The 104,155-nt window shown below is 35.8% G+C and overlaps 2 protein-coding genes across 7 annotated transcripts; both read left to right on the plus strand.

The window, feature by feature from the left end:
* The first annotated feature begins 3,314 nt into the window (after positions 1 to 3,314).
* On the plus strand, positions 3,315 to 86,841 carry LOC127524929 (tyrosine-protein phosphatase non-receptor type 13-like). Of its 6 annotated transcripts, none has more exons than XM_051916986.1 (49): positions 3,315 to 3,765; positions 22,148 to 22,267; positions 29,437 to 29,612; positions 30,333 to 30,398; positions 30,960 to 31,145; positions 32,962 to 33,055; positions 38,553 to 39,116; positions 50,797 to 50,889; positions 52,006 to 52,096; positions 53,510 to 53,708; positions 54,463 to 54,537; positions 54,622 to 54,796; positions 55,390 to 55,540; positions 56,170 to 56,308; positions 56,831 to 56,983; positions 57,329 to 57,511; positions 57,669 to 57,831; positions 59,077 to 59,443; positions 62,775 to 62,884; positions 64,565 to 64,624; positions 65,923 to 66,012; positions 66,442 to 66,549; positions 67,578 to 67,709; positions 67,865 to 68,292; positions 69,120 to 69,263; positions 69,899 to 69,992; positions 70,956 to 71,041; positions 71,135 to 71,285; positions 71,417 to 71,631; positions 71,737 to 71,835; positions 72,628 to 72,995; positions 75,647 to 75,800; positions 75,960 to 76,115; positions 76,990 to 77,161; positions 77,547 to 77,757; positions 77,959 to 78,044; positions 78,846 to 78,907; positions 79,350 to 79,505; positions 79,600 to 79,765; positions 80,152 to 80,241; positions 80,871 to 80,977; positions 81,145 to 81,200; positions 81,502 to 81,599; positions 81,705 to 81,853; positions 82,489 to 82,579; positions 82,679 to 83,016; positions 85,596 to 85,811; positions 86,044 to 86,106; positions 86,201 to 86,841. In XM_051916986.1, exons 2-49 carry the CDS (start codon positions 22,153 to 22,155, stop codon positions 86,276 to 86,278), a joined length of 7,524 nt encoding a protein of 2,507 aa, XP_051772946.1. In that variant the 5' UTR covers positions 3,315 to 3,765; positions 22,148 to 22,152; the 3' UTR covers positions 86,279 to 86,841. The 6 variants fall into 6 exon arrangements, with proteins under 6 accessions (XP_051772946.1, XP_051772948.1, XP_051772947.1 ...); XM_051916988.1 differs by having other exon boundaries at positions 69,120 to 69,248; XM_051916987.1 differs by having other exon boundaries at positions 62,778 to 62,884.
* Positions 86,842 to 87,595: 754 nt separating this feature from the next.
* LOC127525427 (protein SDA1 homolog) lies at positions 87,596 to 95,383 on the plus strand. The gene is made up of 22 exons (XM_051917965.1): positions 87,596 to 87,826; positions 88,256 to 88,360; positions 88,445 to 88,543; positions 89,135 to 89,245; positions 89,351 to 89,422; positions 90,099 to 90,199; positions 90,297 to 90,354; positions 90,490 to 90,564; positions 91,108 to 91,209; positions 91,299 to 91,368; positions 91,546 to 91,649; positions 91,739 to 91,796; positions 91,928 to 91,986; positions 92,473 to 92,549; positions 92,656 to 92,753; positions 93,322 to 93,398; positions 94,012 to 94,138; positions 94,242 to 94,333; positions 94,428 to 94,615; positions 94,697 to 94,781; positions 94,904 to 95,065; positions 95,194 to 95,383. Exons 1-22 carry the CDS (start codon positions 87,737 to 87,739, stop codon positions 95,236 to 95,238), a joined length of 2,055 nt encoding a protein of 684 aa, XP_051773925.1. The 5' UTR covers positions 87,596 to 87,736; the 3' UTR covers positions 95,239 to 95,383.
* The last annotated feature ends 8,772 nt before the right edge of the window (positions 95,384 to 104,155 follow it).

Here is a 104,155-nt window from a genome sequence, read left to right on the forward strand (position 1 = left end):
AATGACATTTTAACATACTGTTGCACTCTGTATTGTATTTCCATTCACTTCCTGTCCCATATTCCTCATCTAATTCTTCATATCCTGCTCCTCAGGGCCCTCCTGTTCAGTCTAGCCACCACCTCCTTTTGCCCCACTTTTTGGAGGTGGGCAATTCAGGCCCAAAAACAAAAATCCAGCGGTCTGTTTTAAAATAGCACTCATTCTGCCTTTCTCCGGATTCTGTTTTAGAGGAAGAAATGTCAAAGCTGTAGCACAGTACCTCAGAGTGACATTTGGTTCATCCGAACCCTGCTATTTGTGGCTTGAAACTCAGTTTTCCCCCGTTAGTCATATGAACAGTGCTAACTCACTGCGCACACACCCTTACTTTCCTACATCAGACATGTTATACCATTATGCATTTTGAAAAGACATTTTCAGGACCCTGTTTAAGTGCTCCAGAAATGTTTTAATGAAAGCATTAAAGTAAAATAAATCTCTCTGATCAAAACAATATGTATGCAACAACCTATAACCTCTTGCAGGCATATGTGGTGATCCCTGCGGCCCCAGGTAAAGTAGGAAGTTCTGCTCAAGTTTAAAAGAAAGATTTTCAGGGTCAATAATGGCACAGGGTGAAGGAAAGGAGCTAGAAGGGAAGAAGACTGGAGATGAGTTGGGATGGGAGGAGGGGTGGAGGCGGAATTCTGTGGTTGGAGTACTAAACTCTCATTCCTCAGTAGCTCTCAGGCAACACACGGCAAGCATTAGGGAGTATGACTGACCCCAGAGCAGAATTTGCAGCGCAACAAAACACTGTGAGGTGTAACAGCATGAACTCTTAAAACACAACCTAGCAATATTTCTTCTTTCTCCTAATGGGAGATCAATGATGATAAAGGATTACCTACTTTGATTCTTTCCAATATTTTGCAACTGAAGAAATATATATAAGCAGCACGGGTATATTTTTAGCCAACACTACATTGTATGTGTCAAAATTATCAATTTTTCTTTTTTGCCAAAAATCATTAGGATATTAAGTAAAGATCATGTTCCATGAAGATATTTTGTAAATTTCCTACCGTATATATATAAAAAATGTATTTTTGTGAGTGGATATGCATTACTAAGGACTTCATTTGGACAACTTTAAAGGTGATTTTGTCAATATTTTCATTTTTTGGCACCCTCAGATTCCAGAATTTTAAATAATTGTATCTCGGCCACATATTGTCCTTTCCTAACCATACATCAATGGAAAGCTTATTTATTCAGCTTTCAGTTGATATATAAATCTCAATTTCAAAAAATTAACCCTTATGACTGGTGTTGTGATCCAGGGTCACACACACACACACACACACACACACACACACACATATATATATATAAGTTAGTTCATGCTTTCATGACATCTAGACTAGATTACTGTAATGCATTACTAGCTGGTTGCCCTGCTTCCTCAATAAACAAGCTACAATTAGTACAAAATGCAGCTGCTAGAGTTCTTACCAGGTCAAGAAAATATGATCATATAACACCAATTTTATCATCTCTACACTGGTTACCTATTAAGTTCCGTATCGATTATAAAGTACTGCTAATGACCTATAAGGCTCTAAATGGTTTAGCTCCTGTGTACTTAACCGATCTTCTATCGCCCTACAAACCTTCACGCTCTTTAAGATCACAAAACTCTGGACTTCTGGTTGTACCTAGGATAGCTAAGTCCTCTAAAGGAGGGAGAGCGTTTTCACATTTGGCTCCTAAACTCTGGAATAGCCTTTCTGATAATGTTCGGGGCTCAGACTCGCTCACCCAGTTTAAATCTAGATTAAAGACACATCTCTTTAGCCAAGCATTCACATAATGCATCTCATATCAGATCAATTGCACATGACTATCTTTGCTTAATGTCATGAACAGCAGCTATGCTAATTATCCTCCATTTGCTTTTCCGTTTTACCTCGGGACGCCCGTCCCGAGGTGACTAGAGAGTACATCAGTTTCAGTTTGGATCCAGCCTCTTAAGACCTCAGATGACCAACACTTTTGAAGAGACAGCGCCAACTCCTGCGAGGACTTCAGAAGACGCAACATCTGGATCAACACGCACATTCGCAAATTTCTATATATCCTAATTATTGTTAATATGTAATTCATTTTTCCAGGAGCTCTTTGCTTCTACCTTCAATTAAATTGCTAACAGTGATTGTAAATTAATATTAAAATTATTACATTATTAGCTAACTGCATTCTCCAAATTGTAATGTTGACATGCATTCTCTGTAAAGCTGCTTTGAAACGATATGTATTGTGAAAAGTGCTATACAAATAAATGTGAATTGAATTGAATTGAATATATATGTATTCAAAATGAAGCTAAAAGAATTAATAAATATGTCATTTTTGATATTTATATCACCCTTATGCATTTGTATTGGTTAAATCTTTTAAAGGCTTTTAAACAAATGAAATTGTACTTAAGGTGAACACAATACTGTAAAAAAATATTTTCATGATTTGTTATCACAACTTTTTTTTCTTTTGTCAAATCAACATGTGGTTCAGATAACATAATATTTTGAGTTTCTATTTATTAAACCAATCTCCTTCATTGTATTAACTCAAATTTTTAATTTCAATGAACTCAAAATTTTAAGGCAACCAGGTAACTTACTTTTTAAGTTAAATGAACAATAATGTTTTACAGTGTGTAAAGTTTCATAACAAATATCATTAAATAATCCTGTAATTTCATATTTTGCCACTTTGATTTTTTTTTTTGAGGATTATCTGATGTTCTATAGGCTATTCATAGAAAAACGTTTGTTTTACACATACACAAAAGTGCTTTATTTAAATATTCTGATTTTATTTTTAAATATACATTTGACAAAAAGGGTTTAGTTACCAATCAAACATTTGATCCCATAAGACAAAGCAATTTTAAAAAATTGTGTCATCTTCTGAAAAGTCTCTCATATGTTTCACATTTTGAAAATGATAAATTGTGAATTTATTTTTAATTAAATCAAATTTGCATCACATTTGTTGTTAAATAGCTTGGTTAGGCCTTATCGCTTAATATGCAAATATGTGGGTATTTAATGAGATTGCGTCACATTTAAAAGTTTAAAGGGGTAAGGATAAGTGAAAACTACACGCAAACCTGTTCATTTCTTCAAATGTTTTGTTTTTGTTGCGTTACATACCTAGATGCGTGGCCACCATGGACTGCGCCTCACTATAACAACTTTTCGTGGTATTTTCCTCCCAGTCGAGGACAGTTTCTATAGAGACGCCTCTTGTTGCTGGTGTGACGGTTCCTGCTCTGGTGGAAAGTAACCAATGAGCGGCAGGAGTGCGGTGTCTGGTTACTCCCTCTCTTCAGCGAGCAGGAGGGCTCACAGACGGAGAGAGAGATCTGAACCTCTCGGGCTGGAAGGGTGACTCGGCTTCCCAAAGGAACTAAAGACGCGCTGCCTGTTTTCAGCCGTGTAAAAGATCTTCTCCGTTTACTCGCAGTCTGCAAGATTTTACTCATTAACCTTTAAGGACAATCCAAGGAGTCCGAGTTACTTTTTTTTATTTTATTTTTTAAATGGAGATCATGGACCTTACGGTCGAAGTAGATCTTATGAAGTAAAACCTGTTGCCAATTCGACCCGGGCTGGTTTTCCATTTCAGGTTTGCTGGTGGATGTGATGCTGGACTCTTGTTTGCGCACTGGCTGGTAGTTGGAGCGAAGTTTGAAGTTGTAGGCCACTTATTTGCGAGGTAAGTTTTTGTTTTTACATCAATACTTTGTTGAGTTTGATACTGCTGCTTGCAAAGTTTACCAGCTTTTATATTGGTCTATAAACGGCGCAAGTAGCTTTACACACCATGAGGCACCAGGCTTTGGATTAGGAAAGGTTTATGTGTGTGTTCGAGCAAAAATGCGACTTTTATTCGAACTTTATTCGAGTTTCATTATCACAGCCTACAAGAAGTTTCAAGAAGGCGTTATATGTGTAAAAATACAAAATGCAAATACAAAATGTGTGAAATGTTGCAGTGTTGGATGGTGAAGCGAGTTGGAAGTAACCGCAGGTGTTTTCCTGATGGTCACTGGTCCACTTAAGGGTCTCTTTGGATAGTTTTGTGCTTTTAACATGTAGTTTCAGTCAGTAATAGTGACATTAAAGACTTTTTTATCTTTATTTGGTATAATTATTGTAGGCGTGTCATTGTTTTGGCTCCTTTTTTGTAGCATGACCGCCAAATCATCACACTGCAAGTCTAATGTCATGGACATAGTATATATAGCATGTCTGAATGCGATACTACTACAGTAGATACAAACTAACAGTAAAGTACCATGGTATTTCTTGCTAGAAACAAATTCCATACTAATTTGACGACCATTGTACATGGATATGATAATCTTTCATACATTATGATGGTAATGAAAGAGAGAATTTTAATATTGTTATGTGCAGGCCTAGTAAAGTCAATTGTAGTTGAGTGGTGCTCTAAATCTAGTAATTCTATGGATTATTACCTGACATAGAAATACATTTTTAAATGACCTGAAAGTAATGTATAAACCACGGGAAAGCTGCGTTTAGTGCAATAGTATTATCATCCCAGACCATTACCATACTATAGTACCTCCACAGTACTTTTTGCAAAAGTTGGAAGGTTGTACTCTGCTTTTTATATCCTAATGACCATCATCATGAGTTTGAGGAACCTTTCATCCCCGTGCACTTCAGCTCTCCAAAGCTGTCATTTGAGAGCTGAAACTTGTCATTTTTAGTCTGTTTATATCTCACGATGCCACTCCTGATCTAATGGCAGGCGGAACTGTCTCTTTCCAGTGTAAACATGAGAAGTTCTTATGAAATTATTCTGTGTGGTTTGCAGTTCACAGAATTGCCAGCGAAAGAAAAGGTTCTTCCACAAAGGAATGTTCCCAACACTGAGGGTGTCTGATTCATCCAGCCATAGTTATAGGGGCCAATACAAGTTCTTGTTTTCTTTTGTGCGGTGGTCCGAAGGTTTGTTTTATCCTGTGCACTGAGCTCAATGGATCTTTTGTTTCATGTCTCTATTGCAGTTCATACAGTCCAGGCACTGCTTGCATCTGGGTTGTGCGAATCTGGCTTGGTAATCTTGCCTAGCTAAACGTCTCGAAGTTCATTTGTTCAGGACAGGAGATGGTTCAGACTTAGTCACCATGATATCAAAATTGACAGTTCTTTTTTTTTTTTTTTTTTTTTTTTTTTTATGGAATATTGTGGTATTTATTATAAATGAAGTAACCATGCACATCATTATTTTTTTAAATTCATGTGTCCTCGTAACTTCATGAATCAAAATAACTTCCCCTCCCTCTTGCACATTTCTTCTCTTCTCGTGTTTACCGACGTGAGGTTAGGACAACCTGTCACTCAAATGAGATCACAGCGAAAGCAAATCACAACCATTTAATGATCCAATTAAGTCTCGATCAGAAAAATAAATGCTACATCCGAAATCAAATACTATATACCCTACTATATAGTATGTGTAAAACAGTATGCCAAAAAATATGTCCAAATACATAAGCTGTGTCCCAATTCAGAGGCTGCATCCTTCGAAAGCTGCGAAAATTGGACCAAGCGTTGTTAAATGCAACGGTCTAGCTTACTTAGGATTTCTAGGATTGTTCTTGGTGACAGCTGCCGTTGTTGAGTGGAAGTAATGACTTTTTTGAAAGTTATAGCTATTAAACTGTCTGTAAACAAAACAGCGTTGACAAACTGTCTAAATATGTTCACCATGGTCCATTTCTGTATATAATAAAGAGTATAAACTATATATAATCACATCTTGGTAAGATATAAGTCCAGTTGTTATTGTTTTTTTTTTAACATTTGTATCATTAGATATTTGAGCAAGTGTATTCATATGTCGCGCAATGAATTCTGGGGTTGGCAAGGCTGCAAAGGATCCATCTGTTTTTTCTTCATTTAATGGGAAACGAAAGATGTGTTTGGAGGCTGTATTTGAAGGAGCCTTCGAATTGGGACAGCCTTCGTTGCGCCGCGTTGACGCAGTCGGCCTTTGAAGGATGCAGCCTCTGAATTGGGACGAAGTTATGGAATTCGAAAAACAGTAGGCGAAAAGTTCCCTAACGACTTACTACTTCCGCCGAGATTCTGAAGTGTGCATTCGATGGACACTTTACTATCCCGTGAGGCCACGGGAGAGGATTTATCAATGAAAGTGAAGCAACACAACTTGACTTTGGTAGGTCATGTGACAGTAACAATATGGCGGATGTAGTACGTCCGAATTTCATTCATACTACCCGTAGACCTATTCATAGTTTATAGAGTGTATACTTTAACAGTCATGAAGTAAATTCAAATGTAGTACCTACTCAGACAGTATGCAATTTCGGATGCAGCGTAAGTCTCACCCTACTTTTTTTTTTTTTTTTTTTTTGGTTAGAAAAGCGTTTCCTTTGGATATACATCACAATAGGGGAGAAAAGACTATGGCAAATTTGTTTGTTTCATGCCGACTTTAAGGCCCGTTCACACCAAGGATGATAACGATAAAGAATTGTTCTAAGTTTAAAAAGAATAGCAGCGTCCACATCACAACTATAATGATATCGGCACAGAGAAACAATATCGTTGGAATCACACACAAAACTGATGGTTTTCCAGCTGATGAACGATAAAAACACTGACAGCCAATCAGAATCCATCCTGCTTTGAAGAGCTTGAGCATTTAAAGCGGCAGACTTTAAAGGATCCACTGGACTTTAAAGGAACACTCCACTTTTTTTGAAAATAGGCTCATTTTCCAACTCCCCTAGAGTTAATCAGTTGAGTTTTACCTTTTTCGAATCCATTCAGCTGATCTCCGGGTCTGGCGGTACCACTTTTAGCATAGCTTAGCATAGTTCATTAAATCTGATTGGAATATCATTGCGCCTGCTGCACCCATGGTATGGCAGCAAAGTTCCTTGATTATTACGCCGGAATGAGAGTATAGTTCATAGCCATATCGGCCTAGAAAATCGCAACTTTTCATTTTCCGTCAGTCTTGGTACACGATGTAACTACAGAAGAGTCAAGTCAACTCTTTGGTCATTTTTGTGCGAGATGCTAACGGTCTAATCAGATTCAATGAACTATGCTAAGCTATGCTAAAAGTGGTACCGCCAGACCCGGAGATCGGCTGAATGGATTCAAAAACGGTAAAACTCAACTGTTTATGGGAGTTGGAAAATGAGCCTATTTTTAAAAAAAGTGGAGTGTTCCTTTAAAGAGCTTGAGCATTTAAAGTGGCAGACGATGTAACTGCAGTGCACACGTATAATAAATAGAATATCATAACGACACTGAGGAACGGTTTCATTGAAATCTCCTTCAAAACTTATTTTCTAGATGATTAATGATTAAAACATTGACAGCCAATCAGAATCCACTGGACCTTAAAGCGGCAGACAACATACCTGCAGTTTGTGCTTATAATAAACAGAACGTCATTGTGCATTGGTGTGGATGCTAATGTAGTTATTTTTTCAACTTCTGCAATTCAGTCCATCAGTTTTAGCCTTGCGTTTTGAGTACTTAGACTGAAATTGGATGGATGTGAAAGTAGGCCGACAGTGAAAGAGGTTTACCTACATCCAGTGGATGAAGTCACCTCTGACTGTCTGAATCCAGCTGCTATGTATTTCTGTGTGCTATGAGCCTTTCAGATGGATTATGGCTCTTATTATGTGATGTAACAGCCATTTGGATGGTGCATTTGACAGGTGGGTAAGAAAGGGCGTGAGCGTTGGTTTGCTTGCTTGTGTTTCGCGTGTGTAAATGTTTATTCTGTTTCCTAACATTTGGGTGAACAGGAAGCTTCTGTAGGCGACTTTGATAAAGTGGCACAACAATCTTGGTTGGCCTCTCATTTTACAAAACGAATAACATAAGCATTGTGTCAAAGTGGTTTTTTCGGCTCGTGCTCTGAGGAGAACTTACTCACTGGATTGAGAAATGTGTTGAACGGAAGTCTCAGTTTTGATGGCCGCCTGGATCAAGCCCCACCCTCACACCTTTGATGCTAATTCTGCTCTTTCAGCGTGTTATTTTGTTCTGGCCTGTCTCCACTGAGGAAATTCCATCTCTGCTGAACCGCAGTTCACTGCGCTTTTACACGCCAGGCGCGCACAGCTCAGGTTTTTAGTTCAGCTAAATTCAATCATCTATGTGAGGTGTTTTTCTTTAGAACGTGCATTTGCAATCTCTTTTGCACTCTGCTTTGTGCTTATTCTGAAAATCTTTATAGTCTTTATACTACAGACATTTACGTTTTTGAGTCAGTGCTGATACATATTTTTAAATGATCTGTTGGAATAAATTGGCTTTTTGGGCACGGAAATAAAGCTCTGATAGTATGATCCTGTTTAAAAGTTTAGGGTCAGTAAGATCTTTTTTTTAAAGAAATTAATATTTTTATACAGCAAGGGTGCATTAAATTATGGAAGCTTGTTTCCACCACTAAATAAAAAAGTAAAAAAAGGTAATTGCGACTTTTTATCTCACAATTCTGACTTTTCTTCTCGCAAGTGCGAGATTTAAACTCACGGTTGCATGTTATAAAGTCAGAATTGCAAGATATAAAGTCACAATTCTGACTTTTTTCTTGCATTTGCGAGTTATCACGCAATTCTGACTTTATCTCACAATTCTGACTTTTTTCAGAATTGCATGATATAACTTGATATATAAACTTTTTTTTCTCAGAATTGCGAGTTTATGTCTCACAATTCTGACTTTATAACTCGCAGTTGCATGTTATAAAGTCAGAATTGTGAGAGAGGCCTATAAACTCACGTCAGTCTTTTTACCCTCAGAATTGGACATTATAACATGCAATTGCGAGTTTTATATTTCACAATTCTGACTTTTTAGCCTAACTCGCAGTTCTAAATTTATATCGCACACTTCTGACTTTATAACTCGTAATTCTGACTTTATATCACACAATTCTGACTTTATATCATGCAATTCTCACTTTATAATTCACAGTTGTGAGTTTACATCTCGCAATTCAGAGAAAAAAAAGTCAGAATTGTGAGATATAAACTCACAATTGCGAGAAAAGGTCAGAATTGTGAGATAAAAAGTCGCAATTTTTCTTGCTGAAGCCTTTTTTTTGTTTTCTTTTTTTTCATGGCGGAAACAAGCTTCCATATTAAATTGATCAAAAGTAAGATTAAAGATTTCTGTTTCAAATAAATGCTGTTCTTTTGAACTTTCTATTCATCATAGAATCCTGAAGAAAAAAAAAAAAAAAAAAAGTATCATGGTTTCCACAAAAATATTGCGCAGCACAACTGTTTTCAACATTGATAATAATAATGTTTTTTGAGGAGCGGATCAGCATATTAGAATGATTTCTGAAGGATCATGTGACACTGAAGACTGAAGTAATGATGCTCAAAATTCAGTTTTGTCATCACAGGAATAAATACATTTTAACATATATTAAAATAGTAAACAGTTGTTTTAAGTTGTTATAATATTTCACAGTATTACTGTTTTTACTGTATTTTTGATCAAATACTGTTTATGCATCCTTGGTGAGTGTAGAGATTTCTTTCAAAAACATTAAAAAATCTTACTTACCCAAACTTTTGAACAGCGGTGTCATTAGTGTTTGATATGACGAGTAACTAGACTTTTTAACTTTTGTGTTAACACAATGCTTGGGTGGTTGCCAGGGTGTTCTTGTGTTCTTGCTTGGGTTAATTTTCTTTTCTAGGAGTGCAGTAAACAAATCATTCCTTGGATGATTCACATATTTTGGATTTTTTTTCCAGAATGGGAACTTATTGAAAGCTGGTATATTGTGTGATCTATAAGTAAACCCAACCAGGCTGTTGCCCCAGGCACAGTGTGTATACATTTGGCCAAGGCTCAACACGTGGCGGATATTGGTGCGTTTGACCCTGAGTAGCAGCGACGAGTGGGCAGTTTTATTCTGGAGGCCTCTGGTTTTCTCCAGAGCTCTACTTTAGAGGCTTGATTAATCACACCATTGGGAGAAGAAAAAAGAAACCGCCCGGGGCTCACCCACACTGAACTGGGATCAGAGCCGCCCTGTGTGAATTACAAGCATTACCATTACATAATGGATCACAAAACTGACATTGAATCTGGGGGGGATCTAGCAAACATTGTAGAAATGGTGTTTGACATTAAAGTAAAATGGAAGTTGAGGAAATTAGGGCTGCACAATATATCGTTCCAGCATCGACATCGAGATGTGTGCAATGTGCATCCATTGCAGGATGTACGAACGTAGTTGATCCATGATCCGTACGGACCAGGATTGGAACGCATGTGATTCGCGTATTAATTGCAAAGTTAAACCATCATAGACTGATTTTGAAGTCCTGTCAGTTTAAACACTCAAGCGAGTTTAAAACATTCATTTTCCTCCACCAGCATCACATAGTGACCTGGCCACTGTTCTGGAAGAGGAATGGCTCCAAATCCCTCTGGCCACTCTGAAGGACTCGGACCTGTCATTCCTCTCAAGATGAATTGATGCTAAATTTGCCATGAAAGGAGGCTCTACACCATACTAACAAATTATTGTGGTCTAAAACCAGGTGTTTCAGTTTCATTGTCCAACGCTGTGTACAGACCACTCATAATTGTGCAATGATTTTGCTAGTGATTGTGAATATCACAAAGATTTTAAAGTGGTTTTCTTTTGGCTAAATACATTTTATTTAGGAATTTCATGACATCTCTGGTGGAGCTTGTCGAAGAAAGAAGAAGGGAAGAGGTGGAGTTGTTTGGCGTAATTCTGTTCCCCATAGCAACCTTGTTATTACTAGAAATGGGAGAAAGTGAAGTAGTAAGGGCCAGGGATGAGTGTAGAAATGATAGGCTTCCTGCGCAATGAACAATTATGATGAACTTGAACAAGCAACACAGTGGAATAGGAAAAGAGAAATGAAGATCAGGGGCGGGGTAAATCTTTCATCCAAGTAGTGACTCATCCAAGGTAAAAGGGTGTTCTGCCTCTACCTTGTAAAAGTGTGTGCTTTGTTTTTCATGCAGAAAATATGCACAGATTTATCATGGTACAGTAATCTGGTCCTTCCAGTCGCATGCGTTACTGCCCCATATACTGCAGACAGAAGCCTACTGTTCTGATCTGCCTTTAGCGAAGTGTGTTGTCAGGGATTATTGTGCAATACTTATTGGTGTGTGTGTATATATGTTTATATTGTTTATATATGTGTGTATATAATAATATATATATACAACCTTTAAAAATGAAGATTCCAAAAGAAAAGTTTATTAAGAATGAGAATCTAGAAGGATATTAAGATATCTTGAATACTTTTTACAGTTACAGGCATGAAAACTGTATATGTTCTATGCATTTGAGCTGATGGGGGAAAAAAAATTTGATACATTTCTAGTTTTAACATTATTTTTTCTTTAGATATTCTTCTTTAAAAGATAAAAAAGCATCAGCTGTATGCAAAGTGACCCACGTTTGGTTTTTGACCACTGAAAATGTGTACAATTTACTCATGGAGGCACATTAACATGTCCATATCTCTGGGATTGAACCATCGAGGGCCTTGAAAATGAAGATACCAAAAGGAAAGTTTGTTAAGAACCAGAATTTAAAAGGATATTAAGATATCTTTAATACTTCTTGAGTTACAGGCATGCAAACTTGAGACAAAAAAAAAAAAAAAAGCCATTTTTGAATTGTCACCGTTGGCATATATTAAAACAAAGATTGCGAAAGTCAACAGATTTTACTAATAGACCTACCAATCTCTGTGTAAAAATAAAATAATGATGCTGCCATCTTTCTAAAGTCATTTTAAACCCCTCTAATTTGGCTCCAAATCTCAGGTGAAAATGGTCATTTTGACCCCTCTCTACAAAACAGTGGATTATTCAGTAAATATACATCTGTGACATTTAATATTTTGGCTTTCATCACTATTTATGTTTGTTTTTCTACAGAAAAAATATTAACAAAATCAAAAATTTGAGCCGGGGACCTTGGACATAGAATGACCGTATACTTACACTATAAAATTATTACATTTTTTGCACATGCTCATTTGAACACCATCAATAATATTAACATGTTCTAGCCTGGTAATTGAATTTTTTGTGATTATATGGATAGTTGCTTTTTATTACTCACTTTTTGACATTGTTTTTTGTCCATGGCCTTATCAGAACTGACCTGCGACCCATTTTTGAGTCATGGCCCATCAGTTGAGATCTACTGTTTTAATGCTTACATTTGAAGAACTTAATTGAAGGAAGCATAGTTGCTTCTGTTTTATGTCATACAAGCTTTTTAGGTCTCAATGATCTGTATTTGGAAAATCTGTGTATGAGGCATTCCTGGCTCTCAAGTTTTCCTTATTTTTAACAGGGATCAAGTTAGAAAGAGGTAAGGGGATCCAGCAAAGGATTCTGGGAGTTTGGAGTGTTTTTTGCTTTTTTCGGTCAAAAGCATCTCCAAGAAAGATTTTCGGCTCAGCTTACTGGCATCAGGCTGTTTTTAGAATTACAGATGATTTAACTGGGTCCAACCACAGATTAATGTTATGAGAAACTTAAACATCCTCTCTATTGGGCTTTGGTGTTCTGTTGGAAACTGTTACCCCATGCTTTTTTTTCTTTTCTTTTATTTCTTTTTCTTTTTTTTTAAAAAATGGATTGCTTCTAGAGTTTTATTCTTGAATCTGCATACTGCCAAGTTCTGCAACTAAATGGAAAATACTGAAATTATGACTCCGGTCTTAGGCATTTATGGGAAAAACAGAGTGCTTGTATCATCTGGAAGATGACTTAAAACAAGCGCTGTTCGCCTATCTCATTAACCCTTTGTCTCTACACTAAATAAAATTGGTGTAGGATTTACTTTGAAACTATTTTCACTCAGAAATTTCCAGTAATGTTCACAAATGATTATAAGGAAATGGCAAGTAACACATTGAATTAAACATGACATTTTGAAGGTGAAGTACAAAGACTGAAATAGTATTTTCTTGTGAAAAGTACTCCAATAAGATGAGTGTGCAAGACCAGGACAGTTTGCTTTGGGTAAAGGGGTTTCACCCGCATATGGAGCGTGATGAAATATCACGTTTCAAAGATTAATCCCTTTAAAATCCTCATTACTGTGACCAGGAAAACCCTGACCACGCTCATTGTTTGTGTTTCCCCAGCTCTCTCGGCACTGAGGGAATAATCTTGGCCTGAATCTACTATCCATTGCACCTCTTCTTTCAGTACTGTCTAGTTTAAGGGCTTAAAGTTTCACATCTCAGCTCATTGCTGCTGTCCAGAGAAAATCTTGAATCTCCATAATTTAAAAGATCCACCTAGACCTTTATGGAAAATAAGCTGCAAAATTGGCTCATTGAGAAATTCACAACATTGAGCAACTTGGTATATAACTGTCCACATTTACATAGCAAGTCAAAATCAGTGTTCAGTAACATGTTGGGATGCAGGGTTATTATACTTAACTGAAACCATAAAAAAAAAAAAAACTCTTCTCTTCTCTTCTGATGTTTACTGGCGCGAGGGCGGGACAGCCTGTCACTCACACGAGATCGACCAGTAGCAAACCACAACCAACCAATCAATTCTACATGGACAAAATCAAGTCCCGCCCTACATTTTTTTTTCTTGTTTGAGAAGCCGATTCACTCAAATAAACGTCACAATAGGGAAGGAAAGACTATTGCAACTTCCGGTTCATGGTGACTTTAAACTTTTTTTATTTCAAACTTTTTATTTCAGCTAAACAACTAAAAGTAAAACTGATATATAAAGCTAAATTACTGAAACTTTTAACTAAAATTAAACAAAACAGAAAATATAAAAATACTAAATGTTAATAAAAACTATAATATTTATTCTGATACTAAAACAACACTGGTGGGATGTAATTAATCTCATATGTTATGCCTTTTTAATGTAATGTTTGTATATTTTTTCAGCAAGAAACTTTGACTAAAATTATTAAAGGACATCAGGGAAAACACATTTAAAAATGGCCTTTTTTTTATTTTTTATTTTTTTTATACAAAGCTTAATATTACAGAAGTAGTTTGAAGCGGTGTTATTTGTGTGTAAAAAAAAAAAAAAAAAAAAAAAAAAATGCTGTAAAAACAGGCTTTTCTTCCTCCTCTTGAAACATTTTCCCCAGACGTGTAAGATTTCTCCTTGAAGTGATTACATACTGCATATCCCAAATTCCCCTGCAGTCCTATCCTGAGTTTCAGTGCTGCTTGATGCCTTTTAACATTTTTAGAAATAACTGCCATCATGGATAATGACTGGGAAAAGAAACTTTTCTGAAATTTGCATAATTAAATAAACAGCCGGCAGTGAGAGCTCACATTGTTAGGAAGGTGTAACATACTGTTTGCTACAGTATGTTCGGAATGGAATGCTAGCGTGCTTCATACTGCATGGTTTATATTGTATCCTGTCTGCAGTAACATATTGTTCACACATGACCAAGTTGCATGTGTAATTTGGCTCCCACAATAAGTACAGTTAAAATGCCTTTTTTCAGTGATGGACAGTAACAAAGTATATGGATCTACGATCTACTTAGGCTTTTGGTAAATGCTGCACTGAATGAATCATTCATGAATTGGACCGATCCAATTGCATCTGTTTTCGAGTTATGCTGAGGCATTTAGATTGAGGCCAATTTTTGGAGGATTTAAAACCAGAAATGTGAAGTGTATAATTTTATAAAACCTTTAAATTCATTCTTCTGTTAAAACCTGTATTATTAGAGCTTTAAAGCTGTTTAAATAATGATTTTTACAGTTTTAGTTGTTTATGGTAACAAATTTGTAAAATTGTAAATTTGGATAAATCTTTACATGGATATGGTTAGTCATTTTATTTAAGTGCCAAAGTTGTCAAAGTTGTCATAACTCCAAAAAATTGATGCAAACTGTTGCGTTAATTTGTTTTTGCTGAGCCAACACATTATTTTTTAGAGTTTTTTTATTTATATATATATATATATATATATATATATATATAATTATATATCACACACATCTGTTGAGCGCATAAACACAATGGCCAATCAGAGGTATTTAAGAATCCGTTCAACAGCGCTCAAAACGCTGGAGGGAAATGCTGGTATCGTTACAAATTTTAGTATCGACTTTTGACAACACTAGGGCCCTGTTTCCACCTGGTATTAAGATGCGTTTTGGTCGATCGGATCACAAATGGACGAGGGAGACATTTACCCATTTTCATCTGGTATTTTAATCTGTCTCTTTTGTCCACTTTCAACCACTTCTGTCCTGATTTCTTCGAAGGGAGGGTCTATGGGTGGGTAAATGTAAGGTTTTTTTTCAGATCTTTCGATCTAATGAACAAAATAAGCTCGTGCAATTTACATATGAACGCATCTAAATATAATAGAAAAACATACGGAGAGCAGCAGTTTTCATTTCTGCCTTGACAGAAAGACCGGCCAAACGCTGTGAGTGCGTGTTAGAAATCAGGAATGGTGAAGAACATTGTGCTTGGTAACGTATTTCATCTTCAAACCAAACGGGACTCAGCCGACAAAGTTTAGATCCCGTCTGGCTAGCGCGCTCATACCTTACGCGTTAGATCCGTAGGCGGAGAGTAGGAGGTCTTTTGTGGCTGTTTGAACACATTCAACCACATGAGTGTTTCCACTATGAAAACAATCCGGTCGAATGCGCTTTCGACCACCTCTGGAAGTAGTTGAAAGTGGACAAGCTCAAAACGTTTTACACCCCGTTTACACCTGTATTTAGTGTTGCCACTTGTGATCCAATCGACCAAAACGTATCTTAATACCACGTGGAAACAGGGCCTAAATGCCTCACTGTAGTCTTTTGCTATTTTAAAAAAAAGCAAGGGACAAGTAGAAGTTCATTTTTGTGGTAATCCAAATTATGCCGGTTCTAAACCTAAATTATTATTTTTAAAGGGAAGTCAAATTCATTGCATTGTGAGATATAGTATTCCTTGTAGTAGGTCATGCAAGTATTCAATGCAAACTGAAAATTTGCATGCTGTGCAAACTACACAATACAGCTTTTAAAAAAATAGTTGGCAGTTTCCTATTCCAAATATTCACAATTTATGTGCTTGGCGGACACTTTTATCCAAAGTGACATTTTATCAGTTCATGCATTCCCTAGAATTGAACGTATGACCTTGGTGTTGCTCTACAGGAATGAATATCTGCCTTATACTTACACTGGTTCTGTCCTGTTCTCCTGTGGCTATACGTACTGGTGGGAATGACCAAGTGCTCCACAGCACCCTGAGAGACGGGGGAAAACATTCCACTCGGTGGCTATGTTGTAATAACAAAAGCCGAGGAAAACAATCTGCATACGACAGCCCCCCACACTAAAGGCTAATGAGGCATGCGGGAGGGGTCTGGATCATACTTTCCTCCCCTCATATCCCTCTTTCACAGAGTTTCACATCCCCAATTGCATTCCTGCATAAATATGTGCCTATCTGTAGTGCTTTCTATCTCTTATGTGGAATGACCTGCTCTCGTTGGGGCTTTGAGTATCTTAGATGGAATGTGATTGCCATGTCTTTATTTTAGTGCATTCTTGATGGGGTTTGGTCTCAGAAAATCAGATTTAGGGCTTTTTAACATAATCTCTGCTTGTAAATGCTGGAAGCTGCCACCATTAATAATACACACATAGGTATGTATGAATATATGCAAATCATCACAACTCTCTGAAGATTTTTAGCATGGTAATGGATAAGACAATGTTAATGTATTTAGTCTTAGCAGAATATATCTGCTACGCTGCTGCTGCTGTTGATTATTGCTGTTGTAGGTTATTACTGCTGCTGCAGAGTAAGTACATGAACCATGAACTTGCTACTGCCAATACATCCACCAATACACTGCTGTGAGCATGTAAGACATTGTTTCAACACAAATAGCATATCTAGAATTACCCATAGCAGATCAATACAGGTGGAGCTGGGGAAGGTGGAGGGTTTCAGAGGAGTTCTAGTGCGCTACAAACTGCTATAGCGCATTTGCATGAATAAGATCATATATTGTAATTCTAGCCAAAGGATGACAGCGTTAACGCGTTAACGCATGCGATTAATTTTTTTTTTTTCCAGTTTAGAGCATTAAAAATATTAAAACAATTTTTTTTCTGTCATCCTTTGGCTAGAATTACAATATATGATCACGTTCTTATTCATACAAATGCTTTTAAACAATTTAAATGCGCCAAAAGAGAACGCGCTCTCTGTGAATGTCCTGTCACACACACGATGCACAGAAAGACGTGCACCATCGTGCGTATGGATGGTGCGCCAGAATCCAGTTCTCTGTCACTCTTGAACGAACAGTAACACGCACAATAATGCCAAAAATATCCGTTTTGTCGAGTATCCTCATAAGAGCAGCCTTGAATAGGTTAAATAATGTCTTAAAACGAAAGTAAAGAGCTGTGAGAAAGTGAGACGCGTGTGAGATCTGCGTCATGTATAGCAGCGGCAGCTCTTAAAGTGACAGCAACCACTAATGCCATCTGTCATTGAAGATAATGAAAGAACAAAGGTAACAGAAAATTAATCACTGCTCTTGACTAAAGAACTTTTGTAGCTTTAATAAATCTATATTTAATTTAGGCTATAAATTATGCAGTGCAGACTGTTTGGTAACTTTATTCAATTTCTGTATTTTTCCTATCTACAGGTAGGAAAGGCACAGGTAAATATGACGTTTATTATGGGTTATTGTGAGGATTGTTCTAAGTTCACTTAAATTAAAAGTTGTTATATTATTGAAGCCTAATAAATGCTAAAATGATATCGCTTTCAATTACACTGTAATATTGAATGGCTATAATTCATGTTTAAAATTGGGAGAAAAAATCAATTTCATCAACACATCAGTAGCATTAAACAAGTATTTAAAATATTATAAATATATAAATAAATATTAAAAACTTAAGTGTTTTGTGATTTAATCACAGAAAAAAATTGTGATTAATCAAGTTAATTTTTTTAATTGATTGACAGCACTATATATATGTGTGTGTATATATGTGTGTGTGTATATATATGTATATATATGTATATATATATATATATATATATATATATATATACAGGTGCTGGTCATATAATTAGAATATCATCAAAAAGTTGATTTATTTCACTAATTCCATTCAAAAAGTGAAACTTGTATATTATATTCATTCATTACACACAGACTGATATATTTCAAATGTTTATTTCTTTTAATTTTGATGATTATAACGGACAACTAAGGAAAATCCCAAATTCAGTATCTCAGAAAATTAGAATATTGTGAAAAGGTTCAATATTGAAGACACCTGCTGCCACACTCTAATCAGCTAATTAACTCAAAACACCTGCAAAGTCCTTTAAATGGTCTCTCAGTCTAGTTCTGTAGGCTACACAATCATGGGGAAGACTGCTGACTTGACAGTTGTCCAAAAGACGACCATTGACACATTGCACAAGGAGGGCAAGACACAAAAGGTCATTGCAAAAGAGGCTGGCTGTTCACAGAGCTCTGTGTCCAAGCACATTAATAGAGAGGCGAAGGGAAGGAAAAGATGTGGTAGAAAAAAGTGTACAAGCAATAGGGATAACTGCACCCTGGAGAGGATTGTGAAACAAAACCCATTCAAAAATGTGGGGGAAATTCACAAAGAGTGGACTGCAGCTGGAGTCAGTGCTTCAAGAACCACTACGCACAGACATATGCAAGACATGGGTTTCAGCTGTCGCATTCCTTGTGTCAAGCCACTCTTGAACAACAGACAGCGTCAGAAGCGTCTCACCTGGGCTAAAGACAAAAAGGACTGGACTGCTGCTGAGTGGTCCAAAGTTATGTTCTCTGATGAAAGTAAATTTTGCATTTCCTTTGGAAATCAGGGTCCCAGAGTCTGGAGGAAGAGAGGAGAGGCACACAATCCACGTTGCTTGAGGTCCAGTGTAAAGTTTCCACAGTCAGTGATGGTTTGGGGTGCCGTGTCATCTGCTGGTGTTGGTCCACTGTGTTTTCTGAGGTCCAAGGTCAAAGCAGCCGTATACCAGGAAGTTTTAGAGCACTTCATGCTTCCTGCTGGTGACCAACTTTATGGAGATGCAGATTTCATTTTCCAACAGGACTTGGCACCTGCACACAGTGCCAAAGCTACCAGTACCTGGTTTAAGGACCATGGTATCCCTGTTCTTAATTGGCCAGCAAACTCGCCTGACCTTAACCCTTGTGAAGAGGAAGATGCAATATGCCAGACCCAACAATGCAGAAGAGCTGAAGGCCACTATCAGAGCAACCTGGGCTCTTATAACACCTGAGCAGTGCCACAGACTGATCGACTCCATGCCACGCCGCATTGCTGCAGTAATTCAGACAAAAGGAGCCCCAACTAAGTAATGAGTGCTGTACATGCTCATACTTTTCATGTTCATACTTTTCATTTGGCCAAGATTTCTAAAAATCCTTTCTTTGTATTGGTTTTAAGTAATATTCTAATTTTCTGAGATACTGAATTTGGGATTTTCCTTAGTTATCAGTTATAATCATCAAAATTAAAAGAAATAAACATTTGAAATATATCAGTCTGTGTGTAATGAATGAATATAATATACAGGTTTCACTTTTTGAATGGAATTAGTGAAATCAACTTTTTGGTGATATTCTAATTATATGACCAGCACCTGTATATAATATTATATTATATGAGAGAAGTTTTTTTAAATTGAAAGTTAAAGATAAAATTACAAAATTTTAACCAAATTGTAATGAAAGATTGCGAAGTTTACTTTTTTTTTTTTGATAAATCAGCTTTATTAAGCCTCATTTATTGCTTGTTTGTGTATATGTAAACATTATGTAAATAAATGTATGTTTAATTATAATAATAATAATAATAATAATAATTTTTACAAATATTTGAAAGCATATTTTCTCCCCATTGTTGTCTCAGGCTTTTTAAATTATTTGTATTTAACTACTTTTATTACTTACTTATTTATACAAAAATGAAAAATTCACAAAAAGTTGGTCTCCAAACATTGATGTTCCAAACATGTACACGCTGCCTGAAAAGTCTGACTCCACAGTTCAATTGAAATGTGACACATTACTATTTAGGTAGCCCCGTGTAATGCCCGCTCAAAAGTAATCCCTTAAACCCTGAGCTTCCTCTGTCTCTCTTGCCTCACAGCATGCTGGGATTTCCAGGGGTTTATGGCTCTTTGTAACTACAGCTGTGGCAGCAGTGCAGAGGTTTGGACATAATAAAGAACAGTTTAACTGCAAGTGTAACTGACCCCACCCTGACAATTAGACCTGATGGGACACAAACAGATTTTTTTTTTTTTTTTTTGGTTTTGTTTTGTTGTGGCATTATGACGATTGATGGACCAGCTGTACAATTTCAGTAGCGTTTTCTTCTTTTAGAATCGTATTTAAAATGAAATGAATCACAGATTTCTCCTTACCTACAGTAATTCCTGGTAGGCTTTGTGGTATTCTATAGAGATCTCACTTTAGCTTCAGCAAACATATGATTCAGCCTCCTGGGGTCAACAGCATGACTTCTGAAATCATGCTTCAGGAAAGATAATGAATGAACTGCTCTTTCTAGGAAGAGCACATGCGCCCAAGCACGATACCTTGTTAATTATTTTTCTACATCTATCTATTTCTGTTCTTAATGCCGAAGGATATAATTTCTGCACCACTAATGGCACCAAATGAAATAGCAATGATAATCATAAATGTTTTAGAAGGTATCTTCCACCCACTCTGTATTCTATTGGTCTGCTGATGGATGTAACCATGGCCTTGTGGGCGGGGCAAATAATATATATTCATAGCCTACTTTTAATGTTCCATACAAATCCTAATGGTTAAAATCAAGCTTTGCCCTACATTATTGCCCGAGGAATTGCTACACTCGGAAATATGGTACATTTTATGGTACAAGTTAAATGTGCGGCTGTTTCTTTAAGTCAGCATGAAATCAAAATGAACCCCATTTAGGCCTACTTAAAGTCCCCCTGTAGTCAATAATATCCGTTAAAACTCGTCTTTGATCACCAAAATGACATATTTGAATGTTTTTTCCTGTGAAAAAAATGCCTTCATGCCTTAAAATAGCTTGAATGTAACTCTACACACTTGCTTCATTTAGTATATTCAGATCTATGAATATGCTAATCAGCCCCACCTCCACTCACTCGCACAAGCTCAGAGATCCCACTCGGTCAACTTACTGAGGTAAACGCTGCACAATGGTATCGCTTTTTACAACATCAGAGAGATATAACGGTATTTATTATGATTAGCCTTTTGCTTGACTGCGTTATCAAACAGCTAATAATGTGTTGCTAATGTTCATAGTTAATGATATGCTAAAGCCTGCCCGCACGTTGACATGATTGGTTACAAGTTAGTTTGTGGTGTAAGAAACACCAGCGATTTCAAACTGCATTTTTGAAACTGTCTTTAGATCACTGCAGTTTTAAAGAGACAATACTCAATGGTGTTGACTTATGAATTTTCACATGGTTTAAAAACACCACATAGACATATAAACAACATTAAAAACTTGATTTTCACCACAAGGGGACTTAACATATTTTGTGTCTTCTAGTGTGATAAATTGGGCACAATGAATCATTTTTTTATCTTATTGTGCCTGATTTATCGGTTCACGTTATACCTAAGAAAAAAATGTACCTTTGTAATCTGTCATTACTTGCTTCTCCTCTAAATGACTGTGTGTGTGTGTGTGTGTGTGTGTGAGTATGTGTTGGCCGACATCACTTGGTTAACAATAGCCAAACAGCTATTTACTATAGAAATTGTTTTAGGCTACTGTTGTAGGTGATGCAGCCTATTTACAGTTTTGCCAAAAGTTAGCAATAATAGCAAATACCTGATATATATTTGAAAAAGAATTTAAAATCCTCAGAGAGCACTTGTAAATGTCCTGGATGTATTATGTACAATGTTGATGATGATTGTAAGAATGATATTGATGTGTTTTGTCATCCCACAGGCAGCATGCATGTGTCTCTGGCTGAGGCGCTGCAGGTGAGAGGAGGGCCCCTGCAGGAGGAGGAGGTCTGGGCCGTGCTGAACCAGAGTGCAGAGAGCCTGCATGAACTCCTCCGCAGAGGTAAACCGCTGTCCTGGCTCGGACCGCAGTGATAACTCCCACGTCTCCCATGGGTACCCAGCCATGTTGGCTCAGAACTTGAGGCCTTGGGATGGCCGGGACAATCAGAGACCTTGGATTGCAGTCTGATGTCTTTGGAGCGCATAAGAACATTTGTTGATAAAACATGTCCAAAGTATTCAGCGATCTGTTCAAAATACGCATGGTTTTTCCAAATGATACCAACTATCTGGCTTCCTTTGGTGCAAGCCATAAGGTTACATAAATGTGGTGTAAATGCCAGTCATACAAAATTGAAGGAATATGAAACTAAAAAGGAATCTGTTCCAAAACCTACTGAGCTGCCTACATAGACAACATTTTAAGTCATCATAGTCATGCTCATGATGTGATTTTTTTTTTTTTTTTTTTTTTTCCCCATTTGGCCAAATTTTGACAAATTGAAAGAAATGTTGGTTATAAATATACTTGATATAAGTACACTAATGTACACTGCCTGGCAAAAAACCAAAAAAACAAACAAACAAACAAAAAAAAACCGCTGTTTGGATTTAGGCAAATACTTAAAGGGATAGTTCACCCAAAAATGAAAAATATACCATGACTGACTCACCCTCAAGCCATCCTAGCTGTATATGACTCTTCTTTCAGACAAACACAATCGGAGATATATTTAAAAATATCCTGGCTCTTCCACGCTTTATAATGATATTGAACGGTGGAATGTTTTGAAGCCCAAAATAAATGCTTCTGTCCATCATAAATATAATCCATGCGGCTCCAGGGGGTTAATAAAGGCCTTCTGAAGCGAAGCGATGTGTTTTTGTAAGAAAAATATCCATATTTAAAACTTTATGAAGTAAAATAACTAGCTTCTGCCAGACGACCGTACGTATACTGCGTAAGTCAACTTACGCCAAAAGAGTAACCCCTGATGCGATATATGAAGCAGTATCGTAAGCTTAGACGCCTCTCTCGGTTTAAACAAATAGGGCTGGGCAACAAACTCAAGCTCCTCTTCTTTTATATCGAAATCGTCTGACATTTCTCTTTAAAATTTCTTCTTTTAGACTTCTAATTCGTGACCGGTGTTTTGTTTTGCTCTATCCTCTGCGCTTCCATGTTCATCATTACGTCATGCGTCAGGTCAGAGGTCACTCTTCCACCGCAAATCAATGCGTATGGCCGTCTGCCGGAAGCTAGTTACTATAGTTAATAAAGTTTTAAATATGGATATTTTTTCGTACAAAAACACATCGCTTCACTTCAGAAGACCTTTATTAACCTCCTGCAGTCGTATGGATTATTTTTATGATGGATGGATACATTTTTTTATCTCTGATTGTTCATCTGAAAGAAGATAGTCATATACACCTAGGATGGCTTGAGGATGAGTAAATCATGGGATAATTTTCCATTTTTGGGTGAAAAAGACTTTAAGAGTCTATGACTGGATCATTATTGCAGTGATTATGTTTCTAGCATTTTATATGTTTGGGAACAGTTCTTTTAATTATATCTATTGATACACCTCTTGATGGAAGTAACATCACAACATTTATTTCCATCAAGAGGTGCATCAATTTTTGGTCAAGATCTTGATTTGACAATGCAAGAGGTGAGCACTCTGTAAAGTCTACTCCAGCACATCCCCTAGATTCTATCTATATTTATTGTTTATATATTAAGTATGTTTGTTTATGACCTCTTCAGAACCTGGTAGCCTCTGTTGCCAAGTAACATGCAGAGAATGCTGCTTTATTTTGAATATGCTGAAAAATCTGACCTTGTGTGCTCCAAACCACTAGTGCGGTGCCATTCAGAGTGTTTTTCTTAATAGTTCATGGAATTTTTGAAGATTTACATTCCATTTTCTCCATTATTTCAATGATAGACAGAGAACGTATCCTTGTCTCTGCTTTTTAGTTCCTTTTTTGTCACTAATTCTTTTCATTCTCTTTCTGTCTGAATTTTTCCTTGTTCACCTGGTTTCTCTGGTTTGGTCAGCATGTAGTAATTCTTTCCTCATGATCGTAAACCTTCTAGTTTGTTAAATGTACAGAATGTCCCAGTTTGACATTTCAGAAGGAGACCATTATCGATTCAATAGTAGAATTTCATGTACTAACCTTGTGTTTGTGTGTGACAAATGTTAAAATTGGCATGGTAGTCCAAATTTCCACCAAAATACCATAGTTTGTATGATATGGTATAACTTAAATTATACTATTATGTAGCTAAAAATCATATGCAGTCTGCATAAGCAAGAATTATAGCACTCAGAACACCTTAGCAACCACATTCAAATTTGTTAAAAAACAATATAAACACTTTAGCAACTACATAGGCAAGTACCATTTTTCTTAGAAAATCTAGTTATTTGCAGTCAAATCTCTTGTTGTAATTGTTAAAAATCTGTCATTCTTTTGGATGACTTTTGCTAATATAAGTTTTGAATAGCTTTATTGTAGCAGTAACCACAGTAGCCTTGGTATTTTGGTGGAAACTATGGTTATCATGATGAGCTTTTGCAAGAGGAGCTGGCAGGGATTGTTTGAAACAGAAAAACAAGAAACTGAGGTCATGTCTAGTATCACTTTAAGTGAATGCCCTGTGACAACTCAAGAAAAACTGTTTTCCCTCAGACCACAGGTATGCCACACAGCCCATGCTGTTACCTCAAAAAAATATCTTTAAACGTGAAAAATATTTCACCGTCCACATTTGCTGTATTGTCCTTTCCTTGTAAACAATTCAAAGCCATTACAAGCCTCAGCTGTGATGTTATCAGTGCGTTCAACACGATTCTTTTGTAAAATGGTTATTATTTCCATATGTGCATGTTTAACGTCCTCAGCTAATTGTTTAAGAGTGATTAGAATAAATCTCTGGCCTCCTTAAAAGCTGTCAGCGTAGGCCCTAGCAAAAATAGCACCTATCAGTCTGATTCAAAGAATTGTGCCTGTGCAGAAGCTATTTATCTTAATTTTCTGTCTCTGGAGTGAAGGGCGAAACTTTGGTGAAATTTGTGAGAAGGCTTACTCAGCCTTATGTCCGTCCGCTGTCTCTCAGAATGACTGTGTGGGCTAGTGTTGTGTGTCAACGCTGTGAACAAAAGCCTCTTTATTGTCCCCCGCACCCTGGTTTCCTAAAGAGCAGTTTGGTGGGCAGTTTGTGGTGATTGAGATGATGCCAGCTCCTCTCGACCGATATCTGCTGCCATTCCTGCACAGATCTTGAGACTCTCGACAAGTCTTTCTCACAGTCAGGGGACAATTCTCATTCTGTCGTCATTCCAGACAGTCGTTGCCCCCTTTATTCAGCAGACCTGGCCATTAGCCAGTAGGGTTTGGAATGTAATTAAGCCCTTGTCTTCAGGGTCGAGGAGGACGATGATGATAAAGATGATGTAGCCGCTTCGGCATGTGTTCGCAGGGAGAAGTAGGACTCTCCTCGTCTCACAGTAGCTTGTTATCTGGCCTTGAGTTGCTCTGGGGTGAAAACTTGCTGGCAAAGGTCCCTCTTGACAGAGTTTGCAGAAATTCTGGGCCCTGGACGAGAGTCATGGGACATGACTTGAACAAGTCAGCAAGTTTGCTTTGTATAACATGCTGTTTTAGTTCGAAGGCAATGCTTTATAATATATATATATATATTAGGGCTGTCAATAGATTAATTTTTTTAATTGTGCACCCTTAATCGCGATTAATCGCACACCATTTATCTTGTTTAACACATCCATTTTGCTATCATCGCCTATATCCAGCAAAGTAAACCATCAGATTGAAGTGTGATTTTCACAAAACTGTATTTTTCAGCTTTTTTCAAGGTAAATTTTAGATGTCTTTCTAAAAAAGGACACTTTTTAGACTCCAAAAGGACGCCAAATAACCAAATGATATGATTTCATATATTTCATACATTTATGTAGGCTACACTAAAGCACCCATAAAAAAAATCACAGCAAAAAAAGTTTCAGAATTCAGTGTATAGTATGTGCAACAGCAAAGAGTTTGTTTACATTTTAGACAAGTCAAGTTGCGATATTGAACAGGACCACATGGAGATGCCAAAAAAACCTAAACCAACCACCTTGACCTGCATATATACTATAGTACACATACACAGGACAAATCCAAACATTATCCTGAATGTGTGTGAAAACGTGAATGTACTGAAATGTGTCTGTGCATAAATACAATGTGCGATCAGTGCGTCGAGAGCGCTCATACATGATTTGTTTGCCTAATGGACTCACGCGTGCTTCTGTACATCATTGCAATCGTCTTTACTTTGATTGCAGTCCTCATTCATCAAAACTTTCATAGCAAGAAGCTGGTTTACTTTATCCAGCCGAGAAACATAGTTTTCATATTATCTGGCCATACAGTGGTGGGATGTTTCGATGTTCCGTTCAGACAGGAACAGCGCGATGCGGGAGGGCTCACGCTCTTCAGATACAATGGCACAATATGACAGAGAGTTTGTGTTTTAAAGCGAAACAGACACTGGAATGAATAATTCTCTCTGCCATCTCTGATATAATCAGCATGGACTTTAAGATCATCTAACTGCGTGACGTAAATTACGTTATGATGCAATGTCACATGCTTCTGTAATTTCTTTGCGTTAAATGCGTCAAATTATTTTAACGTGTTAAGGATTTTGAATTAATCGCATGTGTTAAAATATATATATATATATATATATATATATATATAATTCATATTTGTGCGTGTATGTAAAATCATCGCCTTCAGATTAAAAATATATTATACACACACACGCATATGAGTGTATGTTTGTGTGTGTATATATTACTGTTTTATTTCACAAAAATGCATGATGTAATGTCAGAATTGCCTGTTATAAAGTCAGAATTGTGACATAGGCTAAAGTTGCAGTTCTGACTTTTTTTCTCTCAATTGCGAGAGAAAAGTCAGAATTGCGATATATAAACTCGCAATTGTGTCTTATAAAGTCAGAATTGCGAAAAAACATCAGCCTTTTTTTTTTTACCTCACGTTTGGACATGACGCGCAACTGCGAGTTTATATCTCTCAATTCTGACTTTATATCACGCAATTCTGACTTTGTCACGCAATTCTGACTTTAAAACTCACAAACTCGCACTTCTGAGGAAAAAAAATCAGAATTGTGAGATAAAAAGTCACAATTACCTTTTTATTTATTTATTTATTTTTTTTATTTCATGGCGGAAACAAGCTTCTAAAAAATATTTTTATTTTTTATTTATTTATTTTTTTTGTAATTTTTCACCTGTATTAAAATGTCTTTAAATGTGTAGGTATACTGCTTTAAACAAAACAAAAAAAAATATTTTTGAAGGTTATTTAGCATGATATAAATAATGCAAAAGTTTCCACCACTTCCTGCGTTTTAAAATGGATATTTAGGTCATTGGGTTGGCTGTCCTTGCGCAGTAATCTTGATCTAAAATAAACAGATGCTAGCTAAATAAACAAACACCCAAGTCAGTAGAGGGCACGTTTGATACCATATTTTCACTTTATCTTGTGTGATATTAAGACTTTGCTTTTTATTTATGGTATATACTGTATATAAAATCTATATTCTCTTTCTTAGGAGAATTTGTGATGCTATTTTTGACTTCAGTGGGCTTGTGAACTGCAGTAGATTTTCTGTCCTATCGGGCTGGTCTCCGATAGGACAGATAAAACCTTATCAGATAGGCCTGTTCTGGGATATTTCCAACTGTGCGTCAGCTTCCTTCCCATTAACAACTTGATTACTCTGAGCTTTAGTATTCCAACATTTCCAGCTTTTGAGAATTTATTACGGTGCATTCCAAAGAGAGGTATGTTACCTGTGTAAGTCTACTAGGAAATTATTTTAACAAAGATGGTGGAATATCTGTGCTGGAGGCAAAACGAGAGAGTGCACTGCTAGATTTTCACAATGAGGTCCAACTGTGGTCAGACAGTTTCCACAGGAAGCATGTGTTTACTTTGGGAATTCCAGTGCTTTATAGCATCGCTGCTTGAATTTAATTTTTTATTTATTTTTTGTTCTCTTGAATACATTCTGACATTATTAAAATGTCTCTGTTAATGTATTTTGTTAATATGTTTATTTGTACAAACCCCTTACTCTAAGTACAGTGTTAGGAGTATAACTTGTTTGAGCTACTGACATGAATGTTACGAATGTCAGAATAAAACTCATAGACTTTCACTACTATTTTTTTTTTTGGAAAGAAATCTCTTATGCTCACCAAGGCTGCATTTATTTGATCAAAAATACAATAAAAACAGTAATATTGTGAAATATTATTACAATTTAAAAGAACTGTTTTCTATTTGAATATATTTTAAAATGTAATTTATTCCTGTGATGCAAAGCTAACTTTTCAGCATCATTACCTTGGTCAAGCACCACTCACATTTGCTTTAGAAAATATAAGAATGAAAATTTTCAGTTGTAGCATTTTGAGATATCGCTCTTGTTTTCTGGTATACGTGACATAAAATAATACAAAAGTTTCTCAAAAGCAGTTCCACATTTCCACTGAATCTTAATCTGTAATGGATGAATTATTTCTGTACAGCTGTTCCATTCAAACCGCACGACCATATTCTGAACTGCAAAGGCTCCATTGTTTTGTGCCTGCAGCACAAAAGAAGAGGGAAAAAAACATCAAAAAGAAAAATGAACTGTCATACAGAACCATCTTTTTGAGAGAGATCCCAGTGGCCTTGTATTTCAAGGAATTGCACTCATTCACAGAATAATGTAGCCCTTTATTACATTACTTTGTCTGGATGAAAAGAATAAGCTTTCTATCACCAAATCTCCAAAGTTCCTGAAACGTGTGCAGTCAGATCGTGCTGTGTACTCGTGTCGAGGAAGTGTTCTTAGGCCAAGGTCATAATCTCCCTTAACTTGTAACTTTCCCACGCTTAAGCAACACAACTTTTAGTGTCTTAGAAATTCCTCATATGCAATGCCATTTGTCACTTTACAAAATCCAAACATAGCCAATGTTGGAAACTTGGGTGTTTCCATTATGTCAAAGGAAAATTAATTATTTAATCAATTAATTACTTTATAGGTCATTCAAGAAATCTATCTATCTGTCTATCATTCTGTCTGTCGTGGTAATAATCTGCATGTTTGGTTTACCGCAGGTTCAACAGATCCATCTGCGTTGGGTTTCATCATCTCTCCATGGTCGCTGCTGCTCATGCCTTCCGGAAACATCTCTTTCACAGATGAGAATGTGACACAGAAGGACCTGCGGGCTTTCACTCCTCCGGAGGTGCTGGACGGCCTCAACCTCTCCTCGCTTTCTGATATGGAGAAGGTATGACTTTTGTTGGGCTTGTTGTTTAAAAATCTCTTGTTTCTCATGTATGGCTTCTGGTATCAATTTACATTTGTTAGGAAATAGTGAATTATTTTTAATTATAAAAAATAAAATAAAAAGATTTTTTTTTTTTTTCATTAGAGTGGTTCTTCAGAACTGTTTTTCAGATGTTTTTTATTTCGTTTATGAATGCTGGCATGTGAATATGAGAGAAAAGGGAAAGTTGAAACAAGTTTGTTTTTCATTCTTGCCAAAATCTATGATGAAACCATTTCTTTTACATTTTACATTTTATCTTTTAAAACATTTTGACAGTACACACGACATTCTTAGAGAGAGACCGATACACCACTGCAGAGTCATGGCATGATTATTTGCAGAGAAGTTAAACGATCTTTTGCATTCTTTGGCAGACTTTTGGATATTCTGTTCCCAAAAGCTATTCTTTAGGAAGACCAGACAGAAGAACTAGACGGGGAAGAAACACAAAGCTATGCAGATGTGCTATATATAAGTTTGATGCTGATTAAGGCCTGAAAAATCGTCTGGGTTAGCAAATGCTTTTGGCAACACAAGCTCGTTTGCACTTGCCTTTGCTTGCTGAAATGTGTCAAAATGAGGCTGTCTGTTGTTTCACTGTGGACTAAAACATAAAATGGAATCAATATAAAATGCTCCATTGTCACATGCCATTTCTGTTCCCTTTTAAACTTGTAGATGCACATGTATTCACTTGGCATGACGTTGTTTTGGGGTGCAGACTATGAGATTCCTCAGAGCCAGGTGAGTCTTCCAAGGCATTTTAATGTTTATAATTCTTAAATGTACTTTTACTTCTTTTAAAATAGAAAATCAGTGATTTAGAATCGCTAGAATCAAATTAATTTGGATGTATTAACCCAATATTTATTTGTACTATGTAATTTATAGTGATTTGTACAGTATCATGTTGTTAGCTTAGCAACATGCTAACATCTTTTAAAAATTGAGTCTCCGCCGTTTCATACTGCTGTACATAGAAACATCATGTTAAATTATGTAACTAAATTCAATACAAAAAGGAGTGATTTAGAGTGGTTAAAATCATATTAAATTGTATTAACCTAATATTTGTTTGTACTATGTATGTTATAGTTCTTTGTTGAGCATCATGTTGTTAGATTAGCAACATGCTAATGTCAATTGGGAATCAATGGAGAATTGAGTCTCCACTTTTTCATTCTGCTGTACCATAGGAACATCAAGTTAAATTATGGAAATAAATTCAATCATTCCAGACAGATCATAGATTCTAGATGATTCAGCAACTGTATCTTTTCATTGACCTCTTCATGTGTGTTTTAGCCAATGAAACTGGGAGAACACCTGAACAGAGTCTTGCTCAACATGTGTGATGATTCCACACTCACCCGACTGTCTGTACGGTCGGTTCTGGACACCTGCAGCGCTCACATCCGTAACTCCAGCTGTGACCCTTCATTTTCTTATGTCAGGAGGCTGGTGAGACTTGTTCTTGGCAGTCTCTCTCAGGTACGTGCCTATGTATTTTTTTTTTTTTTTTTTAACATACATGTTTTTGTTAATGTTTTTGGTTAGTTTCAAGTTAAATAGGACAGAAGTAATGACTTGCAGTTCAGCAAATACATAAAGAGCCACTCTGACTCATTCATTGAATATATGTCATTAGAATGACGTTTTTTTACCAAATCATTGAATGACTCGTTAGAGTCATTTACTTGTGAATCGGACTACAGTAGTCGAGTTATTGTTTTCTGTTGCAAAGACAACTTTCTATTAGCGACACAGTATTATAAGTTTTAATGTTGATTATTAAAAATACATTTATATAGAATAAAACGTTTTTGTTTGTTTGTTTGTTTTTTTTAAAAGTTGCTTTAATTTAACTCAGACTCTTGATTCCCATCTCCATTTTTTTTGTTAGTTGATCACATCCAAGCAATAATGATTCAGCACTAACACTGTGTGTGAACATACTGTTCCTATTAACTGAATTGCAAGTCCAGCCCTATAAAACAGTTTTCAATTATAAAGGTAGTTAACAGTGTTTCCTGTGCTTTTCTCATGTTTGATGTCACATCCTGTTTCTCAGCTGCACACTCCCAGTAGTTTAATTGCACAGCGATACAGAAACAGTGTATTGCCAGGAACAGATATGTTTATGGTCTTACTTTCTGCACTGTGTACCTTTTTCCACACTGGGGAGGTAAATATGAAGTGGTCCAGTAGGGATGCCATTTTCTAATTTCTGTTGATGAATCCTGTGAGTGGATGCCTGGGTTTTTACCCCTGTGAGCATCCTTCTCAATATAGTTTTTCTCTATCTTCATGTCTTCCATCATGTGTGTTTGTTCTTCCTCCAGAAACACAGATTTAGAGTTAAAAAATTGACAGTTTTATTTAAAAGATGATTTGACTTGGTTTAGCAACCTTGATCAAGCTTTCTTTAAGCCCTCTAAGGCCCTATGAAATCCATTTTCTCCCCAAAATTCCATTTTATTTTTCCCAAATTCTGTAAATTTCATTTTATTTCCCCTCCGTCTTGTTTAAAAAAAAACAAAACAAACAAACAAACAAAAAAAAAACCACATCAAACAAATCAATAACAGTTTATTAAACATTTAGCAATATCATTAATTGATATAAAATTTATATTTTTGTCGCTTAAATGGTTAGGGTGGCTTGAGGGAAAAAAAAATTTATTGTGCACATTAAAGTACACAACTGTTCAAAAGTTTGGGGTCGGAAAGAATTTTTATTGTTTTTGAAAGAAGTCTATTATGCTTGCCAAGGCTGCATCTATCTTTAAAAACAGTAATATTTTGTGAAATATTAGTACAATTACAAACTGTTTTCTATTTTAATGTTTAAAATGTCATTTATTCCTGTGATGCAGCTATTACTCCAGTCTTCAGTGTCACATGATCCTTCAGAAATCATTCTAATATTCTGATTTGCTGCTCATGAAACATTTCTTATTATTATCAATGTTGAAAACAGTAGTGCTGCTTCATATTTTTGTGGAAACCGTGATAGGATTCTTTGATGAATAGACAATTCAAAAGCATTTATTTGAAATGGATATCTTTTGTAACATTATAAATGTCTTTGCTGTCACTTTTAATCAGTTTCATGCATCTTTACTGAATAAAATAAAAACTATTACTGACCCCAAACGTTCCAATGGTATAGTGCGTGTCTTCATGATACAAGTTAGCTCACAAGAGGAAGAAAAACAGTTTTCCCAGTATATTTTCTTTTCTTTTAATCTCTTTTTTTTGATAAGAGTGAATGATTGCTTTTTGTCTTTCTCATTCTGTGTGTTTAGCTGGACGGTCTGTTGTCTGAAAGTGAAAGGGAGTCACTTCCAGAAAGAAGTAAAGAAATTCGTGAACGTCTGCGAGGAAAAGGCCTGCCCGCAGGTAATACACACACAAGTCTAGATGTAAAATAAGGCACCTAATTGCTTAATATATAGAACACTGAAGCTGGGGTTTCTCTTTTCGGTGGTATGGGAGTCCTTGAGTTTTCATCCACACATGATCAAACATGTATACCTTTGATTTCTGGTTTTCTATTTCACCCGCACACACATGCACACCCAAACACAGGCATGCTGATACATGCTCATACCCAAAACCTTCTAGTAATTGATGATATTTTGATTGTAATCACAGCTCACACTTTCTCCTATTTCTAATAATCTCAGACTGATTGTTCTATTACTGTGAAGTGCTGAGCTTCATGCTGACTCATCACATACACCATTTGTCCAGTTCTAGAGGAAGTGATTCAGAATGTAAACAAAGCAGGGCTTGGTACTGAGATGACACGGCTTTGGCCCTTCAGGGCTGGTGCTTATCAAAACAGAGGGATAAAAGATCCTTCTCACCACAAGAGACAAGCCAGAACATAACCAGCACCGGTGTCTGGAAATGTCAAACTGAAACTAAAGATTGGTGGAGAAATTTCCAGATAATCATAAGACTTCAAGTAGAAAGTTCTGGGGAATTTTGTGAAATGTGTTTACTTAATTACTTTGTGTTAATGTGTTTATTTGTTTTTTTTTAAATAAATAGTGGTTTTGACGAAATGTATTTTCTAAATGATCTTATGATAGTCTGATGAGATGTCACAATATGCAGATTGGTTATGAAGTATTTTAAATTGAATACTTACATACTGCTTACTGCATACTGCACAGTATTTCTAAAGAAACTAATGCTTTTATTCAGGAAGCATACATTAATTTGATTAAAAGTGACAGTAAAGACATTTATAATGTTACAAAAGATATCTATTTGAAATAAGTGCTGTTCTTTAGAACTTTTTATTCATCAAAGAATCCTGGATATAAATGAATCTTGTTTTCAGCAAAAATATTAAGCAGCAAAACTGTTTTCAACATTGATAATAATGTTACTTGAGTAGCAGATCAGCATATTAGAATGATTTCTGAAGGATCATGTGACACTGAAGACTGGAGTAATGATGCTGAATAAAATTGCATCACAGGAATAAATAACATTTTAACATATATTAAAATAAAAAAAGTTATTTTAGATAGTAATAATATTTCACAATATTACTGTTTTTACTGTATTTTGATTAAAGGGTTAGTTCACCCAAAAATGAAAATAATGTCATTTATTACTCACCCTCATGTCGTTCTACACCCGTGAGACCTTCGTTCATCTTCAGAACACAAATTAAGATATTTTTGATTAAATCCGATGGCTCAGTGAGGCCTGCATAGCCAGCAATGGTACTTCCTCTCTCAAGATCCATAAAGGTACTAAAAACATATTTAAATCAGTTCATGTGAGTACAGTGGTTCTACCTTAATATTATAAAGCAACGAGAATATTTTTTGTGCGCCACAAAAACAAAATAACCAAACATTTGGTAGTGTAGTCAAATGTCATCCAGGTATTTTATGCATAAAAAATATGTGCATTGTGTGCACAGGATGCACACTGCAGATATAATAATAAGAGTAGAATAATATTCTGAACATTGGATTTTTGTATGCATGGAATACCCAGATGACGTTTTATAAAATGTGTGGAAAATGTATTCCAGAATGCAATGCACACAATCTTCCATTTCATTTCAGAATGCCATGTAGTATACACTATATTCTGTGTAGTATGCAGTAGGCAGTATGTTATCATTATGAACACACAGTTTTGTTCTAGTTGTGTTTTAAGACTCCACTGACGTCCCTTGGCCTTCTCTTTCATTCTCTCAATCTGGTTTTCTTGTCTCTTTGTCTGACTTCTTATGCTTTATAGTTTAATGATGTGCCAAACAAAGAACCTTTCTCTCCCCTTCTTCTCTGTTCCTCTCCCAACTTTCCAACTCCCTCATTTCTTTCACTCTCCATCCATCTTCTGTCAGTCTCTCTCTCCCTCTCGTCCTCTCTCTGTGTGCATAGACAAGAGTTTGTACCGAAACTAGACAAGCACATCACCACAAACCAAAACCAGAGCGTTTCATTTTGGAAAATATGACCAGATCTTCCCAGTGGTTTCAGTGGTGCTTTAGCACAAACACGACCGGTTTGTTATGTAACTGAGGCATGGCATCGATCAGTAATAGATATTTCCCAGGGTTTTTTTTTTTTACTGCGTGTTCTGTAGGAAGCTTTGTTTTTATGCTGTTGTATCTGGCCGCGCATCAGGGTCATGATGTGAGAAAATAAGCCTGCCTAGATGGTGACTCACTTCATGCTAGTTTATTTTTGGCTTTACAGATGTCATGAAACCTCAGCAGCACAGTAATAACTGTGGTCTCAGACTGTGTCATTTTTCTCATTTTGTAGATTGAATGTTTGTTGACGTTTTCGGACTTTTTGTGCTCTGTACACTAGCATTAGCCTCAGTAGAAAAGTACCAGAGGCAATGTTAATACTGCTTAGCTTGTCTTAAAAAAATACATAGCAGCATTGTTTCTGTTTCAGGGTGGTCAAAACAAGAGTATAAATGTTAAATGTCACTGTGATTGTCCTTATGTGACTTCTTAGAGCTTCAGGAACTATATGCCAATGTTTTATTAGCATTAGCATCTTCTTTTTATGCAAGTAAAAGCACTACTGGCTTGTTGCATTGCATTGCGCTATTACTGTCCACAGAAAGCTAACATTTTTAGGATACATTTCTATACATTTTCTAGTGTGTAAACTGTGTTTAATGGTAATTTTCAGGCAGATTTTTAGGTGATGTTGAGCATGTTTGTGCCTTTACCTGTTTAGCATTATTTCTTTAGCAAATTGTGTGCTACAACATGTCAGACAGTGTTTGCACATTTATCATTTTTAGTTAGCTTAACAGTTAGTGCTCAAACACATTATTATTATTCATATTATGAATGTTATCGATCTTATAATGAATAATTTATTCATGCAAAAGTTTTTTTTTTTTTTTTTTTTGACCTAGTAATTTTTTTCATCAATATGCTATAATTGGCATTCATCTTTCTCCACTTTTAAATGCAACACCCACATCTCAAAATCTAAACAATAACCAATGCATATAACCAAGTCCCCGCCCTACATTTTTTTTCTTTTTCAATAATCTGTTACACTTGTATGTATGTCACAATATGGGGAAAAAAAAAAAAAAAAAAGATCTGCCGCTATTTCCAATTCATTGTGACTTTAAAGGGTTAGTTCACCCAAAAATGAAATTTCTATCATTAATTTCTCACCCTCATATCGTTCCACACCTCGTAAGACCTTTGTTCATCTTCGGAACACAAATTAAGATGTCTTTGATGAAATCCAAGATTTTTTTTATCCCCCATAGAAAGCAACGAAATTACCATCATTCGAGGTCCAGAGAAGTAGTAAAGACATCGTCAAAATAGTCGACGTGACTACAGTGGTTCAGCCTTAATGTTATGAAGTGACGAGAATACTTTTTGTGTGCAAAAAGCAAAACAAAAATAACAACTTTATTCAACAATCCTCTACCCTGTCAGTCTCATACACAGTTGATGCAGTGAACACAGTTCAGTGCTTTCGTGTTCATGTCCGAATGCCGGCTCAGTCGTTATAAAGTCATTATTTTTGTTTTGTTTTTGCGCACAAAAAGTATTCACTTCATAACATTAAGGTTGAACCACTGTAGTCACGTTGACTATTTTAACGATGTCTTTAGTACTTTTCTGGACCTTGAATGACGGTTATTATGTTGATTTCTATGGAGGATGAAAAAAAACCTCTTGGATTTCATCAAAATTATCTTAATTTGTGTTCCGAAGATGAACAAAGGTCTTATGGGTTTGGAACGACACGAGGGTGAGTACTTAATGACAGAAATTTCATTTTTGGGTGAACTAACCCTTTAAAGGGGGGGTATCACACACAGTTTCTACCAATCTCATGTTAATCTTGAGTACCTATAGAGTATTGCATCCTTCATATTTCCGAAAAGTCTTTAGTTTTATCATATTTATAAAAGATAGATACGCTGTACAGAGTCTTTCTGAAAAAGCAGAGCTCCTGGAGGCGTGCCTGCCGTGGGCAGAGCTAAAGAGTCACGAGCGCATGCAGCTTTTGCGTAGAGATCGTCTGCAAGCTGCAACATCATTATAAATAAAAAGGGAACAAAAACGTTCGTGTTGTTTACATCGAATGCACTTGTGCACCAATTGCCAACAAAACACAGACATCTGATGCAGCTTTACTCACCACCCGCGATCTGCAAATCCGGCGCTGAACTAGGACTTGTTTACAAAGCATTCATCACTGAAATTCCGAGAACAAACAAACATACGTGTGTAACTCTGTTGCTGCTCCAGAAAAACAAACTTTATCCACTGTTCCCTTAACGCTGGGTTCTTTGGGAAGCTGAAAATGTTATCTTTCCCTCACAACCAGAAACACACTTTTTTGGTGACATTCCCTGCGTCTTAATCCGCTCCCTAGGTAGTGAATCAGTATATCGTGAAAATTAATGTGGCCAACTCCCTGATCAGTGCCCTGACTACTGAACTAGGGAGCTAATTGAGCCCAGATACCCATTGTTGAAAAATTTCTCGGCTTCCGTATCCTGAATGAAGTGCGCTTATCAGGGCGAAGTGCCTATACATGGAATTCCACCCTTTATTACGTGATAAAGGGCCATACTCGAAAAAAATCGAGACATGTCCACAACCAGAATTTGTATATTTGGCACAGAAATACTCCATCATATGTCCAACTCGTGTTTTGAAACTTTAGCCATGTTTAGCATGAGAATGCAACTCTTTAACAGTGTAAATAAGTCAGAATTCATGAAATAGCATTAGACCCCCACTTTAAGGCATTTAGTTCGACATCTTGTTAGACTGCGATATAGCAAGACCCTTGTATCTAATTTTCAGACTCTTTTATGTTCTATTTTGCGACTGGTATCTTTCCAGCATCATGGGTTTTGAAGTGTCTGGGTCAATGTGTGTAATGACTTTAGCAAGCCTCTTTTTGTTACCGCTTGAAATCAGCTCAGATCCGTCTTCGCCCCTATGATATACTAAGCTTTTTATGAAACATGAGAAAAGGCCTCTTGTTGAGCCATTCAATGCACAAACACTTTCCTAAGAGGGAACCATCTGGAACATCCATGTCTTCCTGATTGACAGTGCTGGAATTGGCATGGCTAACGAGCGTGTCGCTGGAAGCTCAGGGTGAAATCAGAGAGGCTTTAGTGGAGCTCGTAACCACTAGAAGGCCACTATTGTTCCTTCTGTTCTTTAAGCCAATTTTGACCCATTCTAATCTCGCCTTGACAAACGTGATCCAATAAAAATGCTCCCCGAAGACAGCAAGGGTCCCACATTTAGTTTATGTCCTTCAGTAGGTTCTTATTTGTCTTTATACCTTTACAAGTTCATGTATGTTTAACCTTTTTGTGTATTTTTTTTTTTTTGCCCCATTAGGCCGTAGTGCCGCCCATCGTGTGCTGGAGCGTTATAGGGCCCGAACCCAGGAGCAGGCCAACCTGAACCGAGGACTTAGCCGCTCTATGGGCTCTCTTCCCATCCAGGACCTTGTCAGAGCAGAAGAGGGCCTTGCTCAGTATGCCCCTTCAGAGTACCCCGCTGGGTCCGAGTCCTCTGCTGAACTCTACCACCAACGCCAACAACAACAACTGCAACAACAGCGCGGCCGACCCACGGAGGTGAACCAGCGTTCACACCCCCATCAGAGAAACAAAAGCTGGGCCTCCTCAGCAGACTTGGCCTGCCTCGATCCAGATATGCTCCGCTTTGGGGCCCTTGAGGATGCCCGAAGGGGCAGTAGCGCTCTGAGCACCCGCTCAGCCGGAAGACACAAGTCAGCTTCCAAGGCCAGAGACTCTCGTTACTCGGACTTTGGGAGCTTGGATATCGGGAAGACCCATCACCATTCGAGTCAGTCAGTCGGCTCGCCGTTCAACAGCGCTTACGACCGGATCAGAGAGAAGCATAAGAAACTGCAAGCACTCAAACAGGCCATAGATGGTGAGTACTGATTCTAAAGTTACTTGTTCTCTTAGTGAGGCGAGGTAGTCTTATATAGCCAGATTTTCTTACTGTTGCTAAAATCTGCACATTGTAGATTATTAAGAACCTCCTATTTTCAGATTTGATTTCAGAATCAAAGTTTTAGAGATTTTGTCAAAAAATCCCCAGGATTAGTTCAGCCTCAAACTCATTGTATCAACAAGACTTTGTTTGTAGTGAGTCGTGCAAAGCTAGTTGTCAGAATGAAAATGACCATCTGATGCAAATTGCAGACAAAAATGGCTGAAATCACCAGTGAATGGACTGTGGGTGTGCTGACTGAGACTAGCGGTGATGTAGCTTAAAGTCTGGGATTGTAATCAAAATGTTGCAGTAAAACACTTAACCCTGTGTTGCTCAATGAGAAATTGTGCCTGTAACTTATCATGGTAACATCACAAAATGCTCGTGTGGCAAGTGTTTTATTCTACAGGCTTCTTGCCAAGTTCTGACAGTAGATGTGACAGCTTTAACCAGCCTGGTTAACAACAGTGGTTAAAACCACCATGCTACTGATTTTGAATCATAACTACAATGCAGTATCCATCAGAAGATACAACGGCAACTGTGAACTGTATATGTATGTTACAAAGGATCTTTTGGCTCTTCTGATGCTTTGAGTTCCTGCGCAGTTAAAGTCCCGCATCTCACGGCACACAGAGCTGTGGTGTCTGTGTGTGGTGGCAGAGAACGCAGGGTTATGAATGGGTTTGCGTGGCTTTTGCGCGTGCGGCATGTTGCCAGGTTCTTTATGACTCAGTCTGGCTGAGGGCTCAAGATTCCTGGAACTAATTAGAGAGATGGATAATTCTAGGCCTTCAAAGCTGCTTTATGCAAGCTTTTTACTCTCTCTCTTTCACTCGTTCACTCTCTCTGGATCTCTCTCACCATTTTCTGCTTGATTTTCATTCAAAACTTTCCACAGTGTTGGGGAAACTAATTTAAAGTAGTTAAACATCACTCAAGCTACCCTTTTGAAAAAGTTCACTGCAAGCTGCTAATAAAGAATAGCTAACTATGCAGCTTTAGGGAGGGCTTAAATGTATTTTATTTTATTTTATTTTATTTTATTTTATTTTGACATTATTTAAAAATGTTATCTAAATAAGTATTTTATTTAAAAATATTTTAATTATTATTGTTTTTGAACCAAAATATTTTATTTAAATGAAATGTTTTTTCTTTATTTAATTCAATATTATATTTAATTCAATATTCTATTTAGTAAAATTACTAATTTAGTAAAATTATTATGATTAATCATAATGTTATTTATAAAAAAAAAAAAAAAAAAAAAAAAAAAAAGATAAATATGCATCTACTTGCACAGAGAGAGTGAATTGCTTTTTGAACCAGTTCATTTAAACGATCTGTCTGAACGAACCTATTCATTAAAATGAATCAAACTTCCCACAGTGCTTATATGAAAGAGGACGTTTTAGGCGAGGATATTTATTATCTCATTTTCCTTGGCTGTAAATCTGTGTGACAAAAAGTAATGTAAATTATTCTCCCATAATGTGTTTCTTCATTGTCTTATTGCCACCTTACAGTCTCCATAAGAGATGTTGAATTCTTCATATGTGCCACATTCATGTACACATCCTTCGCCTGGCCTCCATCTGGACATTTTCTCGATGGAGTGAAGCTTTGCTTCATAATAATAAACCTCAGGCTTTCCTATCCGACCTGGCCCTGAACTGAGCCCAGAAGCTGTTTGGCTGCTATTTTTACCACGGTAGAGCTCAGAACCAAAGACATTCTCTTCCCAGTCCGTGCGGTTTTACTCTGGCTCATGGATCCATGAAGCTGTTCTGTCTGAGGCTGCCGTCTTTTAACAATATTCTGCACTTTTTTGTAGCATTTTTTCCACTTATAATGTTTTTACACCAAAAACAATAAATTTAATATTTCATGAGCTCTTTCCATCCTCTTTTAGACTCTTGGAATTAAATGATCTTTCTACTACTGTACCTTTAAGACTTATGTAAATGACCTGGTTGGCTAAATTCTGTGTTCTGCATGGTGTCGTTCATCAAGTTGGCGGTCGTATGTTAAGGTACTCATGGTTGTGATGTAATAACAGTGACATTTTCTGAATAAATCTGTTTTTACAGCTTAGTTTCAGTGAATTTATATTTATGTCCTTGCTTTAAAAGAGCAGGAAAAATCCTGTTTTCAATTAGATGTTCTCTAAAGTGTAGTGTAAGAGGAATCTGTGCCATCATATTGCTTTTGTGAGGGAAAACAAGATTCTGTGTATGGAGCTGCCGTCTGTCCATCCGCCTGTATAAACATGAGCCAGGCTAATTTTCCTGACAATAATGGGCCGCATTACCCACGATCCTGAAGAGAAGGAATGTCCAGCCCCATTAGAGCATGATGGCAAAGAGCACATATTTTGGTTGTTTTGGGGCCTGTTTTTGCTGTGAATGAATGTAATGGTCTACAGATCATTTGTTCAGGCTCAAAGAATTTTCTCTTTCTTTCTTTCATTCTTTGGTTATTTGGTGTACATACGTGTGTGTGTATATATGTATGCTTTTTTATAATTTGTTTCTCTCAGTTATGAATCTGAACAATTATGGCAAACTTTTTATTTTATTTTTTTATTATTTTATTTTGGATTTTTTTGGCACATAACAAAAACCTTAATAGTGTAATTTAATTTTTTTTTTTTTTATATGAAGTAAAATATGACTATGATCTGTTTTTAGACACTTTTTGCTTTTTTTGCACATTTTTCACCTTGTAGATGTTAAATTAAAGTAATTTTTGTGATAGACCTTTGCCTTGGTCTTTCAGTGTGCGGACAATTTTTTTTTTTTTTTTTTGGGTAAAATATGACTGACATGATTTCATTAGATTTATTCATTTACTAGAATAACACAAGAGATGTTAACTTTGATACTGAATTTCACACATTTCAATGTAATTTAAATTTATTATTTTATTTTATTTTAAATTATTTATTTGAATTCTGCATTTTTTTTTTTTGATTTTATTAAATCCAGGTTTGCACTTCCACCTCGGCCTCTTTGGTGTTTGCGATACTTCATTACAGAAACTCTGCCCTAAACACATCCACTTTCAAGTCAAGGTACATCAGTCATTTTGGAGTAATTTGAGTCATGTGTTTTTGGCACGAGGAATTGTCCATTACTTGTCATCAGGTCATGTGTGCTGTTTTGTTGTGACATTTGTGAGTAGAATTGATCAGGTTTCTTGAGCAGACTGGAGGGTTAGATTGTCACTATGTATCCTGATAATAAGAGGGAGGGATGAGAACGAAAAGAGATTATTACGTTAAAGCTCAGTCCATCTGTGTGGATTACATTTTATAGGAGATCTCTCACCCATGGGTCGAAGGTCGTTTGGATCTAAAAGCTTTTTAAAGACTTCCCCCACACTCAACTAGAGCTTCAGAAACTCTGAGCTGTGGAGACACTTCCCAGATCACACGCTTTATAAACTCCACCACTTCTTCATTCCACAGATCTTCCTGGTATGGAAAATGTATTCTGTTTTAAGACCTCTGTGTTGTGACCTGTCATGATCTTATCTACTTGCAGTTTCGCAGAGAGGATCAGATCAGATCTTATCTCTCTCACACTGCATATCTACAGGTCACTGAGGAGTTGAACTGTCTCCAAACATCAGATTGAGAGAGTTCTACTTGCCTGCGTGACTAGCAGTTTATCAATGTACATGTCATTGGTTGAAAGGTTTCAACATTCAACATTGGTTGAAAGGAAGACTTTCTTAATTGTACACACAGTCATTCAGGGCCCCCAAAAGTATCTATCTACACATTTGTTTATTTGTTTACATTTTATTTATTTATTTACACATTTATTTATGCATTTGTTTGGTTATTTATTTACACTTTTATTTATCCATTTATTTGCATGTTTGTTTGTTTGTTTATTTACACATTTGTTTGTATTTATACATTTATGCATTTATTTTTTACACATTATATTCACATTTGTTTACTTAATTACATTTTATTTATTTACATGACTGTTTGTTTGTTTTCATATTTATTTACACATTTAGTTACGCATTTGTTTGTGTATTTATTTACACGTTTGTATTTATACCTTTTATTTATTTATACATTTATTTTTTACGCATTTGTTTATTACATATTTGTTTATTTACACTTGTTTTTATTTATTTACGCATTTGTTTGTTTATTCACACATTTGTTTTACATATTTGCTTATTTGCATTTAAAATTTGTTTATAACATTCTAAGTGTGGCACATTCTATACTGTGTTTGTAGGATTTATTTTATGTGTGTTATTATGAAACAATATGTCTGGTGGGGAAAACAGATTTGTCAGAGACTCAAAGAGCATGTTTTTGCTACAAAACCTGGCCTTAGGCCATTTGCATGTCTTTGGGTTTGATCTTCAATTATCAAAAGAAAAATACCATAAATACTCAAGAGGATATGCAAGTCAGAACTTTGACTCGACAGAATGAAAGTCTTTTCCACTTTGCTAGTAAAACTCTGACCTTCCTCTTAAAATCAGCTCTTTACAGGACGGAAACAAAGCAACTCTAATGAACAAGCCTCTTCAGTGTTAAGCGCATTAATGAAAACAGCCTCACTCCCAAAACCCTTTTGTGTTTTCTGTCCTCATCAGGCTTTAATTACCCCATTAATCCCTTGTTCTTTTTTTCTTCCTTTGTTTTTATTTCTTTTTTAGTTGAAATCCATTTGCTTGTAAGACTTTCAGTGGCAATAATCACTAGTATATGAGTCCAAACTGCCCCGGGCCTCTAAAACATCAAGATCAGAGGAGACTGTTGAGAAAAAAAATTATTGGAAAGAGGCAAGGAACATGAGGAAGTGATGAAGAGCATGCAGTATTGGGAAAAGGGAGAGTAGGGAAGAAATCAACAGAATATGCCTAAATGTGGGTGTTTTCCTGCCTGAAAGAGATTTAGCAGAAGATACTGTGGTGGCGTTGATACAGTATGTATGACCTGTCCACCTTCATGTACCGATCCTCTGAGCTTTTAATGGCTAACTTACAAGATCTGAGGTCAGGACAGGCCGGCCGCTCTTGGCAGACCCAGCAAATTTGGACCCAACAGTTGAGATCCAACATCCATTGGGATGCCATCTGTTTTGGCTTTTATTTGCAGAAGCCTGCACACTCTAATAATGAAAAAGAAAGACACCAAATGTGTGAGAGGTTTTGAGAAAGGTCACATGTGACCGAAACGTTTGCCGTTTTTCAATAAAGCTGTGGATTTTATCTCGCATTTAGTGTCTTTATTTTTCATTAGAATGCGGGCTTCTTTGTGCATTTTTTGTGTACTTGGATCTTTTTAGTCTGCGCACCTCATGTTGGACTTTTCTGAAGGCAAAGTGAGTTTCAGCTTGTGCTTCGGTTGCTCAACAACAACAAAGCTGGAGAATCTCACGCAGCCAAAACATTACAGGGTTTATGTAAATTTTAGGGTTTGTGATGTCACCAGCCCAGGAAGAAGCTTGTTGTAGTCCCTACTAGTTTGTTGTAGTCCTTAAAAGCGATTTCTGTAAAAGAAAATATCTCCCTTTGCATTGAACTTTGAGCGTCGTAACTTTGCAGATGTTGTTTTTGCTCAAACAGCAACATTAAACACTAACTAAAGTTAAAAAAAAAAAAAAGTGAAATCAAAATCAACCACCCCTTTAAATCGCTTATAACATGAGAAATCAAATTTGCCTTGATCTTTTGACATATACGAGGTCCAGACGTGACACTGCAACATGCGATAAAAGGTATCTTTTCCATGTTAATCTGAGTTTTTGTCCTAACTAGCTGTGACGGCGACATACAATGATTCTATTTTAGAAACGGTTTCTATTTTTCTGCAACATCGTGGCTGGAACAACAACACAAAGTATGATAACGATAATTTCAGGTACTGTTTATGTGCTTTATTTAATGTTAAAAGCACCTAATATGAGTTTGAATATCATTTTGTGTGTCTTTTATAGCCGTACTGAAAGCAACAATTGACAATTTACCTCAGATTTTCAAAATAAATAAAAGGAAACAAGAACGTTTAAACAAACTTTGTACAGACTTCAGAAGGATCCCAGCCTTGGAAACTAGTGGATGGTTTATTTTAATGGCTTACCGGATTATGTTGGAGGATTATATGTTTGTTCGGAGCATTTTGTTTTGTAAACGAGGCACAGGGTAGTGGTGATTTCGAAAATAAACTTTTGTTGAAAGATGAAGCAGTCAGCTGTACTAAATCTGACAGCAGCTGCATCACAAACCGTAAGTAAATGATTTCATAATGCTTTGTCTGTAAATGACTGTTTTAAATGGATAATGTTTTCAAAACACTGACTCGAGTGGAATAGCATGTGGGCGTTGATACCGTTTCCTATGCAGTGATGTTAGCCAATCATAACAGTGGCCTTTTACCAACAAGCTTTAAAGAAGCCTTCCCTTAAAAACGGATCAGAAGGGTCAGAAAGAGGGTTGAAAATAAGTGTTTTTCTGCATATATATTTGTTTTGTTGTGCAAAACTTTATTAACATTATAAGTGAACCTAGAGGAACTTATTAAAATAATAATAATAAAAAAATCCATGGCATGACCCCTTTAAAGTCTTTGGTCATATTTAATAAATGTGATCTTTTCTGTACTTTTTTGTCCACTGAATATTATATGCATTTTCAATATTTTTTGTCTGAAATGTCAACACCAAATTACTTAATAAACTTATTAGGCCATTAATAAAACTTGAGCAGAGCAAATTTCCATGTAAATAGTTTTTAACACCATTCTTGTGTATTCTTGTCATATTCGAATAAATGGATTCACAAACAATTTACATAGAATTTTTTCATAAATGAGGCATTTAAGATAAATAAGGCCTATTAATGACACAGGAACATGTGAAACTACACGGAGCTCTATGTCAAGGCATCAATAAAATGATCACACATTTGTTTGGCAGATGTCGTGTATTACTGTCGTTCAGCTTGTGGTGGGCAGTGATCCCGAGGCATTTTCTCTTGAATTATCTCACATCTGCAAAGTGGCATGAAACGTGGCAGAAAATTGATTCGTATGACATTACGTAATGCACGCAGCCTGTAGTAGAACATGCTGTCTTTCTCCCTAATGCACTCGTTCTTTCCTCTGCCCATTTCACGATTTTCACTCTACAAAAAGAGTTGTAACATAAATTATGAGTCGAGAGAAAGCGCACACACGGGGGAGTTAATGTGACAGCTCTGAACTTGCCTTCAGAGTCTTTTAGTAGACGTGCTCTCACTCCTACAGTGCTGTGGCCAGTTTGATGATACGGTGCGTGTTTGTGTGCGAGTGACTCACTTCACAGCCCGCCAAACTCCCACAGGGCTCTGATAACTACACTGTGTGGGCATTTCCCATTGTATTCAAACTAGAATGTGTATGCGTGTCTGTTTTTGTTTTTTTGTTTAGTGAGTGTGTCTTGGTTTGTGTTTATATGTGTGTTGCAGTGGTTTTTAATGCCCTTTTAGGGTTGCCAGGTCCTCCTCCCTTTCTACAGACATGTGTTGTGGGGTGAATCTCACAAAATAACATGCCCAGGTTATGTTTTTTAGGTTGTGTTTTAGGACCAATTTATAGGATTGTTGTTGTTGCTACAGCATGACATTTAAGCTCTTTTAATGCAACCCCCCATTAAATATGAAGTATGCATCATATTAATTTGTTGTTAAAGGGTTAGTTCACCCAAAAATGAAAATTCTGTCATTAATTACTCACCCTCATGTCGTTGCACACCCGTAAGACCTTCGTTCATCTTCAGAACACAAATTAAGATATTTTTGATAAAATCCGATGGCTCAGTGAGGCCTCCATTGACAGCAAGATAATTTTAACACTTTCAATGCCCAGAAAGCTACTGAAGACATATTTAAAACAGTTACAGTGGTACAGACTACAGTGGTTCAACCTTAATGTTATAAAGTGACGAGAATACTTTTTGTGCGCCAAAAAAACAAAATGGCGACTTTATTCAACAATATCTAGTGATGGCCGATATCAAACTGCCAAAGTCACGTGAACTGTTGAAATTTCGAAACACTTATGACGTAACAAAGCCACATTTACTGATATCACATGACTTTGGCGCGCTGAACCATTGATTCGAAACAAAAGATTCATAAAGCTTCGAAGCTTCATGAAACAGTGTTTTGAAATCGCCCATCACTAGATTTTGTTGAATAAAGTTGCTATTTTTTTTTTTTTTTTTTTTTTTTTTGGGCGCACAAAAGGTATTCTCGTCGCTTCATAACATTAAGGTTGAACCACTGTAGTCACATGAACTGTTTTAAATATGTTTTTAGTAGCTTTCTGAGCATTTTTAAAGTGTTAATTATCTTGCTTGCAATGGAGGCTTCACTGAGTCATCGGACTTTATCAAAAATATCTTAATTTGTTTTACAAAGATGAACGAAGGTCTTATGGGTGTGGAACGACATGAGGGTGAGTAATTAATGACAGAATTTTCATTTTGGGGTAAACTAACCCTTTAAAAAAATCATTGTACAAAAATTATTGTATTACAATATAGTGAAATTTGTCCACTATTGAGAAAAATGGGAATTAATAAAATGCATTTTTCCAACCAGCCAATAAATAAATAAATACACTTTATTTATATTTGTTTTTATATTTTATTTATTTATTATAAGTGTTTTATATATATATATATATATATATATATATATATATATATATATATATATATATATATATATACTTATTGTGGTATTTTATTTTATTTATTTAGTGTACTTATTTATTTTTTTATTTTTTACTTTATTTTATTTTTTATAGTTTATTTTATTTTTGTAATGAATGATGAATGAACTTTTTTCTTCTTCTTTTTTTTTTTTTTTTTGATTTGTTTTTAATTTTGTGGATCATCACCTTTTGTAAAGACAACACAATGTTACTTCGGAGCTCACAAACACCCAGTGATGGTCCGGCTCAAGAATGCTGTTTATTTGTCTATATTTCCTCCATGAGCAGGTGGTTTCATTTAAGTCAGTGGACTGGTTGGTTCACTGAATTTATCCAACTGTTTACACATCCTTTAGTGTTTCGGTAAAAAGACGATCAGTAGCATTTTTGTCTCTTTACGTGCAGTTGTTCGATTGCTTTACATAATTGTCATTGTTTAAAAGTTTCACTCAAGGTTGAACTAATTGTTTACTGAGGAGAGCAGTCAGTCGAGCATAAGATGAAAGCTTCATTGTTCTGATGAGTTTTGAACTCTGCCTTTCCGAAACTCCTGGCTTGAGATACACTCAGGAATTCTGTTAATGCTAAATATGCAGCATTGAGTAACTGAAGTGCATGGACTTGATTTTCTGGTCCTGACAGACTTGTCAAATAGTGCACAGAGGTAGCATGCCACACATGGGGGATGCTGTCAAGTTTCAGGCATAGTTTAGATAGTGACGTAATGTACACACACATGCACAGAGTAAAGCTGAGTCAATGATTCAGAGTTTCCTACCTGAGCTTGGTTTGGAAATGCAAACAGGGGAATAATTTGACTGAAAACACGCAGACAGGGACTATAGTATTTCTTAAGGTGAAAATGTTAGAACAACCTAATACAAATAATTTAATTTAAAAAATAATTAAATGATTTAATAAAAATGTACAATAGCCAGAAATGAGATCATTTGCTTTCCAATGATACAATCTTTAAAAAATATTAAAGGCTGATCAGTATCAAACAGATTCCTCAGTTCTGACACTTCTTAGTCCAGAGCCATGTTAACATTTATTGGGTCAGCCTGGAGTGGTTTTATCAGGTTTGAGGCCTTGGGTCTTTAATTGTTAAGGTTCTGACAGGTGAAATGACTGCCATATGGTGTTCATACAGTTTCTCAGTGCTTTTGAGGAGCTTCAGTGGAGTAGTAATAGTTCCACTGTACTTTACTGGATTAGTGATCAGATATTGTGCTGTATTCGTGCTGTATAGTGTAAACCTTTTCCAGCATTTTTAATCTCAACTCTAATCCGTACTGCAATCCAGGTCATATTGATAAAAGTTGGGTGTGATTTGCTGATGCCATTTAATTTTTACTCAAAGGCCTTCAACTTCAATGCTGGTCACATACCTTCATTTGAGATCATAAAACATGATATGTGTAAGAACATGATTTACAGTACATGCATGTTACCAAAACGCATACCAAAAGCCTACACCACTGGTTCCCAACCTTTTTTACACCAAGGCCCCCCTCCTCTCCGAATCAATACTGCATGCCCCCCCCCCCCCCCCCCCCCCCCCCCCCCAATTCACAAGAACATTTGTATTGTAGTGTTATTACTTTTCAACCCCATGTTATTATTTCTTTAAAGAAGAAACTGAAGGTTCAAGAGTTGTTTTTTTGCAAACATACTTTGCAGACATTCTTTACAACTTAAAAGTACTTACTCTGCTCAGTAATACAGTAACTTAAACAAATAAGCACAAGTCAACCTGCCATACCAAACAAGACCACAGGGAGATACCAAAGGACTGAATCTAAATACTATGCGGATCCATTCAAAACGACTAACACCATTGATCATCTCAAACTTCTCCAAAACACGCTTGTTCGGCGAGCATCCGTTATAAAACACTCACAGTACATTAATTACTTTAACTACGCGAATATATTGAACTAACTTGAACGGTGTTAAAGCGATCAGTGAGTCGAGAGCGCACGTGCGCTTTGTTTGCGCATAATAACGGACTCGCGCATGCCTTATGAACGACTGTAATCGTCTTTACCTTCATTACATTTGTCATCCATCAAAACCTTTTTAGCGACACTGGTTTTCTTTTTCCAACTGAGAGAGTTTGCGTTTTGAGCCACCGCTCAGTCTGTATTTCACAGCAGCACGATGAGAAATGGCCTGGGCTGATCCAAAACAATCACAGAATACGTACGAGAGAGGTGGTGCCTTGTTTTAAATGTATTTTTTAATTAATTTAATGAAGCTTTTTTAATGTAACGTATTAATAATTAAACTAATGAATTATATTAATATATTTAAATTAATTTTAAGTTATCTCGCGGCCCCCCTGGAGGATCACTGAGGACCCCTAGTGGGCCGCGGTTGAAAACCACTGGCCTACACGATTAATTTCTGTATGAATATTTGGAAGCTCTTTAGAGACTCCCTCATCACATTTCTAAACTCCCATCAGTGCTCACAATGATGGAAATAATCTGTATAATAATCCCAAGCCAAAAGTTGTTTCCAGCAACATCTGTGTTTACTATGATAATAACAGACCATGTCTGAGAATATTAGGGTCAGTTTTCTGATTCGGTGTGTCATGGGGACATAGAAGTGGTTTCTAGTAGTGGGTTTTTTGGACATGATTTAAAAGACCGTAAGTGTGACAGGAATGTTCTTTTTAATAATAAAACACAAGATGAGAGCAGGGCTGTCCCTGATTTTTTAAAGAAATTGCTAGAATCGACAGGTTAACTATTTGATTGATGTGTTGACTATTTGAATGTGCTGTGCTCCATTCTTACATAATGGAGTTTACAAGAATTTGAATTTGAATGGGATTTTTTGTGTGTGTGTGTGAATTTCCATTTTCAGATCCCCTGCATACTCACAGAAGATACCACAGTGACTACAGTTCCTCCAGCGAAAGCCCCTCGGTGGCATCATCAGACCCCGACTACAGACAAGGTTGTACTAATGACCTCATCAATCGTTTTTTTTTTTCTTCGTTTTTTTGTATAAATTACACTCTAAAAAATAATGTGTTGTCTCAACAAAAAAATTAATGCAACAGTTTGCATCAATTTTGTTGAGTTAATACAATTTTGAGTGAATTTATATTTAACCAACAAGCTACATTGAGTTAGAGGAACAAATTAAGTTGATTGCTCAAAAAAATTAAGTCACTCCAACTACCAGAGTTGATGCCCTGGAACCAATTAATCTTATCTATTTCAGTTAAAATCAACAGCTATCAAAGCACATGCTGCTAACATAACTTTTTTAAGATGTAAGATATTACTTGTCATTGGCATTAGTGCAGTCATCGCTTATAGACTCAATTGTGTTTACCTTCATGTATCTACTCTTCAGCACAATGGTAACCACTTCAACATTACAGAGACTCTTTTAAATGTCAAACATAACAGCATTAAACACTAACATGTCTTTCCCTTCACTAAAAACAAATAAATGAACACTTAATTCCAACATTATTCTCCTTATCCAGTCCTATGCAAAGCATGCTGGGAACTAGAAATCCGCTGCCTAATTTCCGAAGTTATCGAACCAATTTCATTAAGTTACTACAACCTAATTTTTCAAAAAAGCCAATTAACGCAGAAATTTGAGTTTAAATTACAGACGATATTAAGTTAATGTAATGATCAACATTATTATGTCAATAGAATTGCACAAAATAATGTTTGCAACTTAAAAGGTTTAATTAAAACAATAAATTATCATTTTTAACTTGCAACCATGCATTTAGTAGTGGTAACAGGTACCCTGAGTTACCTTTTAGGGTTTATTTCTGGCTCATATTTTACTTGAATCGATATAAAAAAAAATAGATTGTTTATTTATAAGAAAAGGATTATTATTTATATTTATGAGTGAGTCATCACATATTGTAATTCTGTGACCATTTCAACAGTTTAGATGAATGTAATTTGAATCAACTCATTGATGGCCCTACATTTCATTTAGGGGACATAAAAAATGTTTTGATTTCCTTATTACTGTACCGTGCAAGGCACATACTTCACATGCATTCGTTTCACAACTTTTTTTGTACACAAACAGCTAAGAAGCCAGAAGATTTGAGGCGGTTCAGCTCTCAGGTCGGCCTGTCAGAGCATGACGCCGTTTCACTTAGCAGTGCACAGAGACACAGGTATTTCTCTTTTTTTTTTTCTCTGATGTTTCCTGGTTTGTGTTGATCAATCATGCCTGTCCTGTCTGTACTGACCCCTTCTTGAGTTCTTTTGTGGTTGTGGACCCAGGCCCAAGTTAATGATAATCTAAACCCTTCCTGAGTTCATTTCCTCTCATCCTGTTCAAGTTTAGTTCTGATTACAAGAACTGCAGCACTGTGTGTGTGTGGCTTCAGTTAGCTATACTTTGGGACAAAATTGTCCCCCAGAAACCCCCCTATGGAGACATCCCCAGATATGTGATGTAAATATTTTCTCTCACTTTTAGGAATAAGGTTTGGGTTAATGTTTAGTTTTGTTATTAAAAACCCATTTTCACAAAAAACACATTTTGATACCAGGTGGAAACAGGCTTTCTCTTTCGCTCGCTCGATTTCCAGAATATTCTAAATAATTTGCCCTACAGTTTTGAAATGGTCATGAATATTGTAAGAAATGTCATAAACTGACTTTTGAGCACATTTAAGTTGTTCTCACAATTTCGTCGGCTCATAAATCAGTTTATTTTACAATAAATCTAGTAATGTCAACAAGTTTCTGTAAAAGTATGCTCATTAATATAACTTCTAATGCCTGTTTGTGTGTATTATTCAGATTATGGATAAAGTGTGCTGCTTATAAATATATGGAAAAATGTTTTAAAAAATAGTGATTTTCTGGCAGTGAAGGGGTGAGAATTTAAATATGTCATCACCACTATCATAATCGTAAGCCAGGCCAGTCTATGTTAGATACTTTGCACTTTGATATCCCACCGTTTTTCCTTGTTCTCTGCCTATTAACAGCTTTTCCAGTGCTCTTCCAGCAGCTTTTGTTGCATTTTATCCTTATTATCCATGGCAAACCCCCAAAAGTCAGTGTAAATACCGTAAATACTTCCATCTAAAGTGTTTCTCATTGAGCCAGTGATTCTACTCCTCCCCCTGCTGGTTAACCAGATGAACTACCCTGTTCTTTCTTGAAGTAGATGTTGGCAATGGGTGATGGTTGCCAGGTGCTGCTGTTGTGTAGAGCAGGTTTTGGGGAGAGTTCAGTAATTGATTCCCTGAGGATGCCCAGGGCGCAGAGCCGCACCATAGGTCGCCTATGGCAGCCAGCTGGCTCTGCCATTGGATGGCATGCAAGTGTGCTGACATAACGCATAACACTTCACACTCATTTAACTAACAGTGTTAGTTGTCTTATCCATCCTTTTATCTTAAAGTCTAAGGGATAACTTAATATTGAAATGTGCTGATATTTTAATTACAGAAATAAACACACACATACTCACATACTTATATAAAATATATGTATAAGTATATATAAGCAGAATAAAACTGCACTGAATTACAATACTTATAAACACCATACCGGTTTTGCCTTGTGTCCAGACTTTTTGAGGCGGGTCAGGATGAGTTATTGGGCACAGAACTTCTGATCCAGCGTCAGGAAGAATTGCACAGGCTCCAGGCCCGGCTGTCCAGAGCCTCCGCCTACCCCGGCGAAGACCCGCGCACCTCCATACTGGACCTGGCGGAGCCTCTTCATAGCAGTCCTTTGGAAACAGGCCTCCATCCACGCAAATCTAAAGTAATACAGTGCTGCAGAATTCAGATTAAATTCACATTGTACAAGTTAGTGTTAATGCCGAAAGATAGTTGCACTGAATTCAGATTGAATTCACTTCATTCATTTTACATTGTGAATGATCCAAAAATGTCATAATCCAGTTCATCTGGATTCAGATTGACTTTACTTTTGCTTTGTGACGTTCACACCGTAACTTTTATAAATATAAATCACATTCAACTGAGTTCTTATTTTTTGATTTATCTGGTTTTAGTACAAATGCTGTAAAGGAGTCAACTGAACTCTGATTGAATTCAGTTTATTCAAGTTACAGAATTAATGACGAAGGATAAAGTAATGTAATTTGATTATGACTGAATATGCTTAAAGCGAATTCAATTCAGAATTTACTTTATGCATATGGCTTTGTGAATAAGTTAACATAATCCAGTTAATCTGAATTCACATTGAATTCACTTTAGCTCTGCATCATTCACACTGAGTTCATATTTACCTTATGCAAGTTTTGTGCAAAGCTGAAGAAATAGATAAACAAAATTCAGATTGAATTCAGATTATGCAAGTTATAGTGTGAATGATGCAAACAAAATAATTCAGTTTGACTTCAGATTATATGGTATAATTGCAAATGGTGTAGAACTTTTTCATATGTAAAAGCAGAATCAGATTTTGCTACTAAAACTATGTTCAACTTAAGGTCTCTGTGGGATGTTTGAAAAAAAAAAACAAACAAACCCAAATGTCTGTGTTGTAGAATTTGTTTGGCCCCGAGTTTGTGAGGATGAGCAGTGAGCCAACTGTGGTTTTAAGCGTGCCTTCGTCCATATTGGTAAGACAGTGAAACTGCTTTGATTTATGCTGCTACATGTTAGTGTATATATGTATGCATTATAATTTTTGCACGTTTTGACAGAACAAGCGTGGGAAGGTGGAGGAGAGTCAGAGAAAGGTGGGGGTGGTCTTACTAAATGGGCAGAAGTTGGAGCTGTGTTGTGATGTGAAGGCGGTCTGTAAGGACGTTTTAGACATGGTTGTAGCTCACATTGGACTGGTGGAGCACCATCTCTTCAGCCTCGCCTACCTTAAAGGTGCATAAAACATCTTTCTTTTAAATTGTTATTAAATGCATCAAATTCCTTTCCTTACCTTTCTGCCTTTCTGCATTATTTTCTTGTATACCTGTCTGTCTAAAACAAAAAAGGCTGACACTTTGTGCAGTTGGAATTTCTTTGGTTTTGTTTTGATGAGAAATGCAGTTTCCTTCACAGTTTTGTGTATTCTTCAGTATTTGTTGAGTCTAAATGAAAGCACCATGCTGCATTTATGTATATCTCATCAATCCTGCGTCGTTTAATTTTTAATGATATTGAGGTAGATTTTCCCTGAAATGTCAACAGGACAGCTTATGTTACTGGTACATGTTCGGGTGAACAGAGTTATTTGATTATGAAGTGTGTAAATACGACAGAATAAATAATTCTGTTGTTCTCATCCTGACACGCTGCCCCTGCATGACTCCTCTAGTTACGGCTCTAATGGACACGGGTGGTTTGTGTCCACAGATGGTTCATTAAGTCCTCTGACTCATGCCTCCCAAGCCAAAAGCTTTGCTTGTCATGCTGCATTGAACTCTTTTAGCATGAAGTGTTTGTTTTTCTTATTTTCTTTTTCCTTTTTTTAGATGACGAGTTCTACTTCGTCGAACCTGATGCCAAACTTTCAAAGGTGGCACCTGATGGTTGGAAGGATGACCCTAGGAAAAAGAAAATTGATGTCAATTTTAATCTGTTTCTGCGTATCAAGTTCTTTCAGGATGATGTCAATCTGATACAGTAAGAGCTCAGAGGTTGTCTGACAACAACTGCAGTTGGGGTCCAAAATATTGTAACTTGCTAGCCGATCAGTTGCTATTTTATGAATTGCGAAATAACGCATGCAATATCATAAATGTATCTAGAAAGCCAAATGTTTTTTCCTCCAATTTTCATTTTATTTTTGCATCTCCAGAACTTCATGTGGTGACACATTTCTCTTGTTAGGCCACTACAAAGAAAGATAAAGTGATTTACAGTGGGTCTCAAAAGCATTTTTTTCTCACTGCAACATATTTAAGTAGTTGTTATATAGTTTCCAATAGTAAAACAATACATATTTGTCTAAACATATTGTGTAAAATACATATTTTCTCTCTTTGTCCACCTTTGCTCACACTTTATTTTAGACCTTGCTCATACATGCCCAAACATGTGCTGGTGTTCAATGTTAGGTTTGACTTGCTGTTTTGTACTCGAGTGTATTTCACGCACAAGTGCAGTGAGAGATATATATATATAAAAACGCTTAGTTAAATTCATTTCTTTAAAAAAATTCTTACTGACCTCAATCTTTTGAATGGTTTTGCAGCAATAAATGTATTATCCAGTAAAGCCAAATTAATTAATGTGTGTTTTTTTTTACATAGACACATGATGACGAAACACCAGTACTATTTGCAGCTGCGGAAGGATATCCTAGAGGAGCGGGTACGCTGTGACTTTGAAAATTCCATGATCTTGGCGTCTCTGGCACTGCAGGCAGAGTTTGGGGACTATCAGACTGAGGTACAAACAACATGGAAAAAATAGAGAAATATTATGTTCAAATGGGGTTTGAAAATTGCAATTTAATTTTTGAGAACAGCAGTGTTTTTTGATAGATTGTTGTGGCCAACTGAAAATCTTACCATATTTATTTATTTAACCTCTCCCTTCCGCCAGTACCACTCAAGTGTTTTGTAGCTAAAAATAGGATTTTTGTTAAAAAAAAAAAAAAAAAATCTTATTAAGAATTCCTTTTTTTTTAAGCAGAGATTGTTTTGACCATCTGAAAATCATATTAACTCTCACAAATAATGGTTCATTATTGCCATCAATGGTTCCATGAAGAACATTTGGAACCTTCCATGAAAGATTATTTATAGTGGAAAAAGGTTCTTCAGGAAAAAAATGGTTATTTTAAGAAATGTTCAAAGGTTCTTTGGGGAACTCAGAATTGTTCTTCTATTGCATCGCCATGAACCCCCCTTTTGAAACCTTTATATTTAAGAGTGTTCAGTACATGTTTTCTCCTTCATGTTCCATCAGCTCCATGGAAAGACGTATTTCCGGACAGAACACTACCTCCCCGCTTCGGTTCTGGATAAGATTGATCAGACCACCCTTAAAGAAGAGCTACCCAAACTCCACAGCTCGTACTACAATGCTTCGGAGCAGGAGGCCGAGCTTGAGTTCCTCAAGGTCAGGAATTAAATGATGAAACCCATCAGTCCTGCAGCGTGATTCTAGGCAGAGCTTCCTGATTGGCCAAATTTCTGTAATTGACTGGAATAAACATAGATTGCTGCAATCTGTTTTCCCTCAAATTCTCTTGACTACAGCAAGATCAAAAGTTGTTCTTGGAACTTGGTTATACTCATTCACAGACATTAACTGTTTATTCTTTTTTCACGAGATAAGGACAGTAAAGTCAATAATTGTGAATAAACTGACTTATTTTGATTGTGCTCTATTTCTTTTCCTAATAGCTGTTGTTGTAGTCTGCTTGTGATTAGATCTGTCTCATCATTTCTCTGTAATGTAAAGGTGTGCCAGAGACTGCCGGAATATGGAGTTCACTTCCATCGTGTGCTTCCTGAGAAGAGATCCCTGACTGGCATCATGCTGGGCATTTACTCAAAGGGTGTCCTTATCTTCGAGGTCCTGAATGGAAATCGGACCCCTGTGCTAAGGTTCCCCTGGAGGGATACCAAGAAGATCTCTTTCACGGTAAGATTTTGCATGTTTACGTTTGGTGATAATTGCACAGCTGTGTTGGAGTTCCTAGAAAAAAAAAAAGCCAAAGAAGTTCAGCTTCAGGCTGTTTTACATGAATCCTTTATTTGGAGTGTCAAGGTCACACCTCTCATGTGTTTCTTTGTGGCAGAAAAAGAAGATTTGCTTGCAGAATACTTCGGACGGGATCAAACATCTGTTTCAGACAGACAGTCAGAAGACCTGCCAGTATCTGCTGCACCTGTGCTCGGCCCAGTACAAATTCCACCTGCACATGAAAGCCAGACAGAACAACCAAGAACTGCAAGACCTGGGTGAGAAAGAAAGAGCAAACAAAAATGGAAACAGAAAGTGTACATTCATTTCATTTTATTTTATTTACTTTTTATGAAGCTGTAAAAGAGCAAGAAACAGCATAAATATTGTAAATATAGATTCAGATTGTGTATTTGTCTGCAAGAAAGGCAGATATTCCATAGTTTCCACGCAATATTTCCACATACATTTTAGAAAATGAATAGTTTTGATCTTGAATGTATTTCAGTTGATACATTCATTGGCTGCTGTGAACTGTTCAAAGTTTTCTTTTCTTTTCTTTTCTTCTCTTTTTTTTTTTTTTTTAATACATTTTAATGTATTACATTTGTTACAATTTTTTACTTATATATAGTAAAAAAATGAAACAAATAGAAATCAATGACAAAAAAAAACACTTAAATTCATGTTTAAAATTGTAATAAATAAATAAAAAAAAAAAAAATATATATATATATATATATATATTACAATTTTAAACATGAATTTAAGTGATTTTTTTTTTGTGACTGATTTCTATTTTTATTGGATAAATTAATAATTGATTTCTTAATTTTATTATGGTTCTCATAGTTTTGGTCAGTAAGATTTATTTATTTATTTTTAATTGATTAAATATTTTTATTCAGCAAGAATTCATTAAATTGATCTTTCAAAAACTTAAAAAAAAAAAAAAAAAAAAAAAAAAAACATTACCAACCCCAAACTTTTGAATGGTAGTGTAGGTCTTATAGCATATGTATGGCACTTTGATTTTACTTTGGATTTTCATTTTACATATGATTTTACTTGGTATCAAAATTTTATAATATTAAACCTTTTTTCTGTTTTAGAATTTAGAAAGATGATCATCATTTTAAAGACTGTAACAAGATGACTTCTGATATTTCAATATTTACTTCTGATATTCTGAAATATTTGCATCAAAAAGAAAACAACTTTAGGCAGAGTTTTAGGGATAAACTAGCAAGAAAATAGCAAGGAAAAGTTCCTTTGAAATATAAGAGACCTTGGGAAATAAGGAAGTGTTCCAAAAGGCCCATCCTCCTCAGTTTGCTCTTCAAATTATTGGCATTTAACTCAAAATGTTCAGGGTTGAAAATGCTCTATAGGGTCAATACAAGCCATAATGTAGAACCTTTCTTGGTTGTGTAGAAACCATAAATGGCATGCAAGCTGAAGCATGGATTTAACAGTTGCATTTTGCATGTTCTTTACCATCTTCTATCGTTTCTTCCCTGTAGAGAACTCTCCTCTGAGCAGTCTGCAGTACACTGATGGGATGGGTGCAGTTAGTCTGTCCCCAAGCACTGACCCTGAACTCTACAAGAGGATGTCCTACTCTGAGATGTCCCTCAGCAAGAGTTCATCGGGTCGGCTCAATGTCCTACCTGAACCGCCCTATCCGGGGTTCAGCAGCAGCTCCAACCCCAGGATGAAGAGTCGTTCCCATCATAACCTGGGACAGCTGCCTGAGTCGCCAGAGCACAGGATGGTGCCTTTCAGTAGCCAATCACAGAGCAGCATGGTCCGATCACAAGTGCTTGCATCATCACACCAGCGTGCAAGCTCCGACACGGACTCCATCGCTGTCGCCAGACAGCAAGAAAGGTGAGAGACAGATGCAAACATATATTTACAAAACAAATGATGGTTGCAATCTTGTCTTATTTTACTGGCTATCTCATGCATCTCTCTCACCTGTAGTTTGTCTTATATGTGACCCTGGACCACAAAACCAGTCATAAGGGTCCATTTTTTTTAAAATTGAGATTTATACAGCATCTGAGAGGTGAAGTTTGTTAGGATAGGACAATATTTGGCCGAGATAAAACTTGGAATCTGAGGGTGCAAAATATTGAGAAAATCGCCTTTAAAGTTGTCCAAATGAAGTCTTTAGCAATTCATATCCACTCACAAAAATAAATGTTTGATATATTTATGGTAGGAAATATCTACTTTACAAAATATCTTTATGGGACATGATCTTAACTTAATATCCTAATGATTTTTGGCATAAAAGAAAAATAGATAATTTTGACCCATACATTGTATTGTTGGCTATTGCTACAAATATACCTGTGCGACTTATGACTGCATGGTTTTGTGGTCCAGGGTCACATATGGTCTTTATACCCATCTCACTCTCCTGTTCTGCTGTAGCTTTTTTTATGATGTATGCTGCTTTTCTATGCTTTGTTTCACGATATCTTTGCACCCGTCTTCTTCTGATCAATTGTAGCTTGTCTTAAAAAAAAATATTGTCTCTGTACACCTGTCTCACTCTCCTGATCTTGTACAACTTATGTGATGTCTAATAGATAACTTATCTTACAGTGTCTTTTCACCCGTCTCACTCTCCTGTTCTGCTGGAGTTTGTTTTATGATGTCTTTGTACCCATCTCACTTTCCTTATCTATTTTTTACAGTACCTTTCATACCTGTCTAGCTCTCTCTGACATGGTTTCTCTTATGTCTTTAAAACTGTCAAAATGCTGCTCTGCTGCTGTTTGTCTTGACTCTCATATCGCTCTCCTGTTTTGCAATGATTTGACTTATAATATCTGTACATCCGTCTCCTGCTTGGTTGAAGTTTGTCTTGTAATAGTCTTTACGCCTGTCTCACTCTCCTGTTCTGCTAGAGTTTGTTTTATGATGTCTTTGCACCCGTCTCACTCTCACTGTTTATATATTTACATCTGTCATACTCTTCTCCTTTACTGCAGTTTGTCTTATGTTTTCAGACTTGCCTCACTCTCTTGATTAGCATTGTGTGCCTTTTAATGCCTTTACACCCATCTCTCACTCTCCTTTTCATTGTAATTTTTTTGTTTTACAATATATTTATACCTGTCTCACTCTCTAGCTTTGTTTTATATCTTTACACCCTTCTCCTTCTGTAGTTTGTCTTGTAAATAACGTCTTTACGCCTGTCTCACTCTCCTAATCTTGTAAAATTTCATTTGTAAAGTCTAATAGATATTAACTCATCTCACCATCCTGCTCGGCTGCAGCATGTCTTATTGTTTTTTATCTTTACACCCATTTTACACTCAATTTACGTCTTTACACCCGTCTCACTCTCCTAATCTGCTGTCGTTTGTCTTATGTCTTAAAAACAGTGTCATTTTCCTATTCTACTATGGTTTGTCTTACATCTTTATACACCTGTCTCACTCTCCTGCTCTGCTGTGTTTTTGCTTTACAATGTATTTACACCCATCATTCTCTTCTGCTTTACTGCAGTTTGTCTTGTCTTCACAGCTGCCTCACTCTCTTGATTACCATCGTGTGGCTTTTAAAGGGTTAGTTCAGCCAAAAATGAAAATTCTGTCATTAATTACTCACCCTCATGTTGTTCCACACCCGTAAGACCTTCGTTCATCTTCAGAACACAAATTAAGATATTTTTGATTAAAATCCGATGGCTCAGTGAGGCCTCCATTGACAGCAAGATAATTAATACTTTCAAATGCCCAGAAAGGTACTAAAGACATATTTAAAACAGTTCATGTGACTACAGTGATTCAACCTTAATCTTATGAAGCGACGAGAATACTTTTTGTGAGTCAAAAAACATGAAGCTTTGAAGCTTTACGAATCTTTTGTTTCAAATCAGTGGTCCGGAGCTTGTATCAAACTGCCAGTCACGTGAACCATTGAAATTTTGAAACATTGCGAAACACTTATGACGTTACGAAGCCTCGTTTACTGAAATCACGTGACTTTGGCAGTTTGATACACATTCCGAACCACTGATTTGAAACAAAAGATTTGTAAAGCTTCGAAGCTTCATGAAGCAGTGTTTTGAAATCGCCCATCACTAGATATTGTTGAATAAAGTCGTTTTGGACAAAAATTATTCTCATCGCTTCATAACGTTACTGTAGTCACATGATCTGTTTTAAATATGTCTTTAGTACCTTTCTGGGCATCTGAAAGTGTTAATTATCTTGCTGTATGGAGGCCTCACTGAGCCATCAGATTTTATCAAAAATATCTTAATTTGTGTTCTGAAGATGAACGAAGGTCTTACGGGTGTGGAACGACATGAGGCTGAGTAATTAATGACAGAATTTTTGGGTGAACTAACCCTTTAATGCCTTTAGACCTGTTTTTTGTTTTACAATATATTTACACCCGCCTCACTCTCTTGCTTTGTTTTATATCTTTACACCCTTCTCCTTCTGTAGTTTGTCTTGTAAATAATGTCTTTACGCCTGTCTCACTCACTTTATCTTGTACAATTTGATTTGTAAAGTCTAATAGATAACTCATCTCACAATCCTGCTCGGCTGCTTTTTATCTTACACCCATTTTAACCTCAATTTACAATGTCTAATGTAACACCCATCTCACTCTCCTGATCTGCTGTAGTTTGTCTTCAAAACAGTGGCATTTTCCTAGTCTACTGTGGTTTTGTCTTACGTCTTTATACTCGTCTTACTCTCCTTCTCTGCTCTTTTTTTTTTTTTTTTTTTATACCCGTCTCTCTCTCCTACTCATCTGCAGTTTATGTCTTTACGCCTGGCACACTCTCCTTTTCTGCATTTCTGTGTTGCTCTGTCAGCTTGCCACTGAGCTGCCTGGGGCCAACAGCATTAATCAGCTCTCAAGGGAGACAGACAGTCTCTGTGATATTTTTAAAACTATGTTTGCACATGTTTGCAACCATTTTATAGTCCTGTGAAGATAGTTGTAATCTTATACACTCAGTAGTGTAATGCATGCTCACAGGAACAGTGCTCTTGTGGGTGAAGTCCTGATTTAGGCGATTGTAATCAAGTGCGTCTTTATGAATTGAGCATATAACTTCAGTTTATAAATATGCACTCTCTGGCGATATTATGAATTGATCAGAAAATGGAAAATAACTGCATTTATTCCACTGGATGTAAATGACTTTGCACTGATTTTCATTTACTTTTTTCCCCGGTGTCAGCAGTATGTTCAGCACCATGGTCAATGACAGTCCCCGCTGGAGCCCCAAAAGCTTGAAGAAAGAATCTGACTCTTCCTCCTGTGAGGACACGGGACAGGCGTATGTCGTAGGTGAGGACAATGAGACACGACCGGCTGTTTCTGTCTTATCTTCACTTGCCCCTGCCTGGAAAATGGCTCATCACCCTCAAAGAACGTGTCTTTCTGCTTTTGAAATTTCTTTGGTCGTCTCTAACTTCCTTACTTTGTAGTCTCTCTCTTCTGATGGTCTGTCAGGATAGTGGGCGGAATCTGTCTTTGCGTCTCTCTGTGGAGTCAGGGGCTGTCTGCCTCTTTCGTTTTATCTTTTTAACAGCTCTCTCCCTCGGTTCTTTCACTGATCTTTTCATTTTACCTCTCCATTTCATCTCATCATCCGCTGTCAGATCAGAGAGAGCAGCAGCCCAAATCCTCTCAACATCTTCCTCCGCATGTACAGAGATGTCATAAAGAGATTACAGTCTGAATTTGTGCACTTGTACATGCATCATTCTGTATGTCAGAAAATAATACAAGCCTTTATATATATAAAAAAGTGATTTTTACCATGGCAAAGAATTGTTTTTGGGTAACATGACAGCAAAATTCACCCTATTTGCTTTATTTCAACCATGTTCTTGGTTTTATTGTGCACAGATAATTTGGTGCATATTAATCCAAAGAAAGACATTTTCCTTTTTGGGTGACATAAAAAAAAAAAAAAAAAAAAAACTTACATACCATAATGGAGAGGTTGAAAAGTAACACCATGATCCAATCAATTCCAAGTGGCAGTTCACTTGGACATACATGATTGTAAAATGCAAAAACTGTTTTGTGTTATCTTTAACCATGATAAAATCATTATTATTGTTTAAAAATGACAATATAAGACACCAGTCTTCAAGTAAATATTTTATTAATAGTAACAATAATTTAGTAGCATTAGTGTGATGTTATATTGTAGCTACACTATTGTTTAACAGATTTGGGTAAGTTAATCTTTTTAATTTTTTAAAAATGTTTTTGAAAGTATTTTATGTTCACCAAGGCTGCACTTATTTGAACAAAAATACAGTAAAACAGTAATATTATGAAATATTATCACAATTTAAAAGAACTGTTTTCTGTTTGAATATATTTTAAAGTGTAATTTATTCCTGTGATGCAAAGCTGAATTTTCAGCATCATTCGGTGTCACATGATCCTTCAAAAATCCTTCTAATATGCTGATTTGCTGCTCAAGAAACATTTCTTAATATTATCAGTGTTGAAAACAGTTATGCTGCTTAATTTTTTTGTGAAAACTGATACATTTTCTTTTAGGATTGTTTGAATAGAAAGTGTAAAAGAACAGCATGTATTTGAAATAATATTTTGCAACATTAATTAATTTTCTTTAAAAAAAACAATCTTCCTAACCCCAAACTTTGAACGGTAGTGTATATTTTGAGGCATTAATATGAAATTCACTTTGTGCAGTCACAGGTGTATATGGGATATTTTACTCAACCAATCATACTCTCAATTTTATAAAATATAAAAATAGCAAATGAAACACCCAAAATGGCTAAAATTGCCAACATTAAGAGTACATTAATGTATTTAAATAAACAATTTAATACAAAAAATGTGCATTATGCATTAACAATATTGATTGATTTTGAAAATGACACAAGGAATGAACTGTCAGGTTATCAGACTTAATATCCCCTTGTATACATTTATTTAATTTCTAGTCTAGTACCTTGACCTGCTTTTAATGTTCCCCAGGTGTGAGCATGCACAGCTCTGGAGTGCCCTCTACTCCTGCCTCCTCCATAGGAATCACTGGTACGGAATATAATCTGTGTTTCGTTTAGCTTTGTGGAGCACAGAACAGCACAGCTCTATGTACTTTTTTTCTGCATGTCATCTGTTTCTTTTCAATGGTCAAATTTAGCAAAGTCCTGAAAGTTGGTAGGAAATGTCATGTCCTGTCTGGCCCTGAGACACAAACATCTGCTTAAATTGCGATAAACTTTTAGTGAAGCAAAACAGTCCCGTTTTTAATGTCAATAATAACAGTAGTTTGCCTCACAGTGACACTCACTGTTTAATCAGAGATGAGAACTTGCCAAATCCAACATGCTCCAGATTGCTGTCTTCTCTGGTGTTTTACATGGCATGGAGAACATCTTTTCAAATGCACTTTTCTCTCGCGCACACACTTGGCTCAAGTTTCATTGCCATCTTTCTCTGGCTCAGATGGTTTCTGCTTCGCTAAGCTGCGTGTTTTTAGTAGCTCTGATATACGGCCGTGGTGTGGGCTAATCTCCCTCATCCCTGAGTATGAGCTGCTGGCCACGGCTGTTAGTATAGCACATCAGAGTTGGGCCAAACATAATGCTGTCCCTTAGCACCAAAACACTAGTTATGAAAGATTAGCCCAGCTTATGGAAAGCTGTGCATGCGTTTGATACGTTTTATACCCACACAGACAGAATGAACAAGCGTTTTTGCTAGCTCTTCCCTCTGATAGAGCAGTTTCTCAACTTGTTGCACTCAAATCCAATGCAGATAAACAGCACAAAATATAACATTTAATAGACGCGTAGGCTCTGTTGTGCAACAAATCCTCCGCCATGGTCTTGTCAGTCATCTCTCCTCACGTGATCACGTGAATTCTGATTCCTGCTGTACTACGTACGGCTCTGCTGCTCATGTTGGATGAGATGGATTGAGTTGAAGTGACCATTATCCAACTGAATTAAATGTTTTTTATTTTTATAAAAAGCAAACGACAGTGAAGAAGGCGTAATGTACTGTAAGTTTAGCGGTGACATATTCTATCCTAATTTTACCCTCATGCTCCATCATGGCAATATCACGAGACTGCTTTTAACCTCGACAAAAAATCTCGTCACATTTTAATCTCGCGAGATCTCGTAGCACAAAATCTCCACACCCCCCCCTAGTCATTATTAAGTAAGGAGATTGAGGCGGGATGCTCATTTCGCCTCTCTTATGCCTGAATTTATATAATATTTATATAATATCATATGTACAGACCACAAATGTAACAGATTAAGATTCTTTATACACATTTTAAAACCTAAACCTCATCCCCCTCTGTTATTTCCCACCCACAGACTCCCTGAAGAAGAAGTTGCATGCCTTACCTTCCCCAGAGCGAGAGATACAGACCGTAAATCTGAAGAAAGACGTCAAGTATGGGCTGGGTGAGTGAGAGGGGTTCACAAATCCAGTCAGAATGGAGCTCCTTTAAAAAAAAAAAAAATAATAAATATGCTGCTACATTGGCAGATTATCAGGACACACACACACACACACACACACACACACACACACACACACACACACATGACTATAGTGTGATGGAGTGCAGAGGTCTGGCAGTCCTCACTGCTCACACAGTGATTAATGAATCCCACTCCGGGAGAGAGAATGTGCTGTTTTATATCCACCTCAGATGGTGGCTTTCACTAAAATGGCCTGAATGAGAGGTTGTCCATCATTGATAAGAGAAATACATTTGGTATATGCACAAGTGACAGTCTCAATAAGACATCTTTGAATCTTTGGACATTTGTCTTTTTGTAGTTTGTGAGACATAGTAAAATGAAGTGTGTGTTTGTTTTGCTCACCAGGCTTTCAGGTAGTAGGCGGAGAGGCTTCTGGGCGCCAGGACCTGGGAACCCTCATCAGCTCCATCACACCAGGTGGACCAGCAGATCTAAACGGCTGTCTGAAACCAGGTATGAAAGTGGAGAGAGGAGAGGAGAGGAGTGATCTTTTTTCTATATTTATAATAGTTCTTTGAATTTTCTGATTAAAAGCTAAACATTTTAGTTGAGAAATTTACATAATTCATAGAAACTTGTTACACAATAACCATAAAAGATTCAAACCATTATAGTATGCTTTTAACTGATTTTTAGCATGCTTTAAATCAGTGGTTCTCAGCCAGGGGTCTTCAGAAAGCTTTCAAAGGGGGCTGCAGGATAGCTTATAAGTATTTAAATTAATAAATCATAATTTACATATTAAAAAAAATTTAACACTAAATTAAAAAAAAAAATCAAGTATCAATCAAGTAAAAATCAGTCACTCAAGTCAATAACTATTGTTTGTATTTTCAACTATTGTTTGTATTGTTTGATTGATCATGCAAAATTCTTTAAACTTATGGAATCACAAAATGAATCATGGTCAATTCATTTTAATATTTCAAGTTTCTGTTAATAAAAAAAGCTTTAAAACAAGCAGCTTTGTCATAATTACAGAAAAAAAAAAAATTGTATATACTGAGGAGCCTTTGCATATTGTGTTGAATAACAAGAGGCCTACGAGTCAGAGAGGTTGAAAGACTGCTGTAAATGATCGTTGAATGCTTTAAATAATTCAAGAATACTTTTAAATGATTTTAGAATGCTTTGAGTTGTTCCAAAATTCTTTGAACTGTTTCCAGAACTCTTGAAATGATTATATCACTGAACGATATCAACAGTTCAGAATCCTTTGAACAATTCCAGAATTCTCCAAAAGATTTTGGAACACTTTGAACAATTTATAATAATACATTTATAATATATATAATATTATTATTATTATTATTATTATTATTATTTATTTTAATTTTTTTAATGTTTATTTTGTTTCAAGTAACACACTTTTTTATGGTTTTAGTTAATTATAATTATAATAACCCTGTCCAGAATGCTTTAAACATTTTAGATTGTTCATTGTAAAGTTGGTAACTCCACATTTTTGCTTTTTCCTGCAGGTGACAGGCTGTTGAGTGTGAATGACATCAGTCTTGAGAGCTTATCACATGATACTGTGGTGGAGATTCTGCAGAGCACCCCTGATGATGTCACATTGGTTGTCTCTCAACCTAAAGAGAGGCTGTTTCCAGGTAATAGAAATAATATATACACTTTGCATGTGGCCATTTTGTAAGAACTAATATACACAATGCAATAGCATTTCACCATAATCTTACTGAAAAAAGCTTTTCTGGAGGCTTTTAGATGGCAGTACCGTAAACAAGCCTCTTTTCCCCTCTGTTAGGCTCCCCTTCAGGAATCCATCACTATAAATCAGCCACTCAAAATCAAGAAGTAGATGTCGATTCTTCCTCTGAAGATCATACATGCTCCCCCAGCCCACCACTTATCTCCAGCAAAATGTCTCCGCCTCAGTCTGTTCGACAGGGCAGCGTCAGTTCGCAGGACTCCAGGACAGAGACTGGCGGCCTTCAGCAAACAAATCTCAATGGATTCCATCGCAACATTCCCACCGATGGTCCCGCGGAAGCGCAGTCCCTGCCAGCTGACAGTAAACCCTCTGTTGAAGCTACTCCACCAGCTTTGCCACCTAAAACTAGAAAACCCAAAGTGCCAGATGTTCCTAAAGAGCTGGAATACTCCGACAGAGGGGATTCCGACATGGATGAAGACACATACTCGAGTAGCCAAGAGAAACAAAAGACTAAAAAGGTAGAATCAATCTCTGTAGTGATTTGAATGAACTTTGACTCTGAAACCATGAGGTTTCATTTCGAGTTTCTAGTCAGCATCTGTTTGATATGAACTTTGACGTGTGATTTTTAAGATGTTACTTCAGTGTTTAAACCTCACAAAAATATTAAATTGCTTTTTTTGTTTTAAATAATAGGACGGTTCTCGCTCGCTCATTGTATCCCTCCTTGGAGTTACCTACATGCCAGTGGATTTTCACTAATCAAATGCACATAAACATATTTCACGTTTACACCATGTCCTAACCATGTCTGATTCAACAGGTTTAAACCAATGAAATCAACATTTGCTAAAGAAAACGTCCCTAAAACTATTAGTTGTTCTAGAGTTAGGGATGTTACCAAATTCATTGCATTGAAGGAGGTACTTCAAGGGTTAGTTCATCCAGAAATGAAAATTATCCCATGATTTAATCACCCTCAAGCCATCCTAGGTGTATATGACTATCTTCTTTCAGACGAACACAATTAGAGATGTATTTAAAAATATCCTTGCTCTTCCAAGCTTTTGAAGTTCTTGGAAGTTCCCTTAAAAGCTACTATCACCGTTTAGGTTCAATACTTAGTATATATCTACACTTCAGAGCCAAGCAAATGTGTGAAATATCAATAAAAACATTCTAACTGCTTGTGACCGTCCCTTGCTCTCTTTCTGACCAGTTGCATTTCTGAATGTAAATGCAATGCAGTTGCGCATGTCAACACCATTAACCTCTGACCCCTTGACCCTTGCATGTATACGGCTATGCACGGCCTTGTATTTACCCAGCTCTTCTCTGTTTACAGGGGGTTTCTCCCAACATCGTCACGGAGACTTTAAGTGCTAGTAGCCCAGAAGTCAATAGCCTCCAGCCTGGAGATCTATTTGACATTGAGCTGTCCAAAATAGACAGCAGTCTGGGCATTAGTGTCACGGTACTGTTCGGAAAGGTTTTCGCTCTCTCTTTTTTTTCTCCTTTGTTTCCCTTTTACTTACTTTTTGTGTGTGTGTGGTGTTGTTTTTGTACCCTTAGCCCTCTCTCCTTTTTGAAGCTCCTCGCTTGGCTTCAGTTTTGGGAAAGTAGATTTGGCTCTTTGCATGCAGATTTTTACAGGCATTTGAATTGGCTCCTTCATAAACGGTAAAACCGAAAAACAGTAGGTACAGCAAAGTGCAGAAACACGCACGGCCAAGACTACGTGCCACCTTTTCAGCTGTATTGTTTTTATGACGAAGAAGCACTAATGCCTGCATGGATTTGCATTTGCTTGTCTACGGTGTGATTTTACAGTGATGCTTTTTACAGCATGTTGCTATTGTTATGTAGATTTTTTTTGTGATTTGAAATGATTTTTTTTTTTTTTTTTCTCTCAGTATTTCAAAATACTGCAATGAAATTCATTAATCAACTCAAGAAATCAAGTGGTTTGCTTTATGATTGAAGGATGGGTATATCCAGAAAATATAAAATGAGCATGTCCAATTGGTTAATTAATACACTCATAGATCCAAAACATAGAGCATAGGCACTTTTTTCCCATGATGTCTTTGTTTATGGCTATATTAACATGTTTGTCTGTCTCAGGGTGGATCAAACACAACAGTGAGGCATGGAGGGATATATGTCAAAGCAGTCATTCCTAAAGGAGCAGCTGAGCTGGATGGGAGGATAAAGAAAGGTAAAAAGGAATTATTATTATTATTTTTTTTTTAATTAAAAAATAATACACTACCGTTCAAACGTTTGGGCTCAGTAAGATTTTTTTTTTTTAAATAAATTAATAATTTTATTCAGCTAGGATGCATTAAATTGATCAGAAGTGATGGGGAAGACATTTATAATGTTACAAAACATTTATATTTCTAATAAATGCTGTTCTTTGGAATTTTCTACCTATCAAATCTTTTTTTTTTTTTTTTTTTTTGGGAAAAAAATTTATATATTAAAATATAAAAATTGTTTTAAATTGTAATAATATTACTATTACTGTTTTTACTGTATTTAATCAAATAAATGCAGCCTTTGATGCAGGTTTTATAAAAAAAAACATTGATTTTCATTACTGTTACATTTTACAGAAATATCACAATGCACAATAACATCACATCACGTCACAATATACATTTATAACATAACATCACAATATATATTTATAACTTAACATCACATCACAATATATATCTATAACATCACATCACAATATATATTTATAAAATCACATCACAATATATATTTATAACATCACATCACAATATACATTATAACATCACATCACAACATAACATAACATCACATATCACAATATACATTATAACATAACATCACATCATATCACAATATATTTATAACATAACATCACAATATATATCTATAACATCAAATCACATCACAATATATATTTATAACATCACATCACATCACAATATATATTTATAACATCACATCACATCACAATATATATTTATAACATAACATAACACGACCCAACATAGGACAAGCGTTTTATTTAAGAATATTATATAATATATAAAAGTAATATTTCGTGGAGTAAAAGATGACCTGTATTTTTCTTCAAGAGATTCACAATTTTACAAGACTTTCACAGTTTTGTAAGCCTGTGTGTTGATTGTGTGTCGTACAGGGGATCGTGTCATGGCTGTGAACGGGAAGAGTCTTGAAGGAGCGACTCACAAACAGGCAGTAGAGATGTTGAGAGATACTGGGCAGGTGAGAATGCTGGGTGCCACACAGCGCCCCCTAGAGGACTTTTCTACTCTGAAGGTTTAACTGTGTTTTTTAAAATGAATTCCCGTTGTCTAGGTGGTGCATCTGTTGATGGAGAAAGGTCTGCCCCCAGAAAACAGCATTCATGCCCCTCTGACCCCTCAAGGCACCTCTTCTGAACCTCAAAACGCAGCTGTGGAGGAGGTACCACCACTGAAGAAAGCAGAATACAACTTCATTACTCCAGGTATGAGGTGGAATTGACACACTTGCTTACGAGCATATGAAAATGTGCTAGAGGTTAAACATGTGGGCTGGTTACCCAAAGGTTGTGGATATGAAGAGTAAATCGGTGTCCTCTTTCTTATTTAACTCTAGATAACACGTTTGATGTGGGGTTGCTGAAGAACACGTCCGGTCTGGGATTCAGTTTCAGCCGTGAGGAGAACGTTCCCGGAGAGCCCTCGGGCTCCAGCATGGTCCGGGTCAAGAAGCTGTTTCCAGGGCAACCAGCAGCCGAGAGTGGCCGCATCGAAGTGGGCGACGTCATTCTACGTGTCAATCAGACGCCACTCAAAGGACTTTCACAACATGTACGTTAACCCTTTACTTCAGTCTGTGAGGATTTAAAAAAAATAATTTCAAACAAAAGTATATACCAAACAAAAAAATGTATATTTTCTATTGCTGTTTGTCAGGAGGTGATCTCTGCTCTGAGGGGGACAGGACAGGAGGTGACCCTTCACTTGTGTAGACCTGAACCAGGGGTCTTACCTGAGATGGACCCTGCCATTACAGTAAGACTTTTTGTTTTCGTCACTGACCTTAATTTACGTGTCTGCGTCATGTTCCATTACCAAAGGAATATTCGGCTTTGTTTTCGCTCATTAATTTCAGGAAGGGACATGATGTGACTATCTGTAAATTACAGCCATATATGTTTCATTAGAAAAGTATTCCCACCACAAGAGATGAATTTAGACAAATTTATTTAGTTTTATTGAGTCTTATTTTGAGTCATTTTATTTTGAGTCTTTATTTTTATTTATTTTGCTTTTTATGTTATCTTATTTTATTGTCTTTTTATTTTTTTATTTTATTTTACTTATGTTTGTTTTTATTTTCTTTTGAGTATTTCATTTTGTTTTATTTTTTTATATTTTGAGTATTTTATTTGAATTTAAGTATTTCATTTTGTTTTATTTTATTTTGAGTTTTAGAGATTTGTTTTGTTTTGAGTATTTCATTTTGTTTTATCTCATTTTATTGAGTATTATTGTTTTATATTGAGTATATTTTTAATGGGTTTTGATATTAATTTTTGCATTTTTTTTGTCTTATTTTATTTTGAGTAACTCCTTTTTTTTATTTAATTTTATTATTACTTATTTCATTTTGAGTATTTTATTTATTTATTTTTCATTTTATTGAGTTTTATTGTGATCTCAGTAACTCTCCAGTGGCCTTCCTAATTTTTTTTTTTTTTTTTTTTTAAGCAGATTTAGCAGTTCTTCACTGATTCAGCTATCACCATCTGTTTTTGACTATTTCACATCTTTAAAATAAAAACTAAAATTCACCCTCCCCAGACTCCCGTGCCTTCTCCACGAAAGGAAGCTCGTCCCAAGCCCCAGCCCCAGCCCCAGCCTGATCCCAAGACGAGCTCTCCACCTCAGGTGGAGCGCCAGCGGTTGGTGGGTCCTGTGGAAGAGGCTCTGGAGAGGTTGCTGATGAAGTCGCCCAGTCGCAGGGACAGTTACAGCGACAGCACGGACAATGACGAGTTGGAGGAGGCCTTCAGCCCTGCCAACCTAGAGCAGGCTAGTCAAGCCTGGGACCGGAGTGTCTATCAAACCCCCTTGGAAAGACTCCCATATGAGGCCAATATGGATGACACTGTACGATCTGCATATTATTCACCCAGACAATCCATGTCTAAACCGGAGGCCAACAGAAGGTCAGAAATGTACTCTTAAACTATAAGCCTAAAAAAAAGTGTTTTGCTAATATATGTGCATGCTACACTCTAAAAAAAAAATGTTGCTACCTTAAATTTTAAGGACAATCATTAATAATAATAATAATTAATAATGTTTTATTTATATAGCGCCTTTCCAGTGCTCAAGGACACTTTGCATGCAATAAGAAAAGGATAACACCAATAGAGTAGACAATAATGACAAACAATAGTAAAACGGAAAAGTAGAGTATTACAAAGTAGATTAGAGTAACGAGAACAGTAAAAGAGCATTACATAGACAGGACAACATACAGCTGCGTAGAATCAAGCACAAATATGTTAAGCAAAGACATTTGCTGTTTAAGTATGGAAGATTGTTTCTGCCATGGAATAAAAAAGGTAATTGCGACTTTTTATGTCACAATTCTGACTTACTTTTTCTCAGAATTGCATGTTTATATCTCAAAAAAGTCTTTTTTTCTACGAATTGGACTTTATAACTCGTAATTGCAAGGGTATCTCACAATTCTGAGAAAAAAAGTCAGAATTGTGAGTTTATATCCCAAAATCCTGACTTTTTTTCTCGGAATTGTGAGTTAATATCACATGATTCTGAGAAAAAAAGTCAGAATTGCAAGATTCTTACACTGTTCTTACATACTGTAAGCTGACTTGGTCGTTTCATATAATTGGGCCCAGGGTACAGAGTTCAGGTGTGACGGCACTAATTCTCTCCTGTGAGTGTGTTTTGCTCTGTCTATATCATGTGACTCTGTAAGTGTTATACAACATGGCAGCTAGCAGCACTGAAACACTTGTTTGCACTGCTGAATGCAGTGTGATAGAGATCTTCAGTCAAAATGACATGGCTTGTTTTGATTGAAAATTGAAAATTGCTGTGACAATGTCTTTGAACAGAAATTAAAAGATTTAAATAACAGGAACAGGTTGATGTCTTTCAGTAATGTTTAGTCTGATGACAAATGCTAGTTAAATTCTCTTCTTTCTTTTATATATATATTTTAATTTTTAATTAGGGCCAGAGCACCGATGGTGTGAGGACCCTATTGTAATTGCTCAGCCAATTCTTCTTCTTCTCCGAAATGAATCGTATTTTTGAGGGCCTAAACGTGCTCGAAAACTCATGAAACTTTGCACACGCATCAGAAGTGGTGAAAATTTATGTCTGATATGGGTTTCAGAATTAGGTGTGCCAAAATGGCTCGATAGCGCCACCTACAAAATTGCGCCCTTCACACTACGTTTCACGTTCATGTTTTACACTGTGATCTCCTCATAGAGGTTTAACCAGAACCACATCATATATGGTCAGTCTAATCTGAAGACCTTAGCGATGTTAAATAGCAAAGATCTTGAGTTTTCGTTGAAGGGCGTGTCCGTGGCGGCCTGACAAAGTTTGATGTTTTGCCATGAAAGAGGAAGCTATTGTCCGATACAATGTCCGATCTGCCCCAAACTTCACGTGTGATAAGAGTCCTGACTTAAAGACATCTACTTGACAATATTCAGTTAGTCATAGCGCCATCTGTTGGCAACAGGAAATGGCATGCTTTGCACTGTAATTTATTACTTGAAAAACAATTAAATATGCCATGAAGTTCCAAACATACTAGAAACACTTTAAATCATGCAACACTTGGATAAGTGCTAATGTATACGATTAACGCCATGAAACAGGAAGTTGTTGTAGCTCAAGCATACAATGTCCAATCTTCACGTTTGATAAGTGCCCTGGCCTGAAGACATCTACATGCCAGAATTAAGTTATAGTCATATCGCCACCAGCTGGTAGCAGGAAGTGTGGCAAATACAAATGACTGACATTATCCTCCTATATTTATGTACTTAAATGCATATTGCCCACTGTGCTCTTTTTTCCTAAAGCCACCGGGTGGGGGTGGCACGGGTGCGAGGGCCCTTTCATCGCTGCTTGCAGCTTTAATGTTTTATTTTTTATTTCTTAGCTTCAATGGTTATCTCAAATTTTATTCTGATTTTTTTTTTTAAAAAATTTTTATTTTGATAATGTTATTTTATTTTAATATAGTTTTTTTCATGTTTTATTTTTGGTTTGTTGATTTCAGTGATCTCAAAGCATTTTATTTTATTTTTTATTTTATTCTATTTTTAATATAGCATAATTTTGTTTTTTTACTTTTTTGTTTCTTAGTTTCAATGTCAATATCATAAAGTATTTTATTTTTATTTAACTTTTAATTAAATGACAAAATGAAGAAAATAAGAATATAAATAAATTATAAAATTATGTAAAAATATATTTATATTTGTCCACTTTTAGGAGTGCCTCACATTTAAGTTTTCATTTAAGTTTTGTCTTTTAATTAATTTATACTGATTTAAATAATAATAAAAAGCTAATTTATACTAATTTAAATAATAAATACAGTTAAATACAACTGAAAAAAGTAAAAGCTCAACAGTAGAATGTTATGATTATATTATGATTATGGTGACAAATACTTAATTGTTAGACAAATAATGTCTCAATGCAACAATATTTTAATGTTTCAAAAACAGGCCAGTTGTCGCAGAATAAATTTTGTAATAATCATGTCCCGTTTCCTGTCTCTGTCCTCCACTACTTCCCGTGCATCTTTTTCATCTAGTGATTTGGACAGCTCTGCACTTGGCATGTCATCTTCTCCAGCCCTTCCTGAGGGTGGGATCCTGAGCCCCAGTCCAGACCCTCTTCCTCCACCACTGCCAAACCCCGTTAACCTCTGTCTCCCAGAACGTGGCCAGGAAGAGGAGTTCATCCCTGTAAGTGACCATTAGCATGACAAACGGTTCATCTCTTTGTGATATTTAACTGAAATGATCTACTTTTGAGAATTTCTAATGGAGTTTCCTGCATGTGTTGTAGATTTAAAGTATGAGCTCTCTGCTATGATTGAAACAGGAATGTTTGTGTCATTTTAGGAGGTGGAGCTGAAGGTCTCTCTGGTGAAGTCTGATAAAGGAAGTTTAGGTTTCACCCTCACCAAAGGACCGGACAACAATTGCTACATCCATGACATTATCCAGGACCCTGCTAAAGGAGATGGCCGCCTGCATCCAGGGGATCGCATGATAATGGTATGATAATAGTGATTAGTATTGGGCGATCTTTTGCATTTTCAGACCGTCCTATCGTCAGACTGTGAGATCACCGATACACAATATTATCGTACACACGTGGGTTGGTTCACTACTTTTCTCTACAATTACTCAAGGTTTTCAACCACGTAATGTTTATTTTATGTTTCAAACATTTAAATATACACAAGTATTTAAAAAAAAAAAAAAAAAAAAACGCACAGATTAATTGCAAAGTTTAAATATCATAGAGTGAAAGTTTATCATTTGCACGTTTTAGGTCCTGTCAGTTTAAACATTCAAGCAATTTTAAACCATTTGAGTGCAAGATGATGCAAAAGAGAACATAATTCAGAACTTGCTCGCTGTTTTCTGTGTGCGCAAACTGAGCCATGCAGACGGCACGTGAACACCAAATTCCTCTCTTCCGCATCTATTTGTGCTTGAACAGACACATACATGCAAAATTATGTAAATATCGGTGATATCTCTGATTATCTTCGATCCACAATATTATCATGTATTGGCATGGATGGGTGTATCTTTACTGTTACTTAGTTTTGCAGAGTTTTGAAAGCTTGATAGAGCTAGTAAAAGAAAATCACAGATATCGGAGTAATTTTTACAAAGGAGAAAACAACTAAGATAATTCTAGAGAGCTGTTTATTGGACAATACTTCCCTGAAAACAACTGGAATCATCAATAATTTTAGTCTATTTTCTGGTCCATATGTCTACTGTAGATTAATTTTGTAGGATTTTTGCAGTACACTAGCATAAAGCGAACACACATGGACTACAAGCTGCAAAACTTACATTTTCATTTTATTTTACACATTGTTATGCATATTCATTCTTCTTCCTCTGTTTTTAGGTGAATAACACTGACGTGTCTGGCATGAATCACACCGAGGTGGTCAACCTGGTGCGAGCCGCCCCCAAAGTCGTGGACTTAGTGGTAGGCCGTGTCCTAGAACCTCCCAAACCACCAATAGAGGCCCACCTCCTTCCCGACATCATGTTTCAGTGTCATGACGAGCCTTTAGGTAATGGAAACAGCAGTGTATATCGTAACTGATCCTCTTTACCACTCAATAGTGTTCTTGGAAATACCCAGAATCCAGCTGGGCAAGTAGATTTTGCTGCGTTTGACCGATACATGTGGGGCATTAGTGTTATCTCACTGTCAGAGGTCAACGGGGGCTTTACCGGGTAACGCAAAAACAGATATCCATCAGCATAAACAAAGCCCACCTGCGTTTCACTGGAAAAATGAGCTCAAGGGGTTCAACAACAAGCTAGATAAGGGTGTCGGATTTCAGCTTGCTGACAAAAAAGTGAAAGAAAGAAAGAAGGTAGTGATAGGGTTTAGCGCAGCCGGATCACTTAAAGTGTTTGTTTTCTGGGTGTGTGTGTGGCTGTCTCTTGTAGGTCTGGTTCTCGATGGAGGAAGTGACAGTGGGCTGGGCGTACTGTACGTGAAAGACATCATCCCAGGATCTGTAGCCTCAGCGGAAGGAAGTTTGAGACACTTGGATATCATACATTACATCAACGGTGCTCCGACGCAGGATCTGACCTTGAGTGAGAGCCGCAGACTTCTGCAGCTGTCACTGAGGAATCTTAGTCTCAAAGCCACCAGGTGAGTTATTCACAGGACACGACTCGAAATTTCCACTACATGTTCATGAAAAACACTTCGAAGTTCATTCAAATATGCAAAAACGATTGAATTGTTCAGGTGTTGGGAAGACTCTTTTGATGGACTTGTTTGTCAGTTGTTGTTTGATATATGTAATACTGTAATACTTCTGGACGAATGCCACTAACTATATTTCCATAGGAATGGGAAGCCTGTTTTTCCGGGTGAAGACGAGATTTCATTACTAAACAATAACATCAGTTCTAAAGTCTCCCAGAGTATGAACGGTAAGTGTAGTGGGAAATAAACTGCACAAAATTTAGTCACATACATTGTTCAATAGTTTGAGGTCTAGTGTCACATGATCCTTCAGAAATCATTCTAATATGCTGATATTGCCTGTGAACAAAAAACATTTCTTATTATTATCAATGGAGAAAACAGTTGTGCTGCTTCACATTTTTGTGGAAAGGATTTTTTCCAGGATACTTTGATAAATAGAAAGTGCAAAAGAACAGAATTTATTTGAAATTGAAAACATTATAAATGTCTTTACTGTCACTTTTTTGATCAATTTAATTCATCCTTGCTGAACAAATGTATTCATTTCTTTTTTAAAAAGAACCCCAACTTTTGAATGTAGTAGTGACGCTCAAATTCAAAAATGGATTGTGAAAATTGATGTCAAATTTAGTAAAATGCCAATAAATTTCAAGCTGTTAAAAAAGACATATATAAATTTAAGAAATGTTAAGTTTACATTGACTTAAATTGACTGATAATGATAAAGTGGCATAATGTAACCCACAGTGAAGATGTCATCATAATATTTGCATACTGGATTCTGATTGGTCATTTACACAGCAATTATTATATGATATTATATTATATTATATATATGGTAAAATCACTGTAACACATGATCTTGTGTGGTTTATTGTTTAAATTAATGGTATCAACTGTTTATTTTTCTTCTGATTGATGGCATTCTGATGCTCTGGTTAGTAGTGTTGTCACTCTTCTGGTTGTAAGCTGAGTAATTTACACAGTGGCTCAGTTCTCTCTTGCTTTCTCTCTTTGTATCATAGGTTATCTCCATAGCAACGATCGTAATGAATTAGAGGCCCTATCCGATATCTGTCCCGCAGAGGTAAGGACCTGTAGAACTTCTGGTAAACTATTACCTAATATTGATCGGTGCTGCTCTGGCTAAATATTTTATCACTAAATAGACTGACTTCAGAAACAGAAACGTTTCAGGCATGATATTATAGTATGGGATCTGTTTTGTGGCTTGTGAGACAGGACACAAACAGCGTGAAATTTAAACTCAGGCAGGCCATAGAGACAGGTCAGATTTCTGCAGTCTTTTCTTTACTAGAAGAACCGGTTAGAGGAATTTGACTCGATTTTCAGGAAACACGTGTTTTGTGAACAACCAACACTGAGGCTACTTCCATCACTGAATTGACTGTAATTGTGCTTCTTTGTCATTCTGGCTTGCTTTCTTTTGTAAGTTTTCACCAGTTTTTCCTCATCTCATTCATTCTGCTGTCTTTATTTCACTCTTTTCTTGTCTAAAATGTTTACAGGAGCAGATTGTGAAGCTGCAGTTGGAGAAGCCGCCAGCAGGAGGCCTGGGCTTTTCTGTGATTGGTGGAGAAAGGGGTATTTTCGTGAAGTCCATCACCCCTGGAGGCACCGCAGAAATTACAGGCACGTTGCAAGTTGGTGATCGTTTACTGAAGGTATATAGCCAATGTTTTTACACTTTACACCAATTTTTTTTTTTTTAAAGTTGCACTTTCAAAAGCCAGTTTTGTTGGTTGTGTTTGTGTACAGGTCAATGACGATCTGATGATCGGCGTGTCTCACTCTAAAGCCGTCACCACCATCCGTAAAGCTAAAGGCTTGGTGCACCTCATCGTCTCCCGCCCACCTGACCAAATGCCCAACACGTACCTGGACTTTCTGCCTCTCAAATCCAACGGTGTTAATGGCAACAACGGTATGGCCTATGTGTTAACAACCTTATGGTTATTCATAAAGTAGAATGAATGCATGCCCGGAACCTGTCAGGTTGTGTTTATCTATTTTTTTGTTCAATAATAATAAAAAAAAAAAAAAATATATATATATATATATATATAGACATATTTTATATTTATTATTATAAATAATATTAATACATTTTTATGTTTGTCAATGTTTTATGAAAATACAGATCTTTAAGATTTAAATAGAAAACAACATATTTATTGTAATAAATAATGAATTAATACATAGTTTTTTAATGTTTATTTTAATGAAATATTATTTTTTATTAAGAGTAACAATTTAGTCTCACAAAAAGGGCTAAGAAAAATCTGTTTTTATGTTTTTGTGATGTTTCAGATGTGAGTGAGGACAGCGGCGTGAAGACAAAACTCCAGACGCCATCAGAGCAAAGCAAGAGCAGCAATCCACCTCCCCTCCCTCCCATAGGTACAATAAAGATCACATGACCAGTGTTATTTTAGCATTGAGTATTGATATAAAATGCTATTTTTGTTTTTGTTTTATATTTTGAATTAGTTTAAATTGTATGAAATATTAATAGCATATTTAAAACATTGTTTTAATTGTAATATTGTTTATTATATATCTAATATTTATTATTAAAGATTAATAAAATATAATAACATTAATATAATACAATATGTAAAATTAAAATATTGTTTTTGTATATTTTCCATTTTAATTTTAGCAATAAAAATAAGTTTTACTAATTTTGTTTGTATGTTTTTATTAGTTTTTTTGTTTATATAGTTTTTATTAATGTATATTTCAGTTTTAATTATTTTAGTACATCAGGTTAAAGTAAATGAAAACGTAATATTGCTTTGGCAAGTAGTTTATATATATATATATATAATTTAATTTAATTTAATGTTATTTTTTAACTTTTTATGGTTTTCGTTTTAAATAACCCCACTTCTTGAGACATCATTCTGGCAGATGGCTTATCTGAATTTCACCTGCAGATATTAAGAGCCCTTCAATTTACCCCTTATTTACATTATCTAAATGTGTGTGTGTGTGTGTGTGTGTGTGTGTGTGTGTGTGTGTTCTAGACTATGACACAGGCTCTCCAGAGAAAGGTAAGGGAACAGAAAGAAGTGGTGACCTATCAGAGGACACAGACTGTGACGGCTCGTCTCTGCCTGAAGACTCCCCAGAGGTACGGCCATCTGTAATTAAACTTGGAATATCTGCCATTTTACAGCAGTCAAACATAGTTCATAAGATCTGATCTAATAACAATGGACTTTGATGCAATTGTATTGATTTGGAACATCATGTAGTTCAGATAAATAGATGTCCTGTTCCCTGTTCTTCTGTCTTCAGACATCTCGGAAGGCTGAGTGGAAGGAAGAAAATGTTGATGCCCCACTGAATGACAGGTGAGGAAGAGGAAAACAATTTTACAACTTTCATAGGACTCTATCACTAATTTCACATCTGCAGTGGGTGTTTTTGTATCAGCTTGCATTTTAAACTCAGAAAATATGGTGAAAATGCAGTGGAAACCTATTTATCAGCATGATTTTCTGAAATATAAGCGTTTATTAAGCAACATACAATATTGAACTACTATTTTTCTGTTTGAGCTACAGGAATATCAAGAATGAAACTAACAGCCATATCCTCCTAAATTCAGCCAGAGTTAAATCTAATATGTTTGTTATTATGATCGAATCTTAGTGCTCTGCAGTCATTGTCAGGCCAGCTGGATGAAGATGAGATCACATGGGGGAGTGATGAGCTGCCAATAGAGAACATCAACTCTAAATTTACTGAAGGTCAGACCACTGTTTCTCACAGGGAAATGAGTCATTTTCTTATTGTTCATGCAATCAGTTTGTCTCATTGTAACTGTAATGCATGTTATTTTCTCTCTTCCTCAGATGGACCCATTGTTACTGAGGATGAGCTGACGTCTCTGCCGCTGGTTAAAGTGGTTCCTGACGGTCATTACACATCTAACAACCTCAACACTATAGTCCGTATGATGAGAGGCCTGCTGGAACAGAAAGTTCCTCTGCAAGAGTTTGAGGTACAGAAATATTTCACTGTACTATATACTTAAATAGCTTGTTTCCGCCATGAAAAAAATTAATAAAAAGGTAATTGTGACTTATCTCACAATTCTGAGTTATAAAGTCACAGTTGCATGATATAAAGTCAGAATTGTGAGATATAAACTCGTAATTGCGTGTTATAATGTCCAATTGTAAAGGGGAAAAAAGACTGACGTTTTTTTCTCAGAATTGCGAGTTTATATCTCACAATTCTGACTTTATAACTCGCAATTGCATGTTATAAAGTCAGAATCGTGAGATATAAACCTGCAATTGCAAGGAAAAAAGTCAGATTGATGCAGTTACCTTTTTTTTTTTTTTTTTTTATACCATCACAGGAATGATATACATTTAAAATATATACAAACAGAAAAGTTATTTTTAATTGAAATAATATTTCACAATATTACTGTTTTTACTGTATTTTTGATCAGATAAAGGCAGTCTTGGTGAGCAGAAGAGACTTATTTCAAAAACATTAAAAAATCTTACTGACCCCAAACTTTCAAACGGCAGTGTATTTTTATTTTTTTTTTGCATGAATATAGCCTTTGATACTAATATGGCAATAAAAAATACATTTTTGTGTGCATATTGTTTTCTTTCAAAGAACCTGCAGAATTTGCGCCCCTTGGATGAATGTCTGATTGGCCAGACCAAAGAGAACAAGAAGAAAAACCGTTACAAGAACATCGTTCCATGTGAGTTAGGAGAAACACTGATGTATTAACAATGTTTCAGCATGTTTCTCTGAACTTATTTTGAGTATTAATTATCTCTTGCTCTCTGTCATGATTCAGTTGACACAACCAGGGTCATGTTGGGAAAGGATGGTGGCTACATAAATGCTAACTTCATCAAGATGCCTGTAAAAGACGAGAACTTCATGTACATCGCGTGCCAGGGTCCGCTACCCACCACACTCGGGGACTTCTGGCAGATGGTTTGGGAGCAGAAGTCCAACGTGATCGCCATGATGACACAAGAAGTGGAAGGAGGGAAAGTGAAATGTCAGAGGTACTGGCCCGACACGCCCCGCTCACCTGAGATGGTGGACGACCGACTGCAGATCACACTGGTCAAAGATCAGCACCTGGACAACTTTGTCATCCGGCTCATAGAGGTCAAAGACATCCAGGTAAAAGACAGTTTATATATATCCTGTATATATTAGGGCTATATGATTCATCAAATATGTATCATGTATACATGCGTGTATACAAACATGTAAAAATACATAAATACATGTGCCTTCACAAGCAACTGTAAGAGCTTTTGTCATCTTTGAGTCATGTTTACAGCATACTTTGCAAAGGTGCGTTTGCAAAATATGCTGTTTTTTTGTAAGTCCGCTTTAAGCGTATCAGTTTAGGACACAGATCTAAATCAGACACGACAAATAAGAAACACCATGGCGTCAATTTATATGTATGTATGTATGCCATGTATGTATGCCAGAAGTACTTTTTAAATTAATAATTAAAAATAAGTATAATATATATTTAGTAGCCTATTAGCAGCCTATTATAAATAAAAAGTAAAATGTAATTATAATAAATTTAAGTAGGCTATAATAAATAAAAATATTAGTATTCTTAAAAAAATAAGTTGAAATTATGCAAACTGATGACTTTAACAAACACACAGACTATCGATTAACATCCTCTGATAGTTACAGTAGGACTGTCTTAATTTATAAGTTTTTGTAGAAAATAAATTTCCCTATGGAGAAAATGAAATACAATGAAAATTAGTTTTAGTCATGATTTTTCCCACATTTGGTTAAGTCTAGTTAGTTTTGTATCAAATACAATGTGATTTTCGGTGATCGAGATCTGGCAGCTGCTCATTTTTCCTCTTGGGCAAGCGATCCGTTCACAGCTTATCCTGCACATGAAATCCCCCATAGGCCAGCAAACCAATGAGAACGCGGGACAATGATGACGTTCCATAACAAAAGAGAGCTGCTGTAGATCAGCTTACCTGGAAGTCTCCGTAACTGGCAGATTTAAAGAAAATTACCGTCGTTTGACAAATAAATAAATTACAGACATTTACATACGCATTACTAACATTTTATCATGTAGGCTTTATGGTACACCTCAAACAAGGGATTTAATATAATTTGTAGTGTTAATATTAATTGCCGAGTCCACGAATAGCTTGGGTATGCAGAGCATTCGCAGCTTATTTGGACCGCACGCCACTGATAGATACATATATATATATATATATATATATATATATATATATATATATATATATATATATATATATATATATATATATATATATATATATATATATATATACACAAACTTTTATGTTCGATGCGATTAATCGATTTGACAGCAAATCGATTTTTTTTCTTAAATACTCATTTTTTTATTTTACAGTGACATTAAAATAGTAATATATTTAGTAATATAAATTTTATTTTTTAGTTATTTTTATCATTTTATGTAAAGGTGCAGTATGTAGGATTTCTGTTCGCTAGAGGTCGCTAGAGGCCTATTCAAAACAAAGGCGTAGCTTGATGACGCCAAGTTTGAGCGCGGAATCTTGGGACATGTGGTCTTCACCTCAACGGATGGTGCAAAAGAATAGGGATAGGACTCGGGAAGAAATCATGTTCATGGATGCGATTATTAACGTTACTGTAGTATGAAGCAGAGCAGGACCGAGTGTTGTGGGAGCTGAACGAGGCCGCTGGAGCGATTGCGCAACACGCCTCACGAACAGCGAAACTTTTATTATGTCGCCGGCGCCACTTCCGCTTTTCCGGTCATGAGTATGAGGTAACGCAGCTCTGTTTATCATATTAGATACATTTGAGAGTGTTGAAAATGATGTTATAACATTACTCTGTGCGTTCGCTTGGTGGCTGCTGTGAGACACTGTTACACGCTGAATTAAGATAGATCGATTTTAGAATAACATATTAAATACTGGATGGCCTGTGTTGATAAATGGCATGCAATTAATTTTAAAACGTATTGTATGATGGAGAAAATTCTGTATTACTGTTACTAAAAATAAAGCTGCATCTGATTATGCTATGTTAGCTACTTGACAAAAGGCATGGTAAAGCATGGTACTCGCAAAAAATCAAGAAAATTAGATTTAAACAATAAGACTAAACGTGTTGAGCTATATAACAACAATTAGTTTTCTGTCTGTAAATACATCAAAACAGTTGTTCCCTTGTCTATTAAAATGTGTAATATATTAAAGCGTCTTTGGTGTTTCCATGGTTTCTACAAAATAAAACCGGAAACCGAGGGTAACGCGGGTATGATGCAATTGACAGGCGACTCCTCACACGTCCCGGAGCCTTGGTTAATATTTCAATTTTCTCATGATTTATAAATAGTTGGAAACATTTGGGATATTGTAAGTACTCAGGTGAACAAAATATATAACACTGGCCTAGTGGTTTTTGGATATTTTACTGCATATATCTTACATATTGCACCTTTACTACTACTACTACTACTACTACTAATAATAATAATAATAATAATAATCTTTTTTCTAGCAATATTGATCACATATAATCACAAAATTTCTGGCAAATTGTGCACCCCTATGAACAAGCACAGCAAAAAATGATTAGACTTTTTCCCCAAATCATGCAGCTCTAATATCTTTATAAATACACTTATAGAATAGATATCTAAATGCATAAATCTGCATATGTGTATCTTTCTCTTTTAGACTGATGAGATCCAGAGAGTCACTCACCTGAACTACACAGGCTGGCCTGATCATGGAACCCCGACTCAACCAGAACAGCTCCTGACATTCATTTCCTACATGAGACACATCCACCGATCAGGCCCCATCATCACTCACTGCAGTGCAGGGATTGGCCGATCAGGAACGCTCATTTGCATCGACGTGGTTCTTGGCCTCATCAGCAAAGATGCAGATGTAAGTGTCACCATTAAAATATAGAAGTCTGTCATTATTATTTGAGCAATTGACTTGAATTTATAAGAAATGGATTTTTATTTGGATTTATTTCACAATTTTGTCTGGCTGAATTTTTTTAAGTATGTATTTATGTTACTGGTAACACTTTACATCATTAGCTTTGTGATTAATGAAAGGTATATTAAGTTTCATGTAGTAATTGTATGCTCTCTACTTTTCCTCTCTTTAGTTTGACATATCAGATGTCGTACGTACCATGAGACTACAGAGGCAAGGCATGGTGCAAACAGAGGTAAGAATTTCATAATGAACTCATTAATTAATTAATTAATTTAATTGAATTAAAGTTTACTTCTGCATGTAACATTTCCTGTTTTCCCCTCCAGGAACAATACATTTTCTGCTACCAGGTCATCTTGTATGTGCTCAGATGTCTCCAGGCAGAAGAGAAACTCTCAGGATAAAACCATGGACCAGCACTGCCTTTCTTCTCTCCTCATCAACTGAAAATACCAGCGGGCTTCAGTCATCAAGATGTTTAGAAACTGCTTCATTGTTTTCCGATCAGGGGCTTCGACCTTGTCAGAACAAATTATGTTTTTACGATGTTTTGGACGTCAGTGACGCATACAATTCTTGCAGAATTTTGTGTATTCTTATCGCTTACATTCTTGACCATTGGCTGCTACTTCTTTGAAAGCATTTATTTTGTAACTTATCGTTTTTATAGATTCCTTAAAGATTATGGATCAAATAAAAAAGAAATGAATTCATATTTTTTTGTGGTACAAAATGATTCTTGTGTATTTTAAAACGAAATGATGCTGGAAATGTTGCCTTGACAGAATACAAGACAGTATTTGCTTTGTAAATCTTTTAGAAATCACTGAGTGCCAGTGGTAATCGAAGAAATTAAAAGTGTTATATTTAGTGTGATATTTATCATATGAAATCTGTTGATATGTTTTAAAGCTGTTACATACTGGACAATTTGCAATTTGTAAATAAAAGAATATCATGCCTTTAAGATTTCCTTTAATCAATGTATTTTTATCATTTCTGCTACTGTTTTTTATTTATTTATTTATTTTTTTATTTTTTTAAGTCTTTCAGGTCTTAGTTATGATTTTTCTTTCATGTTCAGGTTTTACTGGGCTTGAGATAAACATTGTCTTGAAATTCAGTTCTCCCAATTGCAAAAAAAAAAGTGTATTTTTTATATATATATATATATATATATATATATATATATATATATATATATAATACACATTTGCCTGTTGAACAGGTATAGTATATAATCATGTATGTGTCACTAAAAATAGATTTGACTATTTTCCCGTTCCATTGATGTTTTCCTCATCTCTTATATGGACAAAATGCTAATGATCTAAAACAGAGGCTGTAGAAACTGAACTCACACAAGCACTCAAAACTTCACTGGCCAATAGCAAAACGTCAAGTTGCATATTTCTTTATGTAAACATAATGTTCAGTGATAATGAATGGATGAAGAATCAATTGAAAACATAAAATTTGGATATCTGGTATTTAATTGAGTTGATTGATCAGTGGTATTAGTGAAATACAAAATGAAATTTTAAAATCTACTTTTATTGGAAATGTTAAATAGGCTAAAAAAATTGTTTTTTCAGGACTTTAACTGGAAAAATACGCTTACTAATAAAATAAGTCTCCTGCAGTACCTCAAATGTCCACTAGGGGCCGCAGCCTACAAAATGATGACTTGCTGATCTAAATACCCAGTAGTGACGCTTTTGAGAATCCGACTGTCCTTTCAGGCTTTCCGTAGCTCGCTGGCAACATGGCGACCTCCCTATGAGCCACGCTGTTGATGAAATAATCGAATCAGTCAAAATAAACGTTCTGTTCTGACGCTTAGCATAAGATAATAATAAAAAATGTCGGGCCGTCACAATAACAAATTACCGACGAACCTCCCACAGTTGCAAAATCTGATCAAGAGGGATCCCAAATCCTATACGGAGGAGGTAAGACACTTGCTATTGGATTTGTCAACTGGCCTGATCCAAAGTAAATAAAAAGAATAACATGACATTGCACTATGGCAAGCTGTTCATGTATTTATTAAACCTAACTAGGATCTATTTATATGTAACTACTACTTATGTGTTTATAAGTAGTAAGTAATCCAATAGGAACGTATATCTTTCAATTTCTTATGTATTTAGATGCTAGTCACTATTCAAATAGTAACAAGCAACTATTCTATTATTATTATTATTATTGGTAGCAAATTGCTATGGGGATCTGTAGTTCAGATAGCAGCTATTGATTTCCGCCGGTATTACTAGTTACTAAAATAGATACTTGTTAGTTCTACGGAAAAAAAATGTTCAAATTTTGTTTTATCCATAGTTTATAGTATTCTAAATTAGCTTAATTTGTTGTCATTCCAGTTTTTGCAACAGTATCGTCATTATCAGTCAAATGTGGAGATCTTTAAACATCAACCTGACAAATCTAACAAAGACCTGGCAGAGTTGGTCATGTTCCTGGCTCAGGTATGGAGGTGCTCTCTATTTTTTACTGTATAAGACCTTTTATTGATTACACTGTTATTGACTGATCGTGATTTATGTCTCGAGGTTGGACACTGTTATTTAGAGGAGCTATCAGACTTCCCACAGCAGCTGACTGATCTTCTCTTAAACCATCATACTGTGCTGGAGTCAGATCTCAGAATGGTACGTACGAATGACATTTGTTGTTCATATGAATTTTTTTTTACAGTACAGCTAGTATTGTAGTTTACAATTTGATCAAGATAGTTTTGCAGTCTTGCAGAGAAGGAGCTGTTTTTAAAGGTACACTATTTAACTTTTGGCCCTCTAGCAATTAAACAAAACTTCATGCATTTTGCGGAAGAAAATTGTTTTGGTTGTGCTTCGGCTCTGCGTGGCTAAACGGATGAAAATGACCCTTCACAATAGATAATGCTTTGCAATGAACTCTGTTAGAGAGCTACATATGACAATTTATCTGTTCAATAAAATATCTTGCTCGCTTGTTGAGTAATAAAAACGCCATCTGCGGGTCACTTTTACTTCTTCTAGTTTTAGCTGCTCCATGTCAACATTTCTCGCTCGTTTTGACAACTAATCTATACCACACCATACACGCGTCAAAGTAGCCGAAGAAACTTTACTCTATTTATGGATATGACGAGACATGCACTGGCAAGTAACATATGTAATGTAAAAATAAACAGAACAAAAAAGCTATATGGTGTACCTTTAACTTTTTCTAATTAAATAACTTTTTGCAATTTCTTTCAGACGTTTTGCAAAGCCCTCATCCTCTTGAGGAACAAAGATCTGGTCAGTCCCACCAGTCTTCTGGGGCTGTTCTTTGAGCTGCTGCGCTGTCATGACAAACTTTTGCGAAAGGTCTGTGAATTTTGCAGTGCAATTCTGTTTTAAGTATTATTGCTTGAATATTACATTGAATTGTTGCGAAGCTTGCTGATTAAAAATCGTCCTTTGTCTCCTCAGACTTTATACACCCATATTGTGACCGATATCAAAAATATCAATGCCAAGCACAAAAACAACAAACTGAACACGGTAAGTCGCTTGTATTTGGGAGTCATATTCATTTTCCATCAAGTGACAATTGAAAGACTGCAGCAGAATATGCAAAACTTAACTTCATTTGGGTAAAAAAAAAAAAAGAAATTATATTCGGTATTAAAGAAGTCGGCTTGATAGAAAAGTTGTGATAGTCTTTTCTTCCATATTGTGGGATGTATCCATATATCTCAGTGAAATGGCTTCTCAAACAAAAAAAAAAAAAAGTAGGGTGGGACTTTGTTTCTCTCCTTTGGGAATTGATTTGATGGTTGTGGTTTGCTATTGGTGGATCTCATGTGAGTGACAGGTTGTCCCGCCCTCATGTCAGTAAACATATCATCAGAGAAGAGAAGAGATGTCGCTGTGAAAGGGAGGGAAAATTATTTTGATTAAAGATTACGAGGGCACGTGAATTTTAAAAAAAAAAAAAAAAAAGATAAACAATTATTGTATTATTCCATTAAAAAAAAGGATTGTCAATTTTGATTTCATGGTGACGTTTTTTTTTTTCCCTTAAGTTACTCTCTAAATTGTTTGTCTTATACTTATTTCTTTACCTATTTCAAGATTTCTTATTTTGATTTTGTGCTGAAATATGAGGTTGCATGAGATTCCCTCCTTTCGTTTTGAAATAAATACTCAGCACTTTTGTGTTTACTTCTGCGCTCAGACCTTACAGAACTTCATGTACACCATGCTGAGGGATTCAAACCCTATTGCTGCCAAGATCTCTTTAGATGTTATGGTTGAACTTTACAAAAGAGACATCTGGTGAGTCCTTGAACAGAAACATCTTTGTAATATTATAGGATGCATTTAGTATGATCTGCAGTCATCACTGTTTTCTATTCCTACCTCAATCAATCAGGAATGACTCTAAAACCGTGAACGTCATCACCACAGCGTGTTTCTCCAAAGTCACAAAGGTTGGAATATTTTTTTTTTTCTCTCTAATGAAATATGTATGAATCTTCAGTATTAAGGACAGTTTACCTACTTATTATATACTATAACTTCAAGACCTCTTCTAACATGTTTTAACAAATTTGGTCTTCTCTCAGATCCTTGTAGCTGGATTGAAGTTCTTCCTGGGAAAAGATGAAGATGAAAAGAAAGACAGTGATTCAGAGTCTGAGGTACAATAAGTGCAGGTTTTGCTTCATGTTACTTGTTTTATGTACACTACCATGCAAAAGTTTAGGGGCAATAATTTTTTTAATTAATTAGCAAAAATAAAGACATTTATAATGTTAAAATAAAGACATTTATAATGTTACAAAAGATTTCTATTTCAAATAAATGCTGTTCTTTTGAACTCTATTCATCAAAGAATAGAATTGTTTTTAACATTCATTGATGTTAGTAAGAAATGTTTCTTGTCCACCAAATTAGCATATCAGAATGATTTCTGGAGGATCATGTGACACTGAAGACTGAAAATTCAGTGTTGCATCACAGAAATAAATTACATTTTAAATTATATTCAAATAGAAAACGGTTATTTTAATTTGTAATAATATTTCACAATATTACTGTTTTTACTGTATTTTTGGTCAAATAATTGCAGTTTTGGTGAGTATACATAAGAAACTTCTTTCATCTTACAGACCCCAAACTTTTGAATGGTAGTGTACTTTAAATATTAAAAATAATAATTTTTTTTTTTTTCCCCTCTGCAGGATGATGCGCCAACAGCCAGAGATCTAATGATCCGATATTCCACTGGAAAGAAAACGTCCAAAAATAAGAGGAAAATGGAGAAAGCCATGAAAGTCCTCAAGGTTAAATAAAGTGTCTCATAATCAGCAAATCAATGTTTTGTTTAGTTAATTTCACTGCTAAGTTTGTCATTTTCATTTTGTTTTCTCAGAAACATAAAAAGAAGAAAAAAGTAGAGGTTTTTAATTTCTCTGCCATCCACTTGATCCACGATCCACAAGGTCAGATCATCCTTTCACGCTGTATATAATGCAACATACATGTAGTGATGTAGTGTAGTGGATAATAATCTGGTAACTAAACGGTTGCAGGTTCAGACCCACAAGAACTGTTCCATGAACTGTGAATCTCTTTCTATAAAAGCATGTAGATTAGTAATTATTATCTGTGCTCTTCAGATTTCGCAGAGAAGCTCCTGAAGCAGCTGGAGAGCTCAAACGAGCGGTTTGAGGTGAAGATCATGATGATGGAGCTCATCTCTAGACTTGTGGGAATTCATGAGGTAATGTATAAGTGAGCATTTTCACATTTCTGGTTCATTATTTTATCATTAGGTACTTTATCTAACCTGTTTTGTTTCCATCTTTACAGCTTTTCCTTTTTAATTTCTATCCGTTTGTCCAGCGGTTCCTTCAGCCTCACCAGAGAGGTAAACACTGCTGTCTATATAGAATACTTAAAAAAATAATGTGTAATTCACTTCAGTGTCTCTTGTCTAATGTCATATCTTCAGAGGCCATGTTTATGGTTTCCTCGTGTTAATTTGTTGTTTTCTTTCAGAGGTGACCAAAATTCTGTTGTGTGCCGCCCAGGCCTCCCATCAGCTGGTCCCTCCTGAGGTAAGAACTGATCATGAGACCTTTCTATAATAATTATATATCATTAAACAAGCTTGACCTTGAAAAGTTTTAATCATTTCATTTAGAAAGGATGCATTAAATTGATCAAAAGTGGCAGTAAAGATATTTATAATGTTACAAAAGATTTCTATTTCAAACAAATGCTGTCCTTTTGAAGTTTTGTTTCATTATCCTAAAAAAAAAAATTGTATACTGCAGTTTTCACAAAAATATGAAGCAGCACAACTGTTTTCAACACTAATAATAATACGAAATGTTTCTTGAGCAGCAAATCAGCATATAGAATGATTTCTGAAGTCCTCGCAGGAATAAATTAAAAATTTAAAATATATTAAAATACAAAACACTTGTAATAATATTTCACAATATTAAATGCAGCCCTGGTGAGCATAAGAGACGTCTCTCAAAAACATGAACAAATCTTACCAGCCGTGTTCTAATTCATCATTACTGTTATATCCACAGATCATTGAACCAGTCATCATGACCATCGCCAATAACTTTGTTACAGACAGAAATTCAGGGGAGGTCATGACAGTTGGGTAGGTGTTGTGTAAATCTCAGTCAAATATGGTGAAATGTGAAAACACTGTTATTTTATCCCTTGTTTTCTCATGAATATCTCTCTTGTTCATCCTCTTATCTCAGAATCAACGCCATAAAAGAAGTGGTAGCCCGCTGTCCTCTCTCGATGTCGGAAGACCTGCTTCAAGATCTCACACAGTACAAATCCCACAAAGATAAAAGTATGTGGTTTATCATTATTTATCATGGTCTTTTCTAGGGGTGTAACAAACAATACATCGATATAGATAGATACATCGATCTAATGTCTAACGATACAATGCATTGATGCAACGCGTAAAAAATCGATACCTGTGGGCTATTTATAGAAGCACATTTGCTTTAGCACTCTCCACATTTTCACACAATGTCAGTCTATGCATTATCGCCAACGCGTGCATTCTCGTTTAAACTACCTTTCAGAACTTGTGAAAGACGAGAAATTTTGAAATAATTGTTTGTTATATAATTTGGTTGCAGTTGTGAGTTTAAAAAAATTTAACTGTTAGTGTAAAATAGGCACATAATATCATAAAATCGTAATATTTATCGATATACCCCTGAATTGAATCGAATCTTATCGCAGAACTTTTTGAGGTATCGGAAAATATCGTATCGCTGGCTATGAGAATCGATATTGTATCGAATCGTGACGAACTAGTCTGTTCATCGGATGCTATTTACTTTGAATGAAATATGAGAATAGACTCTTGGACTTTTCTTTGAATATTGTCTGTGTTTGTCTTCCAGATGTTGTGATGTCTGCCAGAGGTCTTATCCAGCTCTTCAGAGATCTCAATCCAAAGATGCTACACAGAAAAGACAGGGTGAGAAGCTTAAAATATTAAATTATGTCAAAAATAATAAATTAACTGCAAAGGAGATTAAATAGTCCCTGAATTGCACATTCTAGATCAAGTATTCCCAAAAAAATTCCCCCCAATTTTTTTTTTTTTCTTTACGTGTTTTATTTTGATTGTTTATTTTAAAATAAATTCATTTAAATTTTAAAAATTAATTACTTTTATTCAGCAAGGATGCATTAAATTAATAAAAAGTGACTGTATAAATTATTTTCATTTAAAATAAATTCTGTTCTTTTGAACTTTCTATTAATCAAAGAATCCTGGAAAAAAAGTATGATGGTTTCCAGAAAATATTAAGCAGCAATTTTTTTTCTTTTCTTTTTTTTCCATTGATAATAATAAGAAATATTTCTTGAGCAGCAAATCAGCATATTACAATGATTTCTGAAGGATCATGTGACACTGAAGACTGGAGTAATGATGCTGAAAATTCAGCTTTGCCTTTACAGGAATAAATTACATTTTAATATAGAAAAGTTATTTTAAATTATAATATTTCACAATATTATTGTTTTTACTGTATTTACAGTACATTAATTGTACATTAATGTTTTTGCATTTATTGTGTTACCAGGGGAAGCCCACAGAATCTTCTAAGGAGGCCAAAATCCAGAACTATGGAGAACTGGAGGCCAAAGACTACATCCCTGGTGCTGAGGTGCTGGAAGTAGAGGAGAAAGTAGATGAAGAGGAAGACGAAGGTATGTGAAAAGCTGCATTAGCATTATCTTATTATTTCATTGATTAATACGCGTGTAAAAAGTGGCGTGACATTTTATTCCATCATAATGCGTTACCTTACAGACGGCTGGGAGAGCGCCAGCATGAGTGAGGACGATGAAGATGGAGAGTGGGTGAACGTGCATCACTCCTCTGATGAAGATCAGACAGAAGTGGTGAGGATCTTACCACTTTCTTAACTGATGCTACATTTAATTCTAACGATGGGAAATAACGCATCTGAACTCGTGTCGTGTCTGTATATGTCAGGCTGAGAAATTACAGAGTATCCCAGAGGACGAGCGCAAAGCCAAAGCTGCCGTGGTCAGCACGAGTCGTCTCCTCACGCAGGACGACTTCAAAAAAATCCGCATCGCTCAGATGGCCAAAGAGGTCAGCTCTGCTCCCGGAAAGGGTCAGAAGAGGAAGAACGTAGAGAGTGATGAGGAAGAGGAGAGGTAGGACATGTTCTTTACTGAAACGATTTTAGAAACTTAAAATATAAACTGAGAATAATCAATCTTTTTTTTTTTTTTCAGAGGAGAGTTACTTAGCTTGAGAGACATTGAGCGTCTTCATAAGAAACCCAAATCTGACAAAGAAACACGACTTGCAACAGCCATGGTGAGTATGGACTATTATATCCTGATGTTAAAGGAAAGAAAACACATTGACATTTTGTCATCTACCCATAGCAAAGAAACCAGGTTAAAAGTTACATTTTTCTTGACATTTTTCTCTCTCAGGCTGGGCGGACTGATAGGAAGGAGTTCGTTAAAAAGAGGAGTAAGCTAAACCCGTACGCCAGCACCAGTAACAAGGAGAAAAAACGAAACAAGAACTTCCTAATGATGAAACACAGTCAGAATGTAAGGACCAAGGGCAAACGCTCCTTCAGAGAGAAACAGGTGAGCCTTTAATACCTTTAGATGCAATAAACCTGCATACACTTTATTTACCATTCAAGTTCAGTTTGTGCATTTTGTTTGTAATGTTTCCTGTTGATATTGATCTTCCTCACTCATTTTCCCCTCAGATGGCCCTTAGAGATGCACTCTTAAAGAAGAGAAAACGCAAGTAATTCCCACCTGTAACGGACCAGAGCTGAATGGTTCATTTCATGATATGATCTGTACGGACCGTTCATGTGTACAGGAAGACAATATACAGACTTCTTGACTGTGATTTTCATGTTGCCTTTTAATAAATCATTTAAACAGTTGAAATTTGTTGCATTATTTTTTGTGTTCGACCTACAATATGCCTCTGGACAAACTGCACACATAATAGTTTTTGTGACCACTGTATATGGGGGAAAAAAAAAAAAATTATCCAGTGATATTTCAAAAGAATATGCTAGGTTTGTCCCAGCTTTGATATATGGTCCCTCATATTTGCATCTCTCTTATCCAGTGTCATGCTGAGCACATATATCCTAGTGACAGCTGTGTTGTCATTCTACAAAACATCGGCAGAGACTTGTGTTCACCTGGATAGTTTAGGAATTCACTCCACAGGTGAATTGTATGTTCTTGCTTTTGTTTAGCGTTTCACATTGCAGTCTTCTCTAACTAGTAAGTAACATGACAAGGTTATTGGATTGTTATTGTTTTGAAAAACAGGCTCATTGGAAATGCATCCCTGTGGCGGCATTTCTGCAAAATGATATTTTGTTTCTTCTTGCACGTTTTTCGATATTTTTAAAGTGAAATGTCCATTGAGTGGCGCTAAAAACACGTTCAGATTTAATCCAAAACAGATTAACGCGAATCTGACAAATCTCACTGATTTATTACGCTGGTTGTACTTGTACCCTACATATAGCAGTTAAGGAATGCGTAAAGATTAATGAACTGTCACGTTTGGAAAATATACACCTATTTGTTACTGTTCGCAAAACCAAACGTGAAGATGGTGTATCATTTGCTGAAATGACAAAGGGACTCGCTTCTAGGGCAGTGCTGAACCAGGTGAGCTACCGAGCTACTTACTACGTTAGCAAAACCATATGGTGCTGGTTGTGTAATGCGAACGTCAAAATAGTTTAATCATATCATGTTGAGGTCTTAAGTAGGCTATTGTGCAAGGTCTTTATTAGACATTGTTCTTTTATTGCCCTTGTAGTCAGTTTTTGTTGAAAGGAACAAAAAGTTGGCATTTTATTGCCACTACTGTTCATTTCGACTGGAAACTCCAGTGAATTGTATCGTTTTCTGAGTTTTGCAAAACTGTAGGTACAGTAGAAGCACATATTTCCAGTGAGCCTGGGCTAGTCATTATTTTGGTCGGTTTATTAATGTAATGTAGAGCTTAGACCTGTTTCTGTTTCTCTTTGGAAATGAATAGAGATACATTGAGAAGATGGCTGGATTTGAGAACGTCTCCATCCCTGATCTAAATCCACATCTCAATGTTACTTCACTTGTCAACTTTCAGTTGGACATTTTCAGAAGTTGTGTGATTTGCTTCAGTGTCTTGTTTGGGCCTCCAACATACGCCTACATCCTGTGGCTTATTGTGACAGGAAGAGGAATTGCATCAGAGTTTCTAAACTTTAATCTTTCTGTTTGTGAGATAATTATTTGCGTTAATTATTTTATTGGGTTATTGGTGGTAAGATTTCTAGAGATTTATACATTTTCAACATTTACAACAGGATTTTACATGACCGGTCGTCCTCTGTTTCAGTGTCTGTTGTGTGTTGAGCGTTACCTGGCAGTGGTTCATCCTGTAACCTTTCTGAAGTTCAAACCTCTCAGATATAAATTGTTCTGTTCTGCTGCTGTGTGGTTTACGGTTCTCGGATCCTGTTTGTTTAGTGTGTTTACTGCAGTCGAACGTGTTCAGGTTTATATCTGTGGTATACTACTGCAGTTTTTACTCTTTCTTTCCGTAAACCTCTTCAGCTGTTTAACTGTTCTCTGGGCTCTGAAGAAACCTGGACCAGGGAAAGAGAGAAAGGAGAAAAACCAAATGAAGAGAAGAGCGTTTTATCTCATTCTAATAATTACTGTGACCTTGGTCACAATGTTTGCACCTGTTATTATCTCAGGATTTTTCTATCTTCTGTCATCACAAGATGTTTCAATATTTACATCCTTCAGCTATTTATGTTTCATTGTAGCTGGTTTTGTGCAGCCTGCTCTGTATGTCCACCGGGCTGGAAAACTGCCCTTCTTTGTCAGAGCTGAAGCTTCATAAAATGTAAATTAAATCATTATTTATCCATATGAATAATAATAATGAGTTTTATTGTTGTTGTTGTTTTTGTTGTTAATCATATGAATATTTTTTTCCCTTAACAATGACATTTATTTATTTAAATAGTGTTAATTAATAAAAAAACAAAAAAACAACACTGTTATTCTGCATTTTGGACTCATATCCATCATATTTGACTATAATTTAGTCTATGTAGTCTCAGTCTTGTAGGCCTGTGTTGTTTTTTATACATCACTCCGGTTCTGGAGAATCATTTTGTTTAACTGTGTACAAGCTGTAAATGGTTGAAATGCCAATAAAATCTCTGATTGGCTCTCTTGACTCTGTTGGTTTAATCTCACCCTCCTATTCCATACTAGTGATCCTTTCAGCTCTTAGATGGCATCATATGTCTTTTGGTCATTTTTGATAGGATTTGCATGTCATGCCAATATTCAGTGTGTGTATATATATACATATGAGAGATGCAACAGCAGAGCTAGTACTTTACTGGTAAATACTATGCTTGCTTTTGGGATATTTTACAATTGCTCCTTGGGAAACTGAGTTTTCGCAGTAAAATATCTGTAGCAGTTGGTTTAAAAAGTGTTTAAAATACAGTATGCATTTTATTCCCATGACCTGATTGCTTGAGAATTACTGGAATTTGACTTGTCCATGTAAAATATATTTCATAGCTTTTGTTTTAAAATGTAAATAAAATTTGTATGTTTATTTATTTATTTATTTATTCATTTTCAGTTGAATTTCTTTTGTTTTTATTTAGTTTTTTATTTAGGTCTTTTTTGTTTTCTATAAGGTTTATTGAAAATTATTTTTTTTAAACAGTAAATGTGCAGTGAAACATGTTTTAATAAGTTTTTTTAATATCAGAGTTCATAGTTTTCATTTAAAAAAGATAAATAAATTCACTCTTGTAATACTTTGAACAGACCCCTATACTAATATTAAACTTTGGTCTGCGTCAATTATCATTTGTGCTGCAGATATGAATGAACTGTAAATCATTTGGCATGTTGAGGGCAGGTGTGCTATTACTTTACTAAGCAACTGGACAATAAACGTGTAAAAAAAAAAAAAGAAAAGGTTTATATTAAATGAGGTATTCAAGCATAATCATTTTGCAAACATTATGGGAACATTTCTTTCTATGCTGAATGTACTATAAGCATTCTAAACAAGTAGTAAAAAATGTTAGACAAACAATCTAAAAAAAGTAGGTTACACTTTATTTTAAAGTGCCGTAGTTACATTGTAATTACTGAAATAAGTACTGAGTACTATTAATTAACTACATGTACTTACTATAGAGTTACAGTTAAGGTTAGGGTTTGGTTTTAGGTTAGTAATTTTGCATAATTTACTGTTATTACTATAGTAAGTACATGTAATGTGTAACTACGGCACTGTAAAATAAAGTGTTACCAAAAAATATAAATATGTATAAATATTTTTTGTGTGCTATTGTTTTGAGAGCATTAATAAAGATCAGATAACATTGAACGAGCATTCTAGTGATGTTACTGGAAGAACGTTTGAGAGAACCTTGCCAGAATGTTAGCCAAAGTTCTGAGAACATTACCACTTAGCTGGGAACAATATATTATTATAATGGATACAATAACGAACAGGAAGCCAGTGTAGTTGAAAAAGAATAGGTGTTATATGGTCAGGAGTATGTGTATGGGCAACAATCCTTGCAGCTAAATTCTGAATAAACTGTGAAATAATTCTTCAGCAACACCAAATAAAAGAGAATTAAATAATCAATCTGTGATGTTACCATAACAGGAATAAGGACTTCAGTATTATGCTGAGAAAGTGGAAATATTAGGTTTTGTATTTGTACAACTGTGTAGGAAGTTAATACCAAAAGTACAAAAAAATATTACCAAGAGGTAGCATATAAATGGTAAATAAAAGTGGACCCAACACTGACCCCTGTGGAACTCCATTATTTGCCCAGATTTAAAATAATTCTAACTTTATGTTTCTTTTCCACACAGATACTAATTTAAATTGAGAAGTACAGAGATGAACTGCTCTTCTGAGAATCTCACATGCGAGGTGTTCCAATCAACTAACCTCACAGAACATGAAAGCTCATCCATAAAAGCTCTCAGGCTTAGTTTGTTGAGCCTCAGTCTTCTGTTTGGTGTTCCTACACACTCCTATGTTATATGGCTCATCATTACAGGAGCAGGAAGTGGAGTTGCATCAGAGTTCTTCAACCTCAATCTCTCTGTTTGTGGGATCATTTTCTCTCTGTACGCGTTGATCTCTTTTCTGAGGACATTTTCTAATCTCAAAGAACCAGTGTCTTTGATTCTAGTGAAGTTTTTAATGGGAAACATCTTCACTGTTCGTCCTCTGTTTCAGTGTCTGATCTGTGTTGAGCGTTATCTGGCAGTGGTTCATCCTGTAACCTTTCTGAAGTACAAACCTCTCAGATATAAAGTGATCTGCTCCGCTGCTGTCTGGATAACAGGTCTTGGATCCTGTGTGTTCTGCATGTTCATTGTAGAGACAAACGATTTAATTTTTATTTGGTTTTCACTACTGCAGTTCCTCCTCTTCTTCTCCATCCAGTTGTTTTGTCTTGTGGCTGTTCTCAGAGCTCTGAAGCAGTCAGGACCAGGAGAAAGAAGAAGAGAGAAAGAGGAGGAAAACCACATGAAGAGAAGAGCATTTTATCTCATTCTGACATCAATCATGACTTTGCTAATCATATTTGTTCCTTTTATTTTCACAGGATTCTTCTGTATTCTGTTACAGCAAAATATTACATTATTTATCTTGTTTAGTTCGTATTGTTTTGTGCTGGGTAGTTTTTTACCTGCTTTTCATTATCTTTGGCGAACTGGAAACCTGCCCTTCATCAAACCTCCATAACACGTCACCGATTAAGAAAACAAAACTTGTAAAGGAAAAAAAAAAAAATATGTAAACAGTAAAAGGCTGAAGCTTTATTTTAGAAAAATACTCTAGCTCAGAAAAAAAGTCATATACTTAACAAGTGTAAATCATAAGACTTTACTTGGACAAAAAAGGAAGATCCTGCTTTAACGAAGAGTGAATGTGTTTTATGAATGACTGGGCTCTGGAAATTGGAGTGGGAAATTGACTAGGATTTTAAACTATGTGTGTGTAAAATATGTAATTTACCTTCAATAATACACTTACTCTCTTAAAAAAAGGGTTCAGTGGGGTTTAATACAGACCCTAGCGTTCTTGACTCAATTTTAAAGAACTCTTTATGCCAAAAAGGTTCTAAGAGGAAGAAAAGGAGAGATGTCTTAAATGACTGCATAATACTTTCAAGAGAATTTTCTACTGATAAAGTACATTTACGAGCTGTTTAATTAATTAAAATTAATTAATTACAACTAAAATGGGAACCTGTTTTATATTTGAAGCACCTTACAGAACCCTTTTAAGTTTCTATTTTCTTCTAAGAGTGTACTCTGAGAAAGATGGAGTAAAAAGTTCTTAGTCCACTTTTTTACTTGATACATATTTTTATTTGCAATTCAAACACTAATTATAGACATTTTAGATTATGTATTATCTGACATTTGTTTTTCAATTTTTCTCTGACACTGTTTCTCTTGTTTATACGCCAGGTGTGACCATGCTGTAGATCATTGTAGTGCATGCCTATTTGTTTTTAGCATGCAAATACACCATTTTAAATATTTTTTTTCCACAACAAATAAAACATTGAGGATTTTTGTATTGTTTTAAATTTAACCACAATTAACAACAATTAGTGTTTTCTATTGCATATGTAAAAATAAATCTGAAATGTACATTATCACAATTTATTTGAGAACAAAAGAAAATAAAATGGAAATGGATTATAAGCATAGCCAGTGAAAAAATTCTTTATTTTATTTAGTTCTTCTTTTTCATTAAAAAAGTTGATAGAAAAATGAACACGAATTTCAGAAGATCTGATTATTTTCTTTCTCACTATTGCTATCAGCAGCAGCTCTTGAACTGCATGAACTCCACAAATAAATCATGATGATCATGTTCTTCATGTTCCAAAGATCATCTTGCACTATAGAAGAAAATAGTAAGTTTACATGCAATGATTTTCCCAATTAAACACACCCTCTCTTTTATATAAATCAGCTCAATCTAGTAAATATTTAAGAGCAGCTGTGTTGAAGTAGAGGTGGCTTATAAAGTCCAGTGCTCTGTATTACAAAGCAAAGTGAATGCTGTTGAAGTAGCTGCTGTCAGGCTGCACTGTTTTCTTTTGATTTTATTTCATTGCAGATATGGTTTGTTAAAGTGCCATGACACTGTTCAGACCTGACTGCTTTGAGTTTAGGTTTATTTTTTTATTTTGAGTATCTTCATTTTGGTAACACTTTAGGATCCAATTCTCACTATTAACTAGTTTCTTATTAGCATGCATATTACTAGTATATTGGCTGTTTATTAGTACTTATAAAGCACATATTAATGCCTTATTCTGCATGACCATATTCTACATCCCTAAATCCTATTCAATACCTAAACTCATACTACATTTGGTCCCTCTCTGAATAGTGTTAAAATAACACTGAAGCAGAGTTAAAGTTAATAAGATAATTAAGCTATTAATTAAGTAACGATTAAACATTAATGATGAACACCTGCTGTTAACAAGCAGAATCACTGAAGAAAAGAGAAACGCAAGAACTACAACTGACTTCAGCCAAAACCATTTAATTGAAATCAACTGAAGATAAAAGCTTAATTATTTTATTAACTTTAACTCTGCTTCAGTGTTATTTTAACACTATTTAGACAGGGACCAAGTGTACTCTGAGCAGAGTTGATTTAACTCTGGGGATTTTGCTGTGTAATGTGTGACTTTTATTTTTAACTAGTTGTGATCTGCTTTATTTAGGCCTATAAATTGTGTATTTGGTAATATTTGTGTATGTATTTGTTTATTTATTTACATTCCTTCATTCATTCATTTATCTAATATATTTTTATTTATTTATCTTTCTATCTTTATTAATTTATCTACTTGTCTATTTATTTATTTATTCATTCATTCATTTGTTTATATGTCTATTCTTTTAGTCTTCATTAATTTATCATCTACAGTCTTTTTTTTTTTCTTGCTCATTTTTGAGAATCATAAAAACTTATTTCCAGGTTTAGAAATTCCATATTTTTTTAATTGAAATTAATATCTTTTGACCCCTATGTATATCCAATATCCAAAACTTTAGAGAAGTGAAAATTCTTAAACTCCCTCTGTTCTTTGTCAATAAATCAAGTTTATTAGATAAACAAGAAAAAAGGATCTTAAATGGCATTGTCTGTCTTTTTGGTCATTTTCTTTTCTTTCTTTCTTTCTTTGGGTCATTTGCATATCAGGATTACATGGCAATTATATGTGTGGGTATATATATGAGAGATGTGAAATAAAATTCCCTGTGCGACAGAAATAGTACGTATACTGTGCTTCCCATTGGATTGTTTACCAACCGCACCTCTGGAAACTAGGTAAGAATATAATATTTACTATTCATTCTCATGCTTTCAGCAATATTTTCATTTAGTTATATCAGATACAAATGTATTAAAAGAGTGCGTTATATTAAATAGGACCTGAAAGGCTTGTCAAGGTGAAATTTTTTTAACATTTCTAAGTTTCAAGGCAATAAATTATTATTTTAAATTTAAAGAATGAAACATGTTTAAAATCATTTGACATAAGACTACATTTACTTTACTTTACGTAACATTTGAGAATCTAGTTTTGTAAAGATTTAAAAGTATTTGAACTTTTGCTTTTCCACACATATTTATTGAAATACTATGTTTAGACAGACATACAGAGATGAACTGTTACGGAGATACCATGTGTAAGTTCTTCCAATCAACCAACCTCACAGCAAATGAAAACACACCAGTGATCACTTTCAAGATTTCTGTGTTGATCTTCAATGTCTTGTTCAGTCTTCCTACACACTCCTATATTATATGGCTCATCGTCACAGGATTGGGAAGAGGAGTTGCATCAGAGTTCTTCATCCTCAATCTTGCTGTTTGCGAGATCATTTTCTGTCTGTATTCTTTAATTTATGTGCTGGAGCTGATGATTCCTAGTCTCCAAAACCAATTGTTTTTCATTCTACTACTAAGATTTTTATCAGGAGACATTGTGACCATCCGTCCTGTATTTCAGTGTCTGATCTCTGTTGAGCGTTACCTGGCAGTGGTTCATCCTGTAACCTTTCTGAAGTTCAAACCTCTCAGATATAGAGTGATCTGCTCCTCTGCGGTCTGGATAACGGGTCTTGGATCCTGTGTGCTCATTGATGTAGAGTCGTTCAACATGTTTATATGGACAACATTCTTGCAGTTCCTCCTCTTCCTCTCCATCCAGTTGTTTTTCCTTGTGGTTGTTCTCAGAGCTCTGAAGCAGTCAGGACCAGGAGAGAGAAGGAGAGAGAAGGAAAACCACATGAAGAAAAGAGCATTTCATGTCATTGTAGTAATGACCGTGACTACGCTAGTCCTATTTGGTCCTTTTATTATCTCAAGATTGACCTATATTCTGACACAGGGAGATATTTCAGTAATTAACTTGTTTAGTTTATATTGTTTTGTGCTGGGTGGTTTTGTACCTGCTCTTCTTTATCTTAGACGAACTGGAAAACTGCCCTTCATCAAACCTCCATAGCTCCTCTCACTAATTTTAAACGTAAATCTTTCTGACACAAATAGAAGAGACTGGGGCTAGTTGTCACATTTGAAAAATC

The sequence above is a fragment of the Ctenopharyngodon idella genome, chromosome 13 (assembly GCF_019924925.1).
Source record: "Ctenopharyngodon idella isolate HZGC_01 chromosome 13, HZGC01, whole genome shotgun sequence".
In the NCBI taxonomy this organism is placed as follows: Eukaryota; Metazoa; Chordata; class Actinopteri; order Cypriniformes; family Xenocyprididae; genus Ctenopharyngodon; species Ctenopharyngodon idella.

Excerpts from the sequence above, each read along its gene's own strand:
- LOC127525427 (XM_051917965.1), top strand. The coding sequence starts at position 87,737 with ATGTCGGGCCGTCACAATAACAAATTACCGACGAACCTCCCACAGTTG. Across the intron at positions 90,200-90,296 it reads CTTTACAAAAGAGACATCTG|GAATGACTCTAAAACCGTGA; the intron begins GTGAGTCCTTGA and ends TCAATCAATCAG. Across the intron at positions 94,334-94,427 it reads ATGAAGATCAGACAGAAGTG|GCTGAGAAATTACAGAGTAT; the intron begins GTGAGGATCTTA and ends TGTATATGTCAG.
- LOC127524929 (XM_051916986.1), top strand. The coding sequence starts at position 22,153 with ATGCATGTGTCTCTGGCTGAGGCGCTGCAGGTGAGAGGAGGGCCCCTG. Across the intron at positions 22,268-29,436 it reads GCATGAACTCCTCCGCAGAG|GTTCAACAGATCCATCTGCG; the intron begins GTAAACCGCTGT and ends GGTTTACCGCAG. Across the intron at positions 33,056-38,552 it reads AGGAAAAGGCCTGCCCGCAG|GCCGTAGTGCCGCCCATCGT; the intron begins GTAATACACACA and ends TTGCCCCATTAG.